We start from the raw sequence: 110457 nt of genomic DNA, 5'->3' as shown, positions 1-110457 counted from the left end.
AAACACTACATAAAATGTTTTCAAGTCTGAGAAACACGAACCCCACCATAAACTAAAGGTGATTTCAAGTGTTCCACAATGGTACTTATTTTTTTCTCCACTAGTAACATCCGTCATGTTGTTAATGGTTAGTACAAATTCGGTTATAACGGTCAAACAAGTCGTGTTTTGAATTTTTTTTTTGCGCAAAGTAAAGTGATACTAAAGAGTAAAGGTAAAACTTGTCAGCTAGAATCTAGCTAATAAAATCAGGCTTTTCGATATTTCAGACAGGTAGACACGGTTCAATTATTTGTAAAATCTGGATTTGGGCTAGCTTTTAGAAGATATGATTAATGGTAAATCGGAATTTTGTCGTTTTGATAATCGTTTTGTGCTTAGTACAGATCTGATGATTCAACCCAATCCAATTATTTATAATATATATTAATTCAACAGTTTAATTCCTACATTTGTATGCAATTTTAAACCATAGCAGTCCTGGGGTAGGTTAAGGTTAAACCAGTTTGAACCCAACATTTTTTTCCGCCGATGATAATGCCTGTACCAAGTTAGGAATATGGCAGTTGTTTTCCATTCGTTCGTTGATTGATTTAGTCGAGTGTTTGATTTGGTCAGGTTTAATGGACTTCCCTCTTTTTTTAATTTACCTTCGAGTTCGCTATTTTTGTTTATACTATTTTTTCCCTTTCAATATATCACATAACCAATGGTGCGTCGGAATCCTACTTTCGCATTTACTGTGTATCAAGAAGTATTGTAGCCCTATATATATTGTTGGGGCTCTTGCAGTTTACCAACCTGCAATTTCATTAAGAAGCAGCGAAGATCCAAGGTCAGTGATGTATTTTACTACGGTCTTAAACTTAACTTTAATTTTTTTTTAATTCCACATTCACAGTTACTTAATCATATGTTGCTAGCATACTCACGGAAGCATTAAAAAGTATTAACAAAATACCGAACTCCATGGTAAATTCAAAAAGGGAGAAGTCCATAAAACCTGACACAATCGAATACTCGACTATATCAATCAACGGAACGAATCGAAAACAACTGTCATATTCCTGACTTGGTACAGGCATTTTCCCCAGCGGAAGAAAATGTTGGTTTAAATCTGGTTTGATAGTTAACTAAACATCCCACTTGTATGATAGTTATGTAAAGTTCCGTTATATTTACAAAATTATGTGAACAACCCAAACAGACATAATATGTTATCGTGACAATAATTGGGATACAGCTGCCAAAGCTGAGTACAGATACACCACAGACATACAAACACAACTGACTTAAAGATTCAAATAAACTTACCTAAAAGTCGGACAAAGACGCCAACAAAAAAAGTATTTGTAGTTCATAGTACATTTTGTACATACATTATAGTAAAACATAATAAAAAATACACTTCCGATAAAAAAACAAATTAAGTAAAATATAAATACAAGCGTAAACAATATGAACACAACACTATAAAAACCTCATGCGTCCGAATTGTAACTCGGGACCCACCCATATCAGGAACGCCCAAATGCAAATAATCCGAAAGCTGGGTGGACGAATACCGAGCCACACTTAGAGTCATACGACTTAAAGGAAAAGTATAGTACAAAGACAATTAAAGGGAAAAATGTAAAGTAAATTAAATGATACACAACGTCAGCATCTAGAATGTAAAACTCAAGACCATCCTGATTAATTGATTGTTGATTGCTTAACGTCCAGTGGCAAATATTTCATGCATGTTCAGGACGAGAACAATTCAGTTAACAATCAATACAAAAGGAAGTTCCTGTAATAGAAGCCATCCGGGATGAATGTCGGGAAAATAAGGAATGCCACTGGAAAATGAGGCTATATTGGAAAGAACAAAATTAAGCCTTGCCACAGGGCAGCTACGGATCCCTCAAAGAGTTTTTGCAAGGGTCCTTAACGTGCAGAAAGCGTGGTATTCTCTCTACACGAGGCATTGGATATAACGTCCCCATTCAGACCGGACGAGGCTGCGTATTTATACATCCCGCACAGCAAAACGGACACCATACTTTAGCAAGAGTTATACTGCCGGTCGGAAAAAAAACAAAAGCGTTAAAATTTCGATTACTCAGTCACCCTTTGGGAGCTGACTGTTTATGACTTCCCGAACAGCAAAACGGAAACCCCACTTTCGCGTGGGTTTTACTTCCGTTCGGAAGAAGACCAAAGTGACCATATTTCTATTCCTCAGTCACCCTTGGGGACAAAAAAAAACTTTGGTTATTTGTGATGAAGACACTGGACATTTACCTTATAGGTCTTGGTACTTTCCGAAGAACTCTTTGAGATAAAAGACGAGACGTTCTTTACAAAGTGTTCTTATTTTGCATAGCTGAATATGTTGTCTAAAGATTTCCAGTCTATAATAGCTCTTGGATCTTCTTGGTACTTAAACTTCGAGTTAAAATAAAAATCAGGAAACCAATCAATGCCCAGCTACACATTGCTTATACATTTTATGCATTTCAAACTTGAAAAATTATTTTCATATTTTTTGCTAGATTTGTATCTCGGCCATGAGTCTCGTTAAGACAAGCATACATATACACTATATCAAATATTAGGTATCTTTAATTCAAAGTGAAAGTCTTAGATCTGTCAACTCAAACAGGTTTTTCAGAATTATGTTGTTATGTTTACAATTAGTGCACCTTCTTGGTACTTTTATGAATAAAACACCACTAGTCCGTTGAGAAATGGTCCCTATCAGTCAGGTGCCAAAAAATCTTTATGTTGTTGGCTATTTCAGTTCTCAACTACGTTTTGTGTCAAAGAAAAAGAAGTCAACCGATACGAAAAATTAAAAACATCTCTTAAAAACATTACTTCCTCGGACTGGATTCGGTCTTTTCTTGCGTTTGTGTATGCCTTTTTGAAGTTATTTGAAGACACACGATGAATACAAACAAATAAACAAAGATACTTTACATTGGATATACCGTGGATCTAGTTTCATAGAGTCTTTAAACTTCTTTTTTGCTCCTGTGTTCATTTTCTGACACGGGGTCAATTTTTGTATCACAAACAGTCCGTTACTGAACACCTTTAGTCAGGGGACCCGAAAGCCCGTTAACATTATGCACCGTATATATAGAACAGTCAAAAACCGTCTTAGCTCTTCGAAGTTTGTATTATGTTTTGCATTTTCGATAATTTTAACCTGTACATCACTGAAAAACCATTAATTGACGGAATGTGCATCTGGTACCAATTATGTTATAAGTTTAAGCTTACCTGAGGGAAATGCAAAGTTATTGTAAAATCAATTTTGGTTTCATCAGCTGATCAAATTTTGATTGAGTTTTGGATGTTCATGCTTCGAGCATCACTGAAGAGACATTTAATGTCGAATATCTAATCTAGTACAGTTAGATTGGTACCGTGAATGTTATTATAGAAACATATTAAGTGGAAATTTATACACAAAACATACACATAACTGTAAAATGTTGATATGGTTATAATTTGTTTGCATTCCTTTTTGAAGGCTTAAAATGAACAAACTCCTATATGAAGGCAATATAATATAAAAGTAAGCCGATAAAGAGAATACATTTAAAGTTGTCTAAGCTGTTTATTGCAAAATGTCTTAGAAGTTCAGTTAAATTCTGAATAACATATATGTTCAATGAATAAAGATTTAGAAAAATTTAAATTGTCTAATAATGAAAACAATATGTATAAACTTGTTAAAAAATAACTGTTAAAGAAACAACTCTGCTGTTGCAAATTATTCTGCCACTTGGACTTGGCAAAAAAAAATCATTTAATTTTTAAAAAAGTCAATCGAAAGTCCGCGTTTATTTACGACTATGAGTTCTTTTGTTTCAATATTGTAAGGTAGTCCGCTTAGTTACAACAACTGTGTGATTCTGACCATCAATTGAAATTTATATATTATGTTATTTGAGTCCATACCTGCAACGTACACATCATCGCCGTCTACAGTCAAACCTGATGGATGGACGAGATCAGCATGTTTCCAGGGTGGGTGGTAAAATAAACGTGTCTTTCTGTCAGACCTTATTACAAATATTTTATTACTTTCTGAAGTAAAAAAAATATCCCCAGATTGGTGTACACAAATATCACGCGGGTCAGTTGTTGTTGTTATCTTGTCTAATTCATTTCCATCAGTATCAATTAAAACAAGGGTCTTTTCATCGCCTTTGAGCTAGATCCTCACATTTATGCTGCTAAGTCCTTTGCAATATGTACCTCCGATCTTAATTCCCAGCTTTCATATTTAGAATGGTCTGTATGTATGTAATTTTCGCCGAACGATACCAGGATTTTGTTAATATCAAACTTGGTTAGGCATTCTGGATAGAAATCTAACGTAATTGGTTTTGAATTGGATCAATCATGATTACAAATGTAAAGGACAAATCCAAATTGCGGCTTTAGCAGTAACTTATCTGCTGATATAAAACATCCGCTTGGTAATTTATCGTGCTCAGCCAGAGTATTTGCTTTAAATATACGAACAAAAGAAACGTTTCCCGGGCATCACAAACAAGAACGTGACTTTGTCGTATTTTCTTCGGGTTCAGTCTCGTAGGATTTGACAATGCTTTGATTGTTTGTTGTATATTTTGCGACTTCCGATGCTTGAGTATAGAACTCTTTATCTATGAATTTAATGACTTGGAATAGATGGATTTCAGTTGGGTTTTTTTTTTGAGATTTCAAATCTTGTTTCCAACCGTCCACCGTTTTTATAGTTGTTTTTAAATTCTTTAGATCAAGGGATTCTGATTGAACATAGTTTGGAATATTTTATCGATATCATTAGAAAGCTGGTTCTCTAGTTCCTCAAAGTGAAGTACTAATCGTTGCTTAACATCACGAACTTTGTTTTCTATTTCGGTTTTATCATATTCATCATGTTCAATTGGATTTTTGTTATATTTAAGAATTCCCTCTATTCTTTGACTTAGATTATCAATCCTTCTTTCTAAATCAGATAAAACAGTCCCATTCTTAACATTTTCAGCTGCTTTCTCAATGGAAACGATATATGTACAAGTTTGATGCGATTCTGACTTACATTTGTCACAAGCAAGCTGATCGTTTTGACAGCAAAAGAAAACAGTTTTTTGTAAGCGATGGATTTCACAATTCCTTCCCAGTCTAAGAAGTTCTGAACTGATGCTTAAGTGCTCCTTTGCCAAGACGGTATGAGGTGTTCGTAATTTTTTGTGCAATTTGGCACAAGAGTTGATAGAAAAATTCGCTACAATGTGCACACCAAAACATTGCATATATTTCGTCACCACACCGAAGACATCCAGCACAATATTCTAATTCTTCCATTCTGAAAAAGTCGTAAATGATTGATAAAAATTAGAAAAATTGGTTAATTGGAAAATTTTCATTTTATTTACAATATGGCTAGACTTTATTACCATACGTGTTTAAAGTTCAATTCTACGAATAATTATGTAGAACTTTAACGTGATGGATTGTTTCATTTGCTTTAGGCAAAATGTCCGTTTTGGTCGTATAGCCCTACAACTGTTTCGGTTACATCCTTGGCTTTCAAATATTCGGCTTTGTGCGTTCTTGATGAAGGTAAATCTAGAAAAGCAATTCGGACGTATTAGATCTATAATGTGTTTTTTTTTTTTTCATTTACTTTTGGGTGGTGATAAACCAAGGAACTGATTCCACATCAGCGTTATCGACCCACTGATTATGATATTAAGAAAAATCCCATTTTCAGCTGCACATATACAATTGCTTGAATCTAAATCAAGCAATTGACAGATTGATGGTTATAAGAGTTATGGTTGTTATAAAAATACATAGGAACAAATAAAGCCATGATTGCAAATTTTAAAAGATTTAGACATACAGAAAAACGTACTATGGAGTAATCCTGCAACCTACCATATTTGAAAATCTAAAACTTATTAAAAAGATGGAGAGCTCATAAACCAAAAAGGACAAAAAGTATAGCTAAAGCCAGACAAGGAAGCTTTGCATGAGGAAGATATAATTCATTAATTTAAAATAATTTTCAAAATTTTATAACAGCAAATTTTAATAACACATTACCCGTATTTTATGCCAGTACCGAAGTACTGGCTACTGGGCAAGTGATAACCTCGGGGATTAACAGTCCACAAGCAGAGTAGGCTGCAAAGGCCGTACCTTGACCTATAATGGTTTACTTTTATAAATTGTAACTTGGATGAAGAGTTGTCTCATTGGCACTCATACCACATCTTCCTATATCTATAGGCTGCAAAAACAAACGCTCCACTATATAAACTAACGGAACGATTTAAAAAAAAAAAGGGTATATAGATAAGTGCAGATTAAAGAATATACTACGATTCATATAACATACAGGAGAGGTGTAAAACAAATTGTGATTTTTTTAACTACGTTAATATATACGTGTTGCCATTTTGATAAATGTAATGATATGATATCACTTACATAGAAATATGTAGAATTATTTACTATAAGCTTCAATGTTGAATTCATAATGTATATATGTTCTTATAAAACGTATATACACTTATTTCTTAACATTTAAATATGAAGAAAAACAGCGCAAATAATATATAAAGTAACAAACAAGCTAGATAAAACTTACCCTAAACTGGAATGTATGTTCTAAAAATCTTTTAATACTGAATAAGTCCTCCTAGAGGTGTAAACCACTCTGTAAATGGAATATCAAAAACAACATTATTCTAATAATTATGAAATAAAATCCAAAAAATTTTTATGAATTATTTTACTCCTCTAACTATCAAATGTCATCTATCATGTCATAGATATAGTTACACGTCCCTTTGGTATTTTTCGCCCCTCTTTTACAAAAACATCCTTATATTTTAGGAATTCATTTTGGGAACAAATGACACTAAAAATGTCCTTTGCAGATTAAAATTAATTTGTAGTAAACACAATCATGTCCTCTTATATTCAATTTTACGATACATCTTATATCTTTCTCTGTCATTTGTTTGAAAAGGTATTTCGTTATAATTTTTTCTGAACAAATTGAAACATTACAAAGTCCTTGTTAAAGAAAAGGGGTAAACTAATATATAAAGCAGAATGATATGAAAATGTTTCCCCCCAAAAATGCCAATTTTAGAATTTAGCGATAACAAAACAAACGTAACGTTTACACTTAACCCTATGAAGATCTTCATATTTTTAGGAAATTATGATTCTTGTTTGCTTTGTGAAATAACCACACTCTCGAGATCTTATTTTTCTTAAAACTGAAATTTGCAAGAAAAATTGTAACTGTTTTAAACTGGTCGCATGAACTAGAAACACCCTTGTTTACAGTTTTGATGATCTTTTATGGAAAAACAAACGTTAAAATAAAGAAAAACAAAGTGTCCATAACGAGATTACAGATTCGGTGTCGGACCCAAAAGTCACAAAAGTGTTCATATACTGACGTGTAAATGTTATTTGAATCGTTTGGGTTGCTGTAACATTGACATATATCCGACATCTATTTTTATCTATATTTATAACGAATATTAAACCAGAAATGCCGTTTTAATTAAAACGTGTGACCCCACACATAAAAATGCCATGAAAATCTGCAAGGTAGTAGAACCCTTCAAAGAACGTATTTTAGTGGTAAACACATGGCACAGAATCATGTATTTTAATACAAGATCTTAACCCTTCACCCCGTCTCATTCTTGTTTTCTTTAATGTGCAGCCGATTGATAATACATTAGAGCACCCTCAGAAAAGGTAAATAAGTAATCTGATGTACCAAATCATAAGCTTAGTATATTTTTGATCCGTTTCAAAATTTCTGTAAGAAAGATTTTTGTATTTTTGATATTTGTGCTATGGCAATTAGATTGAAAATAAAAAAAAGCAATCTATAAAGAAAACAAGGTTGTTTGGAGACAAATTAAACCGAATGTGTATACTACGAATCAAAAACAGTGCAGTATAAGTAAATAATATAAAATGAAGGTCACAAAATTAATACAAAATAAATCTTCTATTAACAACTATACTTAACATCAAAATAACCCACCACATTTTAATTACATAGATAATTTTTTACAATTTCTTGTTTTTACTATGAATTTGTTAAACAAATCTTTAATTTTTACAGCATAACATTGAAAGTAATGCAGAGATTACGGAGAAATTTTCATTTTAATTTCAAATTAGTCATTATACAAGATTCTATAAAGAAACTGAAAATCAAAGTTATTTTAGTTGTTTTCAGGCGACAAAATATTCACGACTTCTGTTTTCTATAACTTGTCAACATTCTTTTGTATTTTTTTGGTTAAAATGTGTTTTTTGAAATGTTAAAAATGAAAATTTAGAAAATTCGATTTTACACAGAATTTTGTGATTACATGTATGACTACAGAAACGTCATGTCAATATTTTGTTTCTTTTCAATCATAAAAAAATTCTTATATGCAATAGTTTTTACTCCAAGGAAATTAATGGAGCGGTGCGTTTCTTTAGTTGTTAACTATATACTATTGTTGTATGAATAATGATATACATTTTCGTGTACACACAGTTACACAAAAAAGTCACGTATTATTTCAAACAAATATTTATTAAAATAGAACATTGAAAAATTACAACATGAGGTTAAGAAATAAAATTAATTCTGACTTACCAATTACTGCAGTGCTATCTCTTAGTAATACAAAAAATGAAATGGTCATTGACATGCGTTAAATCCTATATATATATAGAGAATATTAATACAATGTACTGCTACTGATCATGAAACAAAATATCTCAAATATTTAAGAATCATATTACTTCTCGTAGTATCAATTATCATCATGTCATAGATAAATTTAGTTTTTTCATATTTTTGTTTATTTTTGGAATAAAACTGACAGTATCATCGCTCCAAGCACATTAGTATCTGCCTTGGTGTAAACAATAGCAAATATTTTAAAATTGAAAAAGATCATAACCTGGTTTATTCAATAATTACTACATTTGATTCAATTTATGTCATATACATTGTGGGTAAAGTTATTTGGTCATTACTTTTGTTTTTGTTATTTTAAAAAGTTTACTAAGTATGTGTGTGTGTCAACAATAACAATACCATAAAATGTAAAGAAAATGTATCCTCAAAAATAAAAAAAGTGATTATTTAATAATTAAAAATTAAAATATATCTTTTTTGTGAAATCTGTGAAGCTAAAAAAAGATTTTTTAAATTTTGTTTACTTGAAAATATGGTCGCGTTTCAACAAAATATGGAAATGAGTTTCGATGTGATCAAAAATTAAAATAACAAAAGTACCGAACTCCAAGGAAAATTCAAAACGGAAAATCCCTTATCAAATGGCAAAATCAAAAGCTCATACACATCAAACGAATGGAAAACAACTGTCATATTCCTGACTTGGTACAGGCACTTCCTTATGTAGAAAATGGTGGATTGAACCTGATTTTATAGCTAGCTAAACCTCTCACTTGTATGACAGTCGCATAGAATTCCATTATATTGACAACAATGTGTGAGCAAAAAAACAGACATAATAGGTAAAAATGTAATAAATTGGGGTACAGCAGTCAACATTGTGTTGTAATCTTATTCACTATAAAAAAAAAACAACTATGCAAACAGAGAAAAACACAATGGCATGTAGACACTCTATAGACCAAGCACATAAGCAAAAATAAAAGACAAGAATACAAAAAATGACCATAACACAATAACATAATGGCGGGTTGTATAAATTCCGAACCACGCCAAAAGGATATTTAAAAATGGACTAAATAGTAAAGGTTAAAATAGAAAAGAACATTATAACACGTAATTAAGATTATAAAGAACGTCAGTACCTACAATCTATACTTCAAGACCATCATGTATTTTTTGTGAAGCTGATACGGAATATTTATCAACAATGTCTTGGTATCTTCCGATGAACTTTTTTAGAAAAAGGAAGAGACGTTCTTTGACATAACTATGGTTCATCAACTTTCTGCTCAGACGTTTTATAAAGTCTGAGTAGCAGCTACAAGCTCTTGAATACCGAATGAGTTGGGGAAATGTATATCCCATATGCAGGTGAAGTTGGTATATTGCAGCAGAGGTGTGGAAATTATTCAATTATTTTGAACATGTTCAGTAAAAAAAAAGAAAGTCAAAATTGAAAACAGCCACAAAAAAGGATAACCATTTTGTTGACTTATCTGCTAACAAAAAATCATTCTTATACAGGTAAAACGATGATTTACATAATGTTTTAATTGCAATCAAACAGACCTAGATAAGTCGTTATTAAATACTATTGCACGTGGTTGTCTGTCTATCTATATTTATATAAATGTTTATGTCGGGTCATATGACAATTGGCAGCCTTTGGGGGTATCATCGGTACTTTCATAAATGGGGTGAAATATAAGATACGCCCGAAAGGCTGATTCTCTATTTCAAGTAAACATTTTAGAATGTTTTAAATCAAGTTAAAGAGTCTGAGTCAATTCAGTGGAAATGAATTTGGCAGTTAATGTCCCTTAAATTCAATTTTTGTATATTTGTAAACGACTTTGTCATGACATTTTTACGTTTAAACAATTTAAGTACTAGATAATACACTACATGATCTATCTTCGGTATACATTTGTGTTTATTTGTTTTCACAAAATAATTGAATAATAAATGAAAAACATGTAGTTTATGGTTAGTTTTTTGTTTCAATTCACCAGCGAAACTGACATGTTTAGTACATTTATGCTTCGTTTAATACATATTCACACATATTCAGAACAAAAATAAAAATAATTTTTAGAGTTTTCCAGATAGTCGAGAGGAATAGGGGAAGTTAAGTAAAAGAATGACTCAAGGTTCGAAATTCTAATTGACATTGTGATAACAATTCAACTGTGATGAAAAGGCTTTTCTGAATTTCGATTATACTTTCATTAAGAAAACAGAACATTGTTTTAAGTTTCAACTTTTTTTAATCTAAATTTGTTTCAAATAGTCATACTGTACCTACAACTAGCCTTATACTTTACCAAGGCGAACTTAATATAAGACCTTTTAGGATCTGCTTTGTGCAGATCCTAAAAGGTTTTTGCTCTACAGCTTATATATGTTTGGTCCTCAAACTTCTGGTCTCGAGCGTACCCGAAGACGGTTATGTAGATGAATAACATACACGTTTACCTTTCACTGGATTGGTACAGGTATCCAATAATAATTATGCGAGGAATATGTTCCGGCTATTTCGACGATCCCCGAGTTTGGAACCAACAGGTCTACGATTTTTTTTTACCGAGACAAACAGTTCGATTCTATATCGTTGAATAGTCATTTTGAACATCGTTTTCATTGTTATCTTTATATTCATAAAAAGAAAAAAAGACCTATTTCACGCTTTTGCGAAAATATGTTATGTTATTCCCTTTGTTACTTACAATCTACTTGATAGTTTTATGGTGATGTTAAAGAAAGGGGTAGCTATTACTTTGAGATACAAAAAAAAACAAATACAATTTGTTATGACTTTCGTATAGGCTATTTTGTCCAGTCAATATTTAGACACCTATTTTTATTTAAGAATTGTTAATCGACAAACATGTATAACACAAGAAGGACAGTTATCAAACAACTACTCATAAAATATTATTAAGGGTAAAACAAATTAAGGATGTTTGCTTTCTGAATTTTTAAATCCTGAATTTAACCCTTGAATTCTTGTTGCAGTGATGTCCTTTAAGGATGTTCGCTACTCTGTTTCAAAATAACAAGCTTTTTAAAAGACTGTTTTAAAATGATAGTATATAAATAAAGGAACTAAAATAGGAGAAAAAAATGAAGGGTCCGTGTGCTTGTTTTCGAGATATTACTTAAATTGTTTTCGAGAAAGTACTTAAATTGTTTAAACGTAAAAATGTCATGACAAAGTCGTTTACAAATATACAAAAATTGATTTTAAGGCACATTAACTGACAAATTCATTTCCACTGAATTGACTCAGACCCTTTAACTTGATTTAAAACATTCTAAAATGTTTACTAGAAATAGAGAATCAGCCTTTCGGGCGTATCTTACATTTCACCCCATTTAATTCCTTAAATCAAAACTCCTTTTTGAATTTTTCTCGGAGTTCAATATTTTTGTGATTTTACTTTTTGCTCCTCTTGTTTTTGAATTTTTGCCAGATTTTCGGAATCCCCTGGTTTTATCCATGTATTGCCATTAAAACATTTTGCCCGCTAATCCCTACTTTCTTTTCATAATTTTATTACATATAGTTTAATAAGCCATATTTGAAAAATCTATAAAATCCTTGTTATTTTTTCATAGTTTTTGAAACAAAAAAGCGACCAATGTTAAAAGTATGAAAAATCTAGAGAGAATCGTTTCCCGCCAAATTTTCAATGGCTTATATCTCGAAAACAAGCACTTCATTTTTTTCTGCTTTTTTGGTTCCTTTATTTATATACTATCATTTTAGAACAGTCTTTTAAAAAGCTTGTTATTTTGAAACAGAGTAGCGAACATCCTTAAAGGACATCATTGCAACAAGAATTCAAGGTTTAATCAAAACTAATCAAATACAAAGTTGACAAGCACTAAGAACCAAAAACTCCAATTTCTATTACAAAATCTGACTAAGGCCATTGATATCCTGGGGTAGAAAACCCTTTGAGTTTTGAATAATTCAACATTTTATAAACAGTAAATTTTAGAAAATGATCGTATCAATGATATTCTATGCGATGACTATTTTGTTTGTGACATCCTTGGGACAAAACGTCCTCAAACAATGGCACAGATCCAGTATTACTAACAACAATATGCGTCAAAATGACACTATGCCCTTCTCGAACTTTCACTTTTCATGTTCAGTGAAACGCAAAATATCGGTCCAAACCCTAAAATTTTCATTAGTATTATAAAAGGTTCGCCTCATAATGCACTTATATATCAAGTTGCAAGTTGATTTGACCATGATACCATAGAAAAATTCCTTAAATCAAAAACTTAACCTGATACAGAACAGACAGACAAACGAATGGACAGATTAACGGACTAGGGCTAGGAGTTCTTTAATATCAAATAAATTGATTTATTGAATAATTATGTCATTAAGTTGTGAGGTACATTTGATTAAAACATAAAATACTCTCTCCTATAACGTTCCCTGTTCAACCGGACAAGTTGACGTATTTGAACCGAGGACGCCAAGGAGTGTGTTCTTTCATTTAAGCTATTGTATGATCTCTAATTTGTTTCATGAACTTACATAACATTAAATATTAGCCAAAACACCTTATAATAGGAAAATCTAGCTTTGTCAAAAGTTCTATGATAGCATCGAATACAGAAAAAAGAATTTTTAACTGTTAACGGAGACAATACTACTCTCAAAAGGAACGTAGCATAAATATACATTTAAAATAAATATGCTTGAAAAGGTATTAGCTAAAAGTACGCTGCAACAGCTCAAAATATTAGAAAGGTATAAATAAACAATACCTAACCATTGCTACCCAAGACTTGAACGTCTGGGCTTGTGATTCTCAAATTACTAGATTCTAAGAACTGTGTAACCTTATATATAGACTACAATCATGATATATATACGATTGATGATTATGACAGAAATTACATATAACCAATTCTATTCACTAATTGGAAAGCTAAATAAAATCATTTAAGACAGCAGAGAAGATGAATTCTGTATTGTTTATAAACATGTTTTCACGTGTAGAGAAAATTCACTAATGACTAGTGCATGATTGGATTACATCTTTCTTATTGGTCAATGATCTTGCAGGGTCAGTACGAGTTGACGTGTATGTGGTCTGTGTGCACTTCCTTTTATCATCAGCTTCTGACTTGATAACTTGTAATTCTTATCAAACAATTTGTGAAAAAAAATTTAAAATTTATGGATGATTTTGGACTGGATTTATTTCCTTTTTCAAATTGATTTAAAAGCGAACCATATTTTTGTGTTTTTACTATTTTATGCTTACATTATGGACAAACGTGCAGTTAGTTTTTGACCATTCTTTCATTCGTATAGATTACACGATTTCGTTTTATGCAATACACGAAACGGTTGGTCAAATTTGTCTCTTTGTAAAGAGATATTGGGGTAAAATGTATTTTTGATTTGGTTGGTGGCATTGTGCGTTTGCGATCAAAATGTACTCATTTACCATGCTTATGGAAAATGATAGCTGATGATAAACCCGATGTTGTATTTTTACAAGTTGGGGGTGATGATATTAAGTATAAAAGAGCTGACCCGAAGAGGTTACCACGGGATATCATTTCATTTGCAAAGTTAATCTTTATGGTAATGTTCAACATTTCCAAGCAAGCACTCCAAAGTTTATACAACGTTGAAATGACGTTGAATGAACTGAAATTTGAGATGACATTAAAAAGATGATGTTGTCAATGAAATACCATTATTTTTCTACGTTTTTTCAACGTCGATCTTTTATTGAATGTTGGTTTAAACTTAACATTAAAACAACCTCACAATTCAACATTGAAATAACCCTGTTTCGTCATGTTTATGTTTGAAATAGACAATTCAAAGGTTGTTGTTTGTTCATGTCTGTCTTATTCGTTTTTCGTTTTAAATCAGGCGGTTGATTTTTCTAGTTTGAATTCTTCAACTTTGTTCATACTGGGACCTGCCTAGCCTACTATTTGTTTTGTGCATTTTTGGAGGCTTGAGGTGACCTATTGTTGTCTCATTGGCAATCATACCACATCTCCTTATTTTAATAATACATTATAATGAGTAAAGAAATTGAAGTCACTCAATTTATTTCTTGGCTTCTACTGAGGATTCAGTCATGTCCAATATTGCGATTGTGAGTTCAAATCCTGCACGTGGCAGGTACCTTCGACTCTAATCTTAATTGACTAGGATTGTCAGTTTTTTTACCGACGGTCGGTGGTTCTCTCCAGGCACTCCAGCTTCCTCCACCAATAAAAAACTTACCTCCACGAAATGGCGCAATCGTGGTGAAAGTGGCATTAAATACCAATCAATCAATCAATCCAATTTTGAGCAATGCGGCCAGGTAAGTAAAATTAAAAATTAAATAAAAAAAGGAACCGGCTCCTCCTTTATTTTATTGGATACTAGTACCTTAAATGCAAAAATGTCCTAACAAAGTTATATCCCAGGGTCTTCAAGTGCTCCACGAAACAACGTCTTTCTAAACTATTTACATTAATTTTAACAGCAAGTAAGGCCGGGCTTCAGAGTTATTGTGAAACTTCCTACTCTAGGGGTGGTGAGAATCAGATGTGGATACTTAAAATTTCCAAAGATCTGTTATATTACATACAATCTAAGTCTCTTAAATTTCTCTTGCAATAGAACGGAAACATTTTACTTTTCTACTCTTTACACACGTTTTCCCTATTCCAAACTTAAAGACAAATTTAAAGAATTGGTTTTACTATGTCAAAAAAAATGGCGAACGTAGATACAAACGTCTTGTTTTAGGGAGGGTAAATCATTCTTTGTAAAAATAAAACACACTGATTCAACCAAAAAATAGTCTGAAACTGATATTGCCAAGATGTTTGATTTCTTGATTGACAACGTATTTGTTACGTTTAGAGGACATTTTGTTCAACAAACAATCAGCACTCTCATGGGAACCAATAGCGCTATTGTTCTCTTTGAGTATATTTGACTAAGCTTTGTGATTAACATACATGTAACTTTTATTTTATGTAGATTTTCTTATTACGAGGCGTGGCTTGCAAATCGCACGGGATTTACATAATGCAACCTATAGACATATTTGTAATAGAATTATTGCTTACAGATGCTGTATGTAAGGATATTAGTAACATTTATAACAGTCTCATTTACAATATGTAATACAATATGATAATCATATATTCAATATTACTTTTTATACATACTTGCAGGCAACATGGTAACAAAAGAGGAATTTAACATAATGAGAGACGATGTTATAAGTCAAGAAAGCTGCAAGAGAAGAAAAGACAAAGATGGAAATAGTGCTGAAAAAAAGAATAACATGAAAGTGACAAATTGATTTCGATTGATTGTTTTAATGGCAATATTTTGCTTTTTGTGTTGGGTGAATCTTCAATCTTCTAACTAGTTCAAAAAGAAAAGTATTCACTTTATGTGTATATCGTCTTTGCTTTTCATCACCCTTATTTCATTTTACATACCTTTTTCGTATTCCCTCAATGTACACTATCATTAAACTTATTTTGCATTTGAGTTTCCCACTATAATCGATTTGACAGAAAATACGTCAAGGAAGCATTCACAAATTTGTTTGTTCTAGTTGTGTATATTTGAGGTAAGTATTACATCGACATCTTACAGGGTGAAATTCTAATTATTTTAGCTGTTGTCAAGACCTATTTATAACACATACCTATTAGAAAACTAATAAACCGGAACTAAACACCTTAAAGCGTAAGTCATTATCATTGTGTCCCGAATTTGTATTGGTTACCTAAGCTACAAATAACATTTATGAATTCCGCTTTATACCAGCTTCTATCAAATGAACTACTTCTAAGACATTCGTATTTATAACAAGTGCTACTACTTCCATAAAAATTCTCATTATTCCAAATTTCAATATATTCTATAAAACACAGATATCTAGTATTTTTTAGTATGAAAAACTCTTGTGAGTCTTAGAAAAACTCACGCAGTGAACTCAGTGGACAGTTATAGTGTGTCTACACCATACCTTACTCTTCAACATAATCTGATAAAGAAAAGTTGGTAAACTAATTAAATCGTGTAAATGGTATTTAATAAAGCAGATCAATTATAGCCAGTAGCAATATTTTTGTTTGTTGAGGCAAGATTATTTGATCAAACTATCTGAATTCCAAAGTGTTTTAACTGCGCACCTCTTATTGAAGACCTTTTTCTTTACTGTTATGAATTTTATTTCACGGGAAAACTTCAGAAATAGAAATTTGAAAATTCCGAAAAAAAGGAATGGACATTTGTTACAATCATAGCCATACTTTGATGATTAACTTACTGTTGATAATTCTGAGTTTATTTTAAATGCGATATCTATTTATCCAAAAGAGCATCAGCTTAATAAAGTTAATAATACTTGTCAATACAGTCTCCTGTTTTAGACTTAACTGTATCGGAAAGTGCCTCAAAGGAGAAGATTTTAACTTTGCTATAACAAACTTCCCTTTTTTATCGGGGGGGGTTGCGGGGGTTGCGAAGTTTCTCAATCTTCGAATGTATCCGTTACTCTCCTATTCTCTATAATATCTTCTATTGGATGGAGGAACGGAATCGGTTGAGTGTAAGTAAACCATTGGGTCAGCGGATTGCCTTCATTAATGAGCAAAACATAAACTGTATAGTTATAAGCTATAAAAGATTAAACGATAAGCAATTATGTTATACTTATCATTAATTGAAACGTTAAAGAGAATCAGGAAATTGTTTTAAACACATGTTTTTCTTCTTCTTCGTTTTTATGTAGTAGGTTTACAAATTAAGGAGGCATCCTTTATTTTACTGCAAAAATATTGAGCTATATGAGGATGAAACACATAAATTACTTATATTAAAGACAATGAATTAAATAAAGGAATGTATCGAGCCTTTGAAGCCCTTGCTAATGTTTATAAATTATTATATATCATCATTTTTGTGTAGAAATGTAGTTAAAATCAAATTAAAATATTCTTTCAAATTGAATAGTTTTTTTGGTTGTATTTATGATACAATTTCATGAATGCAAGAACTAATCAATTTAATAGATGTTCAACCTCAACTTTGTCACATAGAATATAAGCAGCTGTTTTGTCGGAAACAATATAAAAAGATTTGAAGATTTTTTTATTTTTATTTTTTTTTGGAGGGGGGTTATAGTGTTAGTAAACGCAATATATTATTACTGCAAACACTTTTCGATTTAGAATTGTTTTATAAGCGCCTCATTGTTACGGTTTTATGTTTCTATTTTTACATGCAAATATGGCTGCATGATCGTTCTCTGGGCGATAGACCACAAAAATTTTTTTTCCAAAATTTATTTCCATTTACTTTTCATAGAAATAAACATTAATGACATAGTGAAAATTATACAATACATAGCTATTGTTTAATTTTTTTATCTTCTAGGATATCCATCCTATTTGCAGGGTCGGTGCATTCAATATTTGCGGGTTTTTTTCTCAATATCCAAGTTAAAATTATGTTAGAATAAATAAAAAGAAAAAGAACTTGTATTTACGATGTACATATCGATCGGCGATGAAATTAAAAATTATATCATCTTAAAATGGATATAATTCGTTGATAAGACATTAATTAGACTATCTTTGGTGTAAAAGTATACACTTCTTAATGAAAGTTTTTATGATTTATCATTGTCAAAATCGATGAAGAGGACTAACCAAATCGCGTGTGGTTCATCTTTTTTTATAATATTATTTAAAATTTTTAAAATCTCTAAAGTTTAAAAATGGTTAGTACATTTTATCTGAAATGTAAATTGCATGATTGTCATATCGTAAACTGCGTAAATTATTTCTCTTTGTTCATTCTTACAGAATGTTAACTTCACTTCCACTATATAGATGATGTCCACTCACTAAATAATTCAAAGTTTAGTGACTATGTTGAACGCTTCTATCTCATCGTACTTGAAATAAATGATAAAACAGATATAGATAAGTCGGCCTTATATCTTGACTTCAAACTAGAAATTGACAATGAGGGTCGGTTGAGAACAACATTTTACGACAAAAGTGATGATTTCAGCTTCTAAATTGTGAACTTTTCATTTCTATGTAGCAACATTCCAGCCGCGCCTGCATATGGAGTATGTATCTCCCAGTTGATACGATATTCCGGGGCTTGAGAATCCTATCATTACTTCCCTGATAGAGGGTTCTGCTCACAAGGAAGATATTAAACCAAGAGTTCCAAGTGACGAAGTTGAAATCATCACTTCGAAAATTTTACGGACGTCATCACGAGTTGGTTGACCGTTATGGAATATCTGTTTCACAAATGAAGACGGATATGTTCCAATCGTCGTAACAGGATCCCGTCCTCCTTTTCCCCCGAATGTGACCTAAAGAATTGGACTTATCACCGGGTTTGCACGACGGGTGCCACATGTGGAGCAGGATCTGCTTACCCTTCCGGAGCACCCGAGATCCCCCATCGGTTTCTGGTGGAGTTCGTGTTGCTCCGTCTTTAGTTGTGTATAATGTGTTCTGTATACTGCTGGGGTTGTTTTGTTTTTTTTGACAGGTTAAAACGCACATCTTTCGCCCCAAATTTGTTTTAATGATCACACTTATTACAAGCGGAACACACAATATATGCACAAGATAATTGTTATGTCTTCATCCAGTTTATATTCTTAAGATGTAACTATAAATCACAGTTTTCCTTCATGTCAAGTTTTTAGTATTTTTTCTCTAAAGACCTCATATTTCACCCAAACATTGCCCTTTCCACAAATAATTTTAACGTACATTTTTCGTATGTTGTTAATACAAGTCCACATTCTAATTTGCACTAAAATGCAGATGCATAAAAAGAAACAATAATATAATTCAGATGAATGTTTAATATTTGAATTGGTCTATAGAAAAAAATTAATGACATACAGGTGTAAGAAATGCTAATTTGAGGCATGCTCTGTCAAGTTGAATATAGTGAGAAAAGACAATACAATATAAGTTTGATGAAAATATAAATTGCCGTAAGAAAAAAAAGATATAAAATTAAATAAATAAAGTGAAATGCAAGGCAATGCAACTATAATCGAAGCGTTCATATCAATATTTGAACCATTTGGAATTCAGTGCGTTGTTTGTGAGAGCAGTTTGCATTAGCTATAATATTTATATATCATCATTTTATGTAGAAATGAAGTTAAAAAAATCAAATTAAAGTATTCTTTCAAATTGAATAGTTTTTTGGTTGTATTTATGAATCAATTTCACGGTTGCACGAACCAATCAATTTAATAGATGCTTAACCTCAACTTTGTCACATAGAATATAAGCAGCTGTTTTGTCGGAAACAATGTAAAAAGATTTGAAGATTTTTTTGATTTTTTTTAATTTTTTTGGGGAGGGGTCATATTGTTAGTAAACGCAATATATTATTACTGCAAATCCATTTCGATTTAGAATTGTTTTATTAGCGCCTCATTGTTGTAGTTTTATGATTTCTAATTCTACATGCAAAGATGGCTGCACGATCGTTCTCTGGGTGATAGACCACAAAAAGTTTTTTTTTTCAAAAATGTATTTCCATTTACTTTTCATAGAAATAAACATTAATCACATAGTGAAAATTATACAATACATAGCTATGATTTAATTTTTCTTATTCTCTAGGATATCCACCCTATTTGCAGGCTCGTTGTATTTAAAATATATATGCGTTATTTTTTCTCAATATCCAGGTGAAAATTATGTTAGAATAAAAAAAGAGAAAAAGAACTTGTATTTACGATGTACATATCGATCGGTCATGAAATTAAAAATTATATCATCTTAAAATGGATATAATTCGTTGATAAGACATTAATTAGACTATCTTTGGTGTAAAAGTATACACTTGTTAATGAAAGTACTTATGATTTATCATTGTCAAGATCGATGAAGAGGACTAACCAAATCGCGTGTGGTTCATCTATCTTTATTATATAATATAAAATTTTTACAATCTCTAAAGTTTAAAAATGGTTAGTACATTTTATCTGAAATGTAAATTGCATGATGGTCATATCGTAAACTGCGTAAATTATTTTTCTCTGTCCATTCTTACAGAATGTTAACTTCACTTCCGCTATATAGATGATGTCCACTCACTAAATAATTCAAAGTTTAGTGACTATGTTAAACGCTTCCATCTCATCGAACCTTGAAATAAATGATACAACAGATACAGTTAAGTCGGCCTTATATCTTGACTTCAAACTAGAAATTGACAATGAGGGTCGGTTGAGAACAAAACTTTACGACAAAAGAGATGATTTCAGCTTCTAAATTGTGAACTTTTAATTTCTATGTAGCAACATTCCAACAGCGCCTGCATATGGAGTATGTATCTCCCAGTTGATACGATATTCCGGGGCTTGAGAATCCTATCATTACTTCCCTGATAGAGGGTTGCTGCTCACAAGGAAGATATTAAACCAAGAGTTCCAAGTGGTGAAGTTGAAATCATCCCTTCGAAAATTTTACGGACGCCATCACGAGTTGGTTGACCGTTATGGAATATCTGTTTCACAAATGACGACGGATATGTTCAAATCATCGTAAGCAGGATCCCGTCCTCCTTTTCCCCCGAATGTGACCTAAAGAATTGGACTTATCACCGGGTTGGCACGACGGGTGCCATATGTGGAGCAGGATCTGCTTACCCTTCCGGAGCACCCGAGATCCCCCATCGCTTTCTGGTGGAGTTCATGTTGCTCCGTCTTTAGTTGTGTATAATGTGGTCTGTATACTGCTGGGGTCATTTTTTTTTGACAGGTTAAAACACACATCTTTCACCCCAAAATTGTCTTAATGATCACACTTATTACAAGCGGAACACACAATATATACACAAGATAATTGTTATGTCTTCATCCAGTTTATATTCTTAAGATGTAACTATAAATCACAGTTTTCCTTCATGTCAAGTTTTTAGTATTTTTTCTCTAAAGACCTCATATTTCACCCAAACATTGCCCTTTCCACAAATAATTTTAACGTACATTTTTCGTATGTTGTTAATACAAGTCCACATTCTAATTTGCACTAAAATGCAGATGCATAAAATGAAACAATAATAATTCAAATGAAAGTTTAATATTTGAATTGGTCTATAGAAAAAAATTAATGACATACAGGTGTAAGAAATGCTAATTTGAGGCATGCTCTGTCAAGTTGAATATAGTGAGAAAAGACAATACAATATAAGTTTGATGAAAATATAAATTGCCGAAAGCAGAAAAAAGAATACAAAATTAAATACGTTAAGTGAAATGCAAGGCAATGCAATTATATAATCGAAGCGTTCATATCACTATTTGAACCATTTGCATTTCAGTGCATTGTTTTGTTAGAGCAATTTTCATTAGCTATAAGATCTGAGCAAGAGGGCAAAATATTGACTTTTCATTAGCTATAAGATCTGAGCAAGAGGACAAAATATTGACATCAATTTAAACAGTCAAAATCATTTCAACAATGTCATGTTCTGTTCAGCTTTCATTGCATCTATGTACTTTATTATATTGCAGCTTTCTTTGGTGATGACATCGTTCTTCTTTATGTCGAATTCCTCTTTTGTTACCATTTTGTCTACAAGTATGTACAAAAAAAAAACACTGTTACATCAAAAGTTCAAGGGAAAATAGTTTTTAGAACAAAAATAGTGATTGGGCGCTTAACCCCAAAATGTTAACTATTTTTTACGTTCTTGTCGAATAAAACTTTATGACCAATACAGATGAAAATATTTTCCAGCCGGACAAAGACGCCTGAAGGATTTTCGCTCCTCTGTTTCAAAATAACAAGCTTTAAATTTAAAAGACTGTAATTAATTGATAGTACATAAATAAAACAACTTAAAAGCAGAAAAAAATGAAAGGTCAGTGTCCTTGTTTTTGAGATATAATCAATTGAAAATTTGGCGGGAAATGATTCTCTCTACATTTTTCATGCATTTAACATTGGCACATTTTTCAAAAACTATGAAAAAATAACAAGGATTTTATAAGATTTTCAAAAATGGATTTTTAAACTATATGTAATACAATTAGGAAAAGAAAAGTAGGGGTTAGCGGGCAAACTTTTTATTGACACTACATTGATTCAACTACAGGATTCCGATTATCTGACAAAAAGTAAAATATCCAGGGTTGACTGGGGTTAAGAAATATTGATACTTGATCTTCTCCCAACAAGACTTAATTGAGGTGTCGGCTGTTTATCTGTGCTGGATGTATAAATACACAGCCACGTTTGGTCAGAATTCGGACGTTAACTTCGATGCATGTTCGGTGTTTGGAGAGTGAAATGCCTTTTGCTTGTAAATGAACCCTATGAAATAATTCAAACTCCGAAGCAGCGCTGACGTTGCTTTGCTAAATTTTGATTAGTCAATGTAGCGAAGAATCATGAGACAACTTTACCATTGTTTCGGAGTTCAGAAATAATTAGCCATTTGCTAAGCAACCTAAAGACAACTCTTTAACAAACCTTCATCAATGTCAAGTTCTGTAAAAAAGTTGTGAAGAATTTTAGGTGTGTTGACGTCATCACCGAAATAAACAAATATCTTCTCCAAATCCCCTTCTGTAACGTAACCTTTGACATCCAAGTCATACCGATTGAATACACATGGGTCAAGTGGCGTGTCGTGTCCCGAAATACCTTTATAATATATCTCTACATGAAACTTCTGGTGGTCCTAAATTTATAGAAAGATTTGCAATATTTTACATATTTTAATTGTTAATTTGTTTTTCTACATGCAAATAATGAAAGAAACTGTGTAATTTACAAATCATGTTGTCCCTTGACGTTAGATGAATTATTGGTACGCCCACCCCACTTTTCACCCCTCGAGTGCAGAGTTGTCTTGTTATGTTCAGAAATCAATAGCGAATGTCTGCATTATACATGAACTCATTTTAGTCAATTTTCTAGTGAACTGTTACGAAACAAGAATTCAGTTTATGGCGCTGAGGGCCATATTGCAGATTAAGACGGCAATCTCCAAAAAGCGGTATATGAAAGCTTCGGAATTATACGTAAACGACTGTTTGGTTCCAATGAGAAGTGGATTATGTTTTGGATCTTCAGTGAAGCAGGAGAGATGAATTTTACTTAAGATCCGAATTACATTTTCAAAATTATTTTCATGCTGAATTTTTTTTTTATTGAAATGAGACAAAAGCACGTCAAGAAATTAAAAATATACATAGAGAGAAATAATGTGTGTAATATTATATAATTTCAAAGCCATTTTGCATGAACAGTTTTTTTTAACTCTAGATTTTTCAAACTTTTATGTTTATATTTCATCGGCCGTTATCCCGATCCAATATCCAATAGGCACAATATTCTGAAGGCGCACTAAAAAAGACTTAACATATTACTTCTGAAATAATACCGGAAAAGATTAAAAGGTATATTCTTTCACACTTTTTTTTTGCGTCGATAAAAAAGGGAATTTGCGATTTTCGATCATTATTATTTCTTCAGTTGTTAATTATTTTCAAATTAAATAAATGTAAATATATCCGACAAATTAAGTCAATAACATGAAGAAGGTAACAACTAGAATGTGTGTTGAAAGAGGAATCACAATTTAGAATTTAGAGGACCATACACTATCATTTAGATAAATTAACAAGTGTTGATACCAGATCCTTGCTTGCACTTGTTAATTTTTGAAGGTCGCATGTTGACCTTAAGGTGTCGTTTTAAGGGGGAGAGGTGTTATATCATGGAGGTATGTATGTTCCTCATTTCATTTTATGAAGCCTGTTTGGTCTCATTTATATATTTTCAGTGTGTCAGTGTGTGTTCTGTATTACATTCTGTTCATGCAAATATAACTTACAATTATTCCGCGTTTAGATTTAGTTGTTGTCAAATTGACAGATTTTTCATTTTCTCTTTTAAATTAATCTATTCATAATTTATATAGACTCTTGGCGATTTACAGCTTGCTGTTTATTTTTGAAGACGTATGCTGAACTCTAAATGCTTGTTTTGGTATATATATCTTCCCTTGATTTTACCTGTGTATGTCGTTTGAATCGATAATTCAATCCCACACCAACTTCATAGTTGTTTCCACCGGGAAAATCCAATGTGCCATGGACTGATTGTCGTTCATTAAAGTCATATCTAAAACATCCTTCGCTAACGTGAAACAACACAATCAGACAAACGGCAATGGTACGGATCAGATTCAGCAGCATCTAGGGTGAAATGGTATTGTAATTTTAATTATCAATAGTAATAACCCCCCCTCCCCTCTTTTTTATCGGTTATTTTAACTTTTTAAGAAACAAGATGTATATGTCCTTTATGTATTTGACGATTGTAATCATATCTCCTTATGTTATATTAATATTTTCCATTTTATACAAGCGAAGTGTATGTATTGTGCGATATTTTTGTGTTTTGATGAAATTTGGTATCCATTAATTACTCATTGTACTGCATCTGATTATTGAAAAAGTTCTACATCCACATATATAATTCCCGAGATGCGCCCAATTAAAAAAGTGTGAATCCGTGTTTTTTTTATTCTATTCTTGGTCCATAATAAGGTGCTTAAACAATATCAGAATCCTGAACTGTCATCTTGCGTCTATAACAAGTTACTGTACAATGGATCCCTGTCTGTAACAAGATACTGTACAATGGATCCCTGTCTGTAACAAGTGACTGTACAATGGATCCCTGCCTGTCACAAGTTACTGTACAAGGGATCCCTGTCTGTAACAAGTTACTGTACAAGGGATCCCTGTCTGTAACAAGTTACAGTTCAATGATCCCTGTCTGTAACAAGTGACTGTACAATGGATCCCTGCCTGTCACAAGTTACTGTACAAGGGATCCCTGTCTGTAACAAGTTACTGTACAAGGGATCCCTGTCTGTAACAAGTTACAGTTCAATGATCCCTGTCTGTAACAAGTGACTGTACAATGGATCCCTGCCTGTCACAAGTTACTGTACAAGGGATCCCTGTTTGTAACAAGTTACTGTACAAGGGATTCCTGTCTGTAACAAGTTACAGTACAATGATCCCTGTCTGTAACAAGTTACTGTACAAGGGATCCTATCTGTAACAAGTTACTGTACAAGGGATCCCTGTCTGTAACAAGTTACAGAACAATGATCCCTGTCTGTAACAAGTTACTGTACAAGGGATCCTATCTGTAACAAGTTACTGTACAATGGATCCCTGTCTGTAACAAGTTACTGTACAATGGATCCCTGCCTGTAACAAGTTACTGTACAATGGATCCCTGCCTGTAACAAGTTACTTTTCAATGGATCTCTGTAAAATTGCTCTGATCCTTTATACAGTAAAAGTACTGTCAGTTGGGTGCCATTATTTAAACTTGTTTTACGGGATAAATTAAATAAGCTTGTCTAATTTAGTTTATTACTGTTTTAACTAGTGCTTAACTTGGTGTAAGGATATTCGCTGCTAGCATTGTCAACTTATTCTTGAATATTTTTGAACCGTTCTGGAGTTTTCCCACTTAGAGCTTTCAACTAGGTTGCAAAAGTTACCTTATATTTTTCAATATATTTAGAAAACTTGTGTCTCGAATAAACTTCTAGTAAAATGCTTAATTTTTTGGTGGCTATTTCTACTTCAGTATTTATTGATGTACAGAATGGCTCTGTATTTCATATCTATTTTTACACTTAATGTAATGTTATAATATATATATTATTGAGAGATGAGACTTAGATAAAATATTGAATTGAAATTTGATGCAATCTCTAATGCGAAAACGTTTATTTAACAAACTATGATTGATTAGATTTTTTGGCGTCAGCGTGTTTGGCAATGCAACAACATTTATTAAGAACGTTAAAATAATGTTGCTCTTTTATTTTATTACTGATTGCTAGATCTAAATTACAGAAAAAAAAACACTTACTTTTTTAATTACTCATCAAATAACAATCCACTAGTAGTGTTAGTCTATACTGGTGGTCCTATCTTTTATAGTATGAGAACGTCCTGGATTGGTAGACCTTTTAACCAGGAAGACGCATTGATTATGATGGCCACTTGGATAAAGCAACTTATAGACAGGAAAATACAATGAGGCCGTGCTGTTCTTAAGTTGAAAAAATGTACATAAAAGCAAAAGGGGGATTTATCTCAATTTTAAGAAATAGTATTTTCCTTACGATATGTTTTGAATCTATCATATTGTGATTATTAACAACAGTTTCAGAAAACTCATGTTCTAGCAGTGCTTTCCGAAAATTGCAAGGACATATAACATGGTATATGTTATTAGGAAGAAATATGAGCCCATATCCTCTGTGAAGCCAGAATAAGTTAAACAATTATATTATACTGGAGTGTCCTGATTTCAATATTAAGGTGGTATGGGAATTTAAACAAAAATGGTCGAATTTTTTCATACTTTGCCAAAATGAAGTATATATTTTTACAGGTTTAAAAATATAACAAAAATTATAGGTCACCGAGCTTGTCTTCAAGCTCAAATTGTGAAAAAATGACACATTTTGCATGGATTAGTCATAGAAAAGGCTTCATAATGTGAATAGAAGGTAAACTTAATGATAGAATTGAGAAGATAGCTCTTACTAAATGCTTTCGGAATATTAAAAGAAAAAATATGATAACCGTACGTTTTTTTCCTAATATAACATAAAATAGAAAAAAAATCCTGAAGATTCCTTTATAAATGTTACTTTTTCTGAGTTACCTCCCCTTATTACGCAAAGTTTAAAAACTTTGAAATCAAGCAAAAATATTCTGCTTTGGTAAAAAGATTAGTGACAATAACATAAGATCACATAATTGTTTTCATTTAAATGAAAATTTCTATTTGAAAGTTTGATTCTTGCATCGAAATTTGCTGACCTAATTAAAATTCTTTATCTATTGTGTTCTGCTATTTTACAATCCAAGATGGCGGGAGAACCCATACCACAATTCTGACTTGAGGTTTTGTCATAGGTCACTCCAGTATAATATAAATCAATATTTATTTTACTTGCCATGAGAAACACGACTGATGACATTACTGAAGCAAGAACTGCTTACTCTTCCGAAGCCCTGTTTTTTTAGTGTTCAAGTTGCTCAATCGGTTTTTGTTTTGTTTTTTGTTTTTTTGTGTTAAGTGTTTTGTTGACTGTTCATTTGTCTCTTCGTCTTTTTTTCTACCCACCATGATATTGTCTGTTTTTCTTCGACTTCTAGTTTTGATTGTCCCCTTGCTATGTTCTGTTCTTATCTTATATATATTTGGTAGTTATTGTCCTTTTTTAATAACAAATGATAGCATATTCATATCAGCCATTTCTTAAATACAATAAATAAGTTGTTAAAATCTTAAAAGCACTTGGATTTCGTAGCAGGCTTGAGTGGCTTTTTATTGTCAGTTTGGTTTGATTCGGATTTCATATAGTTTGTTTTATTAAAGCACTACTGAGGATGAATAAATTTTTGAAAAGCATATTTGGGATATAACTAAGCTTTGGATTTCTAAAAATCATGTTCTTCATTTTCGACAGGGACCCGTGTTTTCAAATAAGTAAAAAGAAATACAACTATAGGTCAAAATAGGTCATATTAGTATTATATTTATTACATTAAAATCAGAATAAACAGAAATTAAAAGTATCTATTTTTGAAAACACCCTTTAAGATATTGCAGGCTATATGTCTAAAGGGATGGGCTGCGATAAGGAACGTTTTCCGGCCCATCAAGAATTATATTTAAATATAAATGTTAAGTACTATAATTATATTTTATTATTTAGAATTATTCAGAGTCGCGTGATTTTGACAGAACGTCTGTACTAAGGTATTCGTTGGTCACGTTATTTGAAAGTTTTGACATTTATCGAAGAAAATAGTTTAGGGGTGTTTTTTTTAATTTAAAATGTATGCAACAAAAATGGTGATAAGTCAAACTTGTTATATTTTCATCAAAAATCGTTAATTAATAATATATCATCGAAAGATGTATATAGAGAAGCACGAAGGTTTTTCAAAGAGCTCTTATTACTTCTATTGTTATATGAAAAAAAAACACATTCTATCAGGGACGGATCCAGATACTCCTTTCCCGGGAGAGGTCCGGAACGTCTAACAAAATAGAGGTTATTGGGAGGTGGTAGGTAGGCAGCAGGTGGACTAAAAACCATATTCACGGGAGGGTATCCCAGGGTATAGAAATAAGTTTCTCTGTGTAGGACCGGGTAGGACCCACTCGCAAGGATGAGTTAGGTGAATAAATATATAAATACGCATGCACAACCTTGCCGAGATTGCGACGGTAAATCCGACAAAAATGAAAGTGTCATTCTCTCTGAAAGTTGAAGCATCCTTTATCAACTCTTTTAGGGACCCGTAATTGTCCATTTGCAAGATGAAATTTGTTCACCAATCCATCATGTCAATATTTCCCTGTCACGGACCAGTCCAAATTTTTAAATTTTAATATAAAAAATTCGAACGAACAATCCCTTATATCAGTATTTATACTGATATAAGTACATATATCTGTGTTCCTTAATTTGATAAACAGTTTTAAACACATGATTTTTTTATTATTTGTTATTGGTTTTGAACTAGCTGTCAGTAATTCGATACTCTCAGATCTGTACTGTGTGTCTTTTTTTGTGTGTGAGGGATGTATAAATTCCTTGCCACGACCGGTCTGTGTTTTTTTTATATGTTTTTTCTGCTTTGTATCGATTTGATTAGTTAGTCCTTTTCAACTGATTTTCATAGTTTGTTCTTATGTTGTGCCGTGACACCACTGTCCCAGGCTGTCCCAAGTCAGGAGCCTATAGGTCAGTGGTTGTCGTAGTTTTGTTATGAATTAGGCCGTTAGTATTCTCAATTGAATTGTTTCATATTTTTCATGTCGGGGCCTTTTATAGCCGACTATATATATATATGGTATGGGTTTTTCTCGTTGTTAAAGGCCGTACGGTTGTTTATAATTGCTTTATACATCCACTTCATTTGAACTTAAGTGTATAGTTGTCTCATTGGCAATCATACTAAATCTCCTTATTTTTATAAATATGATAATTCTCAATCTAGGCCTTTACACATTTTGCTGTGAAATAAAATAACTGCATAATTGACAATTTTGTGAATTTAAAAAAAAAATCATTTTCCCTCAATGTACGCATGCCGCAAATTTGAAATAACCGGAATCAATTATCAGTTTCCATTGAAATTCTAGCTCAAAAAGATATTTCTCAAAATTTGTGATTTTTTTTAAAACCAAAATAAAAGACTTTTTACATAAATGTTCCCCCCGTTTCTAATTAAAAAAATTAACAAGATTTTCCTCTTATAGATATAAATACTGTTGACGGACGGACAGACATTCAGTAATTGCTTTAGGGCATCACGAACTTGTCGGCACAGTTTGCGCGCAGCTTTTGATTACATTTGCGCGCATTCTTTTACAGGTAAACTCAGGTAAATACAGGTAAATTATACTCATTTATTTATTTTACTATTATTTTCGAGCAGGATAAGTCCGTTTTATTGTGCACAAGCACTAAGTCCTGGAAATATAAACAGATAAAAATGTAAAAAACATAGTAAATCTAAAGATTAAAAGTACTGATTTTACATGTCGTAACGTGCACAAAAATACATGGAGGTGCTGAATAAAATTGATCATTGTAGTGAGCATGGAATGATTCCGGGGCGTTTGTAGTACGCCTGTTTTCTACTGACGGTATAGTGATGCCCAAAGACGTTGAGGAAATAGGGAATCTGGTAAAATACATTTGCAATTATTTACAGTGCATCGCCATGAAATATCCCGGACTTAAGTGTTCTGTCGATACGAATAGTAAATCCATCGTACACAAATGATTTTCTCCCTGATTTGTTTCTGACAAACGAAACTCCACGTGTGTGCCCTGACGCAACTTTACAAACTAACTTAAATTTACTATGAAATATTTGCAATTAAATTACATGTATGTCTTAAGCTATTACTGGATTTCTCATGATCACTGTATATATTTTTAGAATTCACTATGAAAAATATATAATTTGAATTTACAAATACATGTAGAACATATTCAAAGTTCATATTAACTATAGTCATATTTATTATGAATTATCTTTATTTTACCTGTATTACCTGTAAAATGAATGCGCACAAATGTAATCAAAAGCTGCGCGCAAACGTAAAACACATTTATCCCAAAATGCGCGCAAATGTAATGCGTCCGAAAAACCAGACCAAATGGCATTGAACCATCATAGTCTAACAGATTATTCCCCAACAAAAAGTGAACCGGAAAAAGTCATGGAATTCCAGTCTTTTGCTGTACCAATTACATAAAATAAATTTTTATATCAATAAAAAAAGATTTTCAATATTTTTTGCAGTGACAAATATGCGACACCGGATCTTTCACGATCCTTTCATGATCTCAAAAAAGTTTCGTGAGATTAACAGATTATACAAAAAGTTCCAATCATCTTACCTCACAGTAAATACGTAGATATGGGTTGTCTGTTTTCAAATCTTAATTTTATACATAATGCATATGCATATGAATAACAATAAACTGAGCTCAATGCAAAGAACTTTAATACTACACTTTATAGACAGAGAGCTCAATCCAGTGATACACTTAGTATTTTTTAGGGACAACATCCAAAGATGGATTTAGGATAAAAAAAACTTAATTCACATAGTTAGGGGGTGGGGGTCAAACGGATGTTCTTAAACCCTGCTGACTGCCATTGGCGATTGACAAATAAACGGATCACCAGATGTAACAAAATGGATCTTAATTATTGATTTAATACCAAACAGAAAAACAATAAACTTGCGGAAAAGATGGTATACCGCAAACAAAAGGTGCAAAAAGTAGTACACCATATCCGGATATCCGGATTTTGACAATTAATGTCTCTTCAGTGATGTTAGGAATCGAAACTGTATTTGGAAGGCCATATAATTTACCTCAATTTAGGAATCTTTGAATTTTGAAGAGTCGAAATAGGATGAACGGATCATATAAACCCGAAGGCAAATATAATACAAGCCCAAACGAAAAAATATAAACAAGTCTTAATTGAAAACAACGTTCAAACCTATGATTGCGTTGGATAAAAACCGCAATTTTTATACGTGTGCATGCAAAACAAATTTCTTGGTAGAGGGTCTAAATACAGCACAAACAACATTTTCTAATTTTTATACGTGTGCATGCAAAAGATTTTGAATTATAGATATACAAGTACAGTCATTATGGATGTTTCCATGACCACTCTTCATAGTGGGCACAATTGCACAGCCCACTCATGTTTAAGTTGACATAAATTTACAATAAAAATGAGTCCCTACTTAAATTTTAAATACATATCTATCAGTCAGAGGTCTGACATAAACAAGTCAAAATCATTTTAAAATTTGCTTCCATCTGACTTCCATAGGTCAGAAATAAACAATGAATTTATTCAAATAAGCGTATAAACTATAGATACAATTCCCCATACTGGGCACAGGTTCCACACTGACTGTAGTGTATGTAAAAAATAATAACTAGTAATAATAAGATGCATCAGCATTTGCACATCAATATTTCTAGTCAGGTATGCCAAAAGTCAATACAAATAGTATACTAGACACCATTCATTGTTGAGGAACACTAAGAGTGACTGGGGAATAGAAATGGTCTCCTTCCGATCGTCAGTAAAACCCTTGCCAAAGTGGGGTGTCCATTTGGTTGTGCGGGATGTGTAAATTCACATCACGTCCAGTCAGAATGAGGGCGTTAAATCTGATGCATCGTGCAAAGAGAGTGCAAGGCTCTCTGCACATTAAGAACACTTTCAACAACTTTTTGATGGGTCCGTATGTGGCCAGTTGCAAGGCTAAATTCCTGTCCCTATTCAATTTACCCTCATTTTCCATTGGCAGTCCAAATTTTTACCCGGCCGATCCCTATTACAGGACCTACCTATTTTATGTATTGTTAATGTGTTCTCGTCCTGAATATGCGTACAATGTTTGCCACTGGACATTAAGCAACTACCAACCAATCAATCAATCATTGTTTAGGAAACAACACTCATGATATGACATGCTAAAATGCATTTGAAAACATTCTTTCAGTGCATAGTTAATATTTTCCAAATTAAGTTGGAAAGGGGGTGGTGGTGGGGGTCTTGGAAGAATTTATGTGAATTAAGTTTTTTATCCTACATTGATCTTTTGATGTGGTCCTTAATACTGGGTGTTACCAAACTGCATGGAGATCCCTAAAAGACATTTAAATTAATCATATTAGATGTAAAAATCCATAGGAAGGTGTGATAAACATATTCAGTACAAAGAAGAAATAATAAACACTAGGTAAACAAATGTTTTTACTATGCAATGTTTTCAATCTTTAGATTTGCATTAACAGTATTTCAATATTTCAGTATTTTGAGCTTCTCCTTAAACTAATAACATTTTCAAAGGAAGAAAACACACAATCAGTAAGATTTTAAGAACAGTACACTGTCTTAAAAGGTATGGAGAGCTTTTGCAGTATCAGAAATTATTATTGTTGATTGGGTAGAGAATGCCCATACTTTAATGTTATTCCGTATCTTCTGTATTTGTCTCCCCTTGGCGGAATCGCTGAGGTATGTTGTTTTCGGGGGCGTCAACAATTTGTTAAAGTTAGTGTTATTAGGTCAGTTAAAGGGGAAATCACTTATGGTAAATCATTGTTAATTGGTATGTAGTTGTAGAAGCATAAATGGCACATCTCATTCCCATGGGGATTATTTGGATCCATACCCTCATTCATTCTCTATTGACTTTAACACTTTAGCATAGTTTACATGTTAAATTGTTATAAGGTCAGTTTAAAGGAAACCACTTATGATATTTAGTATGCAGTTATATTAGCATTTCACAAACAGACATTGACCATAGTAACGATGGTGGACTTGAAGACCGAATTGGTGCTGTAACCTTAACCCGGAAGTTAAATCTTAATGATCAAGTCTGGCTGGGAACTATTGCTAATACTTGGTATCTTTATGGTGGAGCAGAGTCATCATTAACAATAATTAAAATAAAATGAATACGCATAAGAGAACTTTGAAGAAATCACATGACATTGTTTAGAGATGAAAGTAATTAGGTTATAATGTGCTCCAATTTTCATGTATATTGCTTTTAAAGATAATTTTGATTTCTTATATAATCTGGGATATCAACAATCGTATTATTTGCCATGTAATTATTAATTTTGTATTTAGTTAATTCTCTTTTGAAATTCTATGATGATGTATACCAAATAATAATGGCTTCTTTTTTAAAAATGAGATTTTATTGATTGATGCCGTTTTCATTTTTGACTGCTTATCGGCATGTCACATTTTGTTTTTGGCTAATTGCGATTTGAGAAGAGAGATTTTAGGTACCAGAACATCAATTAATTCAAGTCAGAAATTTTGTCAGCAATAGCATATACGGTTTGAACCGTACACCAGGTTAATCTTGAAGGTCAATCACAATTAGAAATATCTATTTTTTGCTAAATCCGAATATTCAAAGTGCTGCAGTTATTCAGAAATTTATGTTTTTTAACGTCTCTGTGTTTTTATATAAATAAAATTGAGAATGGAAATGGGGAATGTGTCAAAGAGACAACAACCCGACCATAGAACAGACAACAGCAGAAGGTCACCAAAAGGTCTTCAATGCAGCGAGAAATTCCCGCACCCGGAGGCGTCCTTCAGCTGGCCCCTAAACAAATATATATACTAGTTCAGTGATAATGAACGCCTCCCACTTTAATAAGTTTTTAGAGTTCACTCAATTCGTATATTTTATAATTATCATTTTAAATCAAAATATCTGGGTTTTTTCTGGGTTTAAAAAAAACCAAAACAATGTATATTATAAAAAATAACTAGTATATATCATATGAATACAACTGAAAATTGGGTAGGAATTGATAGAAGTACGAGTTGGTAAAAGTACAAAAATTTGCAACACAATGATATTTTTCGTTTTTTAAACGCTTTGCTTACAATACATAAGGTCATGTTTTTCTCAGCCCGCTTATGACATCTTTATACTAAATCCTTTGAATTTGTTTTGATTGCTATTTTATCCTGGGAAAACATGATTTATTTATTAGCCCTATTGGATTTGAACTTGCTTTCAATAACTGCGGATTATCTTAATAGATTGAATTATGTGTCTTTTGTCTATTTGTTACTTGTTTTTGTGTGTCATGCTTATCTAACCAGTCAAGCCATTTCCAACTGTTTTTTTTTAAGTTAGCTGTTATATTGTAAATTGGAAAACCACTGTCTCATGTTTAGGAGAGAGCTTCTATAACCTCAACAAGTTCTGTATGTGTCTGTCCAAAAGGTACCTCAGTGGTTGTTGTTGGTTGCTGTCTGTAATATTTTTTTTCGTTTATATATGTTTGATAAATCTGGCCTTTGGTTAACTAGTTTTAATTGTTTTGTGCCTTAAGTTTTTATATCTAACCATAAGGTATGGGTTTTGCTCATTGTCAAAGGTTGTAGTTGAATGAACTCTGGTTGATATTTGTATCATTGGCATCTATACCACATCTTTAATTTTTTTATAATAAATGTAACAAGAGTGCACACGCTAAAACGTCTCACCTTCTTTACTTATGATTGAATCTATGTTAAAAGTCTGTAATATAAAGGTTTTACAAGTTTTACATAAACTTAATGTTATCAATATTACATGAAAATGAAAAAGGTCAGACGAACCCTGCCAGACAGACATGCACATCTTATAATAATTCCATACATCAAATGATGTTGACCTGTTGCTTATAGTATCTGATAAACTGACAATACCATGAAAATTAAAGATTTGACTAATGAACAATTAAAATGAGGTCAAGTTCAGATGAACCCTGTCAGACAGACATGTATACCTTACAAGCATTTGATATATAAAAATATAATTGACCTATTGCTAATAGTATCTGATTAACTAACAAACTGACAAAATGATGAAAACATAACATTGACCAATAAACCATGAAAATGAGATCAAGGTCATACGAAACTGCCAGACAGACATGGACTCCTTACAATCATTATTCAATACACAAACTTTAGTGGCCCTATTGCTCATAGTAGCTGAGAAATAGACCAAACCACAAAAACTAAACATTGTCCACTGAACCATGAAAATGAGGTCAAGGTCAGATGAAATCTGCCAGTTTGACAGCTATCCTATTACTCATAATAAGCGAGTATCTCAAAATTTGTTTCAAGCAATCACTGAACCATGAAAATGAGGTCAAGGACAATAAACATTTGACAGACGGAAACTTTGTAACATAAGGTATCGGTATCTGCTTACATGCTATGAAGCATCCAGGTCTTCTACCTTCCAAAATATAAAGCATTATACAAATAGTTTATACTGTATCCGCTGCCACCGCCTGATAGTATTTATACATCTCAGGTTTTTAATGTTTATAAGTTAGAGTGTTCCTGATGAACCTTTAATCGAGAACAGTGCTTTGAAGGCACACAAATTATTAAGTGTTATTTTCATCTACTTCTCAGATGAGTTGAAAAATCATGACTCAGCTTAACATGGTTTCAGTGAAGATTTCTTTTGAAAAGGCGGTAATACTGGTGTTTGAGTGGAACCTTCACACACAAATTCCAATAGCTCATTTCCCTTGCCTTCAAACATAAGGCAGCAATTATAATGCCTCATTGGAATTCAAATAATGGCAAGTTAAAATATGACAATACATAAAAGACCTATTATTTTTATTAGTTCTTAATACTAAATTAAAAGGATGAATAGAAATGATAACATATTATTACAAAGTCTTCAGTATGCTATAATTTACTCTTATATATAGATACTCTTAAGATTTAGTTTATAAAAGCCAAAATACAAGTTTACTTGATGTAGAACATTGTAAGAATAAAAATTTCTGCTTCGTACATATCATTTTAGCAGTGTATGAAGCCTTACAAAACCCACTATACACTATATTTGTGGAATAAATCTCAAATATTAATTTTGACAATGCCCTTAATTTCTATTTGAAACAATAAACTTAATTAGTTTCTTTTGTTTAGAAATTTATTCTTTTGATCTCTTTTGACAAAATTATTCAATTATTAAACACATTTAAATCAGTTATTTTTTATTAGAAAATACTTTTAAAAAAATACCCAAAAAATTTTGAAAAGAAATGTTGAACAGCTTTTAAACATGATAAAGAATTTCATTGAATAATATTCTTTACAGTCTATTTTTCAGTTAGATCTATTCCATATAAGTCGAGATACACAAATTTGACTGGTGATTGTATGTTTTGACATCAGCTTTAAGAATCAGTCGGAATGTTTTTAGAGTTATATTATTGATGGCTTTGGTTGTAATAAGTGCCTCCTGACACCCATCACTCCTCCCTTGACATTGAATTTTTTAACAGCCCTTGTAAAAAAAAAAAAAAAATCAAAATTCAAATAAAAACATAATAGCAGTATTTTTTTTAATTTGATTACTGTATTTTTTTTTAGATAAAAAGTTTTTATATTTTTCAATCACACCATGGATTATAACACAATGTGCTGAGATTCATAAAGTTTCTAATAAATAAATGTTTAATTTACAAGTATAGTGAAACATGGAACATATAACAAATTGTATTGTAATAATAATGGAAAGAAATGAAAATCAAATATTGTGTAAAAATTCCAAAAGGGAATTCATTTTACAGGGATGGACTTAAGCACTGGCCCGCTGACCCAAGGCCAGTAGAATTTCGATAGGGCCAGTTGAACATAAAGACTACTGGCCCCATTGGTCATTACATTTGACTATATTTTCACTTAGATAGTATTACATGTATTAGGGCAAATTTTATTTGAGTTGGGCCATTAAATTTACGTTCTAATGCGCCCTATTGGCCATACTTTTAAATTTTGTTAAGTCGACCTCTGTTTTATATTATTGTAGTAGATAAACCATTTATAAGACATTTTGGCCACTTGCCTTCTTTAGTTTCTCAGTTATCTTTCAAAACAACATTGTAGACAAATCACTCTCATAATCTATTATGAAAAAAAATGAAAGTAACTTATCTTCCTTGTAGCTTAGATAGATAACAGAAACTGGACAGTGGCCAAAACATCTTATAAATGTTTCAAATACTCAATGTACAATAAAATCAATTATGTTTTAAAAAATCTAATGTGGCAATTATAGGTTTTGGTCAACACAAGTGGAATTTATCTACTGGTGGTTAAAGTGTTCCAATATAAAAGAAAAGGAATACTTAAAAGGATTTTTTTTTCAAATGAATACATTCTATTTACTCTTTTTTTTTTAATTAAAAAGAAAATAATGCATTAAAGATTAAAATCATGGATGAATGACAGTTAAAAAAGAGGATGTAATATACATAAATAAGGCAAAGCTTGGTCCACAACTCTGATGAAAAATATTATGGATTGGTTGAATTATTCATTGAGTACCAGTTTTTCTTACAAGGATCAAACAATGCTCTGTTTTACTTTCAAACCCAAGGTTTTTTTCTGAATTCTCTTGATTAATCATAATAACATGTACATTGAAAAATCTGAAGGCAGAAATTTCATTGTGTGATGTAATAATCATTAAAATAGAAAATTGAATAGAGCATTCATTGTAAGATCCTAAAAGCAAAGCCTGAACACAGGATTTGTTTTTCAATCATATTGATTAAAAACTGTGTAACTCTACCTCAAGTATACTCTTGTGTATCTTTTGTTATAATGTAGAGTGAGTATTGAACTTTTAACAAATGTATTTGAAATAATGAAGAACAATTCTAAACAATACATAATGAATTGGCACCACCAACAAAGTTATTAGCACCTTAAGTTCCAAAAACAATAAATACAATAAATACTAATTTGACAAAACACAAAACATCAGCAGCTAATTTCAACAGCTATTAAAATAGTTTGTATACCATATATACAATGATCTCATGTTAATAAATATTATTCTAAATCATAATAGCAAAAGTAATGAATTTTAAAGGTAACAAAAAATGAAGTTACTTATTTACATCCGTCTGCAAAAGTTTGAGTGGAATTATATGGATCTGATATACCAGTACCTAAGTAATCTTTGAAGATAATATTTTTTTTTTTCAATAAGGTTGTTGGTCATATGGCTAGCTTAAGGCTTTTGTTTTTGACAGTCAAGCTTATGTTGATTTGACCTCATAATTATTTAATTCAAGGAACTAAAAATGTGAAATAAAAAATAATTCTGTATACATATATCTGTTTAAATTAACATAAAATTAAATGCCAGTTAACAAATTCATTACCTAATTGAACAACTACACACACCATACACAATATCAGAGAACTATAATAATCTGAGGTATATCTACAGAAACAATTCTGTCAAACTACATCATATTCTGGGATCATACATATATTTTACTCGAATAAATATAACATGTATATAAAATCTGACTAGCTTAATACAGTGAAACTGGTCTTTACATTACTCTACATAAACCCTTGTCTAAACTAAATGCATGCATTGTTTATGGGTAAATTTAACATTCTTTGATATTTCAACCTGTGTAAACCAAATATCTGTCTTATCAGAACAAAATCGCTTCTGATTAATCTGGTTTAAACTGGATTCACTGTATTTTAATTTGAAGAATTTAAGGGCATATGATACAGTTACAGGGGAGGTAATGACATTGCTAATGTAAAATGTTATTTTTCACGACGTCAAACTGTGACATATCGGGAAAAGATGCCTTTTAGACAGATTTTTATCATTTAAACCGATTTAACTTGAAAAGGAGTTCATGGACCCTTCTTTTTAAAAAATGACATTTGGCTTGATTATACATGAAGATTATTTGTGCCAATTCTTATGAAAAAATCACAGATGAAATTTTTTTAGATTCGATAAATATACAGCAAAAAATGCTGTTCTTTGACTAAAATCATGAAAATGTGACAAAAATGAATATTGTCCAAAGAATTGTTACATAAATTCAAAGCACACTTATGTAGAGAAGATATTCCAGATGCTTTTACAAAACTTCGCTTGCTGTTACCTTTTGAAACGAAAAAGTTAAGTATGTCTTTCCAAATGATAGAAATGTCCAAGAAACCAAAATTTCCAGTAAATTTCTAAAATTTCGACCCAATTTATTTCTGAGAGTAGACCATGAAGGTATATATTTTTTATTACATATTTGAATTGACTAGGTAAAAAATAGCTTGCATGCAAACTTTCGTCAAAAATTCACCGTGGGATCAAATCTGTATCGTATGCCCTTAACACTGAATTTCTTCATATTTCTCAATAATTAATTTTGCATCGATAAAATAATCTTCATTACTATAAATAAAAGTTTCACGGTCAAGTATTTGTCAAAATAAGGATATGGTATATAATAACAAATTTATGGTCCTCAGTTTTTTAAAACATACTCAACAGGTCTCTTATCTCTCTTAATTTTTGTTTAGACAATACAAATCCTATATCAAATCCTGAAGAGTTTATTTTTATAAAAACATTTTTTAAATGTATTCAATGGGATATGTCATAGATGAATGCATAAAAAATATAACACAACCAGGGAAATGTTGAATTATTTATGATATAGAATATTTTTCAATAGATTTTTAGACATTTTACAGTCAACATTTCCTATTCTTCTCTAGATATTCAATAAAGATTTGTCTATGTTTTAAGAAAAGTTGAAAAGGCAAGGTCATTTTTTTCAAACTGTCAACAAGGCAAGATCAGACCATAGGAAAGAAGCTTGGCAATATAATTGAATTTTATACAATACAGAGCCAAGCACAAGCAAATCACATTGTGTTTATTGAAAAACAAACAAATGGCCAGAAATGGTATTCATTAACAGAGAAAGTGTCCAATGGTCTTTCTTATTTCAATATTTTTTTTCAGAGTAACTGTTCTTTTAAAAACTGTATAATAATCAGGAATTATATGAAAGCTTTTTTTCTTTAAAGTAAAATATATTTATTGAGAATGTTATCCTACTTTTTGACAGGGGAAAAGTAAAACATCGTGGCACAGTAAGCAATCTATATTTATATTGCACACACTTAGAAGTGCCTAGCTTTTTTTTTGGTTAACATATGTATAAAATTTGTACAATCAGGACAAAATGCATTATAGTTATTGACGTTGATTTATACAAGGTTCATCACTAGTCAGCATATACGGATATTCAGTAGCTCAAGGATTTAATTTAGATGTTGAAATAAAATGGATACAATAAAACAGATATACATATCAATAATAAACAATGCATAACAAAAATATCCACCAGTAATCCCAAACAATGCATCAGATTTACAAAATCTATTCAAATCTCAGTCTATTTTTTCTTGTATTTTTTTCTTGAATATCACAGGTAGTAAAGATATAACAGCAAACAATGCTAGCATGCCTATAGAAGTCCACGATAACATGTCACTGGATGATGTCAGCTGATGTAGCGTTGTACCTGCTTGTATTGCAATAAATGATGGTGGTATAACACCTGAAATAAAATAAATAATTTTATAATTTATAGAAGACAAACTGTGATCATGGCTGGTAAAATGCAAAAAAATGTCCAATTAGTTTTAAATAAACTACAAAATGTACCAGCCTGCTAGATAAGGGCAATGGTACATATTTCATTATTCCAAATGGATAAAAGCAAATCTACTTGCTAGCATATGGCAGCCAATTTGTAATATCCAAACCTGAAGGATTATGGGTATTCTTATTGTTCGTACACCAATATGAAAATAACAGTACTTCATTGGTTGGCTATCAATTGTTTAGGATCTTCTTAACCAATCACAACATTCTGGTGTACATTTCTAAAAGAAAATATTTCCCAGAATGCATTAGATTTTGAAACAGTGAATGTACATTACATGTATAAGTTTATCAAAGAAAGGTTGTGTGTGATACCAGTTGTTCAATCAAACTATCAAATATAAAATTTATTAAAGAATGTATGGAAAATTAAAGAACTTTTGTGAGCATGCTCACATACCCCAAGCCCCCACATTGTCACTGGGCAAACAAAATATCACCAGATTAATAAGTTCAAAGACTCATAACTGCTACAAAAGTCAACTGATAAAAATTTCTTGTGGATATGCACATCTACATAGTATGTCCTAACTACCTACAAAGTTTCATGAAATTCTGTTGTGTGGATTCAGAGGAGTTGTGATGACAAACTGTTGCAGTAGTATAACAAGTTCAAAATTCTATGTTCAAATGGGCATAACTTCTAGAAAAAAAATTTAATCATAATTTCCTGTTGATATGCACATCTACATAATATGTTTTTATTATTTACAAAGTTTCATGAAATTCTGTTGTGTGGATTCAGAGGAATTGCAATGACAAGCTGTTGCAATAGTACATGAAGGCCAATTCAAAGGGGCATAACTCCTAGAAAAATAATGCCCCCTCCGCTTTGGCGGGGGCATAAAAATTGAATCATAATTTCCTGTCGATATGCATATCTAATTAGTATGTCCTTGTTAACTACAAAGTTTTGTGAAATTCTGTTGTGTGGTTTCAGAGGAACTGTGGTGACATAACAGAACTGACAGACAGACTGACGGATGGACGGGTCAAAAACATTATACCCGACGGTAATTTTTTTGGTGGGGTATAATTAATCTCCTAATTGTTGTCAAGGCAACTGTACAACAAATAAATACAAAGTTGCATATCAAATATCAAATCATTGCATGATACAAAAGCTGAATAATATGTAACGAAAGTCTGACTAACAGTCAAACCAGTTTAATAGATCCATGAATTCATGTCAACTTTTAAAAATCAACTGAAAAAGAAATAATTATTTGTTAGGCTTTACGAGATAAATGGCACAAAAAACCAAGATATATTTAACATTTTTTTTAATTCTATATCAAATTTAATCATTACATGAAAAAATGATCTATTAGAATTCCGAATGGGTATTTTTGAAATCATTAAAACTTACCTAAAAATGTTCCAACAAAGAATGGTACAATTGGAACATTTATGACTGGTGACGTAATGTTTATAAACCAGTTGGGTAAAAATGGTGTAATTCTCAAAAATATGATGTAGTTCAACAAATGTTCTCTGTGTTTATCTACCTGGAAAGAAAAAAATTGGCATTGTCACCCTTGGCATGTGTGTAACTTTAAACATCCCACTGCTATGTACAGTTTCAGCACTGCTTTAATAAATGGCAGTTTTATTTTCCTTCACTGATACATATTCCATCAGAGTACTTACTTTAAATTACCATTGTTACCCTCCCACATAAAGTAGTATCAATGAATATGAATATTTTTTGTCACCCTCCATGATGCATTATTGGTAACTGTACACGTATACTTGTATATACTTTTATAGCTAGGAATGTGGTATGGCTTTTGCTCATTGTAGAAGGCATTACAATCAATAACTTATACATGGAGTAGCTAACATCTACATCATTTGGTTCTGGTGGATAGATGTCTTATTGACAATCATACCACATCTCCTTTTTTAAAATTACACGAGATTGCCATTCTGTAAAACCCCCACCCCAACATTGTAAGTTACTACTGCCATGGAAGAGATTACCAATCTGCTACCTTCCCCTGGTATGTGTTGTATTCCTTATTAGTAATAATACTCTGGTATGTACTGTATTCATTTTTGGTAATGATTACTTACATGAGATTGTCAATATGTTACCTTCCCCCTGGTATGTGCTGTATTCACTATTGGTAATAATTACTTACATGAGATTGTCAATATGTTACCTTCCACCTGGTATGTCATGCATGGGAATTACTTATTTACTTGTATGTGATTGTCTTTCTGCAACAACAACCTCCCAAATGGTGTGTTCTATAGAAGTTAATACTTCAATGAGATCACCATTATGTTACCCTCCCCCCGGTATGTACATTATGGGTATTTACTTATGTGAGATAGCCATTCTGCAACTCTCTCTTGTATGTACTGAACAATTATATATTTATGAGATTGCCATTCAGGTAACATGTACAAGTATTTACTTCCAAGAGAATGCCATTCTGTTTAACCCTTCCCATGTATGTATATCATGGGTATTTACTTTCATGAGATTGCCGTTCTGTTACTCTCCCCTCATATGTACTGTATGTGCTGAATGTGTATTTACTAAATGAGATAGCAGATCTGTTACCCTCTTCCTCATACCTTTTGGATATGTACTTACATGAGATTGCCATTCTATAACTCTCTGTGGTATATACTTCACGACTAATCGTTTCCCTACTAGATATGATAATGAATAACAAAATGAAGCTCCTAAACCAGAACACTGAAAAATACAAAGCATAAACATTAAACTTACATTTAATATCAATAAGACCTTTCACTTGTCTAGAATATATCTCATGCTTAATGTGTATGCTTTTTAACTTTTGATTTGTATTGTATGGACACTTGTCTATGGACTAAGACACTGACAGTATATTGATCTCTAGTTCTTTTATGGTGTCATTTGAAGTTATGGAAGTATATAAAAACATCATTTTATTAACAAAACTATTTACTTTTAAGTAGAGTATATAGTACTCAATCTTCAGTTTTCTGTAGTACTTTGTGGACTTCTCGAATAGTTTGCTTATTATCCTTTTGGCCATGGTGTTTGTCTTTCCTTAACTTGTGGTTTTTGATTGGTCCACCCCTGGTATATTCATACCTTTGTTAAAAACAAACCAGAAAGCTACTACCCTGCTCCAAATTAAGAATTGCATCATTGATTGTTGTTGTCTTGATCATGCCTGTTCACAGATTACATGTTGTTAGATCTTTGTTAATTGGTATTAAGTCTAATAAAACTTGTCAAGACATGATTCGATACAAAGGGTTCAAGAAAACTAGGCCCTCAGTTGACTTATTAAAATTAGTTGGTCCGAGTTGACTTGGTCTGAGTTGCCTCCAGCCGAGTTGTCCAATATTCGATACAAAGCTTGCCATATGTGTTTGGGGCTTTTCCAATGTTGAAGGTATCTAGATCTGTTTTTGTTATACAAATATCATACGCTGATCTACTGAGTGTTGATTTAACTTTGGGTGATATAAATTGTAAAGAATTCACTTTAAATCACCGTTTATGGGTAGTACCTCAATTATCATTAACTTTTTCTTTAAAAACTTTCATGACTGACACAACCTACAGCTATGAAAATGATCTACATAATCCTTTTGACTTGCATGCGATTGAGATTATTGCAAAATAGAAGCTGTATGCTTAATTTGACAAGGTTTTGCTTATAAGTGTTAAGAATTTCTTATATTGCCTGATTCTAGTGAAAACTTAATAGTAAAATTATGAATACTTACCAAACATACTAAAAATAATGCCAGTGGAAATGGGAACAGGAATCCTGAGAGTATACTGAGAAATATGGATCCTGGTATAGCAAATGATTGTAAACTGGTAGTAGTTAAGGAGATAATTCTTCAAATACAATTACAACAGTGACATGTATTGTTAGATACTTTTTTAATGAGTATATACAAGCTATTATACTGCAGTCATTCTATTTGAGCAGTCAAAATGCGTTGAATGTATATATTTATGCTATACAGTCACTGACAATATAATGTCTTAAACCATGCCCACCTAAATTTGTAATAAAATGTAAACACTTCTGTGAGGTGGCGACTGACAAAAACCCATTTTCCCATATTTTTCATACACAAATTATTGTTTTTCTTCTTAGGCCAAATAAAAGCATATGTGTGGTTCCAGTTCTCTGACCAACCCTAGTTTAAACCCCCCGACCCTAGAACTTTTTTTTCCATTTCTGAAAAAATAATTTCGAACGACCACATTTTGTTGAATGTGAATTGCAATAATTAAATTCACAGAACTTCTGGTGAGGACGTGTTAAATACCTGAATCCGACTCTGTGAACACACAGTTTTTTCCAGGCTTTTGACAATCCCCAAAAAAAATTGCCAACCTAAAGACCCTATTTTTTTTCAGGATGTAACTGGAACCACACATATACTTTTATTTGGCCTTATTTGTTGATCAAATTGTATTAATTACTACATTCATTGCTTATTGGTGATATTCTATTTCTATAGACCTGTCAACCAACACCATATATTCAGGAAAAAGAGTTCTTTTATCAAGTTCATCTTTAAATTTTCCCTAATGACCCCAAAGGTCATTTGCAGCAAACTGGGTCCCAACAATAATAAGCAATGCAAGAGGTCAAACTATGGGTACCAGTTTATGTGTGGTTTGATTAACAATCTTCAATCAGATCACTGTGTATGATAATTAAAAGGATACAATATATATGTTATGAAATAAGCACCTAACACCTGTATATAAAATTTGTCCTTATATCTAGATAAGACATTTCCTAATCGCTTAGCGTCCTCTATATCTCTAGGTAATTTTATATGCTGCTTTTCTGATCTGAAATAAACAAATTGGTTTTCAAAGTAAAAACATGATGATTTAGTATATACCAGTTTTCACATTTTATAGAGACAATGTTCAATGTTGGGATTTCCAAACATTTACCAGAAATTAGAAACTCTTTTCCTTCATCTTTTGGGGGAGAATAACTGCTTTTACAAATCTATTTTTCCATATTTAAACATAATGGGATCTAATTGCTAATTTGTTTAATACATAGTTATCAAAGGACTTTCAGATAAATTTTCAAACCAGTATGACATTGAGTGCACATATGAGAGCTCGAGGGATTAGATTTTAATTGGCATAAAATAAATATATATATTTGAGGGAAGGGATTCACACATCTTTTTTAGAGAACAAAAACTGTGTACAGTCTTACAGAAAGAGTCTTGTAAACCCCAGACTCGATCTACATATATTTACAAACTTGTATTTTCTATTAGAATTATCTCCCTTACAACATTACAAAAGATGACCAAAAACCAATGAAAATGAAGATCAATATTAAATTTCAATGAAAATAAAATAAAAATAACAATTTAATCTATTAAAAATTATGCTATTATAAGCAATCCTTCTACAGTTTCTTAGGGCTGATAAGATACATGATATTAAGGAATGCACTTTGAATGGGGTAAACCAATTTCTGCAATTTTAGAATTTTACTTGCATTTTCACTAAAAACACAAAAAACGTCTTTGACACCCATGGCTTTTTGATTGAAGTGCCTTCCCTTGGTCTTATGGGTGTTTCTAGGCAACAGTCCTTATCTGGTTTTCAAGTGCAAGGTTCAGCTTCCTATAAAACCAGGTTTAACCCACCATTTTCTTCTAAAAAATAACTGTACCAAGTCAGGAATATTACAGTCGTTTTCCACTTGTTCCGTTGTTTAATTACGTTTGATTTTGTCAGTTTTTATGGACTTCCCCCTTTGAATTTGCCTTGTAGTTCAGTATTTTTGTTATACTTTTTTTCCTAAGTTTATCATTTTATGAGAATCTAAATTATAATGACACTAAATCAATACATGCAATACAATAAGAATAAATTTCTCACCTCTGTAAATATTGTGAAATAACTTTTATATCAACATTTTTTTCAGTGTTTCCTAGATCTCTTTTTATTTAGATTGATTCCTATTAGACTGCTCAATAACATTGTTTTATATGCTTTGGTTTTTTCCCAGGCAATTTGTATTGTTCAAATTATTTAATTTTCAAATTTGTAGCTTTAGCCCTTCTGATGATCATAAATTCAGGAAACAATATATTCAAACATACATACCCTCAAGAAACCGGCAAGATGAAGAACTGCAATAAAAGTACCTTTATGTCTATAAATATCATTTCAAAGTTTAAATACCACCTCTGATCTCTCATGGTAACTTGCTTTCCTCAAGTGTGGGAAGCCATGGACCAAGTCTTTGGTTTTAAAACTTGTATTTTCTGTTTCCCTTCCATATACACAGCATTTAGAAGTAAGACCAAAGACTTAAATTGTGTGATAACCATATGATACAAACCTTGAAGACAGTCCTGTTATTTATACCACTATTTACAAAGGACTGTCAGCCACAAATACTCACTCTTCAACCTTAGGGAAGTTTAGATAAACAATCCCTAAAGCTACAATAGATGTTACAAATATAAGGCCTAGTATGACAAACGACCCAGTGCTGCTTCTGTTGCTCTCTTCAGGTTTGGACTTCAGTGACGTAAACTGTGTAGTACTCGAGTCATCTGGAAATATAAATGTAAAATCTATAATTAACTAGACACATTTTTAATGAAAAAATAACTGTCTTTGTAACTGTGATGTATGTATACATGCTTTTGGTGCTTGTCTATTGTTGAACGCTGTATATTGATGTCAAGTTAGTTCTTTTGGATGGTTGTCTCATTATCTGTTCCCTAACCTTTTATTTTATGCATATAATTATATCTGTATTTTTTTCCTTCTGTGGTGTTTTGTTGGAGATTTAAGCCATCTATCTTTAAGATGCCATATAAATTAAGGAGATGTGGTATGATTGCCAATGAGACAACTACATGAACTATGTTACAGTATGACAATAATATTTGAGTTTCAGAGCAAACAAGAGCTTACTACATTTTGCACATGATGACAATGCTCCCTTAAGACCAAATGATTACTTTTAAATTCAAATGTCTGTGTTTTTGTTGTTTGGTTACTGTTTCATTTACAAGTACCTCACATCTCTTAATACATGTTAATGATGTTTACTCATATATACATAATTAGTGTGTGGTCTACAACAGTTGAATCAAAATGACGGACTTTCTTACTACTGAAATCTTTAAATTTCTTTTTTAATATGATGATAATGGATAGGTGTTTAATGTCTAGTGGCAAATATCACATGCATATCATTAAGTGATTGATTGTTATCTGCCTTACAAAATATACATCCAATGGCAAAACATGCACATACATGTAAATGAATCAATCGATCAGGACAAGGACACAATGAAGTGATATGAACAAGAACCTTTATTTGTCTCAGACCAACATGTTAAGTCAGATCTTTAACCTGCTAGTCTGCAGGAAGACATGACACCCTACCCAGACACTATATTCTGACCATCCAACCAGTCTTTTTCCTTACTCCTTTATGTCACATGCTTAGGCAGCTTTATAGCAGAGGGAAAAAAATACCATTTTTCAAGTCTTTGGTTTGACCAGGCTGGGGATCCAGCCTACAACATCAAGCATTCCTGGCTAACAGTAGTACTCTACCACAGGTCAATTTTAATGGAAAATATTGAGCAATTAATTTTTTTTTTTAATTTTTTTTTTTTAAATATAATAATGTAAGCATGTGTACATGAGTGTGTGTAAATATTTGTTAGTAAAATTGTGCATAAATAGCACAGACTAATAAATAATTTTTAAAAGAAGTGGAAAGAATTAGAGATCAGCAGATGAATAACCATGGCCCCCGTCTTAAGAACAAAATGCCAAAGTGATAGAAATCACTGGTGGACATAGTTGAAAGATTGGAAAAATTGTGTGCTTAATTTCAATCATATTTTCCTGTGGTGGACAAGAAAAACTTGCTATATAGCTCTATTGCATATTTAATTGTTACATGTAGCTATATTACAGCAGATTTTTTTTTTTAAATAAGCAATTGTTTCAGTAGATCAAATGAGCTTAATGGAGTAAACTGCTGTTAAACTGCAGCTTAATATTCTATCAAATTGTGTTAAGTTCAAGTATAAAGTTTTCCACATTTTAATTTTGAAACAGAATAAATGAAAGAACCTTAGTGAGCGCACTCACATACCCCACGTCCCCACATTGTCATTGGAGAAATAAAATAAGTGTAAGAAAAGGTTTCATGAAATTCTGTTGTGTGGTTTGAGAGGAGTTGCGATGACAAAAGGTTGCAGTAGTATATTGGGCAAATAAGTTCAAAGGGGCATAACTCCTGGGAAAAAAATTGAATCATAATTTCCTGTCGATATGCACATCTACGTAGTATGTCCTTATTATCTGAAAAGGTTTCATGAAATTCTGTTGTGTGGTTTGAGAGGAGTTGCGATGACAAAAGGTTGCAGTAGTATATTGGGCAAATAAGTTCAAAGGGGCGTAACTCCTGGGAAAAAAATTTAATCGTAATTTCCTGTCGATATGCACATCTACCTTGTATGTCCTTATTATCTGAAAAGGTTTCATGAAATTCTGTTGTGTGGTTTGAGAGCAGTTGCGATGACAAACTGTTGCAGTAGTACATTAAAGTAAATAAGTTCAAAGGGGCGAAACTCCTTGAAAAAGAATTGAATCATAATTTCCTGTCGATATGCACAACTACATAGTATGTCCTTATTATCTAAAAAGGTTTCGTGAAATTCTGTTGTGTGGTTTGAGAGGAGTTGCGATGACAAGAAACAGGACTGACGGACTGACGGACGGACGGGTCAAAAACATTATACCCTCCGCAACTCGTTGCGTGGGGTATAATTACCTAATCAAATAAATATCATAGTAGTTTCTTGAAGAATTTTTATTCTAAAGGCAAACTGTTTTAGTATTTCATTTAAGAAGGTGTACTGATTTTGTTTTAATATTTTTTTTCTACTTATCAGTCTTTAATAATATACATGATATAATGGAAAATAAAACAACTTTTCAAAGGATTTTTATTGCAATATTAGTTTCCTTTCATGTTTTCCAAAAGCAGGTTTTTCAAAAAGAAAAATTAAAGACACTTAATATTATCTTATTTTTTCAAATGGGGGTTAATACTAGTACTTCTGAAAATACCTTTCTGTATTGAAATGTACAAATATCTTCACTGATTAAAATAACCTAAATTATGGAATAAATACAGATGATCATGATGATTGTTACACAGATTTACAAGTTAAAATGACCTCACTTGCATTTTTTACGCATGCAGATTTTCCTTTATATTTGTCTCTTCTTTAAAATTACATTTTATTAATCCCTAATCAATCATCATTAAGACATAATTTACAGATAATTTACAGATCTTTTTATGCAGTGTAAATCAAGAAATGTATTGATAAAGGATTACGTCTTTCATCTGTTAATAGATGATCATACATCATGATCAGGCATCTATCCTAATACTAATGAGGTTAAGAATCGTGTATTGAGCTGTATATTGATTTGTGTAACAATTGATTGATTGATGTTTAAAGCCACTTTTAACACTATGTCTATTGTGCTATTTCATGGCGGTCTGGGTTTTTTTGGTGAAGGAAGCCGGAGTGCCCAGAGAGAACCATCAACCTTCCGTATTAAAAACTAACAATCCTAGTCAATTATGATTAGAGATGAGTGCACCTGCCACGTGAGGGATTCAAACTTAGGACCTCAGTATTGACAGGCTAGTGATACAGTAGATCAACTACTTACACCACTCTGCCACTGAGGTCTCTGTGTAACAAGGATCTGCCATGTTATGTATAAACTCAATAGATAGGTAATAAAGATTTACAATTCCAACTATCATTCCTATGTTTGTGTTAAATTTTTCCTAGATCATAATACATGTATATTTTTGTAGTTGTCATCAATCCTACTGGTATTGTATCAATATACTCTTACTTAATTAAAATGACAAAATTAGTCAGCATATTGATAAATCTAATCATGCTAATGACGCTAAGGACATTTATTCTTGAAAAATGGCCTGAAGATATATACGTAACAATAATTTTTACAGTTCATTTTTGCATAAAAGTATTTACCTACATGTATATCATTTATATATATCTACGTATACATGCGAGATAACTAAATTTCAGTGTGTGGATAACTAGTTTACTTGGTAACCTGGCAACATTCTGCTAATGAGGCCAGTGCCTTAGGAAATAATTAGAACAACATTTTTAATCTTTCATGTCTTTCCTTAAATTGAAATATAGAATTATGAAAGATATCTAAATACAATTGTAACCAGAAAAAACAACCACAACCATGACAACATATAGTTTTATATTAGAACTAGCTATAGAACTTAAGAATTGAGTCATGGACAAGACTATTTTTTTTCCAAAAATCTATGATCTTCCAGGCAAAGCAACCTTAAAAGTACAAACTACTTTTTGTATTTTCTGATGAAATCATGACCAATAACTGCCCAGAAAATACTGACACTTTCTATCAGGGGCCCAATGCCACAATATGAAAGATTAAGCGTTATTCAAGTTTTCAGTTAAAATTTAGGGGACCAGTCCAAAATTTATTACTCTTCGCTACTAGACCCTTGCTTATCTTCTTTCCAGCTTTTTGTACACAAGACAGGAATACTACTATGTAATTTTCCTTTGAAAAGGATTCAAATCTTGCTTGTAACAATGAAGGGAAACAAATGCTCCTTAATCATTGTTAATATATCAGACATTTAAAAAATTTAATGGTACTGTTTAAAATTGCAAGCTGCATCTGTGCATACAATTTTCTGTCGATACTATATATAATTAAACATGTGCGTACGTCAAAACTAGCAGTTTGTATCTGCCAGGGTTTGTTTTAACTTTTGTTACATTATTCAAATTATTAAATCATCATGATCATTACATGCCATTAAAATAAAAATTTGCTTGTTTTTTCAACAAATGGATAAAGACATCTCTTTTGGCCTTGTTAAAATTATTCAACCCAGAGAAAACTCATCCATAATCCTCTTTTCTTTCTCATCTATAGGCAGTTTTAGTGGAATTAATGTTGTTTTCTTGTTTAGTTTCTAAAGAAATGTCAAAATATCAAGTGTGTATTTTAACCTGTTACCATACATTTTTGCCGTACAACATGCCAAATGATATACTGTACCAGACATCGTAAACCAGTCTGGTTTTCCTGTAAATGCATCTAAGTACCACAAAGAACAAGTAGAAATAATCCTTACTTCTTGACATGCTTGAAGACTCATAACAAGTAGAAGTTTACTAATACAACTCAGAAAGTATTTTGACATATATACATGTACAAATGATGTATGAGGAAGAGTTCCAAATTGATTCACTGACATGTATTAACCTGCAAATTCAACTTTGCCGTCTGAGAATTACAGGTAGTAATGTCATCTTCCATTGTAATATTTTTGGGTCTCATTGGGGACTAAGCGTGACACAGGATTGGCCGATTGTTTTGTAAGCATGACACGTGATGTAAAATTATTGTGCATGAATACAGGAAAAAAAGTCGGGCGGAACAAGTGAAATTAAAACAATGATAAGCGGGATACAGGAATCTGACAAATCAATAAGCGGGACCTGGGATCAGACCCCCATGCAGGGTTCGACATTAACTTTTATACCAACTTGTCCAGTTGGGCAAGTGCCCTATTACTTTTACTTGTCCGAAAGTGAAATCTACATGCCCAAACTTTTACATGCTATTTTTGTGATTGTAATGTAGTACATGCAGATAAAATATAGTTATCATGTATATGGGGTGTAAATTGATTATGGAGTATGAAAATATACTATGAGGCATATATGAGCCGAGGAGGGAGGGAAAAGATCGATGAATATACGGGAATTGGATCATTTACATAGAGATACTTATTTCATAATAATTTATCTAAGAAATGCCATTTCAAATAACCCTTCTTGATAAACTGACAACAACTGACAAATTTGTTAAAGTTTAATTTCATTTTCTCTTTCAAGCTTTTACGTTTTTCCATCTTAGGGAAATACACATCCGATGTCAAATTATAAAGTTAGAACAACGAAAATAGACCTCCGCTTTCCATTGGTCGGTGGGAATAACATGTGCGTCGGAAACGCCCGAGTGGTGTCCCGATGGATAACGATAATGACGAAGCAACGCCGCGGCCGCCTGATTGGCCAATATTTTTAAACATGATCTATTTTTGGTAAAATGGGGAATTCAGTGCGAACAATTGACGAAATATACGCATTGAAGGGGGGTTAAGACCACTTTACTCGACCGTGCGTTGTTATCACTGAGTAATCTATGGACAAAACAACAGACACTATTGATTTTGTGAAATTTTAATCATATAACACTTTTTTTTCACTTGCCCGATCGGACAACCAAGATGATGTTTTTACTTGTCCGAATACGGCATTAGCTTGCCCCGGGCAATCGGACAACCGTAAGTGTCGGACCCTGCCATGACTCGCATGAGTGTATTTGTTACTGTATCCTCATGTAGTCTGTACAAATATTTTATTTTAAACTTTTTCATAACAACTCATCATATTCATATAAAATTGAGATGGGAACAGGGCTATGTTAAGCCTTATGAAGAAGAAAACATATGGTCTTTGTTAGTAAAAGTTAAACTACAAACCAGGCATGCCTATAATTTACTACTAAATATTGTACTGATCTGGTACACAAATTTGGAAGGTCTTGTTCACTCACATATGTCATACCAGCCCTTTGAGCGAGTATATGATAGATCGTAGATCTGTGGGAGACGGGCCCTTGGTGTAGCCCCAAGAGAACTTGTCAGAATTCTACCTGTAGTCGATTTATTTCGTTGTTTTAGTGATGACAGATTTTTCGACGTTTTCGCTGCCATGTTTTGATCCTCAAGTAACCTCTAACCGAGAAACGATCGAATTACTATTTATTTCTAATTTATCTAGTCTATCTCAATTCAAAAATTAAAAAAAATGTTTAAAAAGGAAATGATTATGTTCTCATTAGATTTAATGATATATTTAGCCCTCGTTTAATTTTAGAGATTATTTAAACATCCAAGATGGCGCATTTTGTGTTGCTGAGGACGCCTTCGTGAAGGAATTTGATCAGACCAAGGATTTGTAACTAAACGTCCTTGATCAGACTACTACAGATATAGGAGTTGAACTCTGAGATGTGAATAGATTTTTTGTGCATGCGACAAGTATATGTAATTAAAATTTCAGATATAATACTAGAAAAACACTCACACAAGTTCATCATAACAAATTGACAAATATGGCTGTATTTACACCTCAAAATTTGACAAAAACTACTCTGAAAACAGACTTACCTTTCCAGTTGGAAAAGTTTTAATGCCAGGCATCAACTAGATATATAAAAGTTAAATACATTTTGCATTTCAGAAAGATAAAATCTTTTTTTGATTTTGATGGGCATTTTTTTTCGTTCGTACAGAAGGTGTAAAAATAAACTAAGTTGGGATACAACTTTGAGATGCTCCCTCTCATGTAACAACTGTTTAATATTGTATTGATTATTCTTGGTTGGCATGGACAATAGCAGAGGCGGATTTAGTGGGGGCCCAGGGGGGCCCGGGCCCCCCTTTTTTGGGAAAAATTTGGTTGATTATATAGGGAATCACTGAAGCATGACTGGAGCAGGCCCCCTTTTAGGCAGTCAGTGGGCCCCCACTTATGAAAATTTCTGGATCCACCACTGAATAGATATCTACACAACTACAGGTGAGTTAAAGGGTGTAACTGAGTGGACAGTATCAAATGCAAATCAGGTGTTTGTTTATTTTTACACCTTCTGCAGAAACGAAAAAAAATGTGCATCAAAATCCAGAAATGATTTTATCTTTCTAAATCACAAAATGCATTTAAATTTTATATATCTAGTGGATGCCAGGCCTTAATTAAAACTTTCCAAACTGCACAGGTAAGTCTGTACACAGAGAAGTTTTTGAGGTGTAAATACAGCCATATTTGTCCATTTGTTATGATGAACCTTAATAGAAATTAATTCAAAGCAAATCCACCACTCCTTTATATCTTACCTTAAAAAAGACTCAGATCTTCTTTATTTCAATTTTCATAAGAGAGGGAGACATATGTGAGTTATGTGGAATGCATGTGTCTTTTCACTTATATACATGTAAGGCATGCAAATGGAATATCTTGAGGTCAATTCAGCCAGATATTTAGCGCCATAATAGCATAAGTCAGTGTTCTCCCCAGATCGATATGACACTGCAGTCCCGCAGCGCCTTAAAAATATTTTCGTTGATCCCGCAGCGCCTTAATTTGCCACTGTCCCTTAATACTGGATCCGGTAGCGTGTTAATTTTCACATTTGAATTATAAATATTGGTTAAAATTGTCAAGTTGCTGATCACCGCTGAGAGGTCGGTCAAGGTTGCGCAATAACTGATAACTACCAAAAGTCTCTGATTTACCTGTTCCAGCCTTATCAGACGATGTAAATCAGGTTATTGCGTAAATGATCATCAAGAAGATAGATATTTTTAGTAGAAAATAAAAGTTTTTAAAAACTTCAGTGCAAAAATTGAAGAAATAAATTTAAGTAACGAATTTTTTCATTGGTCGAGAAGAATCTATTTTAACACGACCAATGTAAATGATGAATAAATTTGAATACACATTACTAAATTAATTTACGATAAAATTTATGAATGAGAGTATTTGTACGTCAAAAAAGTAAAATACACTTTTATTAAAGATAACGAGGAGTGATTTATTTTATTAGAAAGTGTGGGGCCTCGGTGGCCGAGTGGTCTAAGTAGTTACTACTGTAATCACTAGCCAGTCAACACTGAGCTTGTGAGTTCGACCCCGATCGTGCGGGTGCACTCGACTCCAATCTTAATTGACTAGGATTGTCAGTTTTCCTATCGAAGGTCGTGGTTTTCTCCCCGGCACTCTGGCTTCCTCCACCAATAAAAACTGGCCGCCACAAAATAGCCCAAAAGTGGTGTTAAAACACCAAAAATCAAAATATTAGAAAGTGAAAAATTGTTGCTTGCAAGTAAAATTCGTCTGTCAACTGTCACGTTTTAGAAATAAAAGAATTTTTTAACATCGATCGTTAATTCGTCCATCGGGAAAAATATATGTATGGAATCGCTGCAGCATTTGTATAATGTCACTAGTAAAGAATTTCACTGGTCTTAACTTTGACGAATTTATCAAGTTTTGTTTATATCTACCTGCCAAAGAAACGTTTTGACAATTAAACACACAGAAGCGTAATGTCAAACTACGGACACTGGTCAGCTGGTTCATTACAATTTTTTTGTTTTAAAAAGTTGTATACCAAACATAATCAATTTTAATGCTGAATCAACATGTTCTTTGCAAAGAAGAAATGGGTTAAGGGAAAAGCAGATGATGTTTTCAACCCTAAAGAGGATAAAGACTGAGGAACAGGCTGTCAAACAAAATTACAAACTGTCTTGTTACTATATCTCTAGAAGGAACAGAGAGTACAGAAATAAATATTTCTGAAGCTGTTCAGCATTGGAAGGCCCAGAAAAACATGAGGATTTTTCTTGAACTATATATACAATTGACTTATTTAATTGACTGTGATATCAATGCTTTTTGTTTTTAAAATGAATTTATTTCATATATATATATTCTTATTCTTTATCATGTATATTAATACTGAGCATATAATGATTTATGACCGATTGCTTCAGGTCACAATAGTTCACTCTAAATTAGAGTTACGCCCCTTGAAATTTTGCGCCTTAGAAAATTTCTGGGGAGAACACTGTAAAAATGCTTCCCTCCATTCCTGTTTGCATCTGTCGTTTCATGTACTGATATTCAGCAATAACACACAGATCAAGCCACAAAAATACACATACCAGCTGATCATGTTGATACAGTTTATTTTAAAATCACATCCCCGGCCAAACCCATAAAAAAAAACATTTTATTTTCTTGACCAAATAACATAGGGGTATTTATTATGGAAAAGCTAATTGAATTTTTCTTTGACATGAAATAATTTTCCCATTGTAAATGTAAATTGTATTTTGAAAGATGTATGATAATCTTTTTAAAATAAGAATTAACAAATAATATATCAAATTTTGTCATTTATAAAAAAAAAGTGTTGTTTTTTTTGTCTCTCATGTGTCTGTACATTATGAAGTTGTAAATTAAATAAATAAATATATGTGTACATAACAAAAAATGTAAACAGATATACCCACTGTCATGACTGTGCCACAAACTTACTCTTTAAAAAGGGGGAGGGCGGGTTATATTAACGTTAATCAAATCAAAATGTTTGCAAATGAACATGATGAACATTCATTTCAATTACATGTATTTATGCATTTTAATTTTAAATTATAAATATAATGGAAGGTAAAGGATTTCCATTTCTGCTAAAGCAATATAAATGTATAAAAATACAGTTCTTTTTCAATTTATTTTAGTGTAACAAACATAGCTATTATTATCAGTACGAATGTTACATTAAGTCGTAACTTAAAAGGTGCAGCAGTTAAAATATCATGCACCTACCACAGCGCTATTTAATTCTTTTAGTACTGTACAAATCTCTATTTTTATTATATGCCTGAGAATACCATTATTACAGTTACAAGTCTCAGTTTATGTCTTTAAAGGTCATTCATAGTAACAATTATATTCTTCCACAAGTCAGGCTTTAACATCTTAACCCTAAAAATGCAGGCACCGTACTTTTGTGCTCTTTCCAAAATACCGTTTTTTAGCTCCAATGGCCATGATGCATATGACTCTTCATAATTTTAGAGGTCAACTGTATGATATGTATTTCAAAATCTATGCATGTTTCCTCAATCTACAAATGATCTAAGGCTATTTAATTAATTGTAATGTTTTTGAGGTTTAAGGTGCAGTTTGAGCCCAAATACAACCTTTGGAAATTGAAATCAGAAAAAAATGGTTTTTCTGGAGATGTGGGCTTCCCTTCTGAGGTTTTGCCCACACAGTAAAGAGGCCTAAAACTTCCCAAAACAGTGTTTATCCTCAGACATATAACTACTGATGGGGATTATAGTTTAATTATGCTAAGGGAATGACTACATGTACATTTTACTTCCGGATCCAAGTGAAGCAAAAAATAAGGAAAAAGTTGGGAAATTCCAGAAGTTTTGGTTGAAATGACATTCTTTAGACCCTCATACCAAGATCAGTTTCACTCAGACCTAAGCACATTTGTAGGTAATGTACATGTGTTCACCAGGATCCACTCTGTATACAGACTACATCTATCAGCATTCCTAGGTCTTCCAAGTCGAGAAATAGGGGAAAAAAATCATCAAAACTGAGGCTTTTTGCACAGCTGATGACCAACATTTGATTTATCAATAAAGGTTCAATGAGGAAAACTATTTTGTTTAAGATGCATTGTTCTATAGAGTCAAACACTTGTCCATTCAATAGTATTGTTAAAGACTGTTTTTTGACCCTATGGATTTCAAATTATGTCCTTACCACATCTCCTTTTATTCCTTGACGAAGGTGAAACGTAGGTGTGCTGTTTTCAGCGCAATTAATAATTTTTGTTTGTAAAAAAGGAACCACAAAATTAATAATTAAACATTTCACTTTCTATTCATCTGATCAACATTGAAATGTACAAATGTACAATAAAATTGAGAATGGAAATGGGGAATATGTCAAAGAGACAACAATCCGGCCAAAGAGCAGATAACAGCCGAAGGCTACCAATGGGTCTTCAACGCAGCGGGAAAATCGGAGGTGGTCCTCAGCTGGATCCTAAATAAAAATGTGTTCTAGTTCAGTGAAAATGGACATCATACTAAACTCCAAAACATATTAATGAACTGAAATTAAAAAACATACAAGACTAACAAAGGCCAGAGGCTCCTGACTTGGGACAGGCGCAAAATTGCGGCAGGGTTAAAGATGTTTTGTGAGATCTCAACCCTCCCCTATACCTCTAGCCAATGTAGAATAAAGAAACACACAGCGATATGCACAGTAAAACCCAGTTTAGAAGAAGTCCGAGTCCGATGTCAGAATAGGTAACAAAAGAAACTAAGCAAAATGACAATGATACATAAATTAACAAAGGACTACTAGCAGTTACTGACATGCCAGCTCCAGACCTCAATAAACTGATTGAAAGAATATGTCTTCCTCATATGAATATCAAGTACAATCCCTCCCGTTAGGGGTTTATATTTAGTATCATACCATCATAAAATATATGAGAAGAACATAACCCGTATCATGCCAAAAACTGGTTTTAGAATAAATGTGTTTATTTCCGATGCAAAGACCCTATGAGTGAATCAATATTAATACCAAAATATGCAATCCTTAATGACTTGACAACAGTATCGTAACTATATCCCTTCTGAATAAGTCTGTTTAAAGGTTTGGTAAGCTTTTGAGGTGAATGTTTTGCAGTTTATTACCTTGTTTTGATTATATTATAGAGTAAATGGATCAATGATTACATATGTTGTAGATAAATATCACAATGCAGAGAACTGGAATGGCTCGTTTGAAGTATGCGTGTGACATGGACAAGTCTGTCTTGTTGAATAACTTTGAAGCAAGAGGATGGGTCCCTGTCAGTCCAGATGATGACTGGAATTTTTACTGGTAAGTTGACCTCATTTATGCCTCAAATGTAGAACGAGATATAAAAAAATTATTAAAATATGAGTTGTTTTGTTCAATCATTAATAAAAGTGAAATAGTTTTGTCAAAATAAGCTAAGAAACATGGCTGATGAATTTTTCACTTGCAAGTGAATAATTTAGACCTCATTGAATCCGTATTTATGTGACCTTTAATTCAACCCATTAGCTAGAGATGGATTACGCATGAATTAGGCGTGTTCAGTTATTAAAAGGAAAAGAATGTCAACATTGAAAGTGAAACAAGGATAAACCATTTGATTGAGTGATTCAATCCACAAAAACTCATTCTTTTACAAGTAAAAACGATGATTACATATATTTTTAACCCATAATATGAAATCAAACAGACCTAGAAAAATCCAATTGCACAAGTTCGCTATCTATATCTATGTTTATGTTTATATTGGGTTATATGACCGTCGACAGTCTTCGGAGGTCACCTCGATGGTTAATTATATGGCATCTAGACTAAAACTCCCACGAAATGCTGATATATATTATTGAGCCCATAAAGGGGTATATGCTGTTCAATTCATGTTCACCGATTTGACTCAAATTATCATATATTATTTATAACATACTAACGGGTATATCCAAATTACGAAAAGGTGTGTATTTTAGTCTATATGCCATATATAATTATACTTATATATAATCAAGATGACCTCCAGAGACTGCAGACAGTCAAATAACCCAATTTAAACATAAAAATAAACAGATAGAGGGCATGTGCACTTGGATTTTTCTAGGCTGTTTGATTTCATGTTATAGATTTAAAAAATACGATAATCATCGTTTTTACCTGTATAATAATGATTTTTTTGTGAATCGAATCATTCAATGAAATGGTTCAACCTTGTTTTACTTTCAATGTTGACATTCTTTTACTTTTGATGAAATGGACTATGAACAGAGTGCCAGTAAGGGATCAACTTTCACTACTCCTTCAACATGTTTAAGGAAAATACTCTTTAATTTTAGTTTTTGTGACTAGACTGTTTCAACTTTTAAATTTTTTATAACAGATTGTGATTAAAATTTGGGCATCAAGCCACTCTGACTCTTGCCCCTCTACCTAAATGGATTATCCCCCCTTATGGTATAGAATATACAAGAAAGTAGTACATATTTTAAACAAAATTGTTCCTACACATAGCTGTAACTTTGTCAATTAGTAAAATACTTGGGTAGTTTTGGTATCAAATGAAAGCTTATGGACATGGGACCGCTGTAGAACCTTTGTTAAAAGTTTCTTTTGAATAATAAAAAAAATTTGAAATTTAGATGCATATTTGCCCTGTTGCTCAGATCAGTGCTTTTGTACTACTAAACTTCTGGGAACCAGTGTGCTCTAATATGCAGTTAAAGGTAGGATAAGGTATAGTTTTGACATGACATGACTACCACTTTATTTAAACTTAAGGCAAATTAGCTATGAATGCTTGAAGTTGCAGAATTTAACATAGAAAGCAATGGGGCTATGATTTAGTGGTGTTATTCCTCATACATTATTTATTTTCATTACAGGGCTAATGTACAGAGTATTAGGAATGTCTTCAGTATAGATAGTGGCTACAGATTAACAGATGATCAGTAAATTATTCTTAAAACATAAACTACAAATGTATACATGGTTGACCAATTATTTTTATACGCCCGTCAATTTTTGACCGGACGTATTATGGTATACAAATGTCCGGTGTCCGTCTGTCCTTTTGTCTGTCCGGCGTAAACATGTCGCACCGTAACTTGGGAATGACTTATCCAAATTTCATGAAACTTAACATAGTTGTTTCTTATGATGGTCAAACGATCTGTATACTTTTTGGTGAAAATAAGATTAAAACTTTTTGAGTTACGGGACTTAGTAACTAAAACAGGTGTGTGTTTTTTTTCACATGTCGCGCGGTATCTCAAAAACAATTATTATTGCTTAAAACTTTACACACTTCTTAGTTATATTAATTTTAAGATCTGTATGCTTTTTGGTGATGATTCAAAATTTTATTTTAGAGATATTGAGTATTTTGTTAAAAAAGGGGGAGGGGTTTTTCACATGTCGCGCCGTATCTCAAAAACAGTTTATGATTATTGCTTAAAACTTTACACACTTCTTAGTTATATTAACCTTAAGATCTGTATACTTTTTGGTGATGATTCAAAATTTTATTTTTTAGTTATTGAGTATTTTGTAAAAAAAAAGGGGGAGGGGTTTTTCACATGTAGCGCCGTATCTCAAAAATGATTTATGATTATTGCTTAAAATTTTACACACTTCTTAGTTATATTAATCTAAAGATCTGTATACTTTTTGGTTTTGATTCAAAATTTTATTTTTGAGATATTGATTTTTTTTTTTTTTTAAAGTGGGGTTTTCACATGTTGCGCCGTATCTCAAAAACAATTTATGATTATTGCTTAAAATTTTACACACTTCTTAGTTATATTAATCTAAAGATCTGTATACTTTTTGGTTTTGATTCAAAATTTTATTTTAGAGATATTGAGTTTTTTGTTTAAAAAAAAAAGGGGGTTTTTATGTCACGCCGTATGTCAGAAACTGTTTATGCTTATTGCATAAAAATTCACACACAAGACGACGGGCGTATCATGCACTCATGGCGCAGCTGTTTATTCAAATGGTCAATTCAATTAGGGCTATTCCAGAAAAAAAATGTAGGGTGGGGGTTGGGGGGTTGGAAGGCACTTTACATTAATAATATATGGGTGATTGGCAACTTTTCACACTATAATGTACTATGATTCTCAATTACAATTGTCTGGGTGGTGGTTGCTGAAACAAACTACCTTCCAAGTTCCAACCCCCCCATACAATTTATTCTAGAATAGCCCTTAGATTTTCAATAGAGAGAATTTGTTTTTAAATGTAAGTTGGCGAAACCAAAATTACTCATATATGATACATTTTGTAAGTGTAGGAGAAACCCATGTGAAAAATTTGATTTCAATACCTATTAAACATTTTTTTTAATAATTCTGGGTGAACTAATCAATCCAAGGACAGTTTTAAGACATGGATGGTTTGTCCTGTAACTGTTACTGTTATTTGCATGAGTCAAAAGAGATTATCAGTTTATAGCAATAACCTTTTATTTACTAGCCAGTTTTCTTTTGAAAGTTTTTCAATATATTTAGTTCATTACAGATGATGTTTTAAATTTAATTCTTAATTTTTTAAGCAGAGTTCAACCTGAGCAGCATCTAAAAAAAATTCATAAAAAGTTTTGGCAACAAAAATGAACAATCTAACTAGAAAGAAATTTGGTTAAGATGTAAATTCTTAATGCTGTGAATTTTTCAGAATTAGACAGTTTGCTTTAGCGTTTTGCATAGCCTGTAAACAAGCTGACCTGACTACATTAACCCTAACATCTTTGCAGAACTAATTCTTATAGAGACCAAATTTGGATGAATAGTTATCATACAAGAATATTTGTGCAGAGGACACCATGCCATGCACATACTTTATTTCTGTGTTTATTGAACCATCAAATCAGGGTCAAAATTTCTCATTTGGAATGTAATATTTAAATTTTTAAATGATAATAAACATTTGCAGTATTAGTTTCAAGAAGATGTTAACACTGAATTCCAAAAGGACATGTGAAAAAAGCATTGAAGGCCATACGTATGGTGAATTGTAGTTGCTCTTTGTAATATGGTGGATAGTTGTCTCATTGACAATCATACCCCACACCTTCTCCTTATTTTTATAAAGACAACTATTGGTGAGGCTCCTGAAAGGCACATTAATTTGTTTTTTACACTTTTTATGCCCCCACCACAGTAGAGGGGGCATTAAGTCTTGTCTTTCTGTCTGTACGTCTGTACGTCCCGGCCCAATGTTTTGAAACTTAAACACAAAATGCTTTTTACCACAAAACACATATCAAGTTTGAATTTGGGTGGCATCACTTTTACTGTTCTAGAGTTATGCCCCTTTACAAATGAAAGAATTGCTGAATTTTTTTGTTTCCGTTCTTTAACTTAAGTTTGCCTCAACCAAATGTTATGAAATTTATACACAATGCTTATTACAACAAAAAAACAGATCAAGTTCGAATTTTGGTGATGTCACTTTTACTGTTCTTGAGTTATGTCCTATTATAACATTGTATGCAAGCCAGGACACATTCTCCATTTATTTTAGAGAGAAACTGTAAATAGGAAAAATGCTAGGCACAACAAGATCTACAAATAAGTCAACATAGCAGAAATTGCCAAAATTTAGTTATTGCCCCTAAATGACAATTTTTACACACTATTTGCACTTTTGTTGAAAAATATGAGAGAAATGAGAAACTCTGATTGGAAAAAAATTATTAGCAAAATAAGGTTTTCAAATAAGTTGCCATGGCAGATATATTCAGTTGATTCCTTATATGCATAACTTCCCTTGAATGACAATTTATACCCATTTTTGTGTTTTTGGCTACAATCTTGAAAACTATAATGAATAGAGAGAAACTTTGAACAGCAAATATGGTCAGCTAGACAAAATATACAAGTATGGCCAATATCATAAGTGGACTGCTTAAAGGAGTCATTGCCCTTGAATGAAGAATTTTACCATTGACAGAAACTATTTTGCTTATATAATTATTATACCCCACGCAATTTATTGGGTCGGGTAAAATGTTTTTGACCCGTCCGTCTGTCTGTCCGTCCATCAGTCCTGTTCTTGTCATCGCAACTCCTCTGAAACCACACAACAGAATTTCATGAAACTTTGTAGATAATAAGAACATACTATGTAGATGTGCATAGCGACAGGAAATTATGATTCAATTTTTATACCCCACGCAACGAGTTGCGGAGGGTATAATGTTTTTGACCCGTCTGTCCGTCCATCAGTCCGTCAGTCCTGTTATTTGTCATCGCAACTCCTCTCAAACCACACAACAGAATTTCACGAAACCTTTTTAGATAATAAGGACATACTATGTAGTTGTTCATATCGACAGGAAATTGCGATTCAATTTTTTTTTTAGGAGTTATGCCCCTTTGAACTTATTTACTTTAATGTACATGTACTACTGCAACAGTTTGTCATCGCAACTCCTCTGATACCACACAACAGAATTTCATGAAACCTTTTTAGATAATAAGGACATACTATGTAGATGTGCATATCGACAGGAGATTACGTTCAATTTTTTTCTAGAAGTTACACCCCTTTGAACTTATTTGCTTCAATGTACTTCTGCAACAGATTGTCTTCGCAACTCCTCTGAAACCACACAACATAATTTCATGAAACTTTGTAGATAATAAGGACATACTATGTAGATGTGCATATTGACAGGAAATTATGATTCAATTTTGTTTTCTTATACAATTTTTTTTTCTTACACATATTTAATTTCTCCAATGACAATGTGGGGACGTGGGGTATGTGAGCGCGCTCACTAAGGTTCTTTAATTTTCTAGGAGTTATGCCCCTTTGAACTTAGAATTTTGGCCTAAATATACTACTGCAACAGTTTGTAATCTCAACTCCTCTGAAACCACACAACAGAATTTCATGAAACTTTGTAGTTAATGTGCATATCCACAAGAAAATTTTTATCAGTTGACTTTTGTAGACTTATGAGTCTTTGAACTTAGGAATCTGGTGAGATTTTGTTTGTCCAGTGACAATGTGGGGGCGTTGGGTATGTGAGCGTGCTCACAAAGGTTCTTTAATTATCTTTAAAACTATAATAGATAAACAAAAACTCTTGGTACAGCTGAAATGATCAACAAGAAAGATTTTGTTTACACAGGTTCTTTTCAACACACAAATTTGTGGTACATTGTAACATTTTTCTCCAAAAATGCAAATTGAGTGACAATTGGCTTCTTGGATCCTATTGTTTCAAATTCCTGCAAGGGAAATCAATTATTCTACAAAGCTGATCAATAAATTTGTTTGGCCTGTAAGTCTCTTCATTTAAGGTTATGTTTATTTAATGAAAGGGGGAAAAACAAAACCGGACTAGCGAAATTACAAGACTTTAGGTTATTTATAATAGAATTATAGCCTTAGTGTTATTAGGGTCCCTGGACTAATCAAGATTGCCTCAACAAATTTTCAAAAACTTAATGTGCATTTTTTATACCATAAAAAAAATAAACTCATTTGTTTTTTTGTGAAATTTGGACAAAAAATGTGGTAAAAAACTTTAAAACGAGAACTTATGACCCAAGGGGAATACCCTTCTGAAGCAAATGCACATTTCTAAGGTAAACAAAAATTTGGTTGAAATTATCTCTTACGACTGACTATCAAGCAATAGGAAGAATTTTCAGTCATCTGCATGTTTATTTGAAGTAACTTGTCAGCAGTTAAAAATTCAGTAACAAAGATTTTATGCTAAATCCTTTTCTAAAAATTTTACTATTTGTAGACAATTTCTTTTTTTTTTCTCACCTTATCCTAATAAATAAATCTTCAATTACATTATTTGTACTAATTAAAAATTTACTGGAGCAGTTATAGCCCTTATCAGGGATGGGCACGATTACTGACAAATGTAATCGATTAATAATCGATTACTTGAGGGATTTTTGTGTATTCGATTAATAATCGATTACTCTGATTTTTGTATGTAATCGATTGCAATCGATTACTTTATCAAAAGTAATTGGATTACTTTTCGATTACTGTCAATTACATGCTATAAAATTACATAAGATAATAAAGTAAGTTAAACACAAATATTTTGTTATGTATAGTGGAAATTTATAACTTGATCAAAACTTCATTGAAAGCATTGTTTTCAAAGTTTAAGTTGACAGTTTGTTTCTAGATAGAAGCTGTCACTGAGGATTTGAAATATTCAAAAATTCTTTAAAATCTGGTTATCTACATGAGTGAGATGTAATAAAGTTCTTGCAATGACACCACATGGCTTCAGTCACTTCTTTATAGTCTAGTTTATTTCACATGTCTCTATATTTTTTAAGTTTTGCTGTCATAATGACTTAAGTTAGGTATTTTGTATTTATTCATTTTTAACTATATTTGATATAGTATATATTTAACAATTAAAATGTAAAAAGAAGAATAATTAACTAGTTCAGCTAATTTCAAAGATGTAAATTTATTATATTTATAACTAATACATGCATGAATTAATTATTTTGTTTGGATAATCTCCTTAATTACAGGTTATAAAACTGCCAATGGAGTACATTTCATAACCTTGGGAAATATAATGTCAATCTCCTCTTAATTAGACATAATTGAAATCAAAACATCTTAATAATTAGAAGTCCTTGATCATCTGATTAGTAAACACAGGAATTTGTTGGGATTTTTCTACACTCTATTCAAAATCATGATATTTAACAAGATACATTTTAGTGTCAATTTTGGTACATGTATCTATTTCTGAACAAGAATTTCAATGCAAATCAATTGGTACATTGTGTACTTTCTGATTTTTATATCATAATATTATAACGAATCCACTGTGTATCTAGTTTAGCTAAAATTCCAAATCTTATTGAAAATTACACTTCAATGTCAAAGTAGTACAGAACTTAACATAATATTCATTTCTTATTTTTATCTATTTACTTATTTCAAAATAAAAGGTCTTTAAATAATTGACAAGCATTGAAGACAGTTAAGTCAATTGTTTAAAAAGCTGGATATGCAGTAAAATTGGTAGGAGTTCTGGTTGATCATAATGCAGTTTGAGACAATAGATACAAATAAGGCATTTGATAAGCTCTGAAGTCTAAATACTTTCTATTTTATCTGTACTATAAAGTGATGAATGCATATATATTTTCATTTAAAATAGGTTTAATTTCATCAAACTATTTCACTAAAAGTAATTGAAATGTAATCGAAAGTAATCGATGATTACATCCTAATTTTTGCTGTAATCGATTAAATTACGATTACATGTAATCGAAAATGTCTTCGATTACAGATTACTGCCGATTACTGGGAAACATGTAATCAATTACAATCGATTATGATTACAGATTACGATTACCCCATCCCTGGCCCTTATATCCATTTATCTATGAAAGAATGATATGTTTCCAGTGGCATAGCTATGCTTACGTCAAAAGGCAGGTGCCTACACTTTAAATATATGAATACTGCATCTGGAACACTTCTTGTTTTCTAAATATTCTTTATATATACGCCACTTTTAAGTGCCACATTTGGGCTATTTCATGGCGGCCAGTTTTTATTGGTGAGGAAGCCAGAGTGCCCGGAGAAAACCACGACCTTCGACAGGAAAACTGACAATCCTAGTCAAATAAGATTGGAGTCGAGTGCACCCGCACGAGCGTGGTTTGAACTTACAACCTCAGTGTTGACTGGCTAGTGATTACAGTAGTAGAACTAATTAGACCACTTGGCCACTGAGGCCAAAATAAAGGGGGATGTTTTATACACTGTCAGTTTAATGTAAATCACTTTCCATCACATTCAGAGGCTCATTTAGGGATTGAAAATAAATTTTATTTTTGTGAAAACCCTTCAATGGCTATTGATTTATTGTCCCATGTTTTAGCAGCAGTATAAAAACAATATCAAATTATATATGAAAATATGAACTTTTTTGTATTATGCACAAAACTATTGAATGGCTTCCTTCCTAAACAATACCCTTCTCCAGTTTCCAAGCTTTATACCATAATATTCTTTTTTACATTGACTTAATTTTGTACATATATAAGTAGTGAATTCAGCCCTCTTCGAAAAGATTTCCTTTTGAATCCCTCTTATTGATGGAATAAACATAAAAAAAAGTAAAGAATAGAAAGAATAAAATAGGCAGAAATTTAATAAAGAATAGAAAATAATGGGCAAAGTGAACAATATCTTTTGTGTTTCTATTAAAGAATACAGAAAAATGATCTAAAAATTTAAAAATAAAGATATAAAGCACCCCCATTAAGACCCTCCTCTCTTCTGACTTACCGTCTTCAAGAAATACATCATCGCTGCCAGCTGACAGTGTCATACTTCTACTAATAGTGGGTCTAACTGGTGGAAGGTCGTCTGTTCTTAATATGTTGCTTACGAGCATGTTTATATTATCCTTTAGAAAAGACATGTTGAAAATTAATCCACAGAAACTATAAAGTCTAATGTGTCCTTAATGAAATTATCTAATTTTGCATTAGAATGTCTCAGCTATATTGCATAATTTTGAATATCACTTTCATAAGATAACATAATTTTGCAGTCATAATTTTGTTTCAGCTTTGAATTCTGAAAGGAATAAAATATCCATCAAAACTTTTGTAAACAACCTAATGCCATGTAATAAAAGCTATCTGTTTTCTTTTACATGCAAATAAATGTCAGATATTTCACTTTCACATAGTCTAATCCATGATTATATGCATTTTTTTTCTTCTGCATCCCACATGTAATATAATTTTCATACCAGTATTGACAGTTTTTCTCACCAATAATGTTTATCGTCTAAGAAGGAAGGATTAATATGTCAATGATCAAATTGTTTGTAAACATTATCTTAATAAGTACACCAGCGTTTTCCCTGGTTTAACACTTTTTTATTACACTAACGATGAAAATAGAAGGTCACATTATATCATGCTTTTTTTTAATGGAATGTTGCAATATTCCCTAACTTGAAGTTGATGACTCAGAAGATAAATTATAGTTTATGAGCCACACCAATTTTGTCACGAAATTAAAAAAAAACTTAATCTAATATATATTAAGTTGATTTGATAATACATTAATACTGAAAATAATATTACGTAATTTTCTCGGAAAAGTTGAAGATGATCAAAATACCAAATATGTCAACAGCTAAATTTTGTTATATAAATTTATGTATAAATTTTTAATAACAAGGAAAATATAGTATTTCTCAGGAAGTTTAGATCTGAAAGATAAATACAATTGTTAGTTTCCTTCTCCTGAAGATTTATAAGTGTTTATTTCATGAAACAAGTAAAGAATTAATTATTACTATAAAACATGATGATTTCATATTTATCTCAGTTGGACTGCACATACTTCTTTAGCCACATTTATTAAAAAAAATTGCCTTTATACTTATTATTTTTTTGGGGAAGGTGGAAGGGGTCAGCCTGAAGAAGCAGCAGTATATATAGTTTTATGGTTCCTGGTATACATTCTACAGAAAGTCTGAATGCATCATGCAGATATTCAAAATTCATATCAAACTGACCTCAATTCCATGGTCTAGAGAACATTTTGCAAGTTGAAATTGAGGTTAATTTGGTTAGGTTTAAGGTAGTTTGATAGGAAATTGATAATATCAATATATGTCTCCAATTAATATGTACAACAATCAAATTGAATAGATTTGAAAGGCCTGTCTTACTTGAAATGTAAGTCATGAAATGTCATTGAACAACACTTAAAGCTCTTGGTCTTCAGACCTGCCCATTATTAACACATGGATAGGAAATTCCTGTTATGAATCATTCCAAGAAAAAACAATCTTAGAGTTGTGAGTTGTCAAAGCAGTAATTTGGGGATTTTTTTTGTTTATTTGCATACCTTAAAAAGCTAAAGATAGACTGAATAACTGACAGTTATACTTCATCATACAATACAAAATATCATGTGGACATTAATCAAAAGTCAGATCGTATACTAAAAATATATATATAGCTATAGGTCACCATATCATATGTTCATTTACGGCTGTCAATATTTTAAGTTCTTAAATATTAGAAAACATCCTATCATTTGCAAGAGAATATTGTATTTATTTGGACCTTTTCTTCTGTATTTTTTTGTCATGTATTTAAAAGAGATGCCTAAATATATGAAAACCAACACTAACAATTTTCAATCACTTCAAAAAAATTCAAAGACAACTACAATATGTCAACGATGTCTAGACCAGTGGCAGATCCGGGGGGTTCCGGGGGTTCGAACCCCCCTTTTTTTTTGACGATCAATGCTTTTGAATGGGGACATATGGTTGGAACCCCCTCCTTTTAAAAATGGCTGGATTCTTCCTTGTAGACAAATGTAAAAATTTATGCCTAATTTGGCAGGTTTGTAAAGAATTTTATCAGTTAGAATGATACCATTTTCTTGGATTGAGCAGTACTCAATATAAACATCTGTAAATGACAGTTATATTATTGGGGAAAACATCAAAGGGGTATTTTGAACAAAGAAATATAGTTTTGCTGCCTACATTGAATTACTGTTTATATAAAAATAAGGAGATATGTGTTATGATTGCCAATGAGACAGCTATCCACCAGTAGACCATAGACCAAAGGGCATGGATGTGAAAAACTATGAGCAAAACCTATACCATGTAGAATGTTATAAAAGGCCTTAAGATGACAAAATATTTAATTATTCAAAGGAGATTCATACTTAAACAACCATTTGATTACAGGCTCCTGGTGTTGGAGTAGTACATAAAGAATGTGTTTGGGTTAATCATGTTTGTGAGAGCTCAATTCTCCACCTAACTTCAATACTTGGGACAGTGGTGTAACATTAATGGAACATAAGAACAAATGATCTGAATCTGATGTTCAGTAGTTGTCGTTTTTTGATGTGGTTCATAAGTGTTTCTCGTTTCTCGTTTTTTATATAGATTAGACCGTTGGTTTTCCCGTTTGAATGGTTTTACACTAGTAATTTTTTGGGGCCCTTTATAGCTTACTGTTCATTGAAGACCATACTGTGACCTATAATGGTTTACTTTTATAAATTTTGACTTTGATGGAGAGTTGTCTCATTGGCACTCATACCACATCTTCTTATATCTAAATGTAAAAATAGGTTGGAAAGGGCTTGATTCATCTGAATGGTACCAAGCTCAAAACAACTAACAAAAAGACAAAGACACTAAGATGAAATCTAAGAGTACTATAACTGTTACTGAAGCTATTTCAAGGCCCAATTATAACTAATTAACACTTAGACACTCCATGGCCAGCTAGCTACCTTAAGATTATAGATGAACCCTATTTCACCAGACTAACTTGATCTTTTTTTTCAGAGTTATAAATCATTTTCCGAATCATGTTGAGTTAACAAGAAAAGATTTAATGGTTAAAAATATTAAAAGATACAGAAAAGATTTAGAAAAAGAAGGAAGCCCATTGGCAGAGAAGGATGAAAATGGCAGATTTATTCATCTTGGTATTTGAACAGTTATTTCATTAATATAAATAAGAAGATGTGGTATGAGTGCCAATGAGACAACTCTCCATCCAAGTCGCAATGTATAAAAAGTTAACAATTATAGCTCAAAGTACGGCCTTCAACACTAAGTCTAGTATACCAGATTTCAATTTAACATGACCATGTTCTAAAATTCTGGTTTTTATCACACGTAGCTATTTTAAAAAGTTGAACTCATTTTAACTTGCGTTGACAATATAATATGCTTTCTTTTGGACATCAATAAAAAAGGATCATGTATTTTATTATGTGACTCAGTACAGTAAAACGATATGAATGCAAGTTACAAAGGCGCATATCTGTATTTGTAACATTGTACCTGAATTCTTTTTAAAATATCCTAAACATTTTTTTTACAGAGAGGCAGAAGATCCCAAAGGTATATTCAAACTCATAATTTGATGACAAACTTGCAACGCCATGGCAAAAAAGAAGAAAAAAAATGACCAACAGACAACAGTATACAAAACACAACATAGAAAACTAAGCAAAACAAACCTTACCAAAAATGGGGGTGATCTTAGATGATTGTAGAGTACAAGTAGTCACTTAAACATAAATGCCCATACAGGCACAGTCAAAGAATTCACAATACATCTTTGAGGTTGGAATGGGTTACCCCATATGATGATTATTGATAAAATTTTCTAAAAAAATGTGTACTGTAGATATTTTACTCCATGTGATGCTAACTAAAATATGTGATATTACAAATGTTGTTGAAATGACAATAAAATAAGTATGCACATTTGACAATGATGGTAGTGAAAATAGGGATTTTGATGCTTGGTGGTAAAGGCTAGTCCTACCTTCATCCAAGTGTGACAATGTCAGCAAAGTAACAACAACAATGGATAAATATTCCTTTTTGAAAATTTTGAGTTGCTTAACTTTTGCTCAAAGTAAAAAAAAAATACCTAAAATATGCAAATGAAATAGAAAGAACAAGTCATAAACAATGCTGCAGTTGTAAACTCGTTATTTTTTTTTTTTTATTTCAGATTTTATACCTCTGACCTTCATGTTACCAGCAGATTACAACTTATTTGTAGAAGAGTTCAGAAAGAATCCCAACACAACATGGATCATGAAGCCATGTGGGAAAGGTAATTAAGAAAAGACGTATTAACACAATATCAATGTGATGAAACAATTGGATCAAGAATAAATGCAAATTACCAAAAAAATATGAATTGGAAGATTAGACTTTTTTGTCGTAAGGATTTAGATCAATATATATGCACTTAATTTCCTGCAATCTGTGCATCTGCTCAAATTATGATGCATTAAGCATTTTAATCAAGAAAGAAAATCTATTTATCCAAAAATATCTTTATATAAACTATTGATAAATCAGTTTCTATAGTTTGATTATAGTTACTCACATTATGTACATTTATTTCATTTCTTCATCCAAATGATTTTTGGGACGACATGGATTTTCTACAGTAATTATTTGTTTCTGATTCTCCTAAACCCCTAATCAAAATTTAGTGAAATTTTCTTCACAAAATAATGCCATTGTGCACTGCCTTTTTATGCTCCCGCTGTGGGGAAGGGGGCATTAAGTGTTACCCTTGTCGGTCTGTAAGTCTGTCCGTATGTACACCCCAAAATTAGTTTCCATTCTCTAAATTTAGTTTGCCTGGATCAAATGTTATGAAACTTATACACAATGCTTATTACCACACACAAAAAACAGATTAAGCTTGAAATTGGGTTGTGTCACTTCTACCGCTCTTGAGTTATGGACAAATTGCTGAATTTTTAGTTTCCATTATCTAACTTTACTTTGCCTCAACCAAATGTTATTACCACAAAACTTAAACTAAGTTCAAATTTGGGTGGCATCACTTTTACCGTTCTCGAGTTATGCCCTTTATAAATGGAGAAATTGCTGAATTTTTAGTTTCCGTTCTCTAACTTTAGTTTGCCTCAACCAAATGTTAAGAAACCTATTCACAATGCTTATAACCATAAAACACAGATCAAGTTTGATTTTGGATGGCATCACTTTTACAGTTCTCTAGTTATGTCCCTTTATAATGTTATATGCAAGCAGGGGCATCATCTGTGTCTATTCTCCATTTAATTTTCTATTTTTTTATCTGAATTATTTTTGGGATTCCCTAAGCAAATTTTTGACTTTGTAAGGGGGCATGAGGTTTCGTTTTTAAGTTTTCATAATAGTACTTGTAGTTGTCTTTTAAGAAAGTCCCCTATAAATTAAATAATATTATCTGAAGCTTAATTAAACCCTATAATGGTAAAGACATGTGCCATCTACATATATATTTGGCAAAACAAGCTTTGTAAGCAAATGGTTTGGATTTACATCTTGAAAAGGAGGTGTTTTTTTTTGGAAAGAGAAGAGAGGGGCTAATTTTTACAAAATTTTGAGAAGTTATCTCTCTATGAGGATTTTAAACCTTGAAATTAAATGCCTTTTGTCCAGATTGCTCATTGATTATTATTGTTAAGTACATTTTATATGCTTCTGTTGTAGGTATATGCTTTAGTTGTAGTTTTTAATGAATATTGTCAATTTTTTGCTAAACAGAAAAAAAAGAGTGGATACTTTTTTTATATTTATTTTGATTATCTTCTGTTGTTGGGCTGTAGTCTTATTTGATTCTGCCTCACATTTCCTTTCCTTATTGTTACATCTGGAAAATATCCGTAAACACTGCCTATATGTTATACACAAATAGGTAGATAAAAAGAAATAAAAAATTAACAAATATTCCTAATTTTATATAATTTAGCAAGAGGAATAGGCATTTTCTTGGTAAACAAGCTGTCTCAACTGAAGAAATGGTCTCGAGATAGTAAAACAAACAAGTGAGTTCGGGTGAAAAGAAAATATTATAGTCTATTTCTCATTTTAAGGGGAGATAACTCTGCTACCCTTTTTCCAATGCATAACAGAACCACAAAGGAAATAACAAGGTTGAAAAAGTTTTCATATTAAAGTGGAAATCTGTGTTATAAAAATTAATATAAAAAATCTTCTGAAAAAGGCAGATTTGGGAAAATATGCATTTGTGAAATTTGTTTTTAATAGGAAGAGTTATCCCTCCTTAACTGCTGCTCATTGACATTTTTCTTTTAAACTTTGATTGATTTTGCTCTGAAATGATTCTATAATTTTGCATTTCATTTTAAAACATATTTGAAACCTTCATTGTTAGTCTGCTGTATCTTGGGCATACAAATTTTGAAGATTTCAATCTTATAAAGATATGGAAAAAAAATTAATTAGTTCAAAAGTAATAATGAACCTAGTTTTCAAATGGAAAATGTGAATGAGCTGTTAATCCACCTTGGTAGTTTTTTACAGGGACATCACCGCATGGAGTTGTTAGTTTGGATGTGTAGATGCTAGCCATATTTGTTCATTATTCATTATGCTTTCATAATCAGTATATATTTGTGCATGTTTTAGCTAGAGGAATTGGGATTTTCCTAGTCAACAAGCTATCCCAATTACGAAAGTGGTCACAAAAAACCAAGTGAGTCTGTACCGCACTGCACTGTCTGAATCTGTCTTTCTGTGTCAATAAAACTCTTGCTTATATAGGTAATAAAATTATTAAACTAGAGGTTTCTTGAAGGTAACATTTGTTAAAAATATGTTTGCTAATAGACTTTTTTCATATTACCAACTTTTGACTTTTCCGATGATTTGTCATGTATAGAAAACATAAATTTTTTTCCCTAAATTGCACCGATTGTAAACTGGATTTTACTTCTGTTGGTTGCTCTTACTTGAGAGAGTACCAGAATGTCCTATTACAGAAATGGTAACTTCGTGTAAAATTATATACTACAGAGAAAAACCAGTAATATGAAGATAGTCTAATTATAGATGATTTTACCAGTCATTGGAATTTTTTATTAGTTCAAAATAAATTTCCAGTATTTTTTTAATTTTCATTGTTTTACCATTACAGAAATTTACCAAGTTTTTGGGGATCTTACAAATTTCAAAAAAATGAAAAAAATTTCAAAAGTGTTAGGTTTGACATCGCCATCTTTTATTTGACAGCATGCATTATAAAGCAACTAATTGATACAAATGTAAGCAATTATTTGGTCATATTTCTTTATAATTGAAATAAAATACATTAAAGAGTGGTGCTTAATGGGTATATTGTATGTTAATTAATGTGCAATTGCATTTACTATGGATTCATATATTTTCGCTAGAACCAATTTTCATTGGTTGATAATCATTTATTTTTTGTGGACACTTGATTTCGTTGTTTTGCAAACTTCTGCTTACAAACCTATAGATAATTTGTACTTGGTTGAACATTTAAATTTGTACTATATTTTTAACTATACCGAAGACATCCCAGAAAATAGGTATCCCACAAATAATAATGAATCGACAGTATACTGTTAAAGTTCTTGTTTCTATTGAGGTTAAATTTAGCTTAAAAAAAGGAATTGTGAAAATCAAGGTCAGAATTCCAGGTCCTTGTTTTTATTTTAGTGAATTTAAAGGTGTTTATCATTTGTCTTTTTTTTTTTTTGCCTGCTTTCTTGATGTACACAAAACACATTCTCACCGTAATGAAATACATAAAAGAAGATTATATTGGGAAAAAAGGCATAAAATGTTCAGATGATGGCCACCTTCATGTATTAGAAATTAATGTACTGTAAACTTTGGGCATGTAAAAGGGTCTGGATGGGGATTACAGAATAGAGAATAATGGACAAAATAAATAAAGAAAAGAGCAAAATGGTCTAAAAAATTAAAGAAATAAAAGACCCCAAATCCAGACCCTCATGTAATATTTATGCAAACCTTGACAATACATAATATTAAAGTATTTTAAGGCTGAACAATTAAGGGTTGTGCTAATATTCTCCTGGCTGCGTTTTAAAATAAATCTTACGACTAAAATTGATTGTAAGTATACTGTCTGTCATGTTTGTTTTTTGTAAACTGTTTTGTTATAAATTAGGCTGTTAGTTTTCTCAATTGAATTGTTTCATATTTTTCATGTTGGGGCCTTTTATAACTGACCATACGGTATGGGTTTTTCTCATTGTTGAAAGCCGTATGGTTGCCTATAATTGCTTACATCCACTTCATTTGAACTTTGGTGGATAGTTGTCTCATTGGCAATCATACCACATCTCCTTATTTTTATATGAATTGTTCATAACTTAAGATCAATTGTTGTAAGATTTTTTGTGAAAGGAGGGCCTTGTTGTTAAAACAGTCTAAACTTCATGATAATATATTTTAGATAAGCAAGAGTTTTAATACAAAACATGTGTACTTGTATATGATTTGAGCTGCTTCAGATAAAAATCAACCTTATGCAAGTTCAGGTATACATGTACATGTACAGGACTTTGATTGATTTTGAAACATTCAAATATGAAATAAAAGATGAATTTTTGTCTGTTTTGTAGGGTTCTTATATCAACTCAATTCCAAACACAGACTTTGAATAGAGATTTGTTCAACCCGAAACAAGTTAACAGATGTATTGATATTCAGTTGCATAAGGTTGATTTCTATCTGATGTAGCTCATTTGTTGTTAAATGTATGGTTTGTCTTGAAAAATAGTAAAAAAAACTTTCAGTGAATTTTACAAATTAAAATATTATATAAAATAATTTTTCTGTCATATGACAGCAAAATGTTTACACTAAAATGGACTTCTTGTTTGATATGTCAAAAGATATTCAAAATAATTTCATGCAATTTGGAACCAGTGATCAACTTTGTTGTATATAAATGAGTTTAATAGGTTGTATAAAGTCTGCATTTTACTCATAGAATTCTGATTTTTTTTACTTTTCTTATTCTGTCAAGAATGAAATGAAAACTATTACAATATGGATACTATGATGAATAAGTTAAATGTTGACAATTCAGACAAACCAATTTTTTTTAGCATCTTTCATATGATTAATAAGTTTTATTATTACTGCATTGATTTCACTAGATCAGGTGTTGTTTAAACTGCTACATAATTTATGGGTATTCTACTCAAGAAAATGTAAATTTCCAGTATTGTGAACGGTTTCAATGCTTTCTTAATAATCTGACAAAACCTCCATACAAATGATTTGCAAAACATAAATTTGCATGAAGATTATATTATTGCTAAATAGAACATCCCTGATCAGTTATATAGCCTTTAAAGCCCTGCTTGATCAGGTGAAAGTTTTAAGTAATATATCTGTTTTTAATTCTACAACAATGTACACTGTAAAAGCACCTATTTTTGATTATTATGGTATAATTTTGAATTTCATTTGTTTTTATTTTATGCTGCTGAATAATAATATTTTCTGGGTTTTTTTTCTTCATTTTGCTGAGAATATTTATTAATTCAATTCATCTTGTCATTTAGATTAACAATGAAAAATATATATTTAAAAAAAGATTTATGGTTTTAGTGTGAATTTAAAGAAGTTGATTTTTGTTTTGTAAACTCGCATGTAAATTTATTCAGAAATAGGTATACTCGATGGTTTGGATAACCTTCCATTGAACCCCTCTGTAATGATGAAATATGTAAAGACATATTTGACAGGAGATCAGATAGCCATCTCAATGGTCTTTACCACTTTATGAAAATATAATTTGAGAAGAATATATTTTGAATATATTGATATGATACTTGATGTTATTGATAATATTTGCATTTAAGGTTCTCTTCAATAAACATCTTTTTTAGTTGTAAGTGTTGCTAGGTTAATTATTTTGTGTTACAGTTGTTAGTATTCTTTCAAAACTTCTATATCTATATGAATTTTTAAAGATTATAGATGGTTACCGAATATTAATGATCAAGTAAAAAAATTTAAAATAGTTTCTCACATAATTATGAAAAAATGTTAAATATTGATATAGAATCACTGACATGGTAAAAAAAATGAAATTTGATTGAGAAATACCCACTGTTTGCTGAAATTAACAACAACTTCAAAGAAAGGACAGGTGCTTGGATGATGTAGCTTTCGTTTCTTGTACTCTTGTATGTAAAAGAATAAAATCAAAAGACTTACATAAATAAATGAATTTTGTACAATAAAAGAGAGGCAGAAGATACCAAAGTGATATTCAAACTCATTAGTCATTAACAAACTGACAATGCCATGGCAAAAAATGAAAAAGGAACAAAAGACAAACCATTGTATACAAAACACAACATAGAAAACTAAATACTGAGCAGCTAGAACCCCAACTTAAACAGCACTGATATCAGTAGCTGAAGAAGGCAAATAACTCAAGTTGGTTTTAATGAATATCATGGCTTTTATGCATGTGAAATATTGACACGAAAAACATTGATGAAGAAATAGATAACCTTTACAAAAAAATAATAATTTTAAAGATCTTGGGGACCTGAGTGTATCATGCCAATGTGGCCAAAACATAACTGTCTTAAAACTTTTTGCATATAAAAAAAATACTGAATATAATTCAAATTAAAGGTAGTAAGTTATACTTATGTTATATATGTTTGAAAACAAACTCATATTTAAAAATTTTTTTTAAAAAAGATATAGGCAAGAATTCTACTTCATTTTCAGCTTTAAACCTTCAAAAATAACATAGGCAAGGATTTTACTTTCAATTTCAGCTTTACACCTCCAACTTCTAAAGACACCTATGTTATATCGAAGTATATAGACAATCCATTACTTATTGGTGGCAAGAAGTTTGATCTCAGATTGTATGTGTTGGTCACTTCATTTAGACCATTGAAATGTTACATGTAAGTTTGAATTAAGAATCTTATAATTATTTATAGTTAATTTTATAAATGATTTTATTAAGCCCTCTCTGCTAGGCGAAGGGGGCATTAAGTTTTACCCTTGTCCGTCTGTATGTCTGTACATTCTGAAATTGGTTTCCTCTCACTAACTTTAGTTTATCTAAACCAAATGTTATGAAACTTCTACATAATGCTTATTACCACCAAACACGGATCAAGTTCTAATTTGATTGGCATTACTTACACTGTTCTTGTGTTATGCCCCTTTATAAATAGAAAATTACCAAATTTGCTGTTTTGTGCACTCTATCACTTTTACTGTTCTTGAGGAATCGTCTTTATATCTTAAATAATTTCTTTTTTTCAATACTTCATCTGTTGTTTGTACTGACCAAACGTTTCATTTCCACGCTCAAAAGTTTGAATTGGTACATTGACTCTTGCATATTTACAAGCGGGGGCATCTGTGTCCAATGGACTGTGCTATAGTAGCTATAGGTTGAGCTTTCAGGAGGCTATATAGGTTTACAGCTTAAACTTAAAATACAGTATATACTTAACTTTTTTAACCAAGTTCTTTTCTCACATATTTTGTGACCTACAGTTATAACAATTAGTGCATCTGAAGCGCTTTTTCTGGATTTGGCTTCATCAAAAAATATAATAATAATAATGATGCATGTAGTATCATTGCTTCCCACCAAAAGTAGGTAATCCTGCTTCTATGGCTTAGTTTTAGTTGTATGGTTCCCGGATAATAAATGACATACAATAAAACAAATTGCTGTAGTCATTCATTGATGTTTTGTAAATTAATATTTTACCAAAAATTCTTGGAAAATGTATTACCGGTACACTGTATATTTAATAGAAAATTGGGAGAATGAGGCAAACTTTGAAATCAAGGGATACCAATGCCTTTTAAGTTGCCAGGTAATGTGACCCAATACATGACGTAAATACATATAAAATCTCTCATCCTCAGCTTAAAGATTAAAAAATCATTAGAAACACCTAGCTAAACTTGAACACTGAAATGCAGTGGTTATATTATTATAATGGTGTTACTTGTAATGCAGGATAAAATGCTTATAGTGGTTTTTCACTGACCACCTGAAAATCATCATCTTTTCACTGATTGATTGATTGATTGATTGGTGTTAAACGCCACTTTCAGCACTATTGTGCTATTTTTTTGGCGGTCAGTTTTGATGGTGGAGGAAGCTGGTCTTGATCTTTTCACATAAAGAAAAATCTGATACATAACATAAGGGAAAAACATAAATGTTCTTTTCTAAAACTGTGTCAATTTAAACTAAGCTTTAAATGATTTTAAGGTGAAAATTCAATTTTTTTCATCTACCAATCATACAACTTCTCCATAACTTGAGCATTATTTCCAATTTCTTATGATAATACATTATTACCGATTCCAGGAAATTAATTTATTTAAATAAGTACATTTCACAATTTGCATATCATACTAAAAGAAAAAAAACATATTGTTAATTATTACAGGTATAGACTTGGTTTTGCCAGATTTTGCACTGTGAAGTACAATGCTAGCGTAAATGAATTGGATAACATGTTTGTCCATCTGACCAATGTCTCTATACAGAAACAAGGGGTTTGTATTTATAATAATGTTTCATATATATGTATTATACATGTTATATGTGTTTGTGTGTTTGTTGTGATGTGACAGAAATTCGTTCATATCCAAGTACCCTTGAATATCATTCTGCCTATTAAGTTTTGAATTTAAATCCATTTCTGAGAAATCCTAATGTGATTTTAAAGTTTTTAACATAAGATTATTCAACCCATGTTAAGTTAACACCCACTCTTTTGATCCACTTTTTTTTTTTTTATTTTGCATACAAAATTCTTACATGTTAAAGAAAGTGTGAAGTAATATGATCAACTTTTTATATAAGGCTAGTTTTAGGAGTACTGGACTAATTCATAAATTGTGTTTCATTATAGGAACATCACTGTTTTAGATGTTCTGATTGACCATCACTGTTAATAATCACACAACAATTATTATCACATAATGAAAGTTTTTAGTTTTACTTAGGAAATGATCAGAACAATTAAATTAACTTCTTGGCTAGTCAGGTTGAGATTATACCAGTTTCTTTATCTTTTCTCCTTCTTTTAAAGTATGATAGCTTAGAGTGGCAGATTTGGTTTAAATCCGATTGTATTTTTTTTGGGGGGGGAGGGGGGAGTATTTTATACAATCTCAACTCCTCTCTTGGACTTCATACTAATATGAGGTATAATATTTTCTCATTCATTTGTGTCACATCTTATGCTTATTATATTTTAGTGTTATAGATGGAGTTAGAATGACCTTGATAATTTTTCAAAGATAGCTATATAGATGATGTATAATCACTGATATGACTTATTTGGATTGAAATAATGCTCATATAGTGCAAATTTTTCATATGATTGGTATGATGAAATTATTTTTACTTTGAATATTAACATTTTAATACAACTAAAGTGATTTCAATTGACATTTTGGTAAGATTTACTCACATGTAACTGTTAAGTTAGGATTTTTGGATTGTTGTTCAAAAATAGATTTACAAACACCGGTAGTATTAAATATGGTGTAAAATATCAAGGGGAATAACTCTATTCCTAACAAATGCAATTTTCATTTTCATTTAAGAAAATGCTGGGTGAAAATAAATATTAAAAAGATGCTAGGAAAATAGAAAGACACTAAGCAGTGAATGTATTCCACTCTGACTCCAGTTGTGTTGAATTTTCTTACATGAAAACTACACATCTGACTTAAATATTTAATTTGTTGAACTCTTCACTTTATGTTTCCAATGCCTATTGTAGTTTAAATCCAGAAGATTTTGTTAACTTGAACCAAAATTTCTATTTTTGGCCTATTTGGGGTGTTACTATTAACTATTTACAAAAAGGGCTCGACAAAAATAGTTTTATTTCACTTTCTAGCATGTCTGGTCATCAACTTGAAACCCTTGTTATATTGAAACAATGGACTTAATACTCAGGGCCAAACTTTAATACTCCTTTGCAAGACAAATTGAGAAATATTGCCTCCCTAAAACAAAAAGAAAAGAAAGAAAACTTATTCGGACCAAAATTACGTGATGTAAACAAATGTCCATGCAGGTGTTGATCTGTACACAAAACTGAAAGATTCTTGTAAGCTAATCATGGAGTCACTGTCTTTTGCATATGCATGAGTTTCTTTCTTCTGCATATGAATGGGTCTCAAATTTAAATCACTAATTGTAAAAGAGAGGCGAAAGATACCAAAGGGACATTCAAACTCATAAGTTGAAAATAAACTGACAACGCCATGGCTAAAAAAGAAAAAGACAAACAGACAAACTATAGTCCACAAAACACAACATATAAAACTAAAGACTGAAAACACGAACCCCACCAAAAACTGGGGGTGATCTCAGGTGCTCCGGAAGGGTAAGCAGATCCTGCTCCACATTTGGCACCCGTCGTATTGCTCATAAGAAACAAATTGTGTGAACATCTCAAGACAATTTTGTTATTTTATGCATCTTTTTTTTCTAGGAAGATTATAATGCTGTCCATGGAGGAAAGTGGACAGTTCAAAACCTACGTTTGTTTTTAGAAGGGACTCGTGGGAAAGAGGTAATATATGAATAAGTTTGCAGAATGAGTCATCTTAAATTGGAATTATTAGTTTTATTTCCCTTATTATGCAGTTGATAAATGGAAAAATAAATTGTTGAAGGCATTTCTTAAAAATTGGAATTTTTTACTCTTAGAAGACCTATTAAAACAGGAACCTGTTTCACTAAATTGGTTAAAATTTGTTCTCACATGTTATGCAGAAAATATAACCCCTTATGTGAAAATGTCTCAAAGAAATTAAAGAAAATGTTACTAACACCACTATAACCGAACAGAATTGCACAAATTGACCCATAAAAGTCTCAGTATGAAGTTAGCATTTAATAGTAGACATGTAATGTAGTAGTATGTCCAAAATTTTTAAGAATTTTCTAATTTTTTCTTTACAGGTTACTGATAGGTTATTTGATGAAATAAATTGGCAAACAGTTCACTCTTTGAAAGCTGTATCGGTAAGTCGCTGAATTTTCTTTTTTTATGCTGAAGGTTTTTTCCTTAAATTTGTAACAACCTGCATGCCAGGATATCGAAGTATCATTTTCTATGGCTGCTATTGCAGGAATAACTGCTTGAAGAGGTTAATTGATTTATTCAATGAAGAAAAGATTGGCACATTTTAAGTAACCATTTACTGTAAAAATTATGCATGATGTGATTAGAACTATTCAAGACAAAATTTATTGAGTGAATAGGATAAGGTCAATTCAAGTTATCTATGTGAGGGTGTTGGGAGTTTTGAATAGATATCTTATTTGCATCTAATTTATTATAATTTGAATTTAGATTGAATGGGCAATATGTTTTCTTTTATTGTTTTAAAAATAGTTTCCAACCATCACAAAGCCTAGCTATGATTGATAAGTTGAATGATAAGCAAAAGAGTTTCATAATCAAGTCTTATTCTTACTGAAAATGAATTACAAATTTTGGAAACTGGCCTGAAAAGTACATGCATTATCTAATAACAGGTATAAAAGTTAAAAAAAATAATCAGAACATTAAACTCTTAAATCACCTTAACATTTAAAAGAGAGATTAGATTGCTAATTTTCATATTATGAATTTTATTTACAGGGCAATATATCCAATGACAGACATTGCTTTGAATGTTATGGGTAAGTGTTAACAACAAATGAAACTGCAACTGCTCAGATTTATTTCAAACTTCAAAAAAGCCTATTTTGGATTCATAACTTTTTGTGGCATACCAATTTCTGTATATTTCCTGGGAATAGGTAAACCACAAATTTAACGAAGCACAGTTTTTGTATAGACTGAATACAAACTCTGACAAAACCATGAAATTCAGAGTAAGATTTTCCAAAATAGAGTAGGTGTTTGAAATATATTTTTCCCATTTCTTATTTTGTGATATGTTAGTGATGTGGTGTAAACATCAATAAGACAGCAACCAGACAACACAAATAACCAAAGTCATCTCAGGTCATCATGTAGACCTAATAACCTAAGTGGTCCATTTTTTATAAAGGTAAATTTTTTGTAGAATGGTATATCCCATTAAAGTAAAGTCCATTTTTAAGTGGATACATTCAAATTAGAATGGACTATCCCACAAAGATTAGTCTATTTCAAATAGGTATTTCTAAATGAGAATGGTATGTCCCTAAGCAGTCCAGTTAATTTTTTCAAAGTGAATACTGTTTAAGCACTCATCACTGTTTTTCAAAGTAGTAACCCAATACAGTACTGAGTAAATGTTGAGATAACTTTTTGATCATTCAGTTATAAGTGAACAATTTTCAGTTCACAGGATAGATTGTAACCCAAATCTAGACTGGAGTTCACTGGTGAATAATTAAGTTTGTGATCTGCTTTGTCAGTGGTTGAACATAGTTCTTCTCAGTGAAGTGAACGCTTAACAGTGACTTTTTCCAATCACCATCTTCATTGTTCAGTTTGACAGTCAGGGGCGTTACTTAAATAAGTAACTTTTTTTAGTTACTTATATCAGAAGTCCATTACTAAAGGAAGTGTGCAACCCGCTATATAGTAAGGCGATCACGTTGTCCCCGTACTTCCAACTGTGATTGAAACGGGATTTGAGCGAGATTGCTATTTATAGTAACAAAAATCAATGGTCAAATTTTTTGTGATGCATTCTGGGTAGAGATAATTTATGCAAAACACCCTATAACTTAATTAGCACACAGTTGAAAATAATGTTTGACCATCGACGTGTTAATGAATAGCAGATCCTAGATGCCACATCATATCAGTGTCGTGAGTCATTATGATGGTTTTTAATTTTAAATAATAAAAATGATTGTATTATTCATCAATTTAAAAACTACAATTATAACCGTAGAAAAATTGTCAGCCCAATTAAAAAAAGCTTACTCCTTAATACAATGCACGTTTAGTTTCAGAGCTAATTGTGAAAAAATTACCATTAAAAAGTTGGCAAGTAAAAATTAGGTCGGAAAATGTGTATCCATATACAGTATAAGTAACACTGGATTAGGAATGAGTTTAATAAGAATAAACGTTTTGATATATTTATTTTAGAATGTATGTTACGATTTACAAATTTTAAGAAATAAGAGGTTGCATAGAAATTGTACAGATATAACCATTTTTAGCAAAATTAACAAATTGTACCCTCAATTTTGAAAAAAAAGAGGGAAAAATAATTGTATGCCCTTTCTTCAATTTCGAATATCTTCGATCCCGCGTAAGATCTTGACGGTAATACTACCTCGGATGATGGTGTGGACAAACAAAGGTTGTCATTTCAGTCGGATATTGTCCCATTTATCCATTTAAATACATGTAAAAAATGCAGTTCACAACACGTGCGTTCGACATATAAATCTAATAAGTTAAAATTGTAAAAGTTGCGATCTATACCTTTGTAAACAAATGAGCAATACATACATAATCTATATGTAAGTATACTTCATACTGAATATATGACAAAGTTTTACTTCAAAACCCTAGCTGTAGGACAATTTGATTAAATTTGTTCAAATACTAAATCAATCTCAAGGGTTGAGTTGGGTAAGGAAATATAGTAATCCCTGGAATTGTCCGGTTCCAGCAGTTAAACCCTTTCTTACAAGTGTGGGATCAGAGACATATAATACAATGTATTATATGTCTCTGGTGAGATGTATAAATTAGCAGCCACGTCAGGTCAGAGAAGGGACTTTAAATCCAGTACCTCGCATATTCAGGATGAATGTTACGCTCTCTGCATGTTAAATAACACTTGCGACAACTCTTTGATGGAATATGCATGATATATTTGCCACTGAACGTTAAGCTAGCAACAAACGATAAATCGAAACTTAAATCTGCATGATATGCAGGTGTCTTCAGTCTTTTGATTATAAAACGACCAAAAAAGGACATCAAAGACGTTGCAACACTGACCGTCATGTATACATCTGATGATGGGGAACGTAATGACAGACAGACAGGAGTAAAGTATGTCTCTTACTTTAAAATAGCTTAAAAACAAGAGAAATTCGAAATTGTTGCGAAGTTATCTGTAGCAACAAAAGATCGGTTATTTTTGACAAATGTATTTCGGTAGAATTAACGGAGAAAAATAAACGTCTTTCGCTTATACATCATGGTATATTTTGCTTCCTTGATGTCGTAAATAACCGAGACTTAATTCGTCAACATGTACGTTCTATTCAAAAAAGGAAGCCATTATGACTATATTTTGATAAAAACAACTACATCTTTTAAATAGATGATACATTTTAGTCCGACACAGCAGATTTTATATGATTTTATAGTTCTCATTTGCCTTTGAGTGATGAAAAATGGTACCAATGTATTCTTTTATAAAATTTCATATCATTTTCTAAGTGTTGAAAATGAAGCTAGATAATTGGCAATCAAGGAGGCTAATTAACAGCTATCTGTTTGATGATAATATTTCTACCCATGATTCCATAGTTTAAAAACGACATTTGGGAGGACCACATATAGCGCTTTCCACTGATAACAGGGACAGTGTGATCGCCCAGCTATATAGTACAGCTTGCTCACTTCCTCTAGTAATGGACTTCTGCTTATATAGATAATTTTTGTTTTTAAAAAATATCAAATTACTCAATAGAGTTATTTTAAATTTCAATAGAAGCATGGTCTAAATGTATAGTTTTCATGAATTTTTACATCATTTTAGATCATAAAATTAAGAATTTATTAGATTTGAGAGGAGTATAGACATAAAGGGTTACTTAAAAAATGTTACTTGAATAAGTTATTTTATACATCTTTGTAAGGGACTTATCATTTTTTATCTGGGAGGGGGGGCTGGTCAAAATGCAGGGGATCAAGTTTTTTTCTGTATGTGGAAAAGGGGAGTTCAATTTTTTTTATAAATCCAATGTGGGGGGATCAATATTTTTTGCACATAGAAATAAGTAGTTCACATACTTCAACGGAGACAAAATGTCAAGAAGAATTAACATTACAACAGTCAACAGTCAAATCGAAATATATTTTTAACACCATTCATATACAATTAAGTAAGACATCACAAGACTTTAGTGATGTAGGATCTGAAGCTGTTATTTTGTGTCATTTTGTCCCATATAAAATGCATAGGTGCTTCATAATCCGAATAATTTAGTCGTTATATTTCACTCAAGAAAATATGTCTACTGTGCACTGATGCCCGTCATTTTCAATATTAATTAGACTATGAAATGGGGGCCTATTCTTCACCTGGTCTGTGCGCCGCACAGGATTTATAATCTTCACTTAGTCTGTGCGCCGCACAGGATTTATATTCTTCACCTGGTCTGTGCGCCGCACAGGATTTATAATCTTCACTTAGTCTGTGCACCGCACAGGATTTATAATCTTCACTTGGTCTGTGCGCCGCACAGGATTTATATTCATCAATAGGTCTGTGTGCTGCATGGGATTTTTTTCCATGATGTGATATTTAATTGGTTAACTATTGTTACCATGGTAACAAGCTCTGACATGTAAATATCCATGAAATCCATGATTTAGTTAAATTCCAAATTAAATAATTACTCCAAATTTAATTAATACAGTTTTACAGAGTTACTTAGGATAAAGTTTTCTTTAATAGCCCAATATAGGAAATTAGAAAAAAAAGTAAGAAAAAGCTATTCAAAGCACTGGCTTGCTCTACCTACTTATATTCATGGAAGAGGCCTCATGGAAGAGCCCTATTGCAAGGCAATTTTCCCTCAAATGTGTTTTTGGACTCAATACACTGAGAATATTTCATTTTCAATATTTTCGTGAAATAACATGATACGTGTTTTGCATGGTAAAATTTTGGCATGTTTAATAGAGGGGGGATCACAATTTTTAAATGTTTTTACGGGGGGGATCAAATAAAAATAGTGAAATATTGTGGGGGGGGATCAAGAAATTTTGAATGTTTCATTTCAAAATGACCAGCCCCCCCCTTCCCAGGTAAAAAATGATAAGTCCCTAAGAGTTAGTAATAATACTTATTTAAGGAACATATGTAATTGTTTTGAGTTATAAATTATAAATAACTTCAAGTCTTAATTAATTCACAAGTTTCTATCTATTTATATCTGTCTACCTTCAAGATTTTCAAGGAAAACTATATTTTAATAGTCCAAAGAGACCAATCTTTGACCCAGAAGCATCGATACGAAAGATAAGTGCGTCAGAAAGGCAATTAGTGTTTCAGAAGGATTAGATTTTATATTTCTTGGAAAATAACCAGATGACTGTAAAAATTTGTTAAAACTAGTAAAATCTGTATAACTGGACACCTATAAAAATAATATTTAGAAAAGTTACTTATATAAGTAATTTTAAAAATAGCCTTGTTTTCAACATTGCTTGTATAGGTAATTTTTAAAGTTACATGTTTAAGTAATGCCCCTGACTGTTTGAACTTAGTTATTGAAATAATGACTGTAGGTATTTGTCCATCATCCACGTCAGTAAACTTTTCTTTAAAAATCTTCTACTATTAAGGATGTTCGCTCCTCTTGTTTTTGAAATTTTGCCAGATTTTCAGAATCCTCTGGTTTTATCCATGTTTTGCCATTAAATAATTTTGTCCACTTACCCCTACTTTTCTTTTCATAATTTTATTACATATAGTTTAAGGAGCCATATTTGAAAATCTTATAAAATCCTTGTTATTTTTTCATAGTTTTTAAAAGAGAAAAGCGGACAATGTTAAAAGTATGAAAAATCTAGAGAGAATCATTTCCCGCCAAATTTTCAATGGCTTATATCTCAAAAGCAAGCACACAGACCCTTCATTTTTTTCTGTTTTTTTGGTTCCTTTATTTATATACTATAAATTTAGAACAGTCTTTTAAAAAGCTTGTTATTTTAAAACAGAGTAGCGAACATCCTTAATAACCTCAATGGATTGAAACCAAACTTTTTCTACTTCATTTGTAGAATGTCTTCTAGGTCAAAAAGTGTAATAGCATACATGATGATAAGCATGACAAGATGTATTTACTATGGAATTTTAAGAAAAATCCAACTTTGGTTTTGAAATAATTGCCCCTGAAATATGTATTCAGACAGATTTTTGAAGTTAACTGGAATATTAGAGGAGCTAGGTTAAAAATGTCAATTGCAAAAATGATCAGCACAGCAATTTCTATCAACCCTGAAATTTCAGAAAGATATGTCAACTCGTTTTGAGTTTAATGGCCTCTTACATATCTTTTTTTTCTCAATTTTTAGCAGTTTCTTGCTGTTATCTTGAAAACTATCGGAAATAGATTAAAAGTGGAAATTGCAAAAACAATAAAGGTCAAGCATTACGTTCATATTAGACAGGAAAACAGGGTTTAGCCAAAAGTGATGCACTAGTTATTGTAGTAGTGTTTTTTTTATTTTCATCATAACCTTAAGCAGTCCATTTTTTACAAAGGTAAATTTTTTAAAGAAATGGTATATGCCATAAAAGTAAAGTCCATTTTTGTTGAGCCTTCGACTTTTGTCGAAAAAGTGAGACATAGCGATCCTACATTCCGTCGTTGGCAGCGGCGGCGGCGTCCACAAATATTCACTCTGTGGTTAAAGTTTTTGAAATTTTAATAACTTTCTTAAACTATTGTGGATTTCTACCAAACTTTGACAGAAGCTTGTTTATGATCATAAGATATAGTATCCAGAAGTTAATTTTGTAAAAAAAAATTTCCAGTTTTTCCGAATTTTACTTATAAATGGACTTAGTTTTTCTGCCAGGAAACATTATATTCTCTCTGTGGTTAAAGTTTTTGAAATTTTAATAACTTTCTTAAACTATCCTGGATTTGTACCAAACTTGGACAAAAGCTTGTTTATGATCAAAAGCTAATATCTAGAAGGAAATTTTGTTAAAATTTTGTACCTGTTTTTCGTATTTTACTTATAAATGGACTCAGTTTTTCTTCCAGTTAACATTACATACAGCCTGCAGTTAAAGTTTTTAAAACATTTATTAGATTCATAAACTATCCTGGATTTTTACCAAACTTGGACAGAAGCTTCTTACAATCAAAAGATAGTATCGAGAGGAATATTTTTATTAATTTTTTTCCTCATTTTTGTTGAGCCTGCGATTAACAGCAAAAGTAGGCGAGACACCTGGTTCCGCGGAACCCTTACGAATTTTTAAAGTGGATACATTCAACTGTAAAGTGGACTGTCTCACAAAGCTTAGTCCATTTCAAATGGGTAGATTCAAATGAGAATGGTATTTCCCTTAGCAGTCCAGTCCATTTTAAAAATATGAATAGTTTAACCACTCATCACTCTTTTTAAAATGCAGTAAAAAGATGCTGAGTAAATGTTGAGATTATTGTTTGTTCTTTGAATCATTCAATTATAAGGGAGCAGTTTTCTTTGAACAAATTCCAGTTCATAGGATAGGGTGTACCCAAAATCTAGACTTGTGTTAACTGGTGAATACAGTTTGTGATTTCTTTGTCAGATACTTAAGTTTCGTCAGTGATGTGAACATACTAGCTATATAGTTAGGCCACACCAAATAAAATAGTTGTTCTTCATTTTTTTTTTTTTTTTCAGATGAAAACAGAGGGGCGGTGAGCGATTTTTTTTTTCTTCAAGAATCTGATTTATTTTTATTAGGTGTCAGATATTGAAATTTTTAGGTGCTATAATTATTCCTGAAAAAGTAATTGATCAGTCTTTTTTTACGCTCAGTATGTAAATGGGATGTCAGTGATAAAGGGACTCAACAACACAAGATTTTCAAACTAAAGAATACCAGTGAAATATTAATGTTAAAGAAATGTCAAAGTCCATACCGCTAAATGGCCTCAATTTTTATTTCAGATATGATTACATTGTAGATGACAATCTAAAGCCTTGGTTGATAGAGGTAAGTATCTAAACTGGTCACTTTAAGATTGATTGACACATGGAAATTTGAGTCGAACATTAACAGGGATCCAGTTACATTGTAGATGACAATCTAAAGCATTGGTTAATAGAGGTAAGTATCTAAACTGGTCACTCTAAGATTGATTGACACATGGAAATAAAAGTCGAACAAAAGCAGGGGTCCAGTTATTATTTTTGCCTCCATGATGCTTTCAGTTACTATGCAGCAGTATCACTTTGTCTTCAAGAAATTATGTTGCTCTCATTGAAAATAAATGGAGAATGTGTCCCCATGGACACAGATGATGCCCCTGCTTGCATACAACATTATAAAGGGACATAACTCAAGAACGATAAAAGTGACGCTACCCAAATTTGTACTTGATCTGAGTTTTAAGGTAATAAGTATTGTGTATAGGTTTCATAATGTTTGGTTGGGGCAAACTTAAGTTACAGAACGGACACTAAAAATTTGGCAATTTTTATGTTTATAAAGGGGCATGACTCGATACTGATTAAAGTGACGCTATCAAAATTCAACTTGATCTGTGTTTTGTGGTAAAAAGCATTGTGTATAAGTTTCATAACATTTGGTTGAGGCAACTTAAGTAAGAGAACGGAAACTAAAAATTTTGCATTTTTTTTCATTTATAAAGGGGCATACTCGAGAATGGTTAAAATGACCCCACCAAAATTCAAACTTGATCTTTATTTTGTGGTAATAAGCATTGTGTATATGTTTCATAAAATTTGGTTGAAGCAAACTTAAGTTAGAGAACGGAAACTAAAATTTTTACAATTTTTCCATTTATGAAGGGGCATAACTCTAGAATAGTTAGAGTGACGTTACCAAAATTCAATCTTGATCTGTGTTTTGTGGTAATAAGCATTGTGTATAAGTTTCATAACATTTGGTTGAGGCAAACTTAAGATAGAGAACGGAAACTAAAAATTTTGCAATTTTTCCATTTATAAAGGGGCACAACTCTAGAATGGTTAAAGTGACGCCACCAAAATTCAAACTTGATCTGTGTTTTGTGGTAATTAGCATTGTGTATAAGTTTCATAACATTTAATTGAGGCAAACTTAAGTTAGAGAACGGAAACCAATTTTGGGACGTACGGATGTACGTACAGACGGACAAGGGTAAAACTTAATGCCCCCTCCACTACGGCGGGGGCATAATTATCAGAAAATATGTATTTTAGGACTAAGAATTGTTATTGTATTGTTTGCCATATGAATAAAACATGTAAGGGAAATCTCAATGAAACAGCAACACAACAACACAAGTTTAACAATTAAAGACATCAAATTATTATATTCCACGATAATTGTGTTGATACTACCAGAAAGAATTTACATATATTATTGTGTTTATCATCTTTTATAGGTAAACGCTTCACCCTCTTTGACTAGTACGACATCTAGTGATAGAATTATGAAGTACAGATTAATGAATGATTTGATAAATATTGTGATACCTCCTGGACAGATGCCAGAGTAAGTAACTGATCATTTCAGAAACAATTTGAATAAATCAACATTGAGCAAAAGAGTTGCCAAAAATAACTTTTTGTCATCAAGTAGTGAATTATAAAATACATTCCTGTGTACATATTGTTATGGGCGAGAGTTGTGCTCTGAAGCAAAACCCTGAAAATTTGGTGTAATTTCATTGTTTACTTGAATATACTGTCAAATGGATGAATAAATTGAAAAAGATATATTTTGATCAATAGTAACATATTAAATGAAAAAGGGTTAACATTTATTTCTTCCAATTCAGAAAATTTTGATTTTAAAGACAATTTGTCTAGATACAGGAAATTTTGATTTTAAAACCAATTTGTTCAAATTCATGAAATGTTGAAAAGCATATAATTTTAAGACCAATTTGACCTAAAGTTTTATTTTTCTCCCTTGCAGTTTTAATATCAGAATTGTGGAATACACAGAATTTTAATCATGTTTTAATGTAACAATCAACAATTCTTTATCAAATTTTAGGTATCAATTAATTGCACGTACATGTTTTATATATACTGGTATGTCAATGTTTTAATTGTCAAGTTTTGGGTGTGCCTCTTTGATTTACTTATGTTTCTAAATATTATCTACTATTTGACATTGTTAATTGAAAAAAAATGTTTTTTCATGCATATTTGGTTTCTTTATAGTGTCCGATGGAACAAAATACCACAGAAAGAACATCTAGGATATTTTGATTTGTTGTAAGTTTTACATTGCTCATCTTGTATCTATGCATATGATACTGACTAATGCTTCTCTTAAATTTCAAAAATGTACAGAGAGCTCAAAATTGGATATAAATATTTGTAACATGTTATTACATGGAGCCAGGTTATCCTGTTGACACGAAAATGCTTAACTTGTACGATTGGTTATCAAGGATCAGAAACTCAATACACTATTTTACAAAGGATCACATCTTTAATAATATGCTATTAAAGCTGAGAACAAGCAGAAAAAACTGTAGTTTTCTTTACTTTTTCAATGCCCAAGGGTTTTGATTTTGTAAAAGGTAAGTCAAAGTCAAACAAAATTCACAAGTTATTTCTGGCTACTCATAAGTTTATACAGTACTTCTTTCTCTTCATAATCTGCAAAATGTGCAGAATAAAGGGCAAAAAAAAATAAAGAGTTAAGAAAAGAATAGAGAATAATGGGGTGCTAAAATATAAAGAATATAGAATTATGAGCATAACATATAAAGAATAGCATGTTTCTTAATTTAGATTTTAACATAGGCAAAAATTTTGACCATGCAAGCATTTAGTAAATATATAGAAACAGCAAACTATGTAAAAAACAATTCCCAGTAGTTAAATTTTTCATATGTAAATACATAATAAAACATATTATATTGCAGATATGATGAAGAGCTGGCACAACAAGATGCACTTAATATGGACAAAAAATTAGGTCCTGGTGGTTTGGGGAGAGGAAGAAAGGATGGCTCACGACCCTCACCTGCAACATGGAAGTAAAGAGGAACAAAACAAAAGATGGATTCCTTCTCACTAGCTACACAAAAAGGATTGAACAGCATGAAAGAGTGATCATGTCATCAGACGGAACATTGCCACAAAATCATGACTACCTAGATCAATAGCTACCTTTTGGTAGTAATACACTACAGTCCAGGTGAAATTTGTCATTTTCACCTGCCCACCATGGGCAACTCAATCGCACCTACTCAAAATTAAATTTTGTCAAAATGTGGAAAATCAAAAAGGTTCATCATATTTCATGTCTAAGTCTCATAATGAAATAAAAGAATTGGCATGTCCAATCCATATGGTTGGCATAGGGACTGATCCTCTAGTTTTTCCCATTCTGTGTCAACTACCACCGTGGATGGGTAGAAATGATAAATCCACCTTAACTGTAGTGTACATGTATTATGGCTAGCATGATGAACTAAGACGTGAAAAATAATAATATTTATGTGAAATATGTGTGTAAATATGTCAGATTTAACCTGTCAAGCCTTTATTTAATGTATGAAAGGAAAGTCTTCCTGTCCACTGTAAATTCAGAAATTATTGCGTGCATTTATTATTGCGATTTTTGAAGAATGAACAAAAGTGGGAGATTAATTTTTGCGATTTCAGGAAAAGCTGCATACAGATATAGGCCCCAGACCACAATTAATGATCCCGCTTTTTGTTGTCTACGAATATAGTTCCCTTTAATTAAAGTGTATTTTTTCTTTATTTTTTTCTTTCCCTTTCTCATACATTTCTTAGTTTCTATTGGATGGAAATGAAAGAAGAGAGCTGAAATAAATTTTTGGATGTTTTATTTTAACTGATTTTGATATGGAAAGAGTGATAAGGCCAGGTGCAAAAAGGTAATATTTACAGTTTTTCGGAACATCTCTTGACTTGTCTATAGGGTTATGGATTTGTATTGGCTAAATTTTTAAGATGTAAACATGCAATTCTTTTGAAAGTTGGATATATTTTTGGACTTGTACTGTACATCACACACACAAAATATTTGACAAAAAAAAGCAGGTGAATTTTTTTAATGAGACAAAATGTTATAAAGAACTAATAGAGGAACTAATTGTGGTCTGTGGCCATATGTATTGGATATCAGAATGCGGGTTCTTATTATTGCGATACTCACCCAGTCGCATTATTAGCAATAATAAAAACCTCGCAATATTTTCTGAATTTACACCATCTTTTTTTTCAGGCAATTTCTTCAGTTTGCACATACACAATGCAACCAGCAGTACATTAGTGATATATGGTTTTCAGTGTATGTGTTTTTATTGAATATTCTGTTTGGTTTAGACATCTTTTACAAGGATAGTGAGACTGGACAATGTAATTTAATTGGACAGTTGAATTTCTGAACTGTGTAACATTATTACAAAAACAAAACCTATTTATCTTTTTGATGAGTCTTAAGCTGATTTTTAATTGTGCTATTTTGAAAAAAAATTGTTCTTTCCGTGACGCAACCCATGTTTACTGATGCTCAGTGTTACACTGGCATGAAAACTCACATTTGAAGGTCATTTGCTATATTTTTTTCTAATATATATGTTTGTATATTTTGCCGGGAAAGGTTACATTTTAGACATTATTTTTTCTTCTCTTTTTTTTTTGTTGTTATAAAACTTTCAACTGTATATTGCTATTTAAAATCAACATGAAACTGAAAAGGATGTTAAATATTAATAGAGAGAATAGTCCTATAAAAATGTTGACATATCTAACATGTTGAAATTTTTCGTTATTGTTTTCAAAGATGTGTATGCACCAGACTTGTGACCTACTGTTAGACTATGTAGTTTGTATGTTTGTAATTTAAAAGAATTTAAGGCCATAATAAAATATTGATATATTTTTATGGTTCTCTACCAAAGAAACACTAAACAATATTAAGCTAAAAGACAAAAAATAACAACCCAATATTTTGACCTCACAGGGCCTTGTGTATAGACATAGTGAACTTAGATAGAAGTAAAATCGCCCAAATGAAATGATCTAACAACTTCTAGTTCTATTTCTAATATGGCCTGAGTGTTTCGTATATGCCAAATGTGAGTTGATATGTGTATACTTGCAATTTGTGATAGTTGTTTTGATTATGATGAGGTCATTGTAATCTAATTCTTTTATGCTCAATATCACTTTTGTCAAGTGTCTTGACAAAAACTCAACACATTTCTTTTTGTATATTTTAAACATGACAAAATAAATAAATACACAACATTAATGTGCTATCTTGTTTCATTTTCCTCAATGCATAATTCATGAATATTCATCAAAGAGTCACATGACTGTCCTTGAAGTTTTGCCAAGTCTGTAAATATTGATTTTTTATCGTCTGATAACTCATACTTTGAAACATCAACACAAAAATAAATTTTACGACATGAGAGTTGTGGCTCCTTGATTGGCCATGAAAGATTTAGATGATGTCGATGAATCTGTAATAATAATAAAATAAAAATAGATTATTATCTAATGAAAATGATATTTGCAAATCACAATTTCTGTTCAAAGGGAAATAACTCAATCATATAATAAGTATAACTTTTGGCTACTAAAAGGATGACAACTCAACAACGAGAAAAGCTAAAATTGTGAAAATTGAACTTGACCTTCATTTAGTCACAGGAAACAACATATCTAAATTTGAAAAAATTTCGTCAAAGCCTTTGCATGTTAATAAACGGACACTGTTTGGCAGCCGCCCGCCTTACATCCCCAAATCAATAACTGATTTTTCCTTCAAAAGTCCGGTTAAAAATTAGCTGCACCAAATCAGGACAAACACATCACTCATTCAGTCATTTTTGGAATTTTTAAATTTTGCAGCCAATTTTAATAGCCATAATCTAGGGGATGTTCAAATAAGTTTCTATGTTATTGATGTGGCCATTTTCTGTAAATTTACTGTTCATAAAATATTGAAATCATTCAAAGACTAGGGTTTTTCTCGGCCCGAGGAATGAATGTCTTTTTTGGATATTTTCTTTTTCAATGCTCTTCAACTTTGTTATGATTTCAAACTTTTGAATCGAGCACCACTGATGAGCTTTGTGTAGACAAAGCATGTGTCTTTTCATATCCTGTCCCCCTTTAGTTAAGATGTATTTCACTACTGTAGACCACAAAAAAAAATAATGCTGAAGTTCACTGGGTACTGAAGACTTTCTGGAACTTTCATTGAAATCCAGTTGTTAGTGAAAGGGGAGTTGTTAATTCCAAAGGAAAACAAATTGACAGATGTCTCCTTTCAATGATTTTTATGCCCCATCTAGGGGCATTATGTTTTTCCATCTGTGCGTCTGTTTTTCTGTCCGTCTGTAAAGTTTTAGGTCAAGGTAGTTTTTAATGAAATTGAAGTCCAATCAACTTGAAACTTAGTACACATATTCCCTATGATATGATCTTTCTAATTTTAATGCCAAGTTTTGACCCAAATTTCACGATCCACTGAACATAGAAAATGATAGTGTGAGTAGGGCATCCGTGTACTATGGACACATTCTTGTTCTTATGTTATTTCTGTAAGTTGGGTACAAATTTAATTGAATAAAAATCCAAGAGTTTGATAGACATCTGTCATTAGTAGATTTGGATTACAACTTATAGTTTTGTGCACTTTGGATTAATGAGTTTTGTTTAACATTTCAGTAATTGAAGCCTATTATTCATATGCACCACTTCTATATAATTACTGATTGATAATTGCTTATTTTATTTCATGGTTTTGCAAAAGTCTGCATACAAGCCTATAGAAAATTTGTAATTTGTTGAGATTTTAAATTCTTGGTTAACCTGTACTCATGAAATCCATGTAAATTGGTATCCAACAAGTAATAATGAATCCACAGTAGTATGAGTAATGGGAGATGTGGGATAAAAAAAACAAACAGTACACAACTCAATAATGCAATCAAAACAAAGAAGGAACATTTAAGGAGCCTGTAAGCCAGTGGTTGTTGTTTGTGGCTGTATATCATATTAGTTTTTCCTTTATTATTTTGTACATAAATCTGAACAATATGCTGAAGTCGGTTTCACAAAAAAAACTTACAACAAAGTTTCATCATGAACAATTTAGTATACTTACAATCAATCTTAGTTGTAAGTTTTTTGTGAAACCAACTCCAGGAGGTTAGTTTTCTCGTTTGAATTGTTTTACATTTGTCAATACCGGGCCTTCTATAGCTGACTATGCGGTATGGGCTTTGCTCATTGTTGGAAGACCGTATGGTGACCTATAGCTGTTAACTTCTATGTCATTTGGACTCTGGTGGAGAGTTGTCTCATTGGCAATTATACCACATCTTCTTATTTTTACATTTAGAATGACAATTAATAATTGTGAGCGCTGTAACTACTTACTTTATACAGAACTCCAGAAGGGCAGTGCCACACAACACCTTCTACACGGCCATTATTAGTATCAGATGATTCAAACCAGTCCTTCACACCATCTAGTTTGAGGATTGGTGGATTTTTAACAGCTATTGATCCATGAATGACTAGCATATGGAGTGGATTTTTCTTGTTTCCAATACCTACAATATGCAAATATGTTAAATTTTCTGATTTTTTAAATTAAATTCCTAATTTCCATGTTCAGTAAATAGCAATACCTAGGTCAAATCCTTAATTTGGCATATAATTTTACAAGTTATAATCATAATGAACATTTATACTGTTTAAAATTGATGCGAGTACAATTTCATGGTAAACTACCCTACTGTTAACCAAAACTTAAACCTACCTTAAACTAAAACCAAAGATACAGAGACCATAAAACATAATGTCCCCTTCTGTCATAGACAGGGCATAAAAAGTCAGAGTTTTATTATATTTCAACTTTTGGTTTCCAGCATACCAAATGAAGGTTATTCCAGAAACAAGTGTAGTGGTATTTTTTCAACAAACATAAACAGTTAAATTGAGATTTATATTAAATTCTTCCCTCATGTTTTATAAACCAAGACAAACAGTTAAATTGTGATTTATATTAAAATCTTCCCTCATGTTTTATAAACAAAGACAAACAGTTAAATTGAGATTTATATTAAATTCTTCCCTCATGTTTTATAAACCAAGACAAACAGTTAAATTGTGATTTATATTAAAATCTTCCCTCATGTTTTATAAACCAAGACAAACAGTTAAATTGAGATTTATATTAAATTCTTCCCTCATGTTTTATAAACCAAGACAAACAGTTAAATTGTTATTTATATTAAAATCTTCCCTCATGTTTTATAAACCAAGACAAACAGTTAAATTGTGATTTATATTAAAATCTTCCCTCATGTTTTATAAACCAAGACAAACAGTTAAATTGAGATTTATATTAAATTCTTCCCTCATGTTTTATAAACCAAGACAAACAGTTAAATTGTGATTTATATTAAAATCTTCCCTCATGTTTTATAAACCAAGACAAACAGTTAAATTGAGATTTATATTAAATTCTTCCCTCATGTTTTATAAACCAAGACAAACAGTTAAATTGAGATTTATATTAAAATCTTCCCTCATGTTTTATAAACCAAGACAAACAGTTAAATTGAGATTTATATTAAATTCTTCCCTCATGTTTTATAAACCAAGACAAACAGTTGAATTGTGATTTATATTAAAATCTTCCCTCATGTTTTATAAACCAAGACAAACAGTTAAATTGAGATTTATATTAAATTCTTCCCTCATGTTTTATAAACCAAGACAAACAGTTAAATTGAGATTTATATTAAATTCTTCCCTCATGTTTTATAAACCAAGACAAACAGTTAAATTGAGATTTATATTAAATTCTTCCCTCATGTTTTATAAACCAAGACAAACAGTTAAATTGAGATTTATATTAAATTCTTCCCTCATGTTTTATAAACCAAGACAAACAGTTAAATTGAGATTTATATTAAATTCTTCCCTCATGTTTTATAAACCAAGACAAACAGTTAAATTGAGATTTATATTAAATTCTTCCCTCATGTTTTATAAACCAAGACAAACAGTTAAATTGAGATTTATATTAAATTCTTCCCTCATGTTTTATAAACCAAGACAAACAGTTAAATTGAGATTTATATTAAATTCTTCTCTCATGTTTTATAAACCAAGACAAACAGTTAAATTGAGATTTATATTAAAATCTTCCCTCATGTTTTATAAACCAAGACCAGACGTTTTAACATTTTACAGTATGTTATGGATACTTTCTGATAATTAAGTGGTAGAAAACTTGTTCATTCATTTATATGAGAAATTTAACAAAATGATCATACATGAAAGTTCAATGAAAAAAAAGCAATACCTTTTTGTTCATTGGTAAACTATTCATTGTTCATGAAAATATATTAGACAAACTTCTTGGCATAAAAATATGAAGCAACATTTTCACTATATACATATACATTTATTTATAAGTATCATCAATAAACCACCAGGAAATATTGTACTGAAATCATATAAATATTAATAAAATGAAACAAAGGTTTTCATACCATAAGGATTGGCATTGACATTTGTGCCGATCAGCTCTGCTGTATGACCTAAAAGGTCACATAATTCTTTGACCTCTACCACAAGGTCAGATGGTCTTTCACTATCTTCCCTGAAATAGATTAGTATTTTCAAACACCAATCCTTATTTTGGTTTCTTTGTCAACAAGCTTTTACACTCTTATTCACAAGGAATTAATTACAGCCTCTTTAGGTGAAATATCACCAAATCATAGTACATCACATCCAGTTCCATACGAAAAAGGGTTGTAACTTTTTTTTTATTCCAAGAATTAAATATATATTTTAACATTTATAATTATGACTACAGAATATATAAGATTGAGAATGGAAATGGGGAATGTGTCAAAGAGACAACAACCCGACCAAAGAGCAGAAAACAGCCGAAGTCCACCAATGGGTCTTCAACACAGCGAGAAAATCCCTGCACCCGGAGGAGGGCTTCAGCTGGCCCCAAACAAATATGTGTACTAGTTCCGTGAAAATGGACGTCACACTAAACTCCAAAACATATAAATGATATATGTAATTTTTTTCTGAACTTGATTAATAAGGGTAAAATAAATGTTTTTATTTAAGATAAATCATTTCTAATGAAATCAAAGGAAAAATACTGTGGATTCATTTATTTCAGTGGATACCAATTTTGTGGATTGAGGAAAACTGGTATTTTTGTGAATATTTGATTTCCTGGTTTTTTTGAACATTTAAATTTGTAGTTTACCTCAACCAATGGATTGAAAAAATTGAGAAAAATAGCAATATGCTTGGTTTCTATCAATTACAGGTTATTTTTTCAATACTTGCACATTATATAAAGTTATACAAGGCTACATTAAGCAAACAACAATCAATCAATGAGTTAAAAGCATGTTAAGGTGTTACCTGAGAACCAAACCTAAACCATGATCCAGATCTACTGATGACATATGCCAAACGTACTGCTTTAATTTCTGTTCAACTGGTACCCAACCTAGAAGACAAAATATTTCAAAGGTTAATGAACAGTGACATATGTTTTATTTTATCAAGCAAATTTGTTAAGAGTTTTCTCCATTCTCCCACCTAAGATGGTTCGTATATAAATTTTGTATATATCCATTTTTCTATATATAATTTATCCTCCAATGCCCATAAAACTAAAATTTCAAGTACACTGTTGATAAGCTACTATTTATGGGGTATATATGTAAGACTCAGATTGACGTCCGGTCTCTAATTGACATTGGTTTCTCAAATTGACATTTAAAACTGATGTCATAATCAACTAAGATTCCAAATCAACCGCCAACTCTATGCACCTCTTATCGACGTCTTTTTTTATGTTTTTAATAGATGTCCAATTTTTGGCTTTTCTAATTGACATCCCTTTTACGGACTTGTCACAATGAGATCACAACTTTATCAAATGATTGGTTGAGCTTAAAACTCAAAATGTTGTTGAAAAATATAAGATTTCAAATCTTATAGAGTCCAAATAATAATGCTTTTCAACCATTGACAGTACTTGTTATTCTGTCTTTTGTCGGAGCGTGTATATTGCCATCTAGATTGTCTTTCAGTTATCTTTCTTGTTTGGTTGTCGTCTCATTGTCATATATTATCATGTTATTTATTTATATGAATATGAAAGGAATATGACAACATTGATTGTGAGGGTGAACTTCTTTCACCAAAATTTTAGACCCCCCCCCCCCCCCCCCCCCCCCCCCCCCCCATTTTAATATGCATGTACATGTAACTGAAGTCGGTGGTTGTCTTATTGTCATTTTCTGATGTCTGTCCGTGTATTTTGATGTAGATATAAGAAAATGATTGGTTTCTTTAGGCAGCTTTACATAAAGACAAAACAAAACAGATAATAAAAACAAAGATCAAAATAAATGATTAAATGATATTGGACATTGATGGGAGGAGACTCGGATCATCTGGGTTTGTTTTGGTAATACATGACGTCACATTGGATGTCAATTAGAGGATACAAATATTGGACACTGATTTGAGAACGTGATGTCACATTGGCAATCGATTAGATACTGGACTCCGATATGAGTTTAACATACAATGTTTATGTGATCCACGAATTGATGTCTTCCATGAAGTACACATGCATATAGGCTTGTAAGCAGACTTCGGCAAAGTCATGAAATCAAGTATCCACAAAAATGATAATCTTTTGCTGAGACCTCTTATATTCTATCACTTTCATTACAACCATAAAATGATTGATTTCCATGAAGAAAGTATGCAGTAGACAAATATTAAAGAGAGACATTACAATAATTTATATAATAAATAAAACTGCAAAAAAAAATAAATCCTTTTACAAATCTTTCAGTAAAATACACTAAAATATAGAAACAATTTTTCGAATTTTGGTGTCTTTTGATTATTAAAAGGCTTCTGTCTTAAGTTTCATATAATTCTATGAAGGTTTGACGAATGTATTTATGTCTGAAAAATTTCAACCATATACCATGTATGCTGTATCTTAATGTTAACTGCTAACAAAGTTGTTTTCCTTTATCTGTTATCTGCATGCTAATTGCTGTTGATAAAACTTGAATTTTATTTTCAAATAAATTTGTTCTTGTAGGTATTGACCAAGGAAAACAAATCACAATACCTGAAGTATTTATATACCCATCATTTCTTATAAAAAATTATTAAAATATTTCAAAATATGAATAATTTGTCAATTGTGTTCTCGATATCCTTAATACTGACTGACAAACTTATTGACACAAAATTATTTTAGCACAAGGATATGCCTTATTTTAGTGTGCAATAATAAAAACACAAAAAGTACCAGTATTCAATAATTTTAGAGAAGATAAAATACCTGGAATATGCCCATTTTCATCTGGTTGAGGCAAGCCATCTATGAGCGGGACACCAGACGATGGAATCCAGTTTTCAGGAACTTCCTGAAAATATATTTGATAAATTGAAGATACACTGTAACTTAACTTTGCTTCCCTCATTGGTGGAAACTTAAATACGAAACTCATTACAATATGATTCCACTCTTACATTTAAATATGCAGCTCGCTATAAAAGACACCCTGTTGAAAGTATACCTATCCTGTAAAGAAAATTATTGTTAGTTCACTCCCAACATTAGGAGAACATATATGACATGTAACAAACAATTGTTATGAATCACAGTTTATTGCAAAACTCAGTAAAGATCAGTCTAAATTCTATTAATAGAATAATTTAATAACACCTTGAGGTTATTTTTGTTGTAACTAATCAAGAATTATCGAATTACACTGCTGTAATTTACCCTAGAACTGACTTTGAATACATCAAATTTGAAGAGTGCCAGTAAACCACTTTTCCTGGTTAAGGGAGGGTTGAGTTCACAATCATGTTGAATCACGACACATTCTTTGAGTGCCCAAGTCTTCCAAAGCCAGAAACCTGTAATCCAGTTATTGTTGTTGTTGGTCGTTGTTTTTATTTGAATTGTTTAACATTTTGACATCTTGGGGCCCTTTTACAATGACCTGTAATTTTCATCTTTATTCTTTAAATGGATAACATTGGCAATCATACCAAATCTTCTTATATTTTTTTTTATGAACACATTTACTTTTCATATCTATTTTAATAGCTAGTACAACAACAGGTTTCCCTTTCTTTTTTCCCTTCATGTAGATATATATAAATATATATTGAATCAAGAAAATTAAATCGGACAAACTAATCAAAAGGACTCAAACCAATCCTTTAAGAAGGTGTATTTTACTTCATCATCAGTATTTATCTTGCCTTAAAATCTGTCAAAACATTCCACTGAAATGTGGGTTCTTTCCCTTGTTTGCCATCTCTAATCCATTGCTGTTTCTGATTATGGAACTTCTTGAAATTTTTGTCTGATTTTTTGTTTGGCTTTCTGTCTAACCTTGCCCACAACCAGGGTTTCCCTGGAAACATGTAAACATACATAATCTACATGATCTATTTGCTATGTTATTACCAACATAAAACATTAAAAGCAGATAAATATCTCTTTTTATTGGTATTCTATAGTCTTTAATTATATTAAGTTTCAAAAATCAAGTGACCATCACTTGCAATGTGATACTTGCAGTAGTCAACAATTCCTTAGTTCACATTAATAACTTTATGAAAAAATTTCATTTGAATAGCAAAAATTAAATCTTTTAACTTAATTTTTTTTTTAAATTCGTGCTATAAATACCCAATTTTTTTTGGTACAACAGCTTCAACTTTATGTACAGCATACAGTAAATTTTAAAATTACCACAAAATTCTGCAATATAAACACAAGTCCCATCTAACTTTTCTGTTGCTCTAGCTACCCTGATGTTATCTTCTATGGCCTGTGGTCTTATTTCATCAACAGCTACGACTTTATATGGCTGGTAAGATCTTTTATTAGATTGTTCTTCTAAAACTGCTGTCTTGAACACACATGAAATCTTCTGTTGAACAGATCCTAGGCCTTCCATGTTTATTCTTTACATTGAACTATTCAGCCTAGTATGAATAAAACAAAGTGCAATGAAAAAATTACTGTGGGTTCATAATTATTCATGGGAAACAAATTCTAGAGGGTACAGGTGAACAAAGAATTTAAATGTTAAATAAGAACAAATTTTCTTTAGAGTTGTATGCTGACTTTTGTAAAACAAGGAAATCAAATATCCATGAAAAACATTTTTTCCATAATCCATGAAAATACATTTTTTCCATAATCCATGAAAACATTTTTTCCATAATCCATGAAAATATTTGTTTCCATAATCCATGAAAATAAATGAATCCATAGTAATACTGGTACTTGATCAAACCTTACTGTGACCACAAAACTTTTGAAATATCTGGTCATCTGCTGATCAATAAATAAGTACAGTTGCCATCATAAACTGCTCAGAAACGGTTGGTAGGTTTGAAAGTTTGCTTGCCCCTTATCAACATGATCAACATACTACATTTTACATTGTTTATTGTTGAATAATACTAGAAGTAACAAGCCCCTTCATCGGATTCTGTATATGTCTGCAGTTTGAGCTAATATAGCTGAATGTGGCTACATAAGCTCAATCGAGCTATGAAAAATTATCTCCCTTTTGAATGTTTTTCATGAAATTTCAGTTTCTAACTTATTATTTTAAAATAGCAAAAAGTGAACCAACACCTATCATGATCATGTGTCTATGGTAGGAAAGCTAAAGTGGATACCTATTGATATGCGGTGGCTGTCTAGCGCATAGTCAGTACACAAGAAGATTCAAAGACAACAATGCTAAGACTATCACAAAATTGCGATATCTTTTGTTGTGTCGACTAGTTTAGCAACCGTGGTGGCATCATCAGGACAATTACATAGTGTTATAAATTACCTAATTACAAGCTCAAAAGAGCTTTAAAAAATTATCTCCCTTTTTGAAGATAACAGACAAAAGAGATTTTCGTTGTCCATGAAACTATACTTTTGTGGATAGTAAAGACAATTTTTAGTGACAGACAATTAAGCACTCTATTAGAGCAATGAAGTCAAGAGAAATTAAAGAGTAGTACAAAATAAGTCTTTTTTACTTATATAAGTAAAAATAAAATGCTCCGCTGGGTGCAGCTTGATACGACAGCAGAGGTCGAACCCTGAACAGTTGGGGCAAGTATGGACACAACATTCAAGCTTGATACAGCACTGAATTTGGATTGTGATTAAATATTTGACACAGCATAGGTTTCCGACACAGAATGAATGTGGTCTAAGAACTTAAAAATTTTAATTTACCTATTCAAACCATATCGTTATTATTTATTTTTATATATAAATCAGAAATAACCAATTTAAAATGGAAAATTTTAAAGAAAAAAAAAGGAAACCTCCCCCCAAATTTTTTTAACCCCCTTACGATTCATCACCCCCAAACTCAATCCCAGCCTTCCCTTTGTGGTATGGTACCTTGCAGTAAAATTTCAGAGAGATCCATACACTTGAACACAAGTTATTGTCTGGAAACTATAAAAATGCGTGTTTTTTGGCCCCTTTTTTGGCCCAAATTTCTAAACGTTTAGGGCAATTACCCCCAAACTCAAACCCAGCTTTCCCTATGTGATATGGAACCTTGTAGTACAATTTCATAAAGATCCATACACTTACACACAAGTTGTTGTCCTGAAACTAGAAAAATGCTTGTTTTTTTTCCCTTTTTGGCCCCTAATTCCTAAAATTTTACGGCAATTACCCTCAAAATCAATCCCAGCCTTCCCTTTGTGTTATGGTACCTTGCAGTACAATTTCAGAGAGATCCATACACTTGAACACAAGTTATTGTCTGGAAACTAGACAAATGCTTATTTTTGGCCCCTTTTTGGCCCCTTATTCCTAAACGTTTTTGGCAATTACCCCCAAACTCAATTCCAGCTTTCCCTTTGTGATATGGAACCTTGTAGTACAATTTCAGAAAGATCCATAAACTTACATACAAGTTATTGTCATGAAACTAGAAAAATGCTTGTTTTTTGCCCCTTTTTTTGCCCCTAATTCCTAAAATTTTGAGACAATTACTCCCAAAATCAATCCCAGCATTCCCTTTGTGATATGGAACCTTGTGGTACAATGTCAGAGAGATCCATACACTAACACACAAGTTATGTCTGGAAGTTACAAAAATGCTTATTTTTGGCCCCTAATTCCTTAACTGTTGGTACCATAACCCCCAAAATCAATCCCAACCTTCCTTTTGTGGTATTGAATTTTATGGTAAAATTTCATAGAGATCCATTCACTTAAACTAAAGTTAGAGTGTGAAAACCAATGTGTCTTCGGACGACGACGACGCCAACGTCATACCAATATACGACCGCAAAATTTTTTTGCGGTCGTATAAAAATCTGAATGTCTTAAGGATATAACTCTACCTCCAAAATAATTTATTTATACCAGTAAACAAAAAATACTTGTATAAGTATTACCCCTAACTGACAGAAATATTCAACTATGTTTTTTTTTATATTTTAAAGGACTGTTAACACATTGATAATGTTTAAGAATCTGCACTTCCAACTTATAATTAAAAGCAGAAAATGAAATTTCATTTAAACTTGATATGGACGATGCCCCCCTCTGCTCTGCCATATACATGATTATAGTTCCACGATTCCTTCAGATTTGACAAACGGTGATGTTGAAGTACAACTTGAAATTGTTGTGCTGTCTGTAAGACACAAATGATACCCCTGCCTGACCATAAGAAATTATAAATTTAACACAATGTATGATGATCTATCTTTTATTTTTATTCTGAGTACAAAAAAAATGACTGAGTTCAAATACCTGGCATTTTGAGAATATTTGAAAAAAATTCAAAATCCTGTGAACATGCACACTTCCATTCCACAAACAACCTACAACATATTAAAGCTGTAGCTCATAAAAACTGTAGGAGGAGATAGCCAGACATATCATGTATCTATATCAAGAAAGACGAACTGACAAACGGACAGACAGACAGGGGTAAATCAATATGCCCCCCGACATTTTGCATAAATTTGTCGCAGGGGCATCAAAATGTCATGGGAAATAATTTAAATCATTAGGCTCAATTGAACTTATATAGCAAGCTAAACAAGCGCAATACCAAACCAGTTCATGAATAAAAGACAATAAAGCTTTTTGTGAAGCTATGACACTTGACCCGAGATTTTGGAAAACTTGAACTTGAACTATTAACATGATTAAAAAGATCATTTTGTAAATATGTGAATGTGTGTTAATTTTGTTTTTGCACTAATTAACTTAATATGTAGATTTAATATAATTGCACTTTTGAAATTATTATGAGTGTCTGTTTGTGAGGTGCCAATATATGATGTAGACAATAATGTCCTGATGGATCAGTTTGTAAATAATGTAAACGTGTTATTATTTTAGTTTTGCACACACTTAATATTTAGATTGTATATTGTAATTTCAATCTGGGAACAGTATGTTCCTGTTTCAATAATGTGCTGATGCATCATTGTACCATGTATATGTAGAATCACTTTGTATTGTGGCCTCAAACATTTCGTTTGTGACATCAAAATTTTATAGAAAATTTGTGATTGTCCAGTATTTAATAAAATAACAGACAAATAGCAATAGGGTGTACTGTTTTATAAGTCCCAGCTGTCTGTGCCATTTTAAGTAATTCCCATAAGCCGACAGTTCTGTACTATTATTAAAGTACCACCAGTGTACATGTTTTCACAGCATGTGCAACTTGAATATTTAATCAATCCCCCCTTTTTTATATAAAAAGCCCGAATTTGGATTCTAGTTTCAGTATTCCTTTTTTACCTCTTTACCTTATAAATATGATAAGCAAAACGTTGTCTATTTTTATATTAAATGACAACAGGAAACTCAGGCCTTGTGTATCGGGAGGCAGTGGTGAAATTTTATTCCACGACACGAAATAATCAAAGGGAGACAATTTCAAGGGAAACAACACAGATTTCCCGTAAAAAGTATGCGTTAATAAAAGGCACTGGCACTGGCTATGTTTACCCGCAAAAAGTAACAATAAGAAATAATTACTGTTACTCCGGTTAATCGTAGCCAGTGCCTTAATAAAATTGTCTTATTTTTATTCGTGAAAATATACCGATACAAGCAAAGTATCGTTCAGCCTTATTAGTCCCGTTTATTATGCATCACATTCATCTGTTGATAAACTGTTGATTGTGAAGGAATGTAGGACAGA

General features: G+C 31.6%; 3 protein-coding genes and 1 long non-coding RNA gene across 9 annotated transcripts; 1 reads left to right on the top strand and 3 right to left on the bottom strand.

The window, feature by feature from the left end:
* Positions 1-19626: 19626 nt before the first annotated feature.
* LOC127705662 (uncharacterized) lies at positions 19627-25008 on the bottom strand. Its single transcript, XR_007983927.1, has 3 exons — positions 24832-25008; positions 23282-23492; positions 19627-22381 (listed from the first exon to the last, which is right to left on the bottom strand). It is a non-coding gene; the product is annotated as an uncharacterized LOC127705662 (long non-coding RNA).
* Positions 25009-36583: 11575 nt separating this feature from the next.
* On the bottom strand, positions 36584-69686 carry LOC127706332 (transmembrane protein 41B-like). Of its 3 annotated transcripts, none has more exons than XM_052210868.1 (7): positions 69158-69686; positions 47917-48070; positions 46197-46325; positions 45233-45326; positions 44100-44204; positions 42864-43002; positions 36584-41387 (listed from the first exon to the last, which is right to left on the bottom strand). In XM_052210868.1, exons 1-7 carry the CDS (start codon positions 69291-69293, stop codon positions 41218-41220), a joined length of 927 nt encoding a protein of 308 aa, XP_052066828.1. In that variant the 5' UTR covers positions 69294-69686; the 3' UTR covers positions 36584-41217. The 3 variants fall into 3 exon arrangements, with proteins under 3 accessions (XP_052066828.1, XP_052066829.1, XP_052066827.1); XM_052210869.1 differs by lacking the exon at positions 69158-69686 and adding an exon at positions 54321-54384; XM_052210867.1 differs by lacking the exon at positions 69158-69686 and adding an exon at positions 54222-54381.
* On the top strand, positions 54565-97433 carry LOC127706330 (polyglutamylase complex subunit TTLL1-like). Of its 4 annotated transcripts, none has more exons than XM_052210865.1 (15): positions 54565-54680; positions 60027-60163; positions 61732-61797; positions 72216-72358; positions 73402-73506; positions 75166-75241; positions 80021-80155; positions 81674-81782; positions 83741-83821; positions 84214-84276; positions 84899-84939; positions 92132-92177; positions 93574-93683; positions 94361-94414; positions 95074-97433. In XM_052210865.1, exons 2-15 carry the CDS (start codon positions 60039-60041, stop codon positions 95189-95191), a joined length of 1272 nt encoding a protein of 423 aa, XP_052066825.1. In that variant the 5' UTR covers positions 54565-54680; positions 60027-60038; the 3' UTR covers positions 95192-97433. The 4 variants fall into 4 exon arrangements, with proteins under 4 accessions (XP_052066825.1, XP_052066822.1, XP_052066823.1 ...); XM_052210862.1 differs by having other exon boundaries at positions 54565-54708; XM_052210863.1 differs by lacking the exon at positions 75166-75241 and adding an exon at positions 75846-75912 and having other exon boundaries at positions 54565-54714.
* Positions 97385-110188, bottom strand: LOC127706331 (uncharacterized protein C12orf29 homolog). Its single transcript, XM_052210866.1, has 8 exons — positions 110060-110188; positions 106002-106237; positions 105506-105660; positions 104571-104655; positions 102614-102701; positions 101710-101819; positions 99581-99756; positions 97385-97653 (listed from the first exon to the last, which is right to left on the bottom strand). Exons 2-8 carry the CDS (start codon positions 106207-106209, stop codon positions 97444-97446), a joined length of 1032 nt encoding a protein of 343 aa, XP_052066826.1. The 5' UTR covers positions 106210-106237; positions 110060-110188; the 3' UTR covers positions 97385-97443.
* Positions 110189-110457: the final 269 nt, after the last annotated feature.

Source organism: Mytilus californianus, unplaced genomic scaffold (genome assembly GCF_021869535.1).
Source record: "Mytilus californianus isolate M0D057914Y unplaced genomic scaffold, xbMytCali1.0.p SCAF_6, whole genome shotgun sequence".
In the NCBI taxonomy this organism is placed as follows: Eukaryota; Metazoa; Mollusca; class Bivalvia; order Mytilida; family Mytilidae; genus Mytilus; species Mytilus californianus.
This window is presented reverse-complemented; position numbering and strand designations above follow the sequence as displayed.

What these genes read in the sequence shown, in the direction of transcription:
- LOC127706332 (XM_052210867.1), bottom strand. Translation starts at nt 54,381, where the DNA reads ATGGCAGCGAAAACGTCGAAAAATCTGTCATCACTAAAACAACGAAAT. An exon ending in AACTTCCCTAAGGTTGAAGA is followed by an intron (nt 46,326 to 47,916) that starts GTGAGTATTTGT and finishes TGTTTATTTCAG; the next exon opens with ATCAGAAAAGCAGCATATAA. An exon ending in TTATAGAATGGCAATCTCAT is followed by an intron (nt 43,003 to 44,099) that starts GTAAGTACATAT and finishes TTTTCTTTCCAG; the next exon opens with GTAGATAAACACAGAGAACA.
- LOC127706330 (XM_052210861.1), top strand. An exon ending in TGGCAGATTTATTCATCTTG is followed by an intron (nt 72,359 to 73,401) that starts GTATTTGAACAG and finishes TTTTTATTTCAG; the next exon opens with ATTTTATACCTCTGACCTTC. An exon ending in CATTGCTTTGAATGTTATGG is followed by an intron (nt 84,940 to 92,131) that starts GTAAGTGTTAAC and finishes TTTTTATTTCAG; the next exon opens with ATATGATTACATTGTAGATG.
- LOC127706331 (XM_052210866.1), bottom strand. Translation starts at nt 106,209, where the DNA reads ATGGAAGGCCTAGGATCTGTTCAACAGAAGATTTCATGTGTGTTCAAG. An exon ending in TTATATTGCAGAATTTTGTG is followed by an intron (nt 105,661 to 106,001) that starts GTAATTTTAAAA and finishes ACATGTTTCCAG; the next exon opens with GGAAACCCTGGTTGTGGGCA. An exon ending in ATGTTTTGACAGATTTTAAG is followed by an intron (nt 104,656 to 105,505) that starts GCAAGATAAATA and finishes ATATATTTTCAG; the next exon opens with GAAGTTCCTGAAAACTGGAT.